Here is a 101,287-nt window from a genome sequence, read left to right as displayed (position 1 = left end):
TCTTGGAATTCTCCCTAGCTTCTGAAATATATTGAATGTACAAGTTTTGGAGTGCTAGAGAATGCAAGGTATTGGGTATTTCCTTACACCCATGTGATCTGCACTCTGCAACTTAAACTATTGGCAGTTTGTTATACGGAGCATAGCACAACTTGCAGGTGAACATGCAACTGACATAAGTTCAGAGTATATGTGCCCTATGGGGGCAAACTTTTATTTTCTTAGAAAAGATGAATCTTTTTAAATTAGAATTAATATTTACACACACACACCATTTGCAATAAAACTGTTTATTGTAAAAATGAAGTAGAACTTAACCTTTTTTTTTATCGCTGGATTTTAAAACTACATTTTTTTTGTTGTTACATTACATTTTTTTCCCACGTTTGGATGTCCCTGGATGTTCCAGCAGAGATGATCCAGCAGTCCTCCGACGTAATTGCCGTGTCCCCCCAGATCCAGACAGAGAGGTGCTAGGCATTTCAGGTTCTGTCTGTGTGACCCCATCCCTGTGAGACACATCAGCCTGTATAAATGAATGACCTCTAGTAACCAATTGCCACAGGGCATCGCCTATGCGCCTGAGATGTGCCTCAGTTTTCTGCTGAGAGGCTGAGATGACAGACAGGTAGTGCACAACCTCCTGACCATATTCATGTGACTCCATGTCTGAGTTCTGCTGGTCAGCCAGAATGGCTGTAAGGAGATCCTTATAGACTTGGTGTCTAGCAAGAGGGGACTCAGATGGATCTCTCCCACTATGTCCAGCTGAAGAACGATCATCTAATTCTTCCTCAGATGAAGTTGGAACGGTGTCTAGTGCCGCTGTCATGGGAAAAACAATATTTATAGTCATAATTACATTCAAGGACAAAAGTGCACAGTATCAAGAATATCACTGATTTAATTTATACAACATTGTTCTAAAACACAACTCATAGGGTGAAGACACACGGAGCTACTAGTAGCAGCTACTTGTCAAGGCTACTAAAATAGACAATGCTGATCATTTACTGATAATTGTCTCTATGTGTGTATTATCAGTATTGTCTATGGCAGGGTATTTTCTGGGCTTTCGTAGCCATGACAAGTAGCTACTACTAAGTAGCTCCGTGTGTCTTTGCCCTTAGTGTGAAGACGTATGGGACGATTATTTGCCACAATTTTTTTAAAAACTTGGTTGCGCGACTAATTGTGCTGGCTTTCTCGCCATAGATTACTATCCAGGTTGCTGCGACTAATCGCACTTTTTAAAAAAGTTGTGGCTACTAATAGCCACATGTGTCTAGAAGTTGCACACTCTTGTACATTACTATTATATTTACTATTATATTTAAAGACAGTCATTAGACCTTTTATTGAAGCAGTGAAAAGTAGAGTAAGGGAAGGAAGGTGAAACAGGGTAACATTTGAGGATTATACTTTATTTGCTATCACTGATATACTTAGCGCCAAATAAAAATATCCAGGTGAGGTCAGAGCACAGCACCAGCGGGCACAAAGCAGCCGTGTCCTTAGCGACTGCCACAGGGTACTTATGTAAGTGGATGGCAGAATGATACATGCAGTACACTCTAACCCAGTGCTGTCCAACTGGCAGCCTGTGTGCCGCATTCGGCCTGCTGACCCTCCCCTTACACCTTTGTGTAAGCCTTAAATGGTATCAGTACTGAGATTAACTGGCATTATATGTCATATATGGTCATAAAGTCATTATATGGTCCCTAAAGCTCACACCTCAGATCAAGGCTGTAAATCCCTGTATTGTTTAAACATGTAATCCCCTGTACTGTTCACACATTTAAGACACTGTATTGTTCACACCTCAGACAGACTGTAGGAGCAGTGCCAGCAGTGTGTCACTGTATGTATGGTACACACAGGCAGCATAGGGCAGGAAGAGTATGGCGCACACATAGGCAACATAGTATAGGCAGAGTATGGTACACAAAGGCAGAATAGGGCAGGAAGAGTATGGCACACACAGGCAGTACTGTGCCTACCCTATGCTGCCTGTGTATCATATTCTGCCTGCCCTATGCTGCCAGTGGGAGGTGAACCTGGCAGGGGTTTGTTATGGGAGTTTGTCAGCATTTGGAAATAGTCATTATATGGTCCCTAAGGTGTGTCATTATATCCATATGTATTTAAGGGTATGTCTTAATATGACATAATATAATTCTTTCACATATGAATGAAATGGTGAGCACCAACCATTTGTGTTTTTGCTGCAATACTACCATTAATGTGGGTATGGTCTTAAAAGCTATGGTGATTGCTTGGGTGTGGTTTGAAGTGGGTGCAGTTTAGAGAAGGGGGAGTGGTCAAAACTGGCTTCCATTTTCAGCCCTCCACCATGTAGGCCAGAAAAATTCCGGCGCTCTGTACCATAGAAGTTGGACAGCACTGCTTTAATCCATTACTATTAATTTCAAGCACACATATTCAAAAATCTATGAAAGTGATAACAATACTTACCATTTTTATGGTCAGCACAGTAAATTCTGAAAAACAAGGCATAATTAGAAAAAAAATAAGCCACCATATTATACAGGTTAACTGTATTTGTTCAAACCCAAAACTGATCACAACTTAAAAATGTATTTCTATATTACACTGTTTACATAGCAAACAATTCACTCCCATTTACAATTTTATTCTTGAACCGACAAAGGTATTTTTTTAGCTGTAGTATTGGTGTGTAGGCGCCATCTCAGTGCATTGTGCCTGAGTCTGAGCTTTCAGAAGGAGCCAGCGCTACACATTAGAACTGCTTTCAGGTAACCTATTGTTTCTTCTACTCCCATGTAACTGGAGGAGTCCCAAGCCAGACTAGGATTTCTTACTATTGAGTGCTATTCTGATACCTACTGGGAGCTGCTATCTTGCTCCCTTCCCATTGTTCTGCTGATTGGCTGCTGAGGGGGGGGAGGTGATATCACCCCAACTTGCAGCTCAGCAGTAAAATGTGACTGAACTTTATCAGAGCACAAATCACATGGTTGTGGCACCCTGGGAAATGAAGAATACGGCTAGTCCCATGTGGAATTTCAAAATTAAATATAAAAAAAAATCTGTTTGCGCTTTTAAAAACAGATTTCAATGCAAGATTCTGCTGGAGAAGCTCTATCAACTGATTTTGAAAAAAACATTTTCCTCATGACAGTATTCCTTTAACATAAAACTTCTCAAAAAGAACAAATAATATTAAGGGGAACCCAGAAAAATATTTGTTTAGTTTACAATATGACATTTTGTTACTGTTCCTATTGCATCTGAGACTTTAAAAAACAGTCAAACAGTTTTAGTTCAAGCCCCAAGACCTTTGGTCAGGGTCCTTTGGTTTGTGAAATGAGTACAAATATAGGAAAATATTAGTGTATCAGTCATTATTCCAAGAGTATCTAGGACAGCAAATACATAGTCACCCAAAAGCATCACCTAACTGACCTTCAAGCTGGGCTTTCAGGTGCATCAAAGAGAGATTAATGGCCATTCACCTCAATTCTGACTCTAATTGGCCTTCAGGCTGAGCCCTCCCTGCCACTGCCCCAAGCTCCCCAGGGGGACAGACCCACAGTTTGGGAAATACTGCAATATTGGCCTATGATATACTAGGTATTTTATAACCAATGGGCACACTCAATGTACTCCTTCCATGAATAACCATTTCTCTTATTTCCCAGTAAAATCAGACATATATTTTAAGTATACATGTGCTATACTGTGGAAAAATGTACTTACAAATATTTTTCTTCTTTTTCATTTTCAATAATTAACCCAAGATCTCTCTTTGCACACATATAATGATAGGTTTTCTTGCACCGTGGTACATCACAGCCAATAGTTGCTCCAGTTTTTTTACAGAAGCTGCATCTCTGAAAATTCAAACACACATACATGCAATGTGTGTAATATACATACAATATTCTCTATAACAGTTGCTCTCATTATTTGAGCGAAGAAAACTAAAAGTTTACAAACTGTCGCCATTTTAACATGTGCTGGTGCATAAACAAGGGTTTTAGTAGGTTATGATTATCGGTCAAGCCAGGGAAATATTTAGGTCTGGTGTCACCATAGGCACAGGGGATGATTTTCTTTTTTTAAACTTCATGGATTATATAGGCACCCGAGGGCCTCCCCCCTAAAGGATGCCACCCTAGTCACAGGCTCATTGGTGCCTATATATAAATACGGCCCTAGGTCAAGCTGACACTGCAATAGAATTTTACTAACATTCTACCAAAATCTTACCATCCTTTTTCCACGTTTGACTTCTTTTTTCACAGAAGCAATATCAAAGCCACCAAACTCCTTATCATTTGTGGTTATTGCATTAGGTGAAAAAATCTAGGAAAAAAACACCAAAACCTGTTACACAAGTTTTCATTGTATAAAATAAAGAAGAAAACGATAATCCCTTAATTAGAAACCACTTTTAACAATAGCTTCCCACTGTTTGATTCAGCTCAAAGTACCAATCAGGAGTTCATTATTGGTTTAATAAAGTGATTTGTGCTAAATAGATAAGAAAAGTGCAATAATTTGAAAGTGCTAGCTTATTCAATACTGTCACTTAAAAGACTTTTTCTAAAAAAACAATTCACTTCAACAAAGTGTGTGTGCTATAGTTTTGAATTCTCACAGTTTCTCTTCAAAACCATCAATTGGTGACTGAATAAATTAGATAAATAATGTACAGGTTTAAGGTGCCAATTTTTTATAATCCCACTTAAAAAGACCTTTAGAAATCATCCAATGCATGTGCTATTCCTTCGAAAACATTAATTAGAAAAGTGCTAGTGCCACAAATTTTAATATCACCATATACAGGTATGGGATCCCTTATCCGGAAACCCATTATCCAGAAAGCTCCGAATTACGGAAAGCCTGTCTCCCATAGACTCCATTTTAATCAAATAATTCAGAATTTTAAAACTGATTTCCTTTTTCTCTGTAATAATAAAACAGTATCTTGTAATTGATCCCAACTAAAATATAAATAATCCTATTGGGTTTAATTAATGGTTTATTGATTTTTTAGTAGGCTTATGGTATGGAGATCCAAATTACGGAAAGACCCCTTATCCGGAATACTCTTGGTCCCCAGCATTCTGGATAATGGGTCCTATATCTGTATATGTAGTTTTCTTATTAAAAAGTCAAAATCAATAAATTACTATTGAATCAATGAATTAACAAACTATCACCCAAATTATTGATTGACAATAATTATAGAGAGAAAAAGAAGATTCAAGAGGTATGGAGATATCCCAGTTGTGTTTAACTATCTCGGTTTTTGCTGACTAATTAAAGGGATACCACAAAGCAAAGATAAGGCAGATACCAAATGGCTGTGGTCTGAAAGTTTACGTAACCTAATACTTATTAAAGGGCTAAATTATCCAATAAAACCACAATAAATGTTAAGGAGAAAGATTTTAAAAAAATCACAGTTAAAAAGCAAGTATTAACAATAAAAGAAGAAAAAAGACAACCCCTTTTCTGATTGCTATATTTAAATGCTACATTAGTTTACTCCTTTGTTAAATGCATATTGGTGAACTGCAACTCACAGTAAGGTGTTAACTTGTGCTATTAAAGTGACAACGTGTTGTTTTAAATAATTATGTTCCAAACAGTTTAAAAAGGTGATCACAAACTTCAATAAAAATTTTTTAGATTTGATGCTATATTGATTATGGTACTTAATTATTTAAAACAGCACTTTGTCACTTTAATAGCACAAGTTAACACCTTACTGTGAGTTGCAGTTCATCAACATGCATTTAACAAAGGAGTAAACTAATCTAGCATTTAAATATATCAGAGAAGGGGTTGTCTTTTTTCTTCTTTTATTGTTAATACTTGTAAATTATACCCCTCCTGGTTGTTTTGCTTTGTGTGGAGACAGGTTGTGAGAAGATCGTGACAGTTGCAGTCTCACTTGTCTAATCAATATATTTTAGTTAAAAAGCAAGGTCAGCTGAAGCTGCACCTTTTTTTCTGTTAAACCACCCAGCAGCCACCCACACAACCTCAAGTATCAATTTGGCTTTCCAGTACAGTAATAAAAAATGTTCATATATTAAAATCAAAAGACCATCAAATGTTAAAAAAACAAGTTTTCATGGTGTGATGTCCCTCTTTTCCCCTGGGTCATACCAATGAGGTACAGGGTGTGAATGATAGTTTATTTTTATCATTTAAAAACAGGCCTTCATGTGGTTACAGTTAAGGAAGCAGAGGTTAAAATCTTTATTTATATATTTATTTTTGTATAGTAAAAATAATTTTTATAATAGTTACCTTTTAAGCAGCAAATGCAGCCCATTGACTGACACCTCCCAGCAGAAACTGCCTAGTTAAACCCAGTTCTTCTTGCCTTATTGCCTAATATAATATTCTTTTGCTACTGTTTCATGCTCATTGTCTGGTTCCTGTTTCCTAGTTTTGCCCTGGGATTTCATCTAATTCTGTTCTTTGTTCTGTTGCAGCCATTTTTAGTTGTTAGTGTATGGACTTGTTTAGTAGATCTCGTTTTTGGTTATTGACCCCAGATCTGCCTGACATTGTTAATCCAGATGTCTGCTGTTACATGTATATTTACCCCATTAAAATGTAACACATCACACTCTCACAAAATTGGCCACATTCCCATCCACAATTGTGCCGATTTACAGTACTTTCAAATCCTACCTTACCTTTATCTGCCTTTTCCATCAGCATATGCTTTTGCCCATTAGCATCTGATTTGTCATCCCAACAAGTGCTCCTTTTTACATACTGTACCCTACAATCTGCCCAAAAGCCATTAAGCTTAGTCGGGAGTGTCCCCCAGAAAGACTCAGGTGGCTGAACAGAAATAGGGGCGCTAATAAGTAAAGGGCTGCATCAAGACCAATTCCCCCTACAGAAATTCTAAAGGACTCAGAGTAGCCCAGAGTATGGAAATCACCTATAAATACCTGGCACTGCCACAAATTTGATTTACCCAGTGCCTTGTTGTGTGTCTCAGCACAACTATAATGCGGTCAGCAAACACCAACTATATCTTATTCGCTACTAACAAACATGTTAATGATTATGAAAACAATACCAGCTATAATAGAACAATAACAACATGTTTGTACAAAATTGTAGGTTTGGAAATTTACAGTTATCATCATGCTCTCAACCAGTAATATCTCATCTAGCTCTCAGGTGTTTATAGCATAACATTTACTTTTAGAACAGGCATGCTCCAGGGGTGAAAAACATAGCTGCTGGTGCAATGTCTAGGGACTCTGTGTTTTTCAAACTGACTAGCAGACAACTGGAAGGGCATGTGCCCTAAGCACCTCTGGCAGATTAACCTAACTCCCAGATTACTGATCTCATTAAAGGTGTTGTTCAGATATTCTAAGACAATTTGCAACTGGTTTTCATTTTTTTTGCTTTTTTTTTGTTCAGAAGCTGTCCACTTTGAAATTTTAGCAGCTATCTGGTTATTGGGGTCTTGTTTACCGTAGCAATCAGCAGTGATCTGAAGGACAGACTGGAATATGAATAGGAGAGGGACTGAATATAAACATTGGGAATAAAACAACAATAATAGAATTGTAAGCTCACAGAGCAAAAGTATTTTGGCTGCCGGGGTCAGTGACCCCCATTTGAAAGCTGAGAAGATGTAAAAAAAGGAAGGCAAATAATTCAAAAACGATAAAAAGAAATAAATAATGAAGATTGTATTGAGAAGAGTTCTGGTTGGTTCTGTGAAATGATTAATCTGACAACAAACACATATAGGTAAAACAAGAATGAGTAATTTATGGATACTTAGCACAAAAACTGAGGGACCCCCCCACACAGTGGCTCAGGCAACATAACCAGGCACTAAGCAATGCCAATGCCAACATAACCAGGCACTTTCATGCCCAGGCAGAAGTCACCTGGCCAACCCCCCAGGAACAGCTTTATATATGATTATCAGAACAGGATAGATATGCAAGCCTGCACACAATATATGGTAAAATCAAGTAATTTGTGGTGCCATTTGGTGCCATCTTTAAGATGTTGTTCTACTCTTAATCAGTGAATCACTGATTTTTCCCTACAAAGACGAACTGCAAAGTTGCTAGAAATAAGACATTCTATTGTTCTTTAGTCACAAAGTGAGGTTGTGGGGTTCACTGAGCGTTCCTTTTTTCCCAACAAATCATGTACCTATGTTATAATGTCAATTGTATTATGTTTGTTTACCGCAGTGTTTGGAAGGGTGGTTCTGACACCACTATCGTTTCTGTGCTAGAATTACTGATGTCACTTTCCTTGTGTATGTGAAGATTATTTGGTGCATTCAGAGCCCTGTTTCTTATCACAGGACCAAAAGGTTAAGTACAAATGTACTATAGCTACATCAACAGTGCCTTATAGTTTTCATATTAAAGTTTATAATACCATCAGCAAAAACAGTTTATTACTATCTCTAATCCAATCCTATTACAAGAGTAGTTCGGTACAATGCTAGTAAACACAAGCTTGGGAAATTAGGAACAACTCACATATTAAACAAGAGGTAACATAACAGATATAACTATGAATAATTTTTGCCCTCACCACACTGGCAACTCACCATACAGTTAAAATGGGCTGTTACATGATTATCACGGGTTTTTAACAAGCGGCCAGTCTCCTCATTCTGCTCCCTCAGATGACAGAAGGCACACTCTCTCCGAGGTGGTGTACAATTCGGCATGGCAGTGCTGAGATGCTCTTGCAATTAGGAAGGTTCTTACTGAATCAGTTTCGCAGACCTCAAACATAAAATAGAAAGCTTTAACAATTTCACTTCCACTTTCTGAATGCAAAAGGCGTGTCCATATCATTGTAGCAATTCATACTCATGGGCAGAGGTGTGTGTTTAAAGGAATTTGAGACAGACCCATTTCTGTTATATACATACATTTTAGAACTAACATGGTCAGCTCTTCTCAATCCCTTGTCTGCTATCACTTTTATGGCCCCTCGAGGATGTCTTAGGTAGATGGTCCACGGATTGAATTAGTTGCACGTGATAGATCTCTGCTATCGTAGGCGACTAACTGCTCCAAAATGCCTTTCTACCTGCAGCAACAGAAGTCGCCGGCGGAAGGGCATACACGTTGCTGTGGCTTCTTGAAGTTGTGAAAAGTTTCTTCCTGCAGACAACTTCACGTGAGTTCAGAAAACTGAACGTTTGTCTTTCTACCAGCGACTACCCCTTTATCATAATACTTAATAATACAGTAAGGAGTCTGTTATGAAAATATTTTCATTTATGCAAGTAGGAAAGAGAAAAAAGTACTTGCATCCCCAGAAAAGTTGTGAGAGGGTAATAACTATAGCCATCAGAACAAGCCAGACATGAGATGGAGAAGCTTAACTAGAGTAGGAGGTAGTTAATGTTATAGCTAACCATATGGGTGAGAAACAGTCAAGGCAGTGAGCAAAGGCAGCTTTAGTCCACCGAGGGGGACCTAGTACCATGCTGGGTGCACCACGAGATAAGTCTCAAGTGAGTAGTGCAGGGTATGTATACCTCATGTTCCACCCAGTATTTGAAAGAAACAAATTAGACCACACCCCAACAATGCACTGAAACTCCCATCAAACTGCCCAAACCCCACTACCATTTTTGAGTCCATAATGTGGGTAGAGTTGGCACTTTTTAAAATAAAACTTACCAGCTGGGGAGGGCACTCCAGGAGTAAAGGGTGGATCTGGGATGTCAGCAGGTGGATCAAAGCAGGTGGAGCTATGACATGTGGGCACCACGGGCGGATGATAATTTGTTTGGGAAGGCTAATTCAGTTTAAGCTCTGCTACAGATCAGAAGATAGTGAAATGGTATGTAAAAATTTATTATTATTCAAAAATGCAAGTAAATTTCCAAACAGCAGTTGATAATACACAGAGATGAAAACACTAAATATCTGCTTAAGAGAAATCATTTGTCCATGTAAGTTCTTTAGGGCAGGGCACACATTACCTCTTGTCTAGGTCATATCATTGTATGGAATCTGTATGTTCAATGCATACACCCATGTATTGTGCAACACTGTGGACTATGTTTGCATTTTATACTCAACATATACCATGTACACAGATACACAACTATACCCTGCCACACATATTGTACACACATACTCATACAGTGGCGTAACTAAGTATACAGCAGACTCCACGGACACAGGGGGGCCCAGACCATGGGATCTGCTGTACCATAGTCCCCCCTCCCCGGCCCTTCTCCTTTAAATATAGTGGCGCGGTCAGAGCCGGGAGGTGCAGCACGAGGGTGGGGGGGGGGGGGGCACAAAGGCCCAGGCCTAGGGCAGCACAAATTTAGCCCAGCCGTATCTAAACTTTGCTCACATATGAAGCACTGGGGACAGGACGCGCAGAAAACTTCCATGTTTCCCAGTGCTTTAGTATGTGGATGCACATGGGCAATCCTGAGAGAGGGGAGGGGCTATGGGGGTCAGCCTCTGGGTGCCCTAATTACACATCCAGTGTAGGGTACATGTACAGCTCTACTGCACACAAAGGCACTGACTGCCCCCACCCCCCTTAGCTTCTGCTAAGGATTCAGCTCCCAGCGAGCATTACACGCCCACAAGGATCATGTGACACTACAGAGTGAGAAACTTGGGAAATGACTGTTCTCTAAGCAAGTGGCAGCCATCCCTGTCCTACAACAGCCTTACCACACTTCCATTATTCTCACAAATATGCTTTCCCCACATCTTCAGCAACTTCTACAAATTCAATCCAGAGCTGTCTCCTGCACCACCAGCCAATCAGAGTATGGATAAGTGATTGACTTACCACAAATCCAATCAAAGTATAACTGAAGTGTTAATCTGTAAGCCAATCAGAGCATTATGTTCAATGTTTCTTCAGGTCACAGCAGAGCCACACCCACTCTAACTCTAAGCTAAAGGAACAGTTCGGTGTAAAAATGAAACTGGGTAAATACATAGGCTGTGCAAAATAAAAAGATTTTTTTAATATAGTTAGTTAGCCAAAAATGTAATCTATAAAGGCTGGAGTGAACAGATATCGTATGAAGTAGCCAGAACACAAGCTGTTCTGTATTTGCTTTTGATCCTCACATGTGTGCTCATGATCATGTTTGTTGTACAGGTATGGGATCGCTTATCCAGAAAGCTCCAAATTATGGAAAGGCCATCTCCCATAGACTCCCATTATAAGCAAATAATTCTAATTTTTAAAATGTATTTAATTTTTCTCTATAATAATAAAACAGTACCTTGTACTTGATACCAACTAAGATATAATTAATCCTTATTGGGGGCAGAACAATCCTATTGGGTTTATTCAATATTTAAATGATTTTTAGCAGACAAGCTATGGAGATCCAAATTACGGAAAGATCCCTTATCCAGAAAACCCCAGGTCCCAAGCATTCTAGATAACAGGTCCCATACCTGTATTAGTCCTTTATGTTGCATGTTGTTAATTGTGCAATAAACTAAACTGTGTTCTTGCAATTTAAGCAGTTCCCATTGCCACGTTTGTGGGCACCCAAGGCAAGCCCCTGCCCCAAATCCCACCCACTCATTTCCTTGGCTAACCACTACAGAGCTATCTACCTCAGTTAATTGAAATTCGGGAGACCCTGCTAAAATTTTCGTGACTAACCAGATGTGACATCATGTGCACGCACTAATGCTCTCCTGAAGACGCTGAAAGCTACCCGTACATGCACTTATACTCCCCTACAGTGCATTCATGCCCCAAAACTTAAAAAAAAAATCAGGAAAATGCAGTAGGGTGATAAGAGACCAGAGGCAAGGGCAATAAAGGGGTATTTCCTGAAAATACAGGTGGAGTTGACAGCTTTGCCATTATGCCTACAGGCATAATGATGCCCTGGTTTCACCACTTCCCTCTATTCTGTCACTGACTGCCCTGGAGTAGCTATCATGGCCAAAGACATGCTTTCTCTGTGCAATAAACCTTATATAGGCTCTAGGGCTTTTAGTCTCCTTCTTCCTATGTTTCCTGGGGAAAACCCTAGAAAGGCCCAAGATTAGGAACTGCTGCCACCTACTGTACTACACAGGAATTGTAAATTACAGAACAATATAATGCACCCCCTTACAGGTGGGGTGTATTTATATACAGGCACCAAAGAGCAGATAAGCTGTGTACAATACAATGGTGTTACAGAGTCTGTATTTGCCACGTAACCTGTGCCATTTGGCCCTATTCCAGTTTGAAAAGCTACCCCCATGGCTACACAGCAGTTTTGTTTATATAAACTATAGTAGGGTTTCTAAAGCAAACACACAATGTTTACCAGAGCAGAACAGTACATTATATTTTAATTACTATAAATCACTTATTTTTTGCTGTAATTGTTCCAATGAGGCCAATTCTACCACAAGTCTATTATTTTACACATGGTAACCGTTCAAGACTGTTGTGGCATCAGCCTTAATATATTAGATGATTAAGTTGGATTGATTGTCATAGTAAGAAACAGAGATGAAAAATTTGTTGTTATTGAACAGATGTAACAAAGAAAATACCCAAACACACAGCTTTACAAAAATAATGTATTATTTATAAAAATAGCATTCTTAAGGTATAACAGTTGATACAAGTGTGTTTATTACAATGCAAAATAAAACAATAAGTCATTGCAGATTTCTGTTGCTCTTGGATGTTTACAATGTTTGAATGCAAGCTCTGCACCTCTAACCCCTTCTTTAAACAGAAACTATCATGAAATTACATTTTAAATTTATTTGTCATTATCTGGGTTGGTCACTAAGTCTAATCTATTTTAAATTCTGTCAAGTTCTAAAGAAGAGATATTAGGGACATTTACGAAGTCAGTGCATGGTGCAAAATGTCATCTTTGGATGCAAAGTGACATGTTTTACCCACAGTTCTATGTTTTACCCAGAATTCCAGTGTCAACGTAGGTGCACACTAATATGCATACGCTAAAATGTCTGTTTAATGCAACAATACATATTCTCATTAGCATGGGTGTTTTGCAAATTGCATGAATGTTGCTAAAAAATATTTACGTTGTGGGAATGGCATGATTTCCAGGATTCTAATAAGGCCATCAGCATCTGAATTTGCCTTGCACAAGTTGGTAGCAGTTATTGATGCAACTCACTACCTTTACATTGGTAATATAAAGTTAGGTTATGTTCTATTCATTATCAAATGGTGCGTTCTGACTTTTAATCACTGATAAATACACTTTTAAAAATCCCATAGGAATGAACAGAACATGAGTTTTTATGTATTAAGCTCTAAACTCACATTTCGATAAGTCTGCCCCTTACAGTAGTGTCTAGATCTATTCCAGTTTTTTGCATTCTATAACAGTTACATTCAACAATATGTTGTTTGATTTGCACTGCTAAAAACTGATGCTAAGATCCAATGCTACCAGCCAGCAGTAGCCAAAAGAGCACAAGTGCGGGGATGAGTGGTGTCAGGCTGGAGCTAACATCTCTTATCTTTGGAACGATTAAAAATTTATAACAGATTATACAGAGAGATTTGATTCAATATACAAAAAGAAGGTAGAATGTAACATTGTGTGTCTAAAACCACATGGTAGTATATTATACGCATATTCAATACAGATACTGTATAAGTATACAAAGCAACCAATACATAACCCTCGATCTCTGGAATTTTATCATTTAAAGGCTAAACTAAGCTTAATTAGATTTTCTTTCTTTTTTTAGTGCAGTTATCGCCCCACAATTATTTTGCTGACATTAAATATGAAGAAATGTATTAAAGAAGAACTAAAACCAAAATATGAATTGATGAAAAGGTGCCAATTCAGCGGCGTAATGACAGGGAGCCAGGTCCATTGTAGTAGGTGTGCAAATTTTACGGTAGTAGAGTGGGCTATAGCGGAACCAGCCACAGACCCCAGTCCTCCCGCAATGGGGTCTGCTTCCTCTATAGTTATGCACTGCTTGACGTGCTCTTCTGAGGACTTTAGCAAGTGACAATTTTGTCTCAACAAACTCAGCGACCCTAAATGAACATGCGCTGTGCTTCCTGAGTAGTCAGTTACCCGTAGGTTGATTTTCAAAGAGAGCTGGTGAGCCAAAAGCCTGGTTTTGCCAGTCAAAAACTGCTAATATCTCAGGAACTGCTAAAAATGTATGCAATATATGTAAATGCTAATGTGCGAGATTCATTTGTAGAGTTTAGATGCATGTAAGATTCATTATTTATTTGTTTTATTTCAAGATATTAAGGGTTACAAGTACTGTTAATATGAATGCATTTTATTACAACAGTGCCACCTGCTTGTCACTTTCCAAACATGAAGTAGTTGAGAACGTTGTGGATGAACTTGTCAGGAGAAGAAAGAGGGCTGGTCTGAAGTTCTGTTTAGAAAAGACATCTGAGGATTCTAATGTTTTTCCTAGCCAGAAGAACATCAGATCAGCCCTCTTGCTTTCACCTGACAACTTCCTCCACAATCTCTTTGACTATGTTATGTTTGGAAAGCGACCAGCAGGTGGCGCTGTTTTAACAAAATGCATTCATATTAAAAGTAATTTTAACCCTTTGATATCCTGAGATATCAGTGGTTTCAGAAAAGGATTATATTACACGTACAGTATAAAATTACAAAAGCCAAACATTTTCCTCTATCATAGCAGAACCCTTGTGCATGTAATGGCCTATAATGTTTCTCTGTTGATCACTGGTACGACTCTGAAGCAGCAACACATGGCCTACGTTTTGCTTCCAGATCAAAGAGGAAAAAAAATATTTCATACAATTTTATGTTTGCATGTTTGTTGGCCACACAGGCATTGGATTTCCTGATCAGGTGCAGTCCCAATAACATAGTTATAGTCCCAGGTTAGTTCTGTTCCAGCTTTTACTACACTAGATAAAAATGAAATAGCAAGAATAAGGTGCATTCCAAGCATATACATGTAAACAGTCAATATTAATACTAGGGGTACACTGAAGCAGTCATTTTTTATTTGGCCAGATACCAAACCAAATCAGAACTCTAATTTGATTATAAAGGGGCTGTTCACCTTTAAATTAACTTTTGATGTAGTATGATGCTATTCTTAGGCAATTTGCAATTGATTGTTTACTATTTGTGTTTTTTTAATTATTTAGGTTTTTTTCAGCAGCTCTCCAGTTTGGAAGTTTAGCAGCTAACTGGTTGCTGGGGTCCAAATAAACCTAGCAACCAGACACACAAATATGAATAGAAGAGGGCATAAATAGAAAGATACATCATAAAAAGTAACAATAACAATAAGAGTGTAGCTTCACAGAGCAACAGTTTTTTGGCTGGGGTCAGTGACCCCCATTTGAAAGCTGGAAAGAGTCAGAAGATGAAGGCAAATAGGTAGACAAAAAAAAATGAAGGCCAACTGAAAAGCTTCTAAGAATAGGCCATTCTGTAACATACTAAAAGTTAACCTGAAGGCCCCAATTTCACTCCTTCTTACTTTTTCTTCTACACGTTTTATATGTAATCTACTTTGTTACAAAACAAACAATAAGAACAAAGTTTACAAAAAAAAAAAGTTAACTGAAGGTAAACCACCCCTTTAACATTTAAGAAAAATAAAAAATTGCATCAATTTGTAAATAGTTATTGCATTCAGTTATCACAGACTTTAATGCCACAAGACTTTAAAGGTTTGGATTTGGTTGGGCCTAATTTCAACAAACTATAGATGAAGCAGGGTTTAAAAGTCCATTTGGCAATATGGCCCAATCCAATTGTTCTAACTGTTAGCAGTGAGCTGCCTGTGATAAAGCCAGTTCCTGAAGGTATTCTGTGATGGTGAAAGAACTGGTGCAGCGCTATACTAAAATACAGGAGCAAGTGCAATCTACAATAAGATCAAAATAATGTTTAAGACCAGGTGCGGATTTTGAAATGATGTGCCCCTAGGCCAGTAAAGGAAGCCTATCTTCCAATCCAACCCATTGCCCTACACACAGGGAAAACAGAGCTGCACTGTGGACTGGGTGGGTAGGAGATTTAAACAGCTGTCTACTGCAGTAGAGCAAAATGTGCACCTAAATCTTTGCATCCCTAGGCCTTTGTGGCCTTCCCACAAATCCATGCCCAGTTAGGACTAATGATCATTAATTTAGCGACCCAAAAAGTATTATCAAGATGATACTGTATGGCAAAATCCAGCAGTAAAGAACAGTGACGGTATGTGTTCATTACCTGTTAGTAAAGAATGCCACCCATGGAAAACTTTTTTGGTGTGTATCCACAAATACATGCTGAACAAACAGATTAGGACAGCAGCTGTGCTGTAAATCGGAAAAGAAACAAAAAAAGTGTCAATTCTTAAGACTTTAAATCATTTTAGTTATATAAAGTGTGGCTACAGCTGGACCATGTGCATTTATTTCAGTGAAACCTGTAAATATACATTTCCTTGTACTATGTTGGCAGTAGTTGGGTTAAACCTACAAAGGAGATACAAAAACTTTGCATGCTTACAGCCAGTAAAAACAGAAAAGTTAATATTCAGAATAGACAGAAGTTTTATCCTGTACCAGAGTTTCCAGGTCGGTATAGTAGTTCTCTGCAGCTCTACAGATGGTATGGTCCGACCTTCAACTATCTTAGAGTTCCCGTAATTTTGCCTCCAACTTGGCCAACATATATACAAAAGACTGCCCAGCAATAAAATGACAGCACATAGCAGATCACAGAGACAATAGTTCTTCAGTTCGCAAATGTAATAAATGTACTAAAAATAATGACTAAAATGCAGTACTTACATTTAGAAATCTTCCAACATTCCCTTCTTTTGAGGCATCTAAGAAATGCAAGTCTTCTTCACAAGTCTGTTCCGGAGAGGTAGATAGATGAGGAGTCATTTTGTTTAGCTTTGACTTAGTCCTGCATGTGGGTTTTTCTGAAGGATGTCCCCCAGATATAACTGAACTGCTGCTCTCCTCTGACACATACCCTGAGGCAGTCTCATCGGAATTTTCATTTCTATGTATTTTCCTTCCTGCAAAATATAAAGTCATGTAAAGTTATCCATGTTCAATCAGTTTAGTCTTAACCAAAATATATTTCAAAATCAAAGTTTATATTTAATACATTTATTTTAATAAAAATTAATTCTCAGTTTAGTTGGTGTGTGTATTATGCATCTTTATAACATATAGGAGCATCCATGTTGAATATGTTACAATACAGATGGGCTTTTACACAGGGATTCAGAGCCACTGTGCGTGTTCGTTCTGCGTGAATATAGTGCCAATTTCCAAATATAAATGTGTGAAATCTGTTTAGCATAGTTGTGTCATAACTCACAGAATGTGCACATAAATAGTTGCAATTTGTGAATATGCCATGTGTAAAAAGCTTTCAAGGTCAATCACAGCGCAAAACAAAAAATTCACAGGAAGATAACCTCTTTCACAATAAAATATTTTATTAATTTGTAAAGCACCAACAGATTTTGAGGGCTTTACAGAGATTATACATTGTTCACACCAGTCCCAGACTCAGTGGAGCTTACAATCTAAGGTATATATCAGTCTAGACCCTAATTGTGCCTGTAAACTCTTAAGACCCCCATCACCAATCTGCTGCCCCACTAGTTATGCTTTGCATCTGCATGATAATGAAAGAATGTTGTGGATGTTAGACAATAATAAGTAAAACCACCTGCATTGAACTTCTGCTTAGGTGACTGTGGGGGTGTTGGACCCTCCTCTTCTGAACTGTTGTGAACTGTGCATGCCCCCTGTGGAAGAAAAATGTGACAATACAAAGCTGAAGTTTAGATATACAATAAAGCTCAGTTAGTATCTCTTCCAGCCCAGGGTAAAGTAGTGTCTCCGGCTGTGAAGTTGGACCCATAGTATGATGTCTATCCAGAAGAATTAAGTAATGAAAATGCCCAGCTTTTCAGTACTAATTAGTCTGATCTCAGAAAAAGCTGATAACTGGAAAAATCTGTAACGTTAATGGAAAACTACACCCTGTTAATAGTGTATTCACTGCTTAATTAGCTATCAAATATCTGAGCTATTTTGTGCATCACCTCTTCAATCAGCTGCCTTCTACGCTTTTGGAGCATGGAGGTCTTGGTTTTGGGTCTTCTAAACGGCTCCAAAGATATTTCTCTTCCACCAGATCTTAGATGTGTTAGACTGTATTAAAATAAAAGTGATATAAAATACTAATTTCCTGTACTATCATGGAAATGAATAAAGTTTACAATCAATGTTAATTATTATATTAATATAATGCATTATGAGGAATTCCTGAGCCTGATTATGACGAGCTGAGCCTGGGCAATTGGAGCATAGGGACATATTGTATGATTAGAATATGGACTAACATAACGTGAAAGAGTTACCTGAGTGTGTTTGATTGCCTATGGACAGATAATCCCAGGCTGCGCATGCTGTAGGGAGTTAAATGCATAACTGTGACTTCAGAGTCTGAATGGGAAGGCTTTCTTTTCCGTTTGCTTAACATTAGAGCAGAAGTGCTTCCATTATCTTCTTTAGCTTCATTACCACATGCCACAGAATCCTCTAGTGTGGTTTTTACAGAAGAATCAGCAGTTCTGATTAGTATTCTCCCTACAAATAAATACACTTTATGTACAACATACATTTGAATATAAACATCATGTATAATGGCACATTATTAATGGAAATTTCCAAAGAGATATTAGAATTATTACCCCATGTTACATAAACAAAACTATTACTAGCAGCTTGGTAAATGAAACAATACTATTTATCCATGTAGCATTCCTGCTTGCCCCCCATTAGATCACTCACACACAAATCCGCAACACCATCCCCCAGCTACTTGGTCCATATGGTTCTCTTCCTATTCCATCAACCCCACCCCTGCACACTTGATTCGCCTGTTCCCCCAGATGTCAATTGCACAGTTTTCTAATTTTTTTTTCCAGTTTGCTCTCTATTGCTGACAGAATTTAATAGGTAAAAATGAATATAAATTATATAAAAATTCTTTTGACCTACCTGCATAGATGCAAACAAATGTCCCGTTGTCTACATCATCCAGACAGCGGACACCCCAGCCCTTAGTATCTGTTTTGAACACCTGCAATCTCAACTGAAGGCCGTGCTGCACAACTCGATTCTGGCACAACGTCCGATCACACTTACATGACAAGTTACATTCATATAACCTGTGCACAGAAAGAACAAGTGTTGCACACACCAATGGATCTGTCATTAAGCATAAACAATGTTCCTGGGGGGCCCAATTAGGGCTATGATTGGATATTTGGTAACCGCATGAGAACTGACAGCCTACATAAGGTTCTGTTAGGCAGTAATAAGCACATTCTTTAAGGCCACTGGGAGCAACATTCAAGGGGTTTGTGAGCAACATGTTGCTCCTGAGCCACTGGTTGGAGATCACTGGCCTGTTAATGTAGTTATATAATGCAATGCTTTACTGATTTCCTTGACCCCACACACTGGCACATTTGCCTGCTTTAATCTAGCTCTTGGCCTACTGATTAGCAGCTGTTTTAGCTTCATGTTTTATTTGAAAGTTGCAACCATGCACACAACTTCTAATGGGGATACAAGTTATCCCCTGCAGATATTAAGAGCTGCTGCTGTTAAATCAAGTTGCTATCCAACAGAACAGCCATGACTTGTCACTGGACTTAGCTCTGCTCTAATCTACTAAATGATGTTTCAGTCATTGAGAGGGTGGAGTTAAGCAGTGCTAGAGTTCAGCAGAGAGATCTTGCCTTTGGCAAATCCACACAAAAGGAAAATATTTTTGTGAAAATGTATTAACTCACCCAGTAGGAACGGGTTCTTGAAGTCTTTTGTGTTTATAGCCAAGGGGACCAATACCAAGGGATGAATCTGTAAATTTCTCAAATGCTTGTGCGGTGAGCTGCAGGCATGAACAAGTTGAACTGATAAAAGAAATTGGAAAATGTTAACACAGTGGTGTTGAACATATACAACTGCTGAACATAAAAGGAAAATATCTAACCGTGTGAATGGTGACGTTTTATTTTTCTAAAAATACCAATAAGACTGGGCATTGCAAAGAAATGATTGTTATATAAATGCAATTATGTTACCTAATAGAGTTTATGCATTGTAAAGATGGCCATACATGGGCCATGCGACCGACTGGTCCACAGGCCGAACAGGAACATGTTTTCTGTTGCTCATATTTACTTCCTTCCTGCCAACTGATTTATATTGTCAAAATAACAGGATTATCTGTCTAAACAGTTCCCTGACTAGCCATACATGCCTAGATGGTCAGCCAGTATGATATAAAATCACCAAACTGCCAGACAAATCTGAGCATGCATGGCCAACTTACAGGGGAGTTCCAGCTTCCAAACCAAAATTTGTTAAAGAGCCCCATACAGCACAGAAATCCCTATTATACCTAATATATCACTGTAATCTGCTCTTTCAAAAAAGTATGAATAAATATCCATTTTTATATGCTGAAATCCAGCTGCAAAACAGTTCTTCTCTTTCTGCATAATTTGATATCCTGGCAGGGAAGGAGGGACTAACACACTGATGTTACAAATTGTAACAACATTTCCACAGCTTACAGCATGCAGGGACTACATAACCCATAATGCATTGCACAATACTCCTTTCCTTATTGACATCACTTGTGGGATTTGGAGGATGCAGGCATTTTTTTTTTTTTTTTGAGTCTCAAAGTAGTCAGCCAGATCAGCAGGGGAACAGGGGGCCAGTATTAGGGAACAGTTCCAAACCATATTATTACATTAAAAATCCTGAAAAGGCTGCGTATTTTAAACTGATACATAGGTATAAGCATATTTTTTGGCAGGTATGGATTCGTTCTGAAAATCAACATTTTACCCATGAAAACCGCAACAAAAATTTGGTGCAACAAATTTGCAGAGTGAGAATTCTCATCCTTTCATGAACACTTAGGGGCAGATTTTTGAAAATCCAAACTAGGGAATCCTAACACATTTTAAACCTCTGGAAGTTTATCATATAGGTTAAAACTTTTCTGATTGACAGGAAAAATATCAACAAACACATTTACAAATTAAAAATTTGCTACTGCAAATAGTTCTATTCAGGGGTAATAGCTCAGTGATATCTATATTATATCTAAACTATAACACCAAAATTAACTAAAAGGTTGCCAAAAAAAGATGAGCTTTTGATCAGGTAGACTTGTTCTGCATACTAGTTTCATTCAAAGTAGCACAGAAAAGCAGTTTGTAAATAACATAAGATATTGGTATTACAACAAGTAAAACAAATACTTAAGTTATTAAATCAGCTCCTTAAAGAAAAACTATTCCCCCAGAATGAATACGTAACCAACAGATTTTATTATGTTAAGTGACCTATTAAAGAATTTTGCCAAACTGGAATATATATATATCAGTAAATATTGCCCTTTTATATCCTTTCCCTTGAGCCACCATTTAGTGATGGGCTGTGTGCTCCCTCAGAGATCACATGACCAGAAATAATGCAGCTCTAACTGTAACAGGAAGTAGTGTGGAAGAAAAAGGAAGAACTCTGTCTATTAATTGGCTGATGTGACCTAGAATGTATGTGTATGTGTGCCTTGGCTTGTTTGTGTGCACTGTGAATCCTATTTCCAGGGCTTACACTATGATAATAATACTGATAAAATGGCCAAGCACAGGGTAAAGACAGTTAGAACTAATTTACAGTGACAGATAGGGCAGGAATTACTTACATATCTAAGCAGCCATCAGTGCAACTGCAGCATTTAACAAAGATGTCTGTAAAATTATTTATGGAGTATCCTGGGGGCCAAGAGGTCTTTCTGTAGATGAAATTAGTTGGTTTTGTGTCATCAATTTCATTGGAGAGTGAAACTGGCACCGACTCAACATCGTTGCTTATATCACAGTCCTGAACAATTTCCTGCTTGATTGATAAATGGCTCTCCAGCTGAACCTGAGTACTGAAAGAAAAGTTGTCCACACCTAAAAAGTGGCACCCAGTTTCAGTGAGGTAAGAATGCACTTCATCAGAATCTCTCAGGCTTCTCCCACATGGAGCTTTATATAGGATATGTGGCGGGTATTCGGAGCCATTTGTCTTTACACGCCATCTCTGGAAGTCGCAGGACACTGGGAGGTTTAGAGGGTTTTCTTTTTTCAACAGAGATGGATTAATGTCAGAGAGACAAGATGGGCCACATAAATGCTTTCCAAAACAGACCGCCCCGGTGGCAGGAGGTGAAACTGTGCTGTGGTCCTCATGCTCACACTCAGAACCTGAAACATCAGTCTCACTGGAAATAAAATTTCAAAGCATTAAAAGAATGCATTGTAAGGTGCAAAGAGGGCATACCAATGACAAAACACTGTGCTGTGTAAACAAGGTCACAATACAGTGTTAAGCTGGCCATACACGCACCGATAATATCGTACGAAACCGCGTTTCGTACGGTATTCGGTGCGTGTATGGCAAGTCGGCGAGTCGACCGATATCGCAGGAAAAAAAGATTTTGATCGGGCGCCATAGAAGGCGCCTGACCAAAATCTGCCTTCAGCGCTGAATCGGCAGAAGGAGGTAGAAATCCTATTGTTTCTACCTCCTTATCTGCCTGTTTCAGCCCTGAAGGATCGCCACGTGTGTGGCCACCTTTACATGGGCCATGCACAGGCCAACACAAGCTTCCAACTAGCCACTCCTCCAGTAGCACACAATATTGCCCTACCAGTCTGATATCTGTCTGGAAATGGCAGACACTTGGCAGCATTAAAAATCCGTTTGATGAGTATGTTTTGCTGCAGTGTGCAACTTTTCTTGCTTCCCAGTTACCCACCTTCCTGCCTCTCAACATTCAGAAACAGACATTCGATTCTGGGGGTTCCAATGCTTATAGTACAGAACCCTAATGCTCAGTCCAATTTGGCCCACAGCATGGTTGGCAAAATGTGATAAAAATGTACTTGGCTGGTTGGTGACCTCACCAAATGTTTTTTTTTTAACATATGGCCTCTTTAAGCCCAATCTACAAGTCTTTGCTCTTGGGTAGTTCAACAATAAACAGCTCATGTAACAAAAAGAAAAACAAAAGTATTTTTTTTTCTCCATAGGAAAAAAAACAAATTTAACATAAAGCCAGCTACAAGTGACAGCTGTATACTGTAGATATATTGTGCTGGCTTTTAAGCCTTAATATGACTTGGCTTCATTCTGTCATAGATATACATGGCAGTGTGCACATCTGTGTTCCCTTTGATTACAGGTTTTATTTGATCTTCGTTTTATGCTACTAATATACCACCGGTCTAGCCAGCTAAATATCCATACAGTATTTGACTATATTTGTGTTAAAAAGAGAATACAAACAAATCAGAAAGGCTGGTTGATGAACAGTAATAGCCATTCATATTCAGCCGCTAAATCATAAATTTAATGATGTTCAAAAGAATATGTTTTATATGTACCAATCAGAATTCAGGTCTGCACACGAGTCCTCCTTTCTTTCTGGTGCACAATCTGTGTTTTCTTGTACTTTATTTTCCTTTTGGATATCTGCACAAATAAGAACACGTTAGCAGCTCACATTGCTTTAAAACATTACAATGAATGTATGGATTGATAGGAAGAACATGTAATGTTAGACCATTGTGATATTGTATGATTGTGATAATAAATGTTCATATTACTTAGGCAAAGGTGTTGGCTGTTTCCAAGTTGTGTTACACACCACTGGTTAAATATAGCACCTAGAGTAAAATATTCATATCTCAGCACAATCCATATGTTTAATGTGACTTGGAAAACTTGGAGCTCAATTCAACATTCCTTCCCCAGCCTTTGCACCCTCTCCTCGTCCTCTCTCAATCTTTGTGCTCTCTCTACCTCCTTCCTAGATCTGTTTCTCTTTTTCTTCCCCACTTTCCATGCCATCTCTCCCACCTGGTGTATGGCATGATCAGGGATGAGCTAATTTCTCCTTGAAAGACTTATCTCATCTGTCCCATTCTTTTCCCAGTTTCTGCACCACTTCACCTCCTAACGCCCCAATCTTTGTGGTCACTCTACTTCCTACCGCAACTATATCCTCTATCTCTGTGACCTCTGCCTCCTCTCTGCTAGTTCCTCAAATTTTGTGGCCAACATCTTTCTCTCTACTATTCAGTCCACTCCTCCCTACACCTTACCTGCACTCCTTCCTGGATTTATGTGTACTGTCCTGCTCCTCTGTACATCTTTCCTGGTGTTTGCTCCTTCCCAGACCCCCATGCCCTATTTTACTGCTCTAGCCAACTTCCCTTGATGCCCCCATTCAATGAACAAGGCAGTACTGCTGGTATTCTCTTGTTCTTTATGTGAAAACAATTAAAATATATTAATCAACATGCTGATTTTATAAGAGGTGATATAAAAGACATAATGCATAAAAAGTTAGCAGTTTGTAATGATTAATGCAGGTTTTTGTTTACCATTCTTAGTGAGTGTTTTTAACAACTTTTATTCACCCCTTTTTAATTCCAAGTCATGGGAGTTGGGATGGGAGGTACAACTAAACAGCAACAGATTAACAGGACAACAGCTTGCTTTAAATCAGTAAAATTATTGTGCATATCCAATAATATTGTACACACACAAAATATATCAGATACTGCCTGTCAGCAAATACTTTTCTTCTGCCAAGTAATAGTCAGTTCTTGTACTGACAGCATTAGATTAGATGTTAAGCCGTTTTAAGCATGAGACCTTAGCCACCCAGTAACACTGATTACTGGGTTGTCTGTCACTGAGAAGAAAAACAGGTTGGATTTTTATGTTACAGCAATTACTGAATACAGCCAATTTGTAAAGATTGGTATAACAGTAACAAGATGATTACAGCTTTTAGAGTTACTTGAAGGGCCACTATACCTTTATCTTCCCTATGGATTTCTCTATTAGAAATATGAACCCTACATGTATGTAACCCTGCATGTCCTTGCAGTCAGGGATGTGTGGAATGAATATTAAATGATATTATTTGGGGCATGACCGGCTAAACAGGGACGAGAATGAAACTCACCATAGAAGGGAGTATTCCCTGGCTTCTCTCATAGCCTGTAAAGAGAGGTACCATCAATTTATTCCAGTACAGGTACAGGTACTTAGCATTATCCTGCAGGAAAAGTTGAGGGTATAATGGCCCTTTTATCTGAGAAAGGTCTACATGGTGGATTCCTGTTACTAATATTAGTACTAATTCTCTGTTCTTGAAATTTACATACCAGTGTGGAGGGTTTCAGTGTCCTCTTCTAGTTGCTCTGCTTCATTAACCAAAATCACAGCTCTCACATATTCTGTGAAGTAAACAAAAATTATATTTTGTTTATATTTCAAAAATTATATCTCTTCCACAATAATCTTACCATAGAAACAAAGTAGATCATAAGAAATAACTGAAGATGGCTTATTTTCCTTTAGTAGGTGACAAAGGGTAAGATAACTTTTTGTTTACCTTCAGCTATTGTGATTTCTATTCAAAGTTAGAGCTGCACCTCGCACTATAGCTTATATGTTGGGTGCACTTAAATGTAGTAGTAAATAGTTTAGGTAAACGAAAGGGCACACACTTAATTAAGGCACACCAAGTAACAGGTTAAAATGAATTTTTATTAATTACTACTAAAATTGGTTAAAATAAACTGAAAAGGGAACAGGAAAAGTTAAAAGAGGTAAAGCCGTATGCTTGTTGATGTAAGAAGTTATTTGGTGCGACCTTTTCACCTCACAAACCCTATAATAGTTCTCTTAGTAACAACTATAGTAATTATACTTCCACTTGCAACAGTGTTATAATGTTGCAATAGTGAAAGCGAAACTTCTTACATCAACAAGCATACGGCTTTACCTCTTTTAACTTTTCCTGTTCCCTTTTCAGTTTATTTTAACCAATTTTAGTAGTAATTAATAACAATTCATTTTAACCTGTTACTTGGTGTGCCTTAATTAATTGTGTGCCCTTTCGTTTACCTAAATTGTGATTTCTATGACATTTCCTGATAAGTCTTATCATATATGCATTAAACTGTACTGCCTTGGGTGGTATCTGCAAGGAGATTGTATTTTCTATCCGTGTCGGTGTGGGTTTCCTCTGGGTTCTCTCGTTTGCTCCCATACACTCAAAACATACAGGAAGATTAATTGTCTCCTAATAAAATTGACAGTAGTGTGTGTGTGAATGTGATAGAGACCGGATCTTAAACTGTAAGCTTCACTGGAACTAATGTGAACAATTCTTTGTGAAGCTCTGCCAGGAGCTCTGCTCTGTGTAGGAGCTATATAAACAACAGATAATAAACTAATAAGTTAAGCCATGGAAAAGAAAGTGGATACAGAGGGTAGAATGACCTGTATAAAACTCACCCATGGAACAAGTAGGCTACTGAAGCCAGTGAATTGGCCTCCCTATATAAGCAAAATTAGGCACCAATTCTGGTTGGGATGAAAATTTGAAAAGGGGGGCATTTACTACTATTCGCAAACTTTTTGTGGAAAAAAAGCGCAACTTTTCTAAAATTTATTATGCATCAAAACTGTGACAATTCCAAATCTGAAAATACTGCGGGTAAAACCTGTCGAGATCATGTAAAAGTCAGTGGAGGATGTCCCTTTTGCAACTGGAAGATATTTCTTTGCTTTGTGGTTTAAGAGGTTTTTGGGGGGTTTTTTGTTCGTGCTTTTTCAATTCAGATTTTTTGATAAATGACCATTCGTTGAAATTAGTTAATTTGTGGTTTCAAACAAATATAAACCCAAAAAACCCCCAAGTTTTAGTAACTCTGCCCTGCAGCTATAAACAATAGAAATTAATTTTTATACGTAATCAGCAGGATCTACATGCCATCTACATGGGACTAATCTCCCCGACATGCCATCCCACTGGCAAGAATGTAAATCTCTGGTGGTATGGCATACGCATTGCTTTGATTTCCCGAAGTTTCCTTGCAAGGAAATTTCGGGTGACTTCAGAAAAGCGACACGTATGCCATGCCACCGGTATTTTACATTTCTGCAATTGATTGCTACTGTTACTTTCATACACTATTTATAGTCACCCCATTCTTAAGGTCCCCATACACGGTAAGATCCGCTCGCTTGGCGAGCCGATGCGGCCCCCGATCCGACTGAATCTTTTAACCTGGCCGATCGATATCTGGCCAATTTCAGGCCAGATATCGGTCGGCCAGTCCGCTCGTTTCTGCCCCTACACGGGCTGATAAGCTGCCGAGTCGGTCCAAAGGACCGATATCGCCAGCTTCTATCGGCCCGTGTATGGGGGCCTTTACTCTCTTATTTTTAATTTCTGTTTAGAGTAAGTTAGTAAGTAAGTAAGTAATTCCACTGCATGAGCTCTAACTAGCTCACACAAGTAATTCAACCAACCTAAGTTTGTTGCTGATCCATCTTTTATTTTCTGCCAAAGAATCTTGAGCTTGTTCAATAGTTTCTCAAATATCCAGTCTACTTTTCCATCCGCTTGACAATCTTTCCAGTATTCTTTAGCATCTTCTGCAAAAAAAAGGTAAGAAGTCCATTGTTTAACCTAGTTAATTTATGTGAATAATATTGTTTAAAGTCTAGTGAACCATTTCCCAAGATAATTTATAGAACTATAGGCCTTATTACTACACAGAAAATATCACAAAAAATAAGGATGTGACTCCAATAGGGCACCAATAAGGTTGCAACCTGTTTTGACCCGAACAGTTCGTTTTTTCTAAGGCCTGTTTGGGTCTCAACTATCTGCTCGATTTCAGTCTTGTAAAACCAGAACAATAGTCTGGGCAATAAATGAGAAACAATTAAATATTAAGATACTCAATGCAATTTTTTTCTATCAACATGTCTTAGTTATCATCAAGTACATTATTATTACAAAAAGAAAAAGCAAATCAGTCAAAAATGAGAAATTGCATTGCTGTATTTCAGAGATTTCTTTATAACTGTTTTTTTTTTAAATCATAAATCCCTTACATTTTATTAAAGGGTTGGACTTACTCCTCAGGCAGTGTAACTTGTTACCTGTTTGGTTTTGAACCGGACATCACGGTTTTTCAAAGGGCTATCTGGTTCAAAACTTTCTGTCCAGTTTAAAAACATTGAAAAACTGGACAAAAAAAAAAACAGCCAACTAGATCTAAGTGAAGCAATAACCCCTCCCGGCATTATTGTACCGCTTCTGATGTCATCATACTTACCCCCAGCATCACTGCCCCACCCCTTTGGTCAGGTTTAGCCATCAGCAAAGATGGCATCCCTAAACACTGACCACAATAAAGAATCTCAGTAGGCCCAATCGACCACATTGCCAAAAATTTCCATGTCTCTACAGAACAGGGATAGGACTAGATACAAGTGTTCTGATATCCAGAAATATCTGATCAGTGCATTCATACACAAGGCCTATGACTCACTTGTACGTTCATCTTATTAAAATGAAGGGAAAAGCATTGCAAATTAGTAGAAAGGGTTGTACAGGCCTGCTAGAGAAAACAGTAGCTTACCGAGTGATACATCTTTGGATAAAACAGATAATGTATTTGATTCTCGTGTCCAGGAACTCAGGGTTGAATGCCGAGCATTGGTACTCCGCTCCATCTATTTTACTGTCCTGTATAGACATTAGCAGACTGTTCTTTTATAAAGGTCTAAGGTAAATCTGTAATCAACAATAAACAGAGAAACAGGAATGTACATTTTGGGCCCTTTGTGTTACAATTTCTTCGAAGAGCATTTTGCTCTGAATATGTTTATCTGTAAATGATGGGGAGGGGCAAAATGAGTTCCATGCTGTTTCTAATGAGATTTAATAAAAACACAATACATATAATAGGACCTGTTATCCAGAATGCTTAGAACCTGGGGTTTTCTGGTCTATTAAAAAAATAATTTAAACATTAAATAAACCCAATAGATTATTTTGCCTCTGATACTTAGATTGTAAGCTCTACGGGGCAGGGACCTCCTTCTTCCTACTGTGTCTCATACCACATGGCACTTATTCCCTGTGCATTTATACTTATTTATTTATTTATTATAACACTTGTCCTCCCTGTGTGTAATTTTGTATTTTGTAAGATTGTACAGCGCTGTGTACCCTTGTGGCGCTTTATAAATAAAGTTATACATACATTTATACATACAAACATACATACATACATAATGATTAATTACATCTTAGTTGGAATCAAGTACAAGGTACTGTTTTATTATTACCTAAAAAAGGAAATCATTTTCAAATTAGAATTATTTCCTTAAAATGGAGTTTGTGGTTTTACGCTTTATATGATTAGTACTATATATTTTAATGTATATTCTTTTGCTTACTCTCCCCTTTTTGTCTATCTCTTTTCAGTTTTTGCCTCTTTATGAACCTAATCCTTTATTCTGTTTTTTTTTTTTTGTTTGTATTCTCAAAAAAAACAATAAAACATTTTAGTCTGAAAAAAATGGAGTCTATGGGAGATAACCTTTCTGTAATTCAGAGCTGTCAGAATAACGGGATTCCAGATAACGGGCCTCATATAGCTTTGAGGCAACAGCTGACTGCTATGATACGGCGAGCTTTGCATCTAACAGCTGTTGCAAACTTTGTATCTTGGTTTGCTGCTGTTTACTTTTGTATGTTTCAATTGGTAATATAAAACTATAACATAGACAGAAGCAATTAACATGGAAAATAAAGATTTGAATCTGTCAGTTCAATGCAGTTTGAAGCCTGAAACACTGCCCTAATAAAAGGTCACAGTCAGTCACTTAGCAGGGGGCAATTCTAGCTCATGAGCCGTCCTTAGGCAGCTGCGATGCCTATCAACCCCCAACCCCCCGGGCCGCATTGCTAGTGCAATTTAATAACCAGAAATTTGTCTATTAAAGTTACCAATAGTGGGTTCTTGCCGCCCCTGAAAAATTTAAGGTTGCTGCCTCCTGCAAAGTCAACAAGCCAGATAATTCCGTTTTTCATCATTAGTTTCATTAGTACATTTGTTGACAGGCACTATTGGGTGAAACCATGTTTTTACTTTATTAGGGATAACCAAGAACCCAGATTTTTATATTTCCACAAAGAAAATAAACAAGGGTTGTTTATGGTTTAAATAACTCCTGCCAACAGCTCATTAACAATCTGCAGTGACTGCATATCTTTTTGGTCTATATTTCAATTATCCAAGTCCAAGGGGTCCAATGACTACATTACTTTAACCACAATTCAGACTGCAGGAGGAATAAATGGAAGGAAAACATAACTTCTTGCCACTGGAGAGGTGAGCTTGACCCAGGGGCGGTGATGCCATGAGATGAGTTAAGAAACTCGCCCCAGGCGAAAGCAGCACACAAGTTACCAGGGGCAGCAAAAAGCCATTAACTGGTAACTTCAAGAGCCAAAAAAACTGGTAACTTCAAGAGCCAAAATTCCAATTTTTAAATCAGAATTGCAGCACTCAATTGCTGTCTCTGCACTAGCGATGCATCCCCCATGACATGCCAGCGGCATCCAAAAGTCCACCACAGGGCAACTTGGACACATGGAATGCAGCTGGATATCATAAATTATTACACTATATTTTAGCTCCATTATATAGTTACCCATATAATAAAATGTCATAAGTACATAGTTTCTTTAAAATATTTTAAATATTAATAGAAGCGCAAGAAGCAGGATCCCACAACATTGATCCCTTAAACCCAGACTCCATTTAAACATTCTCTTGGCACTACCCACCAGACCCTCAAACGCCTGAATTATTCTTCCCTGGGTGCATTTATAAGCAACCAACGGTTAAGGCATTCCATTTGGTTTTCCTTGTCCCAATACCTCCTCCCTAAACCACTTCCCTTACTCTTCCCAACCCCCCCTTTTTTTTTTAATTTTCTTTCCATTTTTGTTTCTCATTTATATAGGAGATTTCTTCACCTTCTCACAAGACTCATGCTCTCACATGACCATGAGTCTCAATCGCGTTTATCCAAGAAACATACTTCAAAGAGAGAAATGCTCCCAGATGGATCAACAGGTACTATCTAGAAATCTACACAGCAGAATTCAGAACACCAAAGCTAGAGGAGTAGCAATATTATTCACACATAACTGTGGTTTTCTGTTATCTGAGAAAAAGCAGACCCACAAGGTTGATACATTTTTGTGAAAATAACTTTTGTTAACCTGTACCTCCCCAACCCTAAACAAACAAGGCACTTTTCAACCATATCCACCAGACTTCTCTCTTAGGCATAATATTTATACATCTTTCATAATGATTTAAGAGATGTCGCTGTTTCCCAAATCCATGATAGAAAGTGGTCAGGCATGTGCCCATCTCAATCACCTTAAAGCTATTATCCAGGACATGCCGATCCAATACTTGCCAGCTGAACAAAGTCAAACTCAAGGACCCTCAAACAATAACTTATTTAAAAATATTATGCAAACATATTTTAAGGAGAACACCACCACAGATGTCTCAGCACTAACATGCTGGGAAGTGCACAACTGCGTCATCAGGGGACACTTAATCCAATCAGGAGCTAGAATGTAAAAGAATAAGATAGACAAACAAAAAGATCTCCTCTCTAGGACACAATCCCTTGAGCTACAGTATAATCTAATGTAGAAAAGATATTCTCTAAATTGACAATCGCCAAGAAGGAATTAAATAATACCTTAGATGCGTTCACTAGAGGGGCAGTTCCAATTTCACAACATAGATTCTATGAAGATGGAGAAAAATGTGGACGTCTCTTGGCATGTATCCTGAAGAGCAAACAAGCAAAACATGATATACCAGCTATTAGAGACACACGGGGAACGATACATCATTCTACTGACAAAATACTAACACATTTAGGAGGTATTACTCCAAGCTTTATTAGCAGAAAAAAACAAGTGAAAGACCAAACCATAATACTATTATACATAAAAACTATTTAAATAAATCAGAGGTCCCTAAATAAAGACTTATGGACATGCAAGCACAAGAAGCAGTTGAACCGTTGAAGAAACCAAATTAGCTTTGAAAAACACACCTACAGGTAAAAGCCCAGGCCCACATGGGTTCCCCCATTATATACTATAAAGCTTCCCAAGATATATTAATGCCAGATCTTACAAAAGCTATGGCTGATCTTAAAAAGAACGACCAATTTAGTCCCCAGTCGCTGGAAGCACACTTTACGCTGATCCAGAAACCAGGTAAAACATCCTTGAACCAAGAAAATACCATTCAATTTTATTCATCAATTGTGATGTTAAGCTACTAGCCAAAATAATAGCAACCAGACTGCAGAAATATATACATTACGTAGTAAACCCAGAGCAGTGTGATTTGTCCTGGGTAGGGAGGCCCGAGACAACTCCATAAGATTGCTAAATCTCCTCTATACAGCTAAATATTGCCAAAAACAACTATTAACCCTCTCCATGGATGCAGAGAAGGCTTTCAACAGAGTTAATTGGCTATATATGATGGAATGTCTAAAAGTATTATGGATTAGGCCCAAATATATTGGCCTGGATATAGTCAGTATATAATAAGCCAGTAGCAAGAATAAAAGTTAATGGCTCTCTTTCACAACCAATCAATATACAATTTGGCACAAGACAAGGTTGCTCCCTCTCACCTTCCCTACTTATACTCTACTTGGAACACTTCTTAAACACAGTAAGATTAAACCAAAATATACAAGGATATCACCTACTATTTACAATTACAAAATAAGTAGGATCCATCCCATCCTTAACTGCAGCACCACATGTATTTGGTAAAATTAGTAACTTTCAAATCAACCGAAACAAATCACAGGCCCTTAATATATTGTTAAAGGAGAAGGAAAGGCTAGTAAAGAGTTAATCTCAAACTGCAGGCATACCTTCAGTTGTCTCAATAGTGCCCTTAATTCTCCCCATATTTCACCTGTTTAGAAGATCTGAAGCCAAACAGGAAGAAAAAACGCTGAGTTGGGTAAAAAAAAGTTCCCATAATGCCTCACTCCTGCACAGACATGCAGAACAAGTGAACATGCTCAGTTAGTATGACTATGAGTTAGCTTCCTGCTGATTGGCTCAGATCCAGATTCCTAAGGGGGGAGTGAGTTCTTAGCATTGAGGGAGGGGGGAGCAGCAGAGAGCAGAGAACAGAAAGCTGCGTGTCTCTGGCACAGGAATTACAGAAACATCTAATCTTTTTTCAGAGAAGTCAGTGCAGTGTTTCTGTGAGTGCTTATGGCTGTATTTACATAGAGCTTTCTGATAAAGCTTACTTAGTTTTTACCTTTCTTTCTCCTTTAACTTAAGAAAGGATACATTTAATCCAAAGTTTTTCCCCTCCGCCTGGACACCACACACTGACATATCTAGGCATTAAAATCTTAAAGGACTACACTAAGTGGATGGATATAAATGTAAAAGACTTCATAAACAAAACACAAATACTGTGACACTTAGGAGACTAACCCAATCTCTTGGTTTGGATGTAATGTTGTAAAGATGAATATCCTCCCAATAATGCTCTACATACATTGAGAGGAAAAGCAACCTTATCTCGACCATTAACAACTTTTGAAAAGCACTGTACATTCACAGACCCTCACAGACATATTATCAATTACCTGTGAAGCCTACGCTTTATTTGTGTATGAAGCACAGACCTAGAAATCACATTTACAGAGGAACAGGCCAGTGATTTTGTATCAAAACTTCTTAGCAGTTCTAGGCGTAGTATCTGGAATGCCCACCAATTAAACTCTATTTTAACTCTAGCAAGCATCATTAATCAGTACAACCTACATAATAGGTAATTACATAGGTAATAAAAGGCACCATGTTACCCAAGTGCCATAACTCATACCAGCCAATAAGATGCTTCCTTTTTAACAGGTGACCAGTAAATGCTGATTTATTGCTACAAAAGATTAGACAAGTAGCAAACTTTGCACTAGGCAGTTGGGGAAAGCACCCTTAGCTGTTGCCTCCTACTTACTGTACCGTCAAAGAGTGACAGAGTGGGCTTGGGCAGTTTGTTAGACTTTTTTTTTTTAGATAAACTACTGACTAAAGGGAAAAAAAATGCTGTTATGATTCTTTAACTGCAGCAAACATCTAATTTAAGTGCATGCAGCACTTGACTTTTATATGAATCTGGTTTTGTATAGACTATCAGGAAACATTATGCATACTGCCTATACATTTGCCTTGATGAAAAATGTATTGTTAAGACCACATATAAAACCACACCAGATTTAATAAGTCTCCCTGCTTCACTGATCTGGTAGAAACTTACTGACATAAACATAATGCATTCTAGTGTAAATCAACATAAATGTTTTCAAAAACACCCATTTATACTCCCAGAGCCCCACTTTACCATGTATCCCACCATAAGGATTCCAATAATGATATATCAACAGTTAGTGGAAAAAGCACAGCCCAGCACATTCTCTGCTGCAACACAACTGGTTTATTCGCACTATTAGACTTCAAGTCTCAGGACTCTTTTTCAAGTGTAATATAATGCACTAATGCAGATTCTTTGAACTGACCCAGAGGTGAAAAAAGATCTTCAAATACAATAATAAATCTTAATGGTAGCCGGAAAGGAGAAGCCAGGGCAAGGAGTAAGCAGAAGAGACATATGCTATGGTGCAATGGGGGGGTTGCAACCCCCCTCCAAAACAAAATTTATAACATGAAAATAGTCTGACTTACTCTAAGTTCCTGGCCATATGGGAGCAGCCAGTAGGTAAGCAGGAAAAGGGGGGCTGCTGTGGCAAGTGAGGGGTGGCTAGTGGGTAAAAGTGGTTGAAAGTGACACTACTTGGCCTGGCTTTGGGAGAAGCAAAATTCATTTATTTTACTAAATATATTATTAACCCCACAACAAGGTAGTGAAACAATAAAGTCTACATATTTCTAGTGTGTTACCCAGTTCTAACTTTATTCCCTTTGGCACTGAGTAGTACAAAACCAGTGTGACCAGAGCTTCAGACACAAGAACAAGACAAATAAAAAATGCCACAAACTAACAAGAGAAACCAGAAGACAGCTGGGTGTACAGAATAAATCAGTGCAATGTGGGTTACTACCCTAACTGTATTTAGAGTAATATTCAAATCTATAATCATTCAAACAAGAAATAAGCTTGTTTTGTCATGCAAAGATAACAGAAGATGGAAGTTGCACATCACAGCAGCTAAAGGGCCACAGACACAGGCTAGAGTACCAACTATATGTCTGTAGTATATAAATGATAATAAAGTTATTTAGTAGCTGCAATCTGACCACACTGGGATAACACAAGCTCCCTCTTATTAAATTGAAGAACAGACTTCCAAATTCTCTTATATTAGGATTATTTATTTATAAAGCAACATCCTCTGCTATACAACAGTCCCAGCACCAGTGGAGCTTACAATCTAGGCATATCAGTTAAAACAGGAGCCAATTACCTTAAAGTGCAGGAAGAAACCAGAGTACTGGTAGGAAAGCCATGTAATACAGACTCATACAAATAGTGCCCAGGCTGGAACTGAACCTGCAACCTCAGTACTGCATGATACCAATATTAACCCCTGAAACCTCATAACTTGCAGCAAGCAAGAACTATCTGAAAGGAACTCTCCGGTGTTTGAAAGCTCTTTGTAAGTGGTTTGCTCCAAAGTTGCAGACAGCTATGGTGAGGGTTAGAAGCTGCACATCCAAGATGTATACACTTATTATGTTGTTACATACTATAGCGTGTCCCTTGTACAGTACCTAAATCTACATTTTATTCAGCAAAGGGGGTAATAACCAAAGCAAATGCCCTGCCCTGCACTTATAGACTGACTGCCGCCTCCTGTATAGAAGATATAAATGAGCAAAGAGAAGCTGTTACTGGGGGGAGACATTGGTACAGACCGGAAGTCACGATCGGAAGCAGCCCAGATAACAGTATAAAAGAAGGCCCATGTTGTAACAGCGAGCAAACCATTCACTTCTTAGTTATGCAAACCTATTTATTTCGCTACATACTCATCCATTAGCCATCCCGTGGCCCGGAACAAAATGTCAAAAAGGTTACCCGACCTCGCAACGTCATTTCCGGGTTCTGCCTGCACTCTGCGTGAAGCAAAAGTAGCGCAAATACTTAGCGGAAGGTCCGCAGTTAATACACCACATACACTACTAGTGAAACGCTAGTTGAAAGATTGTTCGCATTGCATCTCTATGTGTTTCTGTTTTCACATCGCACTACTTACACTGGAAGTTGTACTGCTTGGTACAATGTTTGTATTTTCGCAGACCCCTCCCTCAGCTCCGCCTGTTCTGTCACTCACTGCTGTCGCCATGGCAGCGGTGCGTTGCCGCCCAGTACGGAAGCGCCGGCTCTTCCTGACACGAGAAGTAGAAGAGTAGAGAAGGCAAGAGGGAAGCGAGGCCCGGACACAGCTGAGCTGCATTCACTGGGGGTTTGTTGCCTTCTCCTATACCTTGTTATATCTATATTTGCGTCACGGTGTGTCTGTGTGATTTGGTTTCCTGTTAGCGCAGTTTGTACCTGAGCTCATAGGTGTGTCATGGTTAGTGATGGAGAAATGCAACCTTTGGCACTACACCTTCCAGCACCTTCCCTCCGAGGAAGTAGAAAGGGAGGTGCTGGGACTTGTAGTTCTTAAGCCTATGGCGTGTCGGGGTCCCCTGTCATACAGACAGAAAGATCCGGGAACTTTAGTTTGCAGCCCGCTTGTCTTATGCAAAGCTGCATCTACCGACATCACGTGATAGCCTGGCTGGCAGAAGTTGCCTGGGTTATGGGAGTTGCAGTTTAACAGAAGCTGGACGTTTGCGAACGGGATTGTTGGCTAAAGGTTTTAGTCGTGCTTGGGCTTTGCGGGTTGTCTTAGAGCAAAACCTGACTATAGCATACCTCCCAACATTTGAAAAGCAGAAGGAGGGACAAAAATGGCTGCTGTGTAGCTTTGTGGTCACGCCCCCCTGAACAGGCCCATTTTACAAAACCATACCTGAAAAGCATAACATACACAAAGTGCACCAGAAGACAGACACGGTGGCCCCAATCATTTTATGACATATTGTGGCCCTAAGGATTTCATTATGCTCTGTGGCACCTGTATTTAATGACAGACTCATGACAGACATAGGTAGCCAGGGCCCCCTAAAATATTGGTAGCCAGGTGTTATGTTTTGCATTGGTGCTAAAGCAAGAGACGTGCATGTGACGTCACGGGAGCAGAGACCTTAAGAAAGAGGGACAAATCGGCGGCTATCTGGGACTGCAGGACAGGGTGGCAAAATCGGGACTGTCCCGCGTAAAGCGGGACAGTTGGGAGGTATACAAATTATAACATCCTATTGTGCACCTCTATAAAATTAAATAGGTGTACTTCCCCTTAAAATATCATACAGTCATTTAAATGAGAAAAAAGATCAAAAAGTTCTTTCTATAATGAAGTAGTGTTGGCAGGACTGCATATGATATTATAAAGTGCTCCTACTGAATTATATGAAGGTTTTTACAAAGTTTCCTTGTTTCATATCTAAAAAAAAATTATAATTATTAAATCATGAATGATGTCAGGGACTCACCAAGCTTTTAAAAAAACAGTAAGGAGGCATACAGTATGACAGAGGAGGAGGAGGAACAGCAGCAGTAGTAGTAGCACCAGCACCCACACTCACATCTATTCACGCCGGATCCTGAACTGAACTAGCTTGCAGAAGATCCGAACTCTCATCTCGCGAGACTTGCAGGAGAACGAGATTACCCGAAGCTGAAGGAGCCGGAAAGAGCCGAAGACAAGCAAGCCAGAAAGAGCCAAAGAGAAGAGCCGAAGAAAGCCGAGCACCGCCGGACAATTCAGTAAGATTCCAGGACAGGGGGAAGAAAGCGGGACTGATAGGTCTCTGTGCTAACGCAGACTTTATAATGTTTGTGTACAGTTGATTCATACTTGGGAATGCTTAAGAGATAGGTTTAGCCCAAGGCCCTCAGGGAAGAGCAGAGGCAGCAGACTAAGTGGCTGCCAATGACCCAGAGGTATAGGGGCTGCTTCAATTAACTTTTAGTGTCATTGAGTCTGTGACATTCAGGGACGCTTTGGTCTTCATTTATTATTTTCTTTTTATTATTTCACACTTTATTCAGCTGCTTGCTGCAATTTTAGTTGCTATCAGGTTTCTAGAGTCCCTTACCCTAGCAATCAGGCAAATGTTTGATGATGAAGATTAGGAGAGGTCCTGAACAGAAAGATAAGTAATAAAAGGTAACATTTAAAACCTTTACAGTTCAGTAGTTTTTTTTTTCAAGTTTACCATATCTTAAATATTTTAGTATTTTAAATTCAAACCTGTGAAGAGGCAAAAAAAATGAAGGAATTCATTGAAAGAGAAATTAAAAATGAAGACCAGTTGAAAAGCTGCAAAGAATATGGCATTCATACTAAAAGGGGGGACTCAAAAGGTTTTGCAGGGTGGCACAGTATCTTCTAAGTGTACCAGTGCCAAGAGCTAACATTCTAGGAGAAGCCAGAGATGGAAAGTTTTGTGCTGCAGACAGCTATATGGAGTGACACGATTAGTAATGTTTGTACTGGATCCCTAAAAGGCTTACGTTTCTTTGCTTTTAGTAATGGAGCCTGGATCACATGAAGGTTGTATTGTGGAGCAAAGTGGGAGGGGGCGTTGCCTTACAAAGCATACAGTGTGTGTACAGTATGTTGTGTACATATAGCAAGTATTATGCCAATGAAAACATTCCCTCTTGGAGCTAATGGATTTCTGGTGATATATTTGCCTATTGCTGCTCTGTATAACTCTGATGCCACTTCATGTCTAAAGGAAAACCTGTGCTGCAATAGAAGTAGGATGTGACGTTGTGTTACTGGGATTATTTGCTTATAAAGGCATTCATCTGTTACCAATTGAAATGTGCAGGGACCCTATAAGCTATATTCAGTACTTTAGGCAAGTATATTATAGGCAAGTATATTAAAGAAGTCATGTGTATTTCCTCTTTATTAAGGTAACATGCAGGAAGTTATTGCAATGAGAAATGTGTGCTGTGTTGGTTGCTGTTTATTTAAATGTATTTTTTATACTTTAGTTGAATGAAAGTCAAAGACATAAAATGTATAATAATTTTACTTTGTATAGTACAGTCAGTTTTTCCCTACATGGTGACATGCTCACATGGTGAAACTTGACCCTTGGAGGCTTTGGTTATGCTTTAACATGGAAATCACTCACTGTAGCAGAGATGTTAAATATATGCTTTTATAGCTGTTTGAAGCCACTGGGAGGTGTAGTTCAAAACAGCTCGAGGGACTTTGACATTCGCGTCCCTGCTTTCTAGGAAATGCACATACATGCTTGCTGTAAGAGAGATCACAGTAAACAGAAGCTTCTAGCAGAACAGAACTTTTTTTTGGAAAATGTCAATAGTAATTGTTCACTTGCTATGTCAAATCAGTTCGTATATAGTACTCTTATAATAATCCTATAGACTGTAAACAATGTCTTTGGTTTCCTATTCTGAATATTTGTACAGACAACTACAGCTCTTAAATTTGCCTTTGTGTTGGTCTAAACTCACAGATATCTTAGATTGTTGCATATCATTTAAAGAAGTCAGAAATACAGCTTTACTGTTAGTAAAAACTGATCCAGAAACTGGTCGAAGTGACTGGAAGGAATATTTTTCCCTTCTGGGGCAAATTAAAAAACCCTTTTAGATAGGTTTTTTTTTTCTTTAAACTTTTTTTTGGATCAGCTGGATGTTGGTATTGTTTGTATTATATGTAGTTAGTGGGTGATGAGATATATTTAACTAATGGAACATACAAAAGTTTGCTTTTTTTTAAAGAGGAAGTTCCCCAAAAATAAACTTCAGTATCCTGTAGGGAGTAATAATGCAAAGTACTTTTCTTGTAGTCTCTTTTCTGTTTATTTGTTACAGTGTATTTATTTCTCTTTGATCATTAAACTTGAATTTTCAATCTGCTTCTGACAGCAAGAAAGGAGATCACAATTTAGTGGACATGTAAAGGTGAAGTAAACCCAAATCTAATATTTTGTGTAATGAGTACACATCAGATCAAATTATAAGCAACTTTATAATATATTTGAATATATAAACTGCATATTATTCAAAATTTTTAGTGATTTTAACATAGTTTGCAAATGTAATTGCAGTTGAAAGCAAAATCTGTCCTTTCTAGTCTCTGCACTGCTGGTCCACACTACATGAGTAATTGAAACACTGTAGCGGTAGTCCATTCTCTTTCCAGCTTTTAAATGGGGGTCACTAACCCTGGCAGCCAAAAACTATTGCTCTGAGAGCCTACAATATTATTATTATTATTGTTTTTTAATTCTTATCATTTTAATCAGTCCCTTTCTTATTCATATTCCAGTATCTCATTCAGACCACTTTCTGCTTGCTAAGGTAAAAAAAGACCCCAGTAACCACATAGACACTGAAATTCCAAACTGCACAGCTGCTGAACAAAACACTAAATAACTGCTGAAATAAAAACCATTTGCAAATTGTCACAGAAAATCAATGTGTCTTACTGAAAGTTAATTTATAGGTGAACACCCACGTTAAGGCACTAAAAGTCTTGACAGGAAGAGAGCTGACCACTGCTTCATTGTTTTAATGCAAAATGGGTTTGGGTTTACTACCCCTTTAATATTATTTTTGTAATGTGAGTAAATTGTTTGCTATGGACAGCTTACCATAGATACCAGATGATTGTTTAAATGCCAGACCAAAGAGCTACAGTTGAAAAAAATAGTAAAATAATTTCTGAATTTTATTTAAATGAGAATAAAAGTTAAAATCACTTGGGGGTTAGAAAATGTTAGGTTCCCCCCTCCCCTCCAGTGATTAAGAACAAGAATGCTTACCTGATACCCCAGGCTGGTGCTCCAATTAGCAGAAAAGCCAGGGTACATGCAGGGTCACTTGTAAAAGGTAGAATGTAACCATTAAATAACTTAATATGTTAAGAAGGAGGATTTGTGCTGTGACACTGGGTGTGTTTGAAGGCCCCTGTTGCAGCTACTTGTGACCCTGGTCAAGGCACTAAATCAGAGCTTTCAGTGGCCAGGTAAAGGGCAACAGTAGATAATCCTTTTGGCTCCTTAGGCGCTGGTCTGACAACAGGTCAGCCTACAGTTTCATTGGGCATTATCGCAATTTCTCAGACAATCACACATAATTTGGCTGCTGGGAAGTCAATCACAAGCAGCCAGTTGTTTATGGGATGACTATCTGCCTTGTGGGCTGAAACCCTGTAAGGCAGAAAAAGGATGCAAATGTCATTTATTGCTAATACGTTGCCAACTATGTTCACAGTTGCTGATTGTTTTTTAACATTTAGTATCTTTTCAATAATTGGCAGGGCTAAATATTACTAGACATGGTTTATCAGCTAACAAAATACTTCTAGAGACATGCTGATGGCTGTTATTGTTTCTCTTGGTATTTGCAAAAAATGTAAGCAATTCCAGAAAGAAAAAAAATGAGCTTGTGAGCCTGACTTCTCTATCATCAACCCTCAATGTCACATGCTGCTCATTAACAGTGGGCACAAAAGTTCTGTTATTATATAGTCTATGTGCTAGATAAAGGTTCTTTTGCTACCTACCTGGTACATATATATATGTGGAAATGTAGCACAATGAGTCAGTGTTTCCTACTTGCATATTACATGGTAAAGGATATTATTAAAGTTCCATAATGAAGATAAGAGTTATTTATAGATATGCTTATGAACCAGGGAAAAGAGTAAAAGTATTAAGACAATGGGTACATTAGTCCCATGACACTGACTATAGCATCTGAAATTGTCCCCATTTCTCTATTTTCCTCAATGTTTATGGTCCCCACTCTTGTGACATTAATGACACTTTAATGCATAGTGCACAGCTGCAGATTCCAGCCTAGGCCAGTCAACATCCAGGGGAGATAGAGTTACAAAGAATAATGTTATGTATCTATACCTGGGTGAGGCAGCCCTATAACTAATGTACATTTTTACAGTTTTTTCTACATTCAAGCATGGCTGAAATATATAATAGTTTTCAGGTCAGTTCTAGCCTTAATTTTTATTTTTTTAAAAATGCATAAATTTACTAAAAAGTATTGCATCCTATGCCAGATTTTGCACAGTGTGCAAAGACACGTTTAAAATCTAAATGATAAATCTTGGCACTTGTCATTTCTGCTATGCAGCAAATCCTAAGAGCACACCATATATTTAACCCAATGCTAAAATAAAAGCAAGAAAACAGATCCTGTTGGTTATGTTTCACACTTATCATTAAAGGGCAGAGCATGCATTTTCTTTTAATAACATTGGCGACAAAAAACTAATTATAAAGGAATGTGTTTTTACACTTTCCCAAAGCACAAACCTGTAATGAGTCCTTTATTGATATTCTGTTTAGCATGGAGTAAGAGCACATACAGCATTTCTGCCTGTGGCATAATTTTACTTTACAAGTGCTGCACTGCCAAGATATGACACATTTTTCTGCTCAGGGACTGATCCCGTACTGAGTCAGGACAAGTCCATTTTTTTTTTAATTCTATTTATTTTTTTTCAAGATGAGAGGGAGGCTTGGGGGAAGTATTAAAAGGGGCGTGTGATGGGGTGGAGGGGTTCGCCTACCTTGGCGTTAAGCAGTACTTGGCACATCTTATACCACAAATGTTCTCTAGACAATCATCAAATTATCTTTATCTGCCAAAGACATTTCCTCTATGTCTATCCTGGATTGTTAGATTTTGGCAACCTCTGGCCAGCTTCATCCAGATGCTTTTGCCTGCGGCTTTTATGGTCCATCCACCACAGGACAATACATTTCTTTGTATATTATAAAACAGATTTTGTTAAGAGTCTCAAGAATGTACATGTTACCTGTCCTTCAGTAATGCCAAGCAGACAGCAAGGGCGTCGGGAGCAAGGTCAGAATATATGGCCACACAGAGTGGTGAAAGAGCCAACCTTTATTTTACTTTTTTTCAGACACACCACAAAGATAGTAGTCAGCCTTACATAAAAATAGAAGGGGGAATAAAAGTGCCTACTGACCAAATGGGCATTCTAAACACAATTAACAAGATACAATAAGATTTTGCTGAGTACCTGATGTGTCTCATATGATATATCTGAGAAATTTGTAGTTCAAGGGGTATTGCAGGGAAAACCAAGTGATCATGACATGGCACCTTGGGGTCACTTGTAAAGTTGGATATTAATTTAGCTTATTATTTTATTAAATACATATATAAGGATAACATTTTGTGTGCTGAATAACTTGTGTCCATTTATTTTGCTGGATAGTCATTTGAAAATACATTAAATAAAAAAAAAAAAAATCAAACAAATAGAGATTGCCCTCAGTTTTTGATATTCACGTGTATATTGCTGTTGACACTCAGTGCTGCAGTATCCATCTTTTTATGTATGTTAAACCCTTGGGCACAGAAAGGACAAACACTAGTTTTGCCAGAAGTAATGCTTTAGGTTGTTTTATGGGTTTAAAATACTTTACGAAAGCGGCAGAATAATTTCACCCGGGGCCTCCTATGGCTTCAGTGACGTGATTGTCACTGGAGACAATATCAAGAGCTGCAAGGAGAATTTCTCCTTTCATAAGCTGTGTCGCTTAAAAATCCACATGTGCTGCATGACCAGGCATAGTAAGCCTACCCAGGAGTCAGCATGGTGTCTGGGTTTGCATACCACCATGCCTCCTGCTAGCCCAAACTTCAGCTTTGAAATTTTCTGCTAAAATTACAGTAGGTTACTGATCCGTACTGTGATGGTGCCTAGTTTTTTCCCTGAAATAAATCTGTGCTTACAAGGTTTTTATTTTTACTCTTTCTGTGTGATTCGAATTAACCAATGAACCATAGAAAAAAGTGCTGAATAGAAGTCATTGACAGGGTAAACGCCCCTTAATAATACGTATAAACATGTACCGTTTAAGAGGAAGAGTATAGAACTAGAGTAGATTGTCAGTGTGCAGACTGGGCAGTGCACTAGTTAACCTCATACATTTTCCTGCTGATAATTTTTTTGATTCCTGAAAGCCTCCTTATTTGTAGTTTTGGTTATTCCATTGATCCAATATTGATTGTTAATCCATTGTCCCAGTCTGTTTAACTGAGATAGTTATTGTCAAACAGTTAGTATAAAACACTATGGAAAGCAAAGGGCTTCCAAGTTTAAAATAGTTATATTGTCTTGTAAAAAGCTGTTTTATCCCCCTGAGCCCCTGAATGAAAATGGTTATAGCTTTTGTAAGTAGTTTTTACAACAAAAATGGGTACACCAACGACTACAAACTAACGAACTACACCTAACAAAGGAGACAGGGATATAAGCAGGAAACAGTAAAATTTATCCTTGGGTGCATAGAATGATATTTAACATGAAGATTGCTATGTTTTTGGCCGAAGAAAAGATCAGTCAGCCCTAGGGCCAAACGATAGAATTAGCCCAATAACGCCCACCCACAGGTGGGCATATCGGGAGAAGATCCGCTCGCTTGCCGACCTTTCCAAACGAGCGGATCTTACAGGGTATGGCCACCTTAAAACTCATTTAACAGATGATAAGAAATGACTAGATGAACAGCTGGCAAAAAGGCAGGCCTGAGCAAATGAACCAAATTGATTAATTGGCCAGATTTTCATGATGGTGCTAGACGTGACTTTGCCAAATCAGTTGTTTTTGGGGCCTCAAAACACAGGTCACCCTTCTGTTTAGCTGCCATGAGCTAGTAAATAGTAGTGCGGCCCTGCAGTCACCAAGGCTAGCACTCAGAAAAGCTCTTCTGTTCGACAGCTTTAGTTGCTGTAGTAGTGGGTCCACTACTACAAAATGGGCTCAACGCATTGGGTTATGTTTTTGGCTAAATTAACATTTGCAAATATAGACATTGCAATGCTTACTATGTTCTAACTAAGACTGATAGGTGGGCCAGAACCAAACAGTTTGACAACCACTGCTTTAAAGAGGTTGTTCACTTTCAAACACATTTTCAGTTCAGGTGTTTTCAGATACTCCACCAGAATAAAGACTTTTTTTAATTCCTTTCTATTTTTTGGTGTCTGGCAGTCTAGCTACTCAGTAATCCAAGAGCAGACTCTGAACTGTTACAGTTTGCTGCATTACTTGATACATTTCTGAGCAGCATTTGTGGAATATTGCAACTGTCCTATCAATTCTTACAGCTGCCCTTAGTGAAACTCAGGTATTATGCTCAGCATGGCCAAAGATAAGATATGTATTATCTAACGTATTAAATTAGAGTCAGTGACCCCCTTTAAACTTCAATATTAGAAAACTGATCAAAAATAAAAAACAGAGAATGATTTGCTTGTTGCTTTTACATAACCTATCTGGTCCCCCATGTTCCACTATAAGGGCTTTGGCACACGGGGAGATTAGTTGCCCGCGACAAATCTCCCCGAATTGCCATCCCACCGGCAAAAATGTAAGTCGCCGGTGGAATGGCGCACGCTGCGCAGGTGATTTTGGCAAATCGCCGAAGTTGCCACACGAGGCATTTTTGCCGATTTGCCGAAATCGCACCGCCGCGTGTGCCATCCCACCGGTGACTTACATTTTCGCCGGTGGGATGGCAACTGATGGCAACTCGGGGAGATTAGTCGCCTGCGAACAGGGAGATTTTTCACGGGCGACTAATCTCCCCGTGTTCCAGAGCCCTAAGGGGACTGCCATATTTGTGAAGCAGGAGTCTGTTATCATTGGAAGCTATAACTGACTTAGAAGGGACAGTCAGGTTGGGAAGACTGACAAAAGTGGCCACATAAGCGTAAAACCATCAACCTGACCTATAGGGAACTTTTTAATGTACATTAATATTTTGAAGAGTAGTTTTTTACTGTCAGTATTACTTTAGGACTTGGGTTCTGTTTGCCTAAACACTGAGGATTCATCTGAATCCTACAAAAAGTAGTATAATTTGGCCAAATCCTAAACTGGATTTGTTGCATCCCTTATAAAGAAATTGAAGAAGTGTGTGTTTTTGTTAATCTGAGTTACAGATCTCAGTGTTAGAAATCATTCCTGGAAGGAAACAATTATGGCATAATTTCAGGCCATGTGACAATATAAAGGTTCATACATGCTGGACTGAATAACTGACATTCACGGCATAAGCTGCTGACTTATTTACCCTTACTTTATACGCAGTCCTGGAGCCACTGAAAGCCAAAGAGAAAGCAATGTGTGTGTAAGAATTTCTAGTAGGGTAGTGTATAGGTGCTATTAAAATGAATTATACATTTAAAGGCAACATATTTTATATATGTTATGGAATAATATTCCAACCCATTTATGAGTTTCATACTTGACTCTCTATTGCACCTAATGACTTTCTCTGTTGCTTTCTATTTTTTTGTTTCACTGTTTTTCTAAAACTTGAATAAATGTTTCTCCTCGTCTTTTATCCTAGAAGCAGCTCCCTAAGCCAGGTGTCTGGCTGTTACAATTTGATACATTGTAGCTAACATTACTCAGCGGCAGCTTCACCAATTATGGCATGAAGCTTGATTTGATGTTAGTTGAAAAGCACAAGCCTTTTATACTGCCCTCTTAAATAATGGGTGCGTATGAATCTGTATCCAACATCAATATATATTCAAGAGGTTTAACTGTATTTTGATGACATGTACATAACCCATAAAGCAGGTAAGATGGACTGCATCCTCTTAGCTACTGGCAAGTGTTGCTAAGCACTTCTCTGCATCTTTCCCCTCTCAACTGTATAGAATAGTATAGAAGGAGGCTTATTTAGGAAAGGGTAAATACAGAGGTGGCCATAACTTTGAAATTTCTGCTCTTGCAAACTGTGGCAAGCTCATTCTCTGTCTCTGTCTTTCTCTCTCTCTCTCTCGCTCTCTCTATCTATATATATTTGTATCACCTCTGTATTTTGGCGAATGCTCTATATACACAGAGGGTGTTTGAATTGCACAATCTTCAAACTGCCTGACAAATTTCTTAACAACTACAGTATCCTATTATATGCATTTCCTGAAGAATAGCTGTTTTTTAGCCAAGGAAAATGTCTTTGTTTTTATCACCTCCTTTCCTTCCACCCCCAGCCCTAGCTTTCCTTTGGTCTGCTTTGCCCTTTCCTCACCTTGTTCCTTGCCTGGCATCAGAGGAACTCTAATCACAATTAAAAAACCCATTGAAAGTGCAATATGTGCTAAACCCCTCAGATAAAATCTCCAGGTTAAATACACATGGAAAAAAAGAAATGTGTGCTTCAGAAGTTCACAGCACTCAGAAATGTAAAATGCCTTAACTACACATCTGGAGACTTGCTACATCTTCAACAACTTATTACAGTAAATATAACTCAACCAGTCTCGCATAATAAAACCGCCAGTAATAATTGGAGTTTGTAAAATGGTTAAATTCATCACTAGTCTTAATTCCCATGTGTATAATAAAATGTCATCAGAATTAAAGTGACTCTGCATGACTGCAGCATATGTAGATGCTCTATATGAGTAGCAGTGCTTAGCTGTAGATAAAGACAACATCCTTAAAACAATGCCTTTTATGCTTTTTAACGCATTTTTAGTTATTACATGGAATAATGTAATGTTGTAAATATGGCTAAATCATCATTAAACCAACCAGAGCTGAATAAGCTGCATCTTGCCCTTCAAAAGATGTTTAGGCCTCCATCCTGCTCAAGTGATCTATAGATGTCTTTAAATAACATTGTAAATTTAGTGCATGGTATGAGATTACAGGCCCACTACATGGAGGATGTTGAATCGGATTGGTCTCTCTTGTGACTTTTGTGGCCCTAAAACATTCACAAAGGGCTTAATAATGTTGAGGATGAGAAGCACTGAAGAAGGCACAATTAAAATGCCATTTAGCAGCTGCTGTTTAAATAATGCTGCCAGAGGTTTGCCCAGTGTTTTTTAGCTGGTTTATTTATGGTAGCCTCACCATGTAGAATAACAGCTAACATTTGTAAGAGCCAGACAAAAGTTCAGAATTCTAAATGTGTGAAACTTTGAATGTTACAAGAGTAAAACATTGGAGCCAGGGCCACTGGGAATTGCACAGAACTACAACATAGACATGTAACAGACTGAATGTCTATGTTCGAGATGTGTAAATGCTCCTCTGTTCCCAGCAGATGTGTGCTGAATGATGTCCATAGATTGATGGACTATAGTAGAGTATTGAGCATGCTTTGGAATAGGGGTGAAAGGGCTTCATTTGTTTCAAATAACATATACTGTTCTGTATGAGTTTTAGAAATCCTTCTGCACCTTGGCTCCATTGCCAAAAGCAACAAAAACAGCAGTGCTTTTATCACATTCTGTTACCAAAACAAAACAGTTAGATAATGAAGTTTTGCTTGGTAACAAATGATGTTATTTTAACTAAACAAAATGCATCATGTGAAAATAAAGCCTGATGTGTTTGTAACGTACTGGGAATTCCAGTTACAGCAAATAACTGATAAAATAATAGCGTCCTACAAAAGATACCCTTTCTAGTGTGGGCATTGGTGGATGCTGGGAGTTGCAATAGAGACACACCAGAAAAACCCTTCATTTTGGCTAATGCCACACTTGGCGTATGGCATATATTTTGGGCAAGCCGAAAATAGCGCCATATGCTCCTACCTGTGCCTGCACCCGAATGAATGAAATACTCAGCATGTAGCAAGTAGCCAATATCCGCCAAAGATATGAAGTCTTGCGGTTTTTGGCGGATATCGGCTACATGTGCCTGCACGAGAGCTTATTCCATTCATTCAGGTGCAGGCACAAGGTAGGATAAATTTACACTAGCGGGGCGTATTCTAAAAGCGTTTTTCAGCTTGCCGAGATCACCCCGTGTGGCATTAGCCTAATACATTCACTAGGTAAAATAGCTTTAATTTTGCTAATACAACTCCATTTGGCTCCTACATGAACTCAGCAGCTTTTTGATGCCACATTTTTATGTTCACAGTTTGAGTTATCTGTGTTTAAGTAACTCACATTTAAATTTGTGATCTTTGCCACAAAAATATATATATATATATATATATATATATATATATATATGTATATATATATAATAATTTTAATATGCACATTATCCACCTTTTATGGAGGATTCAGAATTCAGCGGTGGGAGGTGTAGCTCGCAGATTTGTATTAATATGCACACCATTTTCTAGGCTTAGGGCAACATAGGAGAAAGTACTGTATGTTCAGTTATTGTTTTTTGTATGTAACTTGCATTCTCATAGTATACACCCATTTTTGTACAGTGCTGCACAATATGTTGGTGCTTTATATATTTGTATTATTAATAATACTAATATGTATGGCGTAGTAATGTGCAGGTTGACGAAAAGTCGATGTGTCACCTGGCTCTAACCCGCCTGCTCCCAACCTGTGTCTGACCCAGCAATCCACCTCTATTTACAGACCCTCACCCAATCCGCCCCATCTCTATGTCACATAGGGGCAGGGCGGGCATACACCTATGAATAGAGGCTGAAATAGGGCACAGTAAGATTACAGACAGGGTGGGCGGATGAAAGAGCTCAGCCCAAACCCACCCACAATTCTTGTGTGATTGTCTGCTGAAACCCGCCCAACCTGCAGGTAAATATACGGATCTCACAGTTTTTGTGCTGGCCTGCGCATCACTATAGTGGTGTTTGCCTGGCTTTACATCTGCTTGTAGTAAGGAGAGCTGTAGATTGCTTGGCATTGTATTGGCCATTATATGTATGTCATCTTTATCTTTGACGTATATACCTTATTATTATATAGCACTGCAATATATGTTGGTTGCTTTAGAATTAATCATAATAATGATGGAATGGATTAGGAATAGCTCAGGACTTGTCAGTGCATTTCCTGGAATAACTGTGGTAACCTTAAAGCTCATGTCATAGTCTTAAATAGGCAGTGAGAACAGCACCAACCATCATTGTTATGGAAAACCGTCTCCCTACTATGGTTGTTTATATTTGTTAGTCAACCAAAAATTGTCTACAAAGATGCTATTTTAAAGGGGTTGTTTATGTTTAAATGAACTTTCAGCATGATGTAGGCAGTGATATTTGACAATTTGCAATTGCAATTAAGCTGGGGTCAGTGAGCCCCATTTTAAAGCAGGAAAGATGTAGAAGAGGAAGGCTCTTGCCTTACAATAAAAAATACATTATGTATGTATGTATATTTTTATTTATAAAGCGCTACCTATGTACGCAGCGCTGTACAGTTGAATACATTAATACAAACGGGGTTATTAAGATAATAGATAAATACAAAGTATAACAATAAATACAATATACAGTTGCAATAAGTTAAGAGTCAAAGACACAAGAGGATGGAGGTCCCTGCCCCGTAGAGCTTACAATCTATATGGGAGGGTAACTTACAGATACAAATAGGCAAATATAAGTGCTGTAGATCACAGTGGGTGACACTACATTATAAGTGCTATTTCCCAGATCTGGTGCTGGGCGAGTGCTCCAAAAGGTAGTCTTTTAGTTGAAGACTAATTGCAAAGTTGCCAGGAATTGGACCTTTTATAATATATTAAAAGTTAACTTAAAGGTGAACCACCACTTTAAAATGCTATGTCTACTTGTATTATATCATTTGATGTCCAATGAACTGACAGCAATATCCATTTAATGTATATAGTTTTACAGTAGCTCTGTTTTCCAGGCTGGGATTGGGGCCTATCACTCGGTTTGTGCCTTTCCTTTTGCCGTATGAGTTACAGCAATGACAGCAACATTTTCTTACATTATGCGTTAGTTTTAAACAAGGCCTTACTGTTAGTGCTGCAAGTGCAATAATTATGTATCCTGTTTATCAGGTTACACACGATTCACTGGACACAATGATTTTTTTTATGTATGGTCTTTAGTGCGACAATGGTCTGAATAGGCTAAAAATAATTGAGGTGGGGCCCTTCTGAGCTCATTCTTTGTAGTTCATCAGGGACTTTAACCTCAAAGGATTCTTTGGCAAACACTTTATTTTGTCTTTTGTTGTCCGCACATTCCAGCTATGATGAGGAGTTGAGCTGAACAGAGAGCTAGTTCAACCAGATACTGTACAGCTCCAAACAGAAGGAACAAGTGACACTGAATCAGAGTCCAGGAAGAGGCCACAGTGGAAATTTACTGCAGCTTTGTGCCATTGATTTTGTGTGAGGAGTCTCAGGGATACTGGCCTGATACCAGAGCTGAAAGGGAAGCTGATAGCAGGCATCTTGAAACAATGTCATTTCACAGAGACTATCCACTGTTATACTGAGAGCCATTCTAAGGAACGAGCTCCGGGGAAATGCTATCATTTCATCTGCATACGTACTAACAATCTGCTTTCTGTAACTCATTGTAACTGGAGGATTTCTCAGTAAGTAATGCTGACCTGTGGCTCCTTGTAACCCTCATTAAAAAAGTTTTATTTATTTTTTTAAACGATCCTTTATAATGCATGCGCATTCTTATTGGTATTTCATATTCCCTGACAACAGTGTATATTACTGACTGTGCTTGCAATTAAGTTACCTGGCTGTCAAGCATTGGCCCTCTAACTTTGTTCCACCTTAAAAATCTATGTCTGGGTTGGTTGACTTCTGTAGTTGGGGATGGTAGAACAAAGAAAAAAAGTAAAAGGTGCTGAATTGCCCTAGTGTTAAGTTTCTTCAGATTTTTTTTCTATGGAAAAGTTCCTGGTTTTTAAAGCCGATAGAAGAATGGTAGAAGTGCACAGAAGAATGGTAATGATCTATGTCTGTAGTGCCCTATTTTAGCAGAATTTTGGTATGGAGCAAAGCAGGATGTTGGTAAATGAAAAATTTACTGTTTACTAGATGTTTTTGTTTCCTTTGAATTACTTTCCTGGACTGAGAGAGAGAGAAGATGTGTATGTATTTGTGTTCATTGACTTTAAGTCTTTTTCCAGCTCTAAGTACTCTTTTGCTGATACAATTTCCTTCATATTTTTGGTCACTTTAAGCACCACTGTTTTATACAGTGATTTTAATTTTATTGATGACTATGTTGAGTCAAATAGTATACTGGTCCCCAGGAGTTTTAGTATGCCATCATTTGACGAGCCATCACTGTATTTGGCCATTGGCAGGTAATATCAGATTAGCTAACAACGAAGATTAAATATTTGCAATTAGGGGATGGTAAAGTGCAGTCAATACGTATTTAAGCTGGTGCCCAGACCTGTGTGCCAAAGACTTTTAGCAAAACATTTGATCCAGCCAACCCATCTCTAACCTTAGGGGTCATGTGGTTTTTGTTTTCTGCATTTATTTAATAACACATTTTCTAAAAAGCAGGAAAGTGTTGTATGTATTTATTAAAGCTGGTAAAGAATGTGTTCTTTAGCTTTGGGCTGTTGATTTACCCCCAAACTGTTCTAAATCATGTAGATTCCAATATTCAGTGTTGGTAGGTTAATTTAGGAATTGACCATGTCTTTGAGAATATAGAACTTTAACTGAATAGATAGTGAATAAATAGTTTGTGAACAGAACTAAATAGATAGATAGTTTTCTTCACTTGAATGTTGTATGAGCTAATTCGTATTGTGTGTAGCCAAACTGGCAAGTTGCTGGCAGGGTAGGCATGCCTTCCCCCACCCTTATTTTCCTTTGGGGACATATAAAATAAATCAATAAATAAGTGACAATTGTTTTACTTGATTGTTGCACAGTCATTGAAAAAGAAGAAGCAGCAAGTGGGTTGGAGCACATTTATTCAGCTTAGGCCCAAATTCCTCTTTAGTGAAATCATCTGTATGTTTAATAATTAATGCCAAGTTCCAAACCACACAGTCCCAGAAAGGAAAAGAAAAAATGCAAACAGTACTGTGTGTTTAGTGCCAGTGTGAACACTCCTTGCGTAAAGTGCCTGGTTACACAGTATTGTCAGTCAAGCAGATAAACATCAGCTATTTGTATGTTTTTGTTTAAAGGATAACTACCTTACTAACTTTGGCCTAAACAATTAAATACTTTATATTGTAGGTCCCTAAGATCAGGTTACTAATGATAGGCCTACACATGTTCTGTGGATCTACAGAAAATAAGCTAGGGAGCTTATAGGGGCATCTTCTTTGAGTTTATCTTTGGATTGTACAGAGGCCTAAAACATATGGTATAACATGTCTTTTTTTTCAGCTTTAGCCAGTTCTATCCTATAATGGTTATCATTGGTCTCATAAAGTAAGTTGCTACTAGTGATGCACGGGTCAACAAATGACCTGACCCTAACTCACCTAACCCATATTTAATCTAACCCACCATGCTGTCATCATGTAAATATGCGCGATCAACTTGCCCATCACTGATGTTTACATAGGGGTTGACACTAGTGTAAAAATGAAAGCCAGCAGATGGCCAAAGGAGGAATGCCGAAAGTGCTGGTATGTGCTATGGTTGCAGTTGAAGATGGCTATGAGCAGAGTCAAGGAGGCTAGAAGAGTGTTGTGCCATCCTAGACCCAGGTCCCGCAGATTTCAGGCCAATCTGTGAAACATTAGTCGTTAGACATTTGACTCTTTCAGCATTGCAAGGGAAACCCATGCTGTTCCTTATATTGCATTTAATGAAATTCTCAGTGTAATATTCACTCTGCTTTATGGTATAGAAAAAGGAGCATGCTGAGTTAAGTAGGGTCTTCTAGCAAGAATGTAAGCAGTGCATTCCTCTGCATCCTTGAATTTGTATAGTAATTAGTCTGGAGATTTGTGTAGACAATAAATTTATTGCAATGGAGCTATATTGCCTCATATAAAGTGTTATAATGCTCTCCTGGAGTGCATTTTAAACACAGGGACCATTACCAAAATATGACACATTTTCCTCCCTGTGGCTTTAAAGTTATAATTCCAATTTGATTACATTTTTATAATAACTCTACATTGTCTGGCTAAAACCACAGAATTGTTTTTTTTATTTGACTCCTAAAGCTTCTTAATTGTAATTATCTCAATGCTCAGCAGCTGCCTACCTGCAGTAATGAAAGTACGTACTAATGAGAGCTAAAGTACAAGAGTTGAAGTAAAGGATTCAAGCAAAGCGGTCATCTTCTTATTCTACTGGAACTTATTTCATTTGCTATTATGATTAGACCTGGTGTGTTCAGACTTTAAACAATCACAAAATCCAATGTTCCTAATATGATATGAACCTAAAAAAGTTATATTCACCACCAGGGCAAATATCTTCCCTTAGTTTCCAACTTAACTAAGCAATCTTCTCCTAGCTTCTAACTCACTGAAACAAAGTATTTCAATATAACATTGGGAGTGGCGGTTTGAACAATATATTGACAAATATTTACGTGCAATTAGTGGTTGTTACATATGACTCCAGGTGAGTGCTGAAGATCCTGGGAATGGCTCAAGAATGGCATTTGAAAAGTTGATTATTGTTAGGGTTTATAGCTTGTCCTGCCCTTCACTAGTATGGATGATGACGCTCATGGCTTTTTGTTAAATGAAAATGTATTTTCCCACCTATTTATGTAATCAACAAACAGACTGTAGCACTTCAGCGCATTGTGGTTAAGTTGCCTTTATTACTTTCATAAGGCAAAGTTTCACATTCACATTAGCCCATCATCAAGCTTTTTTTCTACCCATTCTGGATGACCAGGTATTTTCCATGTTTAACAATTTAATAACGATAACCATAGTATATTACGTCAAAACAGTTTAAAAATAATGTTATTAAATTGTTAATTACTATGGTTAAAAGCAACTACCCACTAAAATAGCAATTACACCTTTCTTCAGAAGATAACTGCTGATTTAGACTACAATCTTTACACAGTTTGAATCCTGTGAGCCTTGTTTCAGTGGCCACCTTCAGAAAATGTTAATTGTCCAGGCACATTCAAAATCCTAGGTGAGATCTTTCTTTCCATGTATGTCTCATGTTCAAGGTGGGATTTTCATTCCATGTCCTAGAAGGGAAGCTCCAGAACAATCCTGCACAAGCTCTTCTCTGCTGCAACTTTGCCCTACCTGAACAGCTTAACTTAACCTGTACCTGACAACATAGTAAACTACTATATCAAATGGATTCCCCCATTTACTGTGATACTTATGGTGGAAGAAGGCTTTTTTTGATGTAATCAATCCTGGGTGGCATGAAGAAAATGCCTAGGATAATAATGTATTTGTTGTATGAACTATTGACTCCTGATCATGTGTTTCACACATTAGAGCATATATGCTACTGTGTACTCAGGGGAGATTCCCAATACAGGATCTTCATAATGCAAATGAGAGAAGTCATAATATTGGAACCCAGGGCCTAATAAATGTTAGGCCTAATAATTAGCAGCATCGATCAAACTGAATCTAAACTATACAGCAAGCACTGTGGTTACCATTTCACAACAGAAAACTTCAAATTGATTTTTATCATACTAGTGCTATTCTCAATACTAAGTATTGTTGTTGGGTTTCTTTATTCATATGGTTTGAATGCAGATTATTTAGAGAATTATACATGGTCAAAATAATGGCTCCATCCATAATCAAAACTTGCTCTTGAAGCATTCAGTTGGGTGTCACCTCATGAGTTTTGTCTGTCTGAATCTCTGTGAGGTGTGGTGTACCAGTGGAACCTATGTTTTATTATCAGTAATTTCCAGTGACCACAACAGGAAGCAGCACTGGTGATTAACAAGTGTGTGTGTGTGTGTGACACAAGATGCTGTTACATAAATAATGGATAAGTTGACCTTAACAAAGCTGTTAACGTGTTATTTATAAGGCTATTTCAGTATAAACCATCTGCATATTCATGGATTGCTTTTAATGTTTATTACTTTGTTTAATTAAAGGATACTATCAGAGAGCTGCAGAATTACAGCAGAAAAAATGAAGAAAATGCCATTGTTCAGCAAGTCGCATAAGAATCCTGCAGAGATTGTAAAAACCCTGAAGGACAATATGGCCGTGCTAGAAAGGCAGGACAAGAAAACTGAAAAGGTAACCTGACAAACTTGTATTGTCATGGGCTTTGTGGCTTGTTGGGTATAAATATTACAAACTGTTTTTTTTGGGCTTAATTCCCTGGCCTTATTTATAGATTTCTGTAAGCTTTTCATGGGTTTATTGATTTGACTTTGCTATAATACATCAACCTGTGCTCCTCCTGGGTGTATTTTCTGCCAACTGACTACCCACTGACAGTCTGTAGGTTATGAATCTCCAATTTCAGCATGCAGAGGTTACAAATCTTTTTAAGCTTGCTGCCATAAGAAATAGTATCTGCTTTGTGCTGTTGATATCCTTTTTTTGTACTCTGAACTATACCCTTCTACAAGACATTAACATCCAATACTCAGACACAATAATACACCTGGCAATACATTGTATTATTGAGTACCATGGACACAGTATGCATGAACTATTTTCAGCGTGTTTCCTCAATATTCTATTATGTATTAAGCACCGACCCTTGTAAATTTTAGGAAGTCACCAAGAAGTTTGCAGCTGCATGACAAAAAATACTTTGCTGTAGGAAGTCAGTGATTATGTATTCAAAAAACAATTATCTCTTGTATACATATGCCAATTGATGTCCTCAGCATATAGTACCACTGCCCCAGCATGTATGTATGTATGAGAGAAGAAAAGTATTACAGATATAGGATCCCTTATCCGGAAACTCATTATGAAGAAAGTTCCAAATTACATAAAGGCCATCTCCAATAGACTCCATTATAAGCAAATAATTCTAATTTTTAAAAAATGATTTCCTTTTTATCTAAAATAATAACACAGTACTTAATCCCAACCAAGCTATAATTAATCCTTATTGAAGGCAAAACAATCCTATTGGGTTTATTTAACATTTATATGATTTTTAGTAGACTTAAGGTGTGGAGATCTAAATTATGGAAAGACCACTTATCTGGAAAACCCCAGGTCCCGAGCATTCTGGATAACAGGTCCCATACCTGTACTGAGCTTTGATGTGTGCTATACAGTATCACTGACTCCAGTTGTATATATGGAAACAGTATAGTGTCACTGACCCCATGATGTGTATATGAGAATAATACAGTAATGCCCCTTGATGTATATATGGGAAAACTGTGTCGTCACTGGCCCCGTCATGTGTATATAGGAACCATACATTGTCATTAATGCCAGCATGTTTATATAGTATATTTATATAAGTTTACATTGTATAGTGTCACTGACCCCAGCACGTATATATAGTATTGTGTCACTGACCCCAGCACGTATACATAGTATAGTGTCACTGACCCCAGCACGTATACATAGTATAGTGTCACTGACCCCAGCACGTATACATAGTATAGTGTCACTGACCCCAGCACGTATACATAGTATAGTGTCACTGACCCCAGCACGTATACATAGTATAGTGTCACTGACCCCAGCACGTATACATAGTATAGTGTCACTGACCCCAGCACGTATACATAGTATAGTGTCACTGACCCCAGCACGTATATATAAGAATGATACAATATCCCCTCTTGATGTATACAGTAGAATCCCGATTTTATATTTCACAGGGAACATATAAAATGGTGTAAATTCCATCAAAACCTAAAATCTGGGGAAGAAAGAAAAAAACAAAACAGGTTGTAAAATCCAGGGACGTAAAAACGGGTTTCTACAATATATGGGAGTAATAGATTGTTACTGACCCCATAATGTAGATGATAATGTAAATGAAATCACTTTGTGTTTTTACATCTAAAATAAGTTGCAGTAAGTTTTTATATTCTATTTTTTGGTGTTTTTGACTTATTTATTTGTTCGGCAGCTTTCCAGTTTGCAACTTAAACTGCTGCCAAGTCAGCATGGGAGATGAATAGTAGAGAGCTTGAGCAGGAGATAAGCAATACAAATAGGAATAAGTGTAGCTTTAAAGGAACAGTAACACCAAAAAATGAAAGTGTATAAAACTAACTAAAATATAATGGGCTGCTGCCCTGCACTGGTAAAAGTTGTGTGTTTACTTCAGAAAGTCTACTATAGTTTATATAAATAAGCTGCTGTGTAGCCATGGGGGCAGCCATTCAAAGGAGAAAAGGCACAGGCACATAGCAGATAACAGATAAAACACCATTGTATTCTACAGAGCTTATCTGTTATCTGCTATGTAACCTGTGCCTTTTCTCCTTTTTTCCAGCTTGAATGGCTGCCCCCATGGCTACACAGCAGCTTATTATATAAATTATAGTAGGGTTACTGTAGCAAACACACCAATTTTACCAGTGCAGGGCAACAGTACATTATATTTTTATTACTTTAAAGCTCTTTTATTTTTTGGTGTTACTGTTCCTTTAAAATCATTCTGTTTTACTATTTAGAATATTACATTTCAGACTCAACAGAAGCAAAATAGAAAAGTAATAAGTTTATAAAGCATAACCAGAAATGAATGCCAGATATAACATGAGGTATTTTAATGTAAGCCTCCTTTATAAAGTTATAGTTTATACTTGCTTTTCAATCTTGACTTCAGTATTTAGATTTAAGGTCATAGTTTTATAGATAACAATGACAGGTTGCCATAACATTTGGATGACAAAAGTTACTGCTGTGCATCTTCTCTGCTTTTCCTACCCTTTCCTCTCCCTTTTTTGTATTTCATTTTACACTCCATTTCCTATCACCAATGCACACTGTGACACTGACCACTGTTCTTTGCCCATTGATGAAAATAACTGCTAATGACAGACAGACAGAAATCAATGGTATAGTGGTAGTTGAACTACTACACTATATATTTTTACATTCCGATAACATTATTGCAGTTCTATTTTTGTACATGTATCTGCTCACTGTACATTTGCTTAATACACATTTTGCTTGTTAAGTTAATGTAGTTTACAGAATGCAATATGCTTTGTTAGGCACACAGTGGGTTAACACTGTTATTACCCCATGGCCTATATTCTTATTTGCAAATCTTGCTGCTGTTTAATATTCAATGACCTTCACTTGCAATAATGTTTAGCTGGGTTAGAGGCTTGCTGTGCTATTATTCTCTTGTTACAGTATAGAATGGACACTAACCACAACCATTCTCTTTACTCAGTTGTGCCTAGTACAGGGTACAGATTGTGTCTTTGAAATTTATATTTATCACTCTGTATAGGTAAAGAGCATAAAGCAAATCTGCTTCAGACTGCCTATTTTCAGCCATTACAGTCTTTTTATTCTTTGCCTTTCCCCCAGTGAAAACAGACTTTGCATCCAATCACCCCAGCGACAAGTTAAATCTAGGGGAATTCAGCACAACTAAAGGTGCGCATTCACGCACTGATAACGAGGTTTCGTACGATATTCGATGCGTGTATGGCAAGTTGGCGAGGCGACTGTTATCGGTCGACTTGCCGATCGGGTGGGTTAGAAAATTTTGATTGGGCACCATTGGAGGCGCCCAAGCAATATATATGTTCAGGGCTGAATCGGCAGAAGGAGGTAGAAATCCTAGTTTCTACCTCCATATCTGACGATTCAGCCCTAAACGTCAGTGGAGGGTTGAAACAATCTTTCGTGTGACCGAAGGTCGCACGGAAGATCGAAAATCGCCAGCTGTGTGGCCAGCTTAAATATTGAATGTCTATATGTGCATTTTGATGCAAGTATTGCCACTCATCTGATATTTATTTGTATGGTGTTTTTCTAACAGGCATCTGAAGAAGTCTCCAAATCTCTCCAGGCCACAAAAGAGATTTTGTGTGGGACAGGGGACAAAGAACCTCAGACAGAGACAGTGGCTCAGCTTGCGCAAGAACTGTACAACAGTGGTTTGTTGGTTACTTTGATTGCCAACTTGCATCTCATAGATTTTGAGGTATGGTTCAAAAAATGGGCTTGGTAGTCTGTATTTATGCTGTAGGGATATCCTTATGCAGCTATTTAACTACATCTACCTAAATACTTAATTCAACAACAGCAATTTAATAACAAAGAATCTTTTCAGCTTCATTTCCATTCATGCAGGGTTATCCTTAGAGATCGTGGGATCCAGTAAAAATGCATTGTGTGGGGTTCTATTCTTTATTATTCAATCATATACAATAATATAATACAGTTCTTCATTTGTCATTGAACCCCAGCTTCCAACATCTGCAGCTCCGTGAGAGAACCTTCTGTACTATTCTTGTTTTATTCATACTTATATGACATTAGAATAGTCTTTTTTTCACAGACAAAAACTTCCCCGCAGTGCTGATAATTAGTGCAAAAAAGGCAGGCAGGACCTGTGAAAAAGCTCCCAGGGGGCTGTAATCCAGGAGGAACCTGGGATGCTGGAGAGAAAAGCTGCAGGCTTGACATCTATGGGAAATTATGGTTTATTTAAATATATGATAATATAATATGATAAATACATTTAGCTAGTTTTTTTCCCTACTTAAATCCTCCCCCTCCACCAAACATTATACTAAAATAATATCAAAGAGCATTATACATAATTTTAATAAACTAAACCTCTATGGTTATAATAGCAGCAGCACTGACTGTAGTAGGAACAATGAGTTTAATAATATTCCTGATATGTTAGTATGTTTCGTTTACCTTTGAAATGTGACACATTTAACCTTAATAATTTATAAATGGGTAGAGCCGCCACCTTTTGTAGAGGGTATGGACAGACATATACACACCTTATAAATAAAGTTATAGTGGAAATGTTTGCTTGTGCCTCTCCTGGATGCGCTTTGAAGATCAGTTTGCTGCATTATAAAAGCACTTTATTCGCTTGTAAAAGCAGCTTCTCTTCAAGCTGATGCATTTTAATAAATGCTTATATACTGGAACCACTTTACCATCTGGGACACGCTGAGTATAAAAAAAGACTGGAATGGAGCCAAGCCTAGAAATATTTTGTCAGCTATTTTTTTTTTTTTTTTTTTTTTTTTACAAAATCAATAAAAACAAACAACTGAGACTTGCTGGCAAAACAAGTCTGATTGTATTGAGTTTTTCTAGTGTAGCATCACCCCCAAATTTATTTTCCCACTTATTGAGTTGATTTAGTGTTTTAGTAGATTTAGCGTTAGTATAAAACTGTGTAGGATAATAGAGCAGATATGAACATAACAGGGGAAATTTAAAAATGTGCATCCATGATTCCTGCCCTCCACTTGGAGCATGTGCCCCATAAATGAAGTGCTGCCTATTTTGAGAGAGCTGTATTCATGAGAGGTAGGCAGTGGGCGGCACATAAGGTTCTCCCATTCGCTTAATATCCCGTGCCTTGCACATCGCAAGTTATGGATTGCTGAAAAAACCACAATAGAGCCCTGTACTCACTTGCTATACTGTGTTTTTGGACACCTTTATTTTAATCTTATGCACTTGTATTCGTGGTCATAGTAAAAACCCCTGTTTTATGTTACAAATCATTCTATACTGCACTGAGCTATGATTCCAGGCCATGTAGATAAACTGAGACACATTCTCTAATAACATGCAACATGCATTTGTTACAGTAAATAGGGTCCACATCTGTATTCAGTTTTGACTTCAGCGCCCTTTTTGCTAAAGCTCTGCATTTGCAATACATGATTCTGTCCAGATTTTTCACCCAGGTATGGCCATGGAATGCCCTTATGGACACATGTGCACATACTGGCATATTTGTAATGTTTTTGCATAAACTTCCTAATAATTTGCATGGATACACAGAAAAGCTTTTCAGTGACATTCTGGGAAGGGGAGTTGCATAAAGAGACTCTTTTGGAAGACGTGCTGTATTCCCTCAGCTCCACAGAACATGAGCTCCTGTATTCCACTAGATCAGCTGGCTTTAAGAAAAGCATTTAGTTTATAATAGAGCACTCTTCTGTATTACTTTTTTGTGTTTTCTTTTTGATTTCATCATTGGCATGTCTAATACCGTTTCCATGCTTATACTGAGCTGCACAAAATTAATTAGGAATAGATAGGAATAGATAGATTAGGAATAGATAGTTAATGGGTATGTCTCGGGGATCGGCACTGTGACAAGTCCACTGAAATGTTATCTATTTAAAGATAATGAAGTTTGTTAGCAGGGTTTATGTTTAAGAACTGTAAGCAAAATGTCTAATAAATTAGGAAAGTGTAGGAAATAATGCCACAAAGTGCAAATGAATTCAGTGTTGCATAAATAAAGATTATAGGATTAATGGTGCCTTGCTGAAAACGGCAAAAAAATGGAAGTGTATTTTTTGTATCAAGAAAACAAAATTCTAAGCAAATTTCCTATACACATAAGTTAAAAATATTCAATAATTTTTAGCTGTAGTTTTTACTAAAAGCAGAATCTTTTGGTCCCTTGCTTTTCTCTGCACTTTCAGCTGGTCCTGCTCATTACAACTATGTACCTGAAGCCAGGTCTACTCTAATCAGGACTCGAAATTTCACAATACCTTGCATGTTTTTTCACAAGCATAAACCAGCTTCTGCTACATTGTTTCAGTTGTGATCATTGGGGTGAATAAAGTGACTATTATTATTACCATTATCCTTTTACTACAGTAAATAACAGTTGGAACTCTGTATTCTGCATATTAACAAAAAAGATGATGATGTTGCTGCTGGTAGGAAAAGAGATATAGTAATCTTTATAAAGTGTTACACTTCAGCTTTCAGCAGCCCACTTCATTCTCCTACTTATGCAGGAGCACAGGTTGGTCTGATCCAAGCTGATCAAGCACCATGCATAAACAAGTATAAAAAGCTTGAATGTTCAGCCATATCTTTTTAGGAAGGTTATACGTAATTGATGCATTCATGTTGCCAATGCATTTGAAATCAGATTGTGCAAGACATACAGGGCTGATCTTTCTGTTAGATTACTTTCGGGGAATATATAGATTTCCCCTCTAAGCTGTCAGAAGAATTGCATTTCTCAGTGCCGGCTTTGGTATAGTCAGAAACATTGCCTCTGGCCTGCTGCTATTTTCAGTATTAGCACAAGCTGCACTTCCATTGATTGTTCCAGTGACCTCTGCCATGTCGGAGCTGCCTGAAGCGCTATTCCAGCTAAATTAAACATTAAAAGTAGATTTAGTATTTGAAGCTGGGTGAAATTGTATTGCTTTCATTACTTCACAAAATAAAACTGTTTTGTGAGTGTCATGGAGAGCAAATGCCTATTTTATTAAAGTTGTGCAAAGTCTCAAGAACTGGTGCAAATTGGTACATTACTTTATTCCTAATTATAAAGGAAAAAGACATAAAAGGGCAATATTTACTGATATATATATTCCAGTTTGGTGAGATTCTTTAATAGGCCACTTAATATAGTAAAACTATCTGTAGGTTAAATATTCACTCTCAGGGTATAGTTATCGTTTTAGGCCCGTATCTAGAAACAGAAAACTCTGTCCAGAACTTATTTTGTTTTGAGTTTAATATAATTTTTCACCCTATTGTGTCAGGCTTAGAAAGTATGGTTAGTGACTTACCTAAAGCAATCACTTTCGTATGCCTTGTGGACTATGAACCACATTGGTTACTTACTCGTTCCCTGTTTATATCCAGACTCACTTTCTACCTGGCTCTTCCTGTAGAAGTGCAGGTAGGGAAATGCATGTAATTACACTATTATATTGGATGTGGTCCTGCTCACTGCAGTCTGCTGCACATTGTGAAGTCACAAGTACTGGGCCCTGAAACTACATGTTCACCCATGTCAGGTGGTCCCTTATCTCAATCTATGCAATCACAGTCACTCATTTAAAGGAACAGTAACACCAAAAAATGAAAGTGTATTAAAGTAACTGAAATATAATGTACTGTGGCCCTGCACTGGTAAAACGGGGGTGTTTGCTTCAGGAACACTACTATAGTTTATATAAATAAGCTGCTGTGTAGCCATGGGGGCAGCCATTCAAGCTGGAAAAAAGGAGAAAAGGCACAGGTTACATAGCAGATAACAGATAGGACACTATTGTATTCTACAGGGTTTATCTGTTAGCTGCTATATAAGCTGTGCCTTTTCTTCTTTTAAAATGGCTGCCCACATGGCTACACTCCACGGTTTATATAAACTCTAGTAATGTTTCTGAAGCAAACACAAAACTTTTACCAGTGCAGGGCAGCAGTACATTATAGTTTAATTTCTTTAAAATATATACATTTTTTGGTGTTACTGTTCCTTTAAAGCCTTCTAGACTTCTAAGAGCATTGCTAACAAAACTTAGATGGCATATAATTAAATAACACTCATCAGCTCTATTCATCTTCATCTTCAATGTGATTATATGTCCCGAAATACTGATTATTATTTCATTGACGTGATCTGTCTATCTGCAAGGTCTGTGCATACCACTTGTTTCCATGGAAATGTGTAAGGACACCTACATGATTAAGCTTACGGAATTGGCCGCAGAGGCCCTTTATACTGGAAACATAGTGCTCTGTTTGTAAAGAAGCTACACAGAGACCTGTGAAATGCTGAGTCTTTCTGCTTAAAGGATAAGTAAACCCCTCCACAAAAAAATGTAATCAGTGAACAGCCTCTTTGAAATCGTTAAATACCTGCCACTCCAAAAATTTATAGTAAGGCTGCAGCATCCCCTTAATCACTTGGGATTCCTTCTTCTTCTCTAACCCACTGTCCCCTTTTGGTCTTGGCTAACTGAGCATGCTCAATTCTTCTCAACTCAGGGTACAACACACCCTCCGGTCTCACAGCCAGTGAAGAGATGGCGCTGCTGGTCTTCATAGAAACTCTGCTCTAGCTGTGCACTCTGCTGGAGAAACATGTTTTTTCTACTGATTTCCTCTCCTGAGCTCAGGTTAACTGTTACAGGGCACACTCCAAGTAGGATTTTTTTTTTCCAAGTAAATCTGCCTGTTTAAGGCTGCATTCTTGATTGCATGAACTTTACAGTGCACATGTGCTGTTTGCAGATGCAAATGTCACTGAAGATGTGTCAGAGAGAAAATGGCTGCCTGATTAAAGCTGCTATTTGTGCTGGCAAACGGAGGGGATATATGCAGTACAAATTATGTGGTTTGGGTGGGGGAGACGTGCCCAACTTATATACATGGTAGGAAAATGTAGGGTTTACATGTCCTTTAAAACTTCTTGCCACATCACTAGTGATAGAAAGGAAACCTTGATAGTCTACCTCTGTTCATAAGTACTAGTTCCCTATCCCCATTAAACCTCAAACATAATGCTACCTGTAAAGCTTAGGGACTTCAAGTACCAGAGTTAATCATACACACGGAACAAGGTAAGGGTGGGGTTGGATTACATTGTGTATTGGGAAATTGCTTGTACAAGTATCATAGTTTTCTGTGGAATCAAATATATGTTTGTATAGAAAAAAAAAAACGTTTTATATTTATTTCTGCAGGTTCAGATTTCAATGTTTTTCAAAGTTTATGCAACTTTTCTACATAATCCCAACTGAATGAGCTCATGTCAAAAAGGGGGGTATATTTTCACTTTAAATATTTTCCTCTTCTTCACTACAGGGCAAGAAAGATGTATCTCAGATATTCAACAACATCTTGAGAAGACAGATTGGAACTAGAAGTCCCACTGTTGAATATATCAGTTCCCACCAACATATTCTTTTTATACTACTCAAAGGGTAAGTTTATATTGGTCAAAAACTAAAGGTGGCCGTTCATAGGCAGATTTCAGCTGCCGATTTTTTTTTTGCTGCAATTAGTATTTATTGGTGTGTTACTACATGTTTCGGGCAAAGCCCTGTTTCAAGTGAACCTTGATTCTTATGTTATAATGACTTGTTGGACAGGTATGAAAATATTTAACAGAAAGCTCTATTAGACTGAAGGATAGAAGTTAAAACCACATTCAAAATGTAAGGCACTCCCCAGTGATTATAATCACCTATCTGATGGAATTTCTGTAGAAGAACCTCGTTGCCATCTTTGGATTCTTCTGTTTGTGCAGTTTTATTATATTATGTATAATTAAAGAGCCAATTCCAGTTTTTTAATCTTTATTTTATATTTATGAGCGCTGTTACTAATTAATGTTATGTCTGAGTGTGGCTCAGGGGATCCATGACAGGATATATGCTGTATGGAACTGACTGCCAGTGGCCTTCTATACCAGTTCTTTTGCACATTGCAATGTTAATGGCATTTCCATTGCCAGTAAGTAGCCTAGCAGTTACATACCTATTTCATGGCAAAGCCATGCAAAGTATATTCGTTCTTTTTATCCAGTAATCTATTAACACGCCTTTATTGTTTGCTAACATAGCCTCACATCTCAGAATAGCAGCAGGTAGAAAACAAACTTTACTTATTTCCTTCTTAGTAAAATGCACCCATTGAAAGTGGGATGGTTAATATTTTATTGCATTCTTAATATTTGATAGGATCTGTTTCCACACACTGCTTGTTTGTTGAGATACAGAGTTTCATGTTTGTGCTTGTTGTCAATATATACCAATTCTGTCCATCTCCAGGCATTGAGAGCCTTATCAGGCCAGGTATTATCCTCATTTTGTGAACAGTGAGTCTGTCAAAATACTTCTGGGCATCTCTATAGACCTCTTAATATGTATTAAAAAGCCGCTATACATTCATGTTAAAATTTTCATTATGGATTAGTCTAATAGATAATAGATGGGGTAGGAATGGCATAAAAGGTCAAGGGCCATTGGTGTATGCAGCCAAAGGGGGCCATACATAGCACTTTCCTAGCAGGGGCAACTGCTAATAGGTTTACTAATAAACTGCAATAAAATATACTAGAAGTCTTGGCCAGCTTAGTTATTCCCCTGCAAGTTTTTTTCTGCTGAAAAATGACATGGTGGCTCTTTCGGTGCCACAATGAAGGCATGTGGACGTACGCAACTTCTTGGTCCTTATTAGTGTGTAATGTGAAAACCTTAGTCTACTGTACGTTGTAGAATTTACATTGCATGAGTGTAATGAATGAGGCTTGTGCTAAACATACTTTTTGCCTGTTTTTATCACAAATCTATAATTTTTCTGGTGCTAAATAGGGCAAACAGGAAGAATGAAGCTTCTCCACAATCAAACAATTTGGTTTGTGTGCCGTAAATAATTAGATTAGCAGTGCTCAGATCTAGCCGCTAGTTACAGGGGAGTTAATTGTGCAATTAAGCATAAAGCAAAACAATTGTTTTTCCTTTATAAATTAAATTTTTGTGCATTTCCCCCCAAAAAATGTGTATATAGATGCCCCCATGAGGTATCTAACTGCCAACACCTTAGATCCCATGTTTCCACTGAAATGTGCTGCTTTACAAGTTGCCTGGACTTCAGCATCAAAAGCCCCTGACTGGGCATCTTCAGTGACTAAGGGCAATGGGACATGGGTCAGTTTCTGTTGGTTTACTGACTGCTCAATTTCTTTCTAAGAGGACTGATGGCAAAACACTGGAAATTGGTCCTCTATTGTCATATATCAATGGTAATGGACGCTGCTGATGCCCTCATGTAGTTTGAGGGGAATATAATTGATTTTTCCATTAATTATATGTGTGGTTAGAAAATGTTAGTAAAGGACGAATAGATCACTTTACAGAATGAAGATCTGACTCAGACCTACTTTCCTTTACTTTCGTACTTCTAAACCTTCATTTTTTTGTTGACAACCTGATAATTTAATTTCTGATGCCTTATCTAAAGTCACACAGTATTGAAACAGAATCTGAGCATGTAATGTCCCTTGAGTATAATGAGTATTATTATTATTATAGAATCAGTGAGTAGCCTGACATGTATATTCCATTTTGGCTATTTTTTCAAGTGTTTAGTTACAGATATTCCCTACTTTCAAGTTAAGGGTTCAGTCCTTCTTCTGATCATGCAGCACTGCAGAACCAAAGACAAAATATTTCCCCCTTTCCAACTAGAAAATAGTTTGGGAATTTTCCATTGTGTTACATATGCATTTGCTGTTGCGTATAATTACATGTTATGTGCCATCAGGACAATTTATATTGCACTTTTCAGCCCACTCTTTTAAGAAAAGCAATTACAGTCTTCTAATGTCGTCAGTTGTTATTGTGCTCAAGTCCATTCTCATTTGCCTACGTGATTCCTGTATGTAATTATCATTTTAACTGCCACTGTATAGTAACATAGCGCAGTTAGTCATTAGGGTTGGGAAAAGTCCATTAAGTTGAACTTTTCAGTGAAGTCTTGCTGTTTGTCTAGAAACACTAAATTGCCACAGTTACAGGGCTGTCAGTTTGATTTGCTCAATCTAGGATATGCGCAGACAGCCTAGAACCCAGTGGATAATGTTGTACCATGATGCCTATCACTAAGGGGGCCATTTACTAATCCTTGGATTTTATTTTATCCCAATTCGGATTTTTTTAGCGCTAAAAGTCACAGGAAGAAAAGTTGAACATTTTTCAAGATTTACGATGCGACAAAACAGCTAAAAATCTGAATCCGACCATTCGACAGCTAAAACTTTAGAGGTTTTCTGAGTTTTGCTTTAAAACTTTAGAGGTTTTCTGAGTTTTGTCGCTGTTTTTTGTGCAACCGTTCGAGAAAGTAGAGGTTTCGGTTTGCCAAGTTGAAAAATTCTGAGTTTTGTGACTTCTTGCAGCTTTTTCCTGACTTTTTCAGTTCAGACTTTCTAGTAAATTTCAGACTTTCGTGAAAATTAGTTTATTTGAATTTTTACAAAGAAAGAAATGAGGAATGTTAAAGTTTTAATAACTCTGCCCCTATATATACAACTTCTTCAAAGTTCAGCTGTTCTGGAGAATATTCACTGTTTAGTTTTATGTTTGTTTATTTTTCCATAAAATACACATTTACATATGATAGTTTTGCACATTGCGGGTACATATTGTATTGTTCTTGCCAGCTAGGTGAAAAGGTGTGTTTTGCCTTTCATTTTTCCCTAGGGATCCTCCTCAGTTCAGAGGATCTTGCTGTCCTGTCTTAGAACATTCCATTGGTTCAGCTCCCATATTAGAGTGGAACTTCCATAGAAATGTTGTCATTTAGAAAAGGTATTTCATTGTGATTAGAATGTTCGGATTATCTGTCTGAGCAGGACACCGAACCAAAAGGTTACCAGTCTGTAGGAGGAACTCTGTGGGCTTGGGGGAACTGTCTGCCATTGCAAGGTGCAGAGAGGAGCAACTGGGAGAGTGAGGCAGGAGGCTGAGCAACTCCACCCCCCCACCCCCCAAAAAAACCCACAAGTGAAGTGATTACAGGGGTGACTCCAAACACTTCTTTTTATGTTGCTGGTAGTTCACAAGGGGACCAGCATTGTGAGAAATGTGTGACGTTACTGCAGGGCAGGAATTATTTCTATGGTTTATGTTTTGTTTCATGCTGAGGTGGGCACCCCTGTGTTTCAATAAACTTCCTTAATATTGAAGAAAATTACATTGTCTCATAATAATTTTTCCAAAATAAATAACCAAATGATTTTGCCTCTGAGATATTGGATTACATGCACATTTTACCAGACTAACCTACTCAAGACCAGTTACACATAATACATTTCTCAAATGGAACATACAAGGGTTATGTCCTAAAACCATTCATGGGTGGCATAGCTTGAGGTTAGTGAGACTCTTTGCAAAACACCTTCATTTTCTGCAAACGTTGGAAAGAAATTAACTGCAACTGCAAGTTTATAATTCACCTTGTTAGGATTCAGGATCCTTCCACCACCACCACCACCTTTTGCCCCTAAAATTTAGAATAAGATATTATACAGTTGTATATTCCTGCAGTGCAGAGAAATACCTTGTATCATGGTGATATCCCTCCTAATGATGAACATAGTGATTTGTACCTTCTGACTGCCAATGCCCCCAGAGACTACACACTATGCCTAACTGGTCAGTGGGCAGTGCCCCAATACTGGCTCCATGTAACACAGCAATGGAAGGAAATTAAAAGAAAATACAAAAGAGAATAGAAGTCACAGAATAACAGTGTTGTGCCCATTTTTTACTGTCCACAGGATAACATTGTTACATTTTTACTTTTTTTTTTTGTAGGTATGAATCCCCCCAGGTCGCACTGCATTGTGGGATTATGCTACGGGAATGCGTCCGTCATGAGCCTCTTGCTAAAGTCATTATTTACTCTGAGCAGTTCGGGGACTTCTTTAAGTATGTGGAAATGTCAACATTCGATATAGCTTCCGATGCCTTTGCTACATTTAAGGTAAATTATTTAATGCCCGTTCACTGTTTATACAGCAAGAAACAGAACTCTCACCAAGTTTATCTTTCACTATGTGCCATAAGCAAAGCAGCTTTTCTCAACACCACCTTGTACTGCAGTGATAAGTGCTGTCATACAATTCAGATCGTATGTTTTAAATACAATATTATGGATAAATATAAACTTCCTTGGCAATATTAACCAATTACCCCGAGGCAGCAATATCTAGACAAATATTAGGCAGAAATATCTGGTAGAGATATAACTTGTAGGTTTGTAATATATTATATTCTATTTCTGTTTGTTGAAGTTAATTTCTAAGATATATTACCCGGTCCCCAAATTTGCCAGCCTTCATACTACCTACTTAGTAATTCTTTAGTATAAACTCTAGTAAGGATCTAGCACCAGTAAGGTTCTGCACAGTTACTCCTAATATACTGTATATTTACATAAACTGCACTTAGTGATGTCATTATAATTGGTTGTAGTGATGTCAATTATTACATGAAACTCGTGTTTTATAAAATAAAGTATCCTCTGCTGTAAAATAGGATATTAGAATATCTCATGTTTGTAGAGTGGTATTTTACCATAGGGGTATATCAATTCATATAGCATTCTAGGGAATTGTGTTCCCCCAAGGAGTTCAATGACCATGTAAAGGTACAAAGGTAAATGCTTTACATCACTAAGCACCAATTAAAACTGATAACATCATTAAGCATTGTTTATAAAGATATAATTTACAGGATATTTGTTACTCTTGTGCATTATATAGTGAGTAATGTACCCCCTATTGTAAAAAATATAAGTTCTCATGTAAAGCTCCAAGGGGTACATTAATTATTACTATGGACACACTTCAGTCATGTGACAAATTACTAATCTAAAAACTAAATTACTAAGCAGTAAGCACTAATTATAACTGATGACATCACATAGCACTATTTATAAGGATATAATTTACAGGATATTCATGGTTCTTGTGTATTATATATAGCAGCTACTTTTTGTCAGAGCAGTGCAGGCAAGTTCACTGAGTTTTAAGGAAAATGAACACAAATAGTACAGTAGCAATCCTGATTCCTCCTATGATACACAGTGCCTGCAGCCCTCACTAATGCTACACACATCACTCATTATAACAATAATAGCATTCTCTAATAGCTTTGTCAGTCTTTAGTTTGCCTTAAATATTTTGGTTTAAGGACAGGGGTAGTGTACTGACCAGAAATGTAGAGTATAAGCTATTTGAGAGGTGCCTGTGGACAGTTGTTGCCACATATTTTTCAGAGACAAGAAGTGGTGGCAGAATGTCTCTTAGTGTATGGGGAATGTATTGAGGTCTGAATCTGAAGTTCACTAAAGTGGTGGCTCAGACAGCATTGCTGCACAGGGGATATCCAGTGATTTATGGTATCCCCCCACAGACTATAAATGAAGCACTCATTGGTTGCTATAGGTTATTGGAGCAGGACCAGCTCTGTTACTGCATACCCCTCCAGAGTGTTAAAAGAAAATACTTCTTATCCTGTGTAACAATATGAGCATAGGGCCAGACATAGGAGAGAGTGTCCCTGGCAATCCAGGCTGAGACCTCTATCTGGAGGCTGCAGAGATGTCCACCTTTCAATTTACAGCTGTTCTTAAAGTTGCAGTTCAGCATCCTGTTATCTCCTGTTGCCTTGACTGCAGGTAAGTGCTTCATTCAGTGGGACCATTCTGCATCATTGGGTGGAGCTATTAACTTCCCGGCCAGTTGCTATGGCTTTCTTGCTGTCCTTATGTCTTAAGTATGTTTCACTTTTTCCTCACAAGCCATCCCTACATGCACTATTAGTAATCATTAGCTGTTCTTTATATTTCTGTAATATATATTTTTATTTATTTCAGGACCTGCTTACAAGACACAAGTTGATGGTAGCAGAATTTCTAGAGCAAAACTACGACAGAGTAAGTAAGGATATCTTTGGGATCACCCATAGGTATTATATTAAATTTACACTTACATACATAGATATATCTTTATCTATAAAGCTGCGTTTTTATGTCATTAAAGTGCCAAAACAATAAATGGCACATTTAATTTCCCTGTATCTTTTTTGGTGTCATAGCTCAACTTCAAAAGATATTGTTATCCCTTGCAACATGCTTTGTGTTTCAAAATACAGCCAGTGGAGAGATTAACTCTTGGTTGCCATTGTTTTTTGCTCCATTCATAAATGAGCCCCCATATCTCTTAAATCAGATGTTCTGGGCAACCAATAATTACTAATCTTGGTGGTTGCCCAGAAAATCTTATGTAAGAGATATGGGGGCTCATTTATAAACGGAGCATAAAACAATAAGGTCACAAAAGTCCTTTAAAAGTGCAAGAAATGTCCCAGAATGCTGGCAGTTTAAGGGGGTACAGTAATACAATTGAGACCACTATGTGGCCCCAGCTTATCCGTCTGAGAGAGATTATGCTGTCACTCAGCTCCTGGCTCTATCTTTTCCATTCCAGTCTGTGAATGGAAAGTGCGCTTATTATAAGGGCAAGACCATGTTATCAGCCTGACTCCTTGATTCCACAGCTGAGCAGCAGTTTTTCCATAAGGAATGGCAGTCGAGCAACTGATGAATAAAGTGGAGCAGAATTAGCTAGTTTAGTGAGCTTGGGTTTAGAGGTGGTAGAGACGGAATGACACCCAAACATATTTGAAAAATTATTTATACCAGGTTGTGGTATAAGGTCTGAATGGTGCTCAGTGAGAGAACATTTTGTGCTTCCAGGTTAGTATGAAGCCTTGTTCCCAGTACAACACTGAGGTTCTGTACTGCCTGCAATGTGAATGTGCACAGAGCCAGCACAGACTAATATTAGATTCATGGCTGAGAGGTGGCTCTTACCACATCAGCTTAGCGGCATTCTGCAAACCCCAGAGTTTGGACCAAGCTTGCCTTCCCTGAACCACATGTCCATCGCTGCTGGCACATATTCCCACCTGTCAAGTTATTCCTATCCCTCCTCTAGCAGCCCACTGTAGTCGCACACACTGAAATCCTGGCAATTGTAATAAGGGGCAAATAGTAAGGTAAAAGTCTCCCTCCATCTTCTCTCATATTTTAAAAGCATGACTAAATAGCAGGAGTACACTCAATGGTCAGTTCAACAAACCTGAAAGTATTTATTTCAGGTTTGGCACAAGGAAACAGGAGAGTAGTAATTCATGATAATTCATGAACAGGAGATCTTATGGCACAAGCATAGTGACTAAATTGTACAACCAATTAGCAGTTAGTTTTGTTCAGTCTACTAGCTGTTATAAAATAATGAAAGCAAAGATCTGATTGGATGGTTTGGGCCTCAGCTGGTATAGTTTATAAGCTGTGTTAATATACCAGCCCCCAGACATTAGAAAAGCTTTGGAGGAACAAGCATTGGGATGCATAATGTGATAATAAATGACTGGAAATAACTTGATTATCAAATTTCTTCTAGATATTTAATGACTATGAAAAGCTTCTTCACTCAGAGAACTATGTGACCAAGAGACAGTCCCTTAAGGTAAAAGTTATATGATATGTAACAATAAGTATTTATGGGTGGCCCTTTTTGGTGTATGAATTTTCAGTTAATGTTCTGCACTAGCAGCTTATTATTGCTGTGGGATTATGTGTTCCCTTGCATCAGGTCTGGACTGTCAATCTTATTATGGCAAATGCCACGGGGGGCTGCTGTAAGGGGTGAAGACACACGTGTCGATGGGTCAGCGCAACTTTTTGTGAAAAGTTTTGGTGACTGAGCTGCTCAGCAAACAACCTTGCACGGTTAGAGTTGCAGCAACTTATACAGTTTCCTACGGCGGGAAAGTCCCTGCGATTAGTTGCGTTGACTGGCTTTTTTAAAAGTCGCGTCAACTACCGTAATCACCCTATGTATCTTTGTCCTTAGATGCCATAGACAGTTACTATTTATTGGGTCTGTAGGAATCCCAGTCCACACCTGCTTTGAACATTCACAGGTATATACATTGTATTATAAAGGTAGCATTAGTGTTACCATGGTTTATATAACATCGCAGAAGCAAAGTAGCAAAATTACAGGGAACCCTGCTTTCTAATTGCCATGTACATTGTCATTTGTGCAACAAATCAGTAGTTGAGTACTTATGCTTAATGCATTGCACTGAACAAAATCTGGTGGGAGAAGTATGAATCAGAGGTGTACTGTTAAGAATAAGCAATGCTTTCTGTCATTTGAGAACAGGGAATTTGAATTTATAGTCCTGCAGAGGTGGAGAGCCAGCGATCAGAACAGACTCTTTCTAGACACATTGGAGGTGCTTTTAAGTCCAAATGTGCTTTCAAGCTGAAAAGTGACCCTACCTGAGGTTTCATCCATTTCCCAGTCAAGTAAATGGGAGCCTCAAAAAGCAGTTTGTGCCTTAGACCTACAAGAACAAAAAGAATTAGTGGAGCCCATTTATCAACACTACGTTGCAGTAACCTATTGCAACCAATAACATGTTTAACTGCAGTGGCATTAAAAATGCTAATTACTGATTGGTTGCTAAGAGTTACTGCCCAGGTGCAGTATTGCCCAGTGTTGATAAATAAGCCTTCATAGACTAAAGGGATAAAACAAATGAAAGAAAGATGTTAAAAGGGGAGTTTTTCCTTTAAGTTCTCCATAGTGGGAGTAAGCTTCAAGGGAGCAGATGCTAAACAGAATGCTTTCTCTGTTTAAAGGATTTTGTTGTCTGGTCCTGGAACCTGGAAAGTTCTGGAAGGAACAGGCAAGCCAGACAATCCATTCCAGTGGTCCAGCTTGTGGTGGGCATCCACGGGAAGATCTGCTTGTTTGGTGAGGTCACCAAATGAGCAAATCTTCTCCCGATATGCCCACCTAATGGAAGGCATAGGCACAGTCGGACTGAGGAATGTAAATCAAACCTGTCTGAAACCTGTCCAAGTCGACAGCTGAAATCTGCCCACCTTTTACATATTGGAGCAGACTTTCCACAGGTAGACTGTCCTGTGGAAAGGTATTTAACTGTAGTGAGAATGCTAGGAAAGTCTCTCGGAGCAGGGAATAGGGTAGGAAAGCTACCTGTCTGTGTTTGGAACTCCCAGAGGGGCTGGGGGTGCTGCCTGCCACTGAGAGGAAAGCCAGGAGGCTGAGAAATCCCCCCAAAGGAGTATTGTGGGTACAGGGGTGACCCCAAACATTTGTGTTTTCTTACTGGCAGTCCACAAGGGTGAAGGAATGTATTTTTATGATTTGTGTTTTGTATGCTTAATGGTCACCCCTGTGTTTGAATAAACTGCCTGTGGATCCTGCAGGCTTACATTATGAATGTCTTAATGTTTATGTGAGACAAATCCTTAGAGAAAATTAAATGCAAATTACTGTTTTAAGCTTTTAGGTTCATCCCTCATAGCACTGATTGGCAAAACTCCCTTCTTATATTGATAATGGGTGAGTGTGGAGGAATTCTTGTTTCCATTTTTTACAGACAGCTATTAGCCAGTTGCATTCTGGGGAAAGCCACTCAATGTATAATTAAAAACGAAAGTGAATCCCTGTGGCTAATGGTACCAACCTGTCCTCTGCCAGTCAGTGTTTCCCGCTACTCTCTATGTGCCCTGTGTTTGAATAATAATGTGATGGACACATTCAGGAACGAATAATTGAATGTTATACTGGGAATATTTCCCTAGCTGCTGGGTGAGCTGATCCTGGACCGACACAACTTTTCCATTATGACTAAATACATAAGCAAGCCTGAAAACCTCAAGCTCATGATGAATCTGCTCCGTGATAAGAGCCCAAACATTCAGTTTGAAGCATTCCATGTGTTTAAGGTGAGTTACTGAGCCACTCGGGTTCTGTGTTTTGTCAAGTGACAGAGAGAGACGGCATGTGGAAACCATTTTATATGGAAGCAGGAGGCAGTCTGCATGTTTATTACAGGCTTGTGGCATAATCCTGTGCATGGTATGGAAGCCTCTCCTTTTAGGCAGCTCTACAAATGGAAACAGTGAGGTGATTTGTAGGGGGCACAGCGGCCTCTGTCATTTCTCTCATTGTCAGTAAAGGTAATACAGTAGAACTGTCCAGCCTGCAGGCCTTCACATAAGCAAAGCTCTGATCCCGTCATTCATTATAAGCTGCACAGCATGATGGGTAACTGCACTATATTGATATTAGGTATTTTATAAATAGCAGATAAGAGGGGGAAGATATGAGCGATAAAGAAAACTAGTGAAAAAAATGCTATATAACAATGCTAATAGCAAACTATTTCTCTGTAAATAAAGCTGTATTAGTTATGCATTTTGCAGTTACCAGTTTCTCCCAATGCAATGGAATAGGAAGCCTGAGGAGCAAGTGGTCCCTTGAAGGGGGTTGTTCACCTAAAAATCAACTTTTACTATGATAAAGAAAGTGATATTTTGAGGCAGTTTGTAATTGGTCCTTATTTTTAATTATTTGTTTTTTGCGTCATTATCTTTTTGTTCAGTAGCTCTCCATTTTGGGATTTCAGCAGTTTTGGTGGTGGTGTAAATGAGAGACTGATAGATGAATAAGAGAGACCTAAATTCAAAGATAATGAATAAAAAGAAACAATAACAATAAATACTTTTTTTTTTTTTTTTTTTTTTGCTTCTGGGGTGACCCCTGTTTGAAAGTGGAAAGAGTCAGAAGAAGAAGGCAAATAAAGGTGGCCATACACGGGCAGATTAAAGCTGCTGATTAAAGTCCATAAACCTATTCATCAGCATATCTGCCAGTTTATGGGGACCCCAGACGAGCCTACATGATCGACATCTCGGCTTACACTGACCAGATATTGATTGGGCAGGTCTAATTTTACCATTTGATCATGGACTGCATCAGCGCATCTTATAGTGTATGGCCACCTTTACTCAAAAACTATAACATAATAAATGAAGACCAGTTAAAAAGTTGCTTACAAATGACCATTCTATACCATACAAAAAGTTAATGTAAAGGTGAACCCCTCTTTAAAACTGGGTTGGTTTCCCAGTAGCCGCTGAGCCTGCTGCTGTTTGTATTGCTACAGCCCCAGATTACCCAAAGTTCTGTGCATCAGCGAAATGATTCCCTTCAAAGACACCACAGCGGTGTTGCACCAAGTCCCCTGCAGGCGACATACAGGTTGTTCCCCCAATAGATGAGCAATGCTCTTTCTTCTCCTCCCTAGGTTTTTGTAGCGAATCCAAACAAAACACAGCCCATCGTGGATATCCTGTTAAAAAACCAGACCAAGTTAATTGAGTTCCTGAGCAGCTTTCAGAAGGAGAGAACAGACGACGAACAATTCACCGACGAGAAGAACTACTTAATCAAACAGATACGAGACTTAAAAAAGCCCACGCCATGAGGGTCTCCTTGCTTCTCCCCTCGACTACCACCGGAGAGCATTAAAACGAGTGTTTTAAGGAGTTGTCATGGCATTGTCTGTGCCTGTGTTTTTGTTTCTACTTAGTTTATTAGCTGCCAGGAGTATAAATGTTTTATATTAAAACTTCAAAAAAAAAAAAAAAAAAAAGACCAGATTAGGGGAAAATAAAAGAAAAATCCTTCTTCAGGTCTGGGAGAATGGGAAAATTTGACGGTGGGTATATAAGAAGCTTACAGATATATTCCAGTTTCCTCCTCGCACTGTAGGGTGACTTGTGCCAGCTTGTACTGCGGATAAAGCTCATCTCACTTTATTGGATTCCTTATTTAGGTAATTTCACATTTGCGGTTCAGTGCACCAGGGGGTAATTTGGAGCACCGAGAAAGAGCTCTGAACCCCCCATTTTCCTTCCCTTAAGGAGAGGGGACAATAGAAGCAATGGCATCCTGTTGTGCTGCAGAAACCCATATAAGCTTAGTGCTAGGCTTTCTTTCCTTTCTCGCTCAATCTAGAAACATTGCGCAAACGGTTATCATTTAATGGTACTTTATGCTTATTATCCTTTAAATGTTTTATTTAATAAAAGATCTTTAGTTTTAACTTCCTACTTGCTGTCTAAGGATGGAGTCAATCTGCTGGGCCAAAGAGCTCTACTTCATTATTTAAATGCGGCATAGACCCAGCATTTCCAACACCATCGGTCATCGGTCACCGACGTGCTGGATAGCCCCATGTTCTGATCACAGGCTCTGCTTTTTGATTGGAGCAAAACCTTGAGGTCTCAAGTCTAGAAAAGTCTTTAGAGATCTCAGTATTTGTAAGCAATGTGCTGCCATCTTCCCCATTAGCAGAAGGAAGCAGGCGTGGGTATCATTCTCTTCTCATTGCAAATAATCACATACAAATAAAAGAGAATGCTGCTGTGCGGTGGATCTGTATGTATCAGTCATCATCTCTGCTGCACACCAGTATCTCTTTGCAATAGGAAGATATCAGCTCTGAGGCTCTGACATCGGGCATAGAGTGGGCAGTAGTTGGCACATCGGAAACATGTGTCTCCACCCTGCTGGAGCTGCCATTTTCACCGGAAAACTAACCTTGCTGATAGAGTATAGAAAATACAGAAGGACAGTTCCACATTTCTGTCTGCATACTCATACATACTTATATACTCTTTCCTTGCACAGACTGTGTAGTGTTCAGCAATATGGAATGTAATCCTTCCTACATAGTGATTGCTGCCGGGCAGTCTGCAGTAACCATAATAATGCTGCTAAATATACTCAGCAATCTGAATGCATGGCTGTGCCGCACTATTGGCTGTGTAGCTATTACTGGGCGGTGGACACAAATAAGGCGAAACCTATTACTTACCCTAATTGTTTTGTTTTTAATGATCTGTATTACCCAATTAGGTGATTGTAATGGCTTTGGAAGATAAATCAGGCTCCTGTGTATGAATAACATTTAAATATATTGTATCTATTCTCTTGAGGATATTTGTTATTCGTATACCGGTAAATGGGGCCAGTAACATTAAGAAATTGCCATCTGTATGAATTTAAGCAGTGGCATAACTTGATGTTAATGGGCCTCTCAGCAAATGGACTTAAGTGCTTACCAAACCTTGCAGAAGTTGGCCTATTGCACGTGTATTTTTTTATTACATAGAGCCACTACACTACTGGGCTCTAGGGCCTGCCCCCCTTTTATTGCTGTACCCACAAATATATGCATAATGTTTAATGACTATTCACTTTAGCATCATTTCCAAAAAATCATATTTTTGTATTTCACACAACAAATCATTCTGCTTTGTTACTGGTCCTATAACTTTTATCTGTTGCCATTTTACCATTAGTGAAACACAAAGCAAACTGACCAGACAAGGTTCCCTGACTATAAACGCACACACGTGCCATTCCTCCTCCTGTAAAGCACTTTTTGGGTTCAGGCTCCCACTTATATTGACCACAGGCCTTATTCAAGTTGACCCCAACTTGCCTTTTTGCCGCTCTGCCACCCCAGTAGGGTGCGTCTGTTCTTTCATCTGGGAACCTTTATCGATACACATTTGTGTTACCACTAAGAATCAACACTGATCTGTTACCTACACAATATTTACCATTTGCTATCCCACTAATTGTATTCCACTGCAAACTCACAGCGGGAAAATTCAGTGCCTTATCTGTCTCATATTCAGCAAGAGATACTCTTCCTATGGATACATGATGTTGTTGGTAGCACAGGAGCTACAGTGTATATATAACGGTTATAGACGGGGAGCTGCAACATTCAGCTGCCCCTAGCTCACCTAGGAGCTGTGCTTCTGCCTGCCCCTGCCTGATGAACGTGGGGCAGATACCAATGGCAACCAATCAAGTTATTACATTCATTGCTGTACCTGCAGCTGGCTGAAAAAAAAAGCCAATCAATGATTGGTTGCTATGGGTTACTGCCCACAAGCAAATTTGCCCAGTGTTGATAAATGAACCCCATTTGTGTTTTTGTCCCTTGTGACCCACTTCACTTTTCACTCCAGCGCTGCTGCTCTTTTTGTGACAGATCAAGTATGTGAAGCATTCGCACCTGCCTGTAGTCCCCGGCTCCAGCTTCCATGCTGTGCTCAGTACAGAAGGCACATTGCACTTATTACTTCTAATACTTACACTTTGCCCCCCTTGCTGGGTACAATGTAATATCCTCCAGGCTTTGTAATTGTTGGCAGTGCTACCACATTGATTGATTGGTTGTTGTTGTGTAACACAGAAATCAAACCCATTGCCATGTTTTGTCCAGTTCCTGTCCCATCGCTGCTGTTACCTTATGCTTCGGGTATCATTTCCCTGCCACTGTACCCACAGTACCCAAATGCCACTCTGTACCAACTACTGCGGGACTGTAGCACCCTTTCTTTTGCTTGATCTACAGTGTCTCCCCTTGCCCAGTTTTGGGATACAAAGGAAACTTTAGGTCAGTTAAGTAGAGCTGTAAAACTGAAGGCCAACTCTTCTGTTCCTGCGGTGATTGCATTGGGATTTGCCTCGTGCACCTTACAGATAAGGAAATAACTAACGGTGAATAAATGACTTGCTTATTTAAACTATTGTGTGTATAAAAATAAATATATATCAGTTTGTACCTATTAAATTATATTTACCGGAACATTAAAGGCACGGTTACTGATACACTTGTTGGCTTCTGGAACTCACTTTGTGCATATGGATTTTTTCATTCATATATTTTAATGTTTCTTATGGTAAATTACAATATTACATTTCAGGTGATGAAGTAGATGCCCACCAAATTCTAACATTTTTCATAATGGAAGCAAAAAATTTATAATGATATACAGGTATAGGACCTGTTATCCAGAATGCTCGGGGACCAAGGGTATTCCGGATAAGGGGTCTTTCCGTAATTTGGATCTTCATACCTTAAGTCTACTAAGAAATCAATAAAACATGAAATAAACCCAATAGGGCTGTTCTGCCCCCAATAAGGGGTAATTATATCTTAGTTGGGATCAAGTACAAGTACTGTTTTATTATTACAGAGAAAAGGGAATAATTTAACCATTAAATAAACCCAATAGGGCTGTTCTGCCCCCAATAAGGGGTAATTATATCTTAGTTGGGATCAAGTACAGGTACTGTTTTATTATTACAGAGAAAAAGGAAATCTATTTTAAAAATCTGAATTATTTGAGTAAAATGGGGTCTATGGGAGACAGGCTTTCCGTAATTCGGAGCTTTCTGGATATTGGGTTTCCGGATAACCGATCCCATACCTGTACTAATTATATATATATATTTATTGACTTTTTAAAAGTTGTTTTTAAATGTAATAATCATTCAAAGCTGTAACTGCCTCTCATTTCTATTCCCATCACAAGTGAGACCCCGATAGTCGGGTTGTGTGAGAAACCTGTAAAGCAGAGAGAAATCATAGCAGCCCTGACTGTAAGAGACAAGTTTCCCTTCACATTTCATATTCATGTTCAAAATATAAAGACTATTTTCTACCATTTATGATGATCAGCACAATTTAGCCAAGCATGTGGGTGGCCGAATTGGGGCTAAATCCACTTGTTTGGCAACCTTGTCAGATGACAGGATCTGGCTGTGTATGGCCTTCAGGAACATCAGTTTAGGCAGCTGAATCCTTCAGGACACGTGTCAGAGAGCCATTATCTTGTTCCCTGTGCATCGCTGTGTGGATTGGCCGACCAGCCTTGATTCACATCACTCCAACTTGCAGTGCAGAGAGACTGATGTTTATCAGAGCACACGTCACATGGCTGAGAGATAATGGCTTTTCTCATGAAAAATGTATAAATATTTTTTTTTTAAATTTATTTTCTCCTTTCCCCCTAGCAGTTAAAGGAGAAGGAAAGTCAAAATCTATTAAGCACACTATTAAATTGTACTACTATTGCTGTGTAAAAACACTGTATTCCTGGCTTGCACATACACATACTAGAACCTACATACTTGTTTCAGTGAACAGCGCCGCCATCTTGTCCAGCATGTCTGTATGGGCTGAAAAGCACAAGCCAGCCCCCCTCCACTCCCCGCACCTGCCACACACCCCCCCCGGCTCCCCGCTCCAGCCACAAACCAACCCCCCCCCCCCGCTCCAGCCACAAACCCTCCGCCGCTCCCCCCACCTGCCGGGTCTGCATGTCACAGAGCAGAGTTCTCCTGTCGGCTGCATCGCCATGGCAACCAGATGCTCCTGCTGTGTGCGCATGCGCTGCCTACAGTCCCAAGTCTGAGCAGGAGCATTGCATTATGGGAATCTTCTCTACCCTGCTCAGCATTTTTTTTTCCTGTTTGGCTTCTGATCATCTGAACAGGAGAAATATGGGGAGACTTAAGGGCACTATTGAGACAACTAAAGGTATGCCTGCAGCTTGAGATTAACTCTTTATTAGCCTTTCCTTCTCCTTTAATATAATGCAAGGCAAGTCTGGCGAGTCTAATCAGCGCGGGATTCTGCTTTAGCATCTCCATTAACTAAAACTAAAGTGTGACAATATCTCTTTGCTTTGTAGCCTTGAAAAGGGGTTCCAGACTTATGGACGGGGTTCCCAACATTAGGGATGCTTATTTTCCCTCCATGCATCACTCCTCTTGTATTGCACCTTTGCAGCAGACCCTTCCATCGCTTCCATTTCATTCACCTAACATCTTTTCTTCATTCTAGTCATTTTCTCCTTTTTTTTCAGTACTTTTTCTAACTTAATTTTCTTTTCATGCCTTCTCCTTCCCTCTTTTATAAGCAGCTTCACAGTCAGTATTCCTCTGTCTTCTTTCTTTCACCGCTTACCTTTACCCTTCTATGTCTTTCTCTCTGAGCCATTCTCTCATTCTTTCTTTTCCTCTTAAAGGACAAGGAAAGGCAAAGTCACTTGGGGGTGCCAAAATGTTAGGAACCCCCAAGTGACTTTAATTGCTTACCTTTTAGCTGCAGCGCTTCCTCCTTCCTGTCCGCGCACGCATGCGCAGTAGAGTGAATAGTGGAACTTTAACAGAGAAGTCGGCTTTTCACTCTACTGCACATGCGCCTACCGCATAGTCACAGCTTAACGAAGCCGGAAGGAGGAAGCGCATGCTACAGGTACCCCGGGCTGGTGCTGTTTTCTCCTAACAGGGGCACCAGCCCGGGGTACAAGGTAAGCGATTAAAGTCACTTGGGGGTGCCTAACATTTTGGCACCCCCAAGTGACTTTGCCTTTCCTTGTCCTTTAAACGGTCATTTTCTCCTTTCCCTATATGGGCCATTCTTTTCCCGCTACACTTTAGCTATCCTCTCCTTCACCTTCCTTCTCTCTGTTACTTTCTGCTCTCTGCTTGGAGTGCTTTTCTTTCGTTAATTGATCTCTTCCCCCCCCCCCACCCAGCGGTTATTTTTATTTGCATCATTTGCAGAGATCACCAAGTGTCATCCTATCGTTCATAAACTTCCACTGCCCAAAAGCAACTCCCCAATGTCCCTCTCGTTTCATTTTCAGCCTCCCTGCTGTACATTGTGCGCCACACCACGCTCCCACTGTATCACCATAGAAATAATGGCAGCTCAGACTGAGTGACAGAGCGTTAATTGGGACACAGAACACATGGCAAACATAATACAGATTCTGCCAATGGATTGTTATCCAGGGCTCAGAGTTTTCATGGACGGGCCATAGGGTTCTGTATAGAGGCTTCTTTTCTTGAATGGCCTAAATAAAGCAGATGTAAGATCTACATGACTGTAGGTAACACAAAGCTACGGGCAAAGCTAATGGCTGGTCTTGGTACATGAAGTTGTGAAGCTGTTTTGGCTACAAGTGGAACATTTTAAAATTCCCATCTCCCTAAAGATTACGCTCCTCTGCGCAGAATGGTAAACATAAACATAAACTACGAGCCCCGTGCTTTTCCATGAAACATTCATAGTAATGTGGTAAGATGGCACCCCAGCTAATGAATGCCCCTGTGTGTGCGCCTAATGAGAAGATAAGATGCAGTAAGACTGTCGCCAATGTGTGCACTGTGAATGATATGATCCCGGGGGGCGGACCTTAATTCTTATGGCAATTTTCTGTTTAGGATTACCCAATAGCACATACTACTAAAAAAAAGTATATTTTTATGAAAATGGTTTATTTAGATGAAGCAGGGTTTTACATATGAGCTGTTTATGTAATATATTTAATAGAGACCTGCATTTTGTGGGGGTATAGTTTTCCTTTAAAGAGCCCCTTACAACACAGAAATCCCTTATATATACCTAGGACTGTAATCTGTTGCTTCAAAAAGTATGAATAAATACCATATTTATATGCTGAAATCCAGCTGCAAAACAGTTCTTCTCTTTCTGCATCATTTGAAATCCTGGCAGGCGAGGAGGGACTAAAACACTGATGTTACAAATTGTAACTTCTCCTCCACAGCTTACAGACAGCATGCAGGAACTACATAACCCACAATGCATTGCACTGTGATGTTCCTTTCCTTATTGACATAATGTGTGCAGGGAATTGTGGGATTTGGAGGATGCAGGCTGAGGACAGGCGACTACTGTTACATTTTATTTGAGTCTCAGAGTAGTCAGCCAGATCAGCAGGGGAACAGGGGTCAGACTTAGGGAACTGCTCCAAACCATATTATTACATTAAAAATCATGAAAAGGCTGCATATTTTTTGATTGATATAGTTGCAAAGTTGCTTAAGTTGTGTTTGGGTGGAGTTCCCCTTAACTGTATACTGGTGACTGACTGATCTAAACATACTCTTTGGTTACTGTAGAGAAGAACACTGAGCCTGTTTGCATGGTCGGCTGGGGGCCCAGAGAGAAGTTACTTACTGATGGGACCGACACTTACAATAAATATTCACCATTCATGTGAGAAGAAAAAGGTAGAGCGGTTATTCCCCTCCTCCATTTGTAAGGTGGGGGCCCAAATGAGTGACAGGAGACTGACAGAAGCCATTTTCTACTGTGGGAGTGGCCAAAAGTGACAGTTGGGTGCACTGTGTAACGTACAGGCAATACATACATGTGTCACTTGTTATAACACGCAGCAAGCCCTGGATGACACGGCCCCCACACAGCTTTCATTATGCACAGCTTTATTTCCACAGCACAATATAACATTTTCTAAAGAACAAGCTGCATTCTTAATGGCGAGGAAATCATTTAGTACATGGATCTACTTGTATTTCTCGGATCAGAGCACGTTTATGTGGTTCAAGCCTGTCCTAGTCCAGCAGCCAATCAAGTGCTTTATTTCTCTCACTGCAGGCCTGACAAAACTAACTACCGCCTGGTTGCCATGAAGAGATGAGCAGCCTGCAGCCCTCCAAATGTTTCAGAACCACAAACAGATGCTGGGAGTTATAGTGAAAAGCATCTGAATGGGTTTGGATTGCCCTGACTGGGATTTATGAAGATGAGAGGAAACCCTTTGCCAGTGTTATTACATAAGCCCACTTTATCCCTCTCTGGATAGTTTAGGTACAGAATGCATGCAATAAGTGGATAATACTAGCATGCAGACAATCCAGGATAATGCTGCTATCTGATAAGTACCAATACTAGTATTAAGGGCCGATACCCTACATACACTGAATTGTATCATAAATGCCAATAGTGCACACAGCAGTATTATTCCCTGTGTAGATGCTTCTCATAGTTTAAGCTGATACCACTTGAGTCACCGGATTTAACACACAAGATATGAGTGTCTGCCCTTAACAATGCCATAGTGGTAGACTAAGCAGCCATGTCTAGCTCTGCACATTCACTCTAACTTTGAGCTCATTCCCATTAAGGAAAACCGTTCCCCAGTCCCAGCCTCAACATTATAAGAGTATTATCGCTGTATAGATATTTGCCCTAATGCACAGCACACGGGGGGGGGGGGGGGGTGCTTGGAGCTGTATTCCACTGGTGCCCGATTCCTGTCCAGCTCCCTTTCTGTATCCCTTATTAAATATATAAAGTACTGTGTATGCAGTGTGGGCTTAGTGATACCCTTAGTTCAGTCCAGCTCTGTGAGTAAGCTCTCACATACCCTGATAGCAGCACAGCACTGTGCTGTGCTTTAAATCAACACTAAAGGAAAAGCACCAACAGACAGGTAACCTGTGCAGTGAAATGTCACCAAACCCAGTTCCAGGCCATACACAAGTGCACAACGCTAGAACTGAAGTTTTCATTTGTGCAAATATAAAGTGTACAGACTGTAAAAATAATAAAAACATCTAAATTAAAAGGGACACAGACCCCAGCTGAACGCTGCAGAGCTTGTGGATCTGTGAGATATAAAGATTGCTCATAAGAACAGATGTACACTGCAGAACTGCTCAGGAGATTCATCTGAGGGTTACTGTGCTTCTTATTAGTTGTGAAATGTTTCACTTTGCGATATGCAAGAAATCCTGTGCCACTCAGTACTCATTATTAGCATTGGCCAACAGCACGGGTTAAGCCACTCCTGGTCAGTATATTGCACGTCACCGAGACTGAGCGGCAGGGTTCATATGTGGGTAAGATCAAGGCAACCTGAGAATAATGTGTTTTGCTGATTGGTGTGCATATTGCCAAAGAACTCCCGGCGCATACATAGAATTGGTGCAAATATGCCAACTGATTCACACAGCCTTAAAATTACATACATTATAGTCATTAAAAATATCTAATAAATAATTTCTCTTAAAACTTCATTTCTAACATTTGAATAATTAAAACTCTGCTCCTGAAACATCTGAGAAAACCTATTGGTTAACGGATTCCTTTTGTTGGTAGGACATAGAAGCTTGCCCTCTCCCTTAGTCATTCAGGGGCCTCTGGGTAACTCCTCTGCATGATTCCAGTTTAGATCTTCCTGATGACTTCGTTCAGACCCCATCTGCGGAAGTAAGTGTTGAAATGAGCAAAGGCAGGGATACTGGGTGCTACTAGGTCTCAGCACTGTATGGCAAATGCACTCTTACTTTCTTTGGTTCCATCACCCGCCTGGTTAGCTGATAGTAAGCTCTGTGGGTGTTGCTGCCACTGCAGGAGAAAAAGAAATTAGATGTTAAACAGTTCTGCCTTAACAGATTAAAGCTGCTGGATCCATCTGAATAAGCTTTAGGCAGGCAAGACTGTTCAGCATGAGCTTGTCCCTGTATGAAACGCGTTACTAATTGCCTATAGAAACAGCAGCACCGGTTCCTAACAGTACAGTAGATTCATTTAGACCCAAGCTGTAGTTATGCGCAGATATACAGAACACAGCACCCTGCATTACACAATAGTTTTGACCTAAATTATTTATGCCGAGACAAAGCCCACTCTTTATGAAGAATAATGGGCACCGGCAGTGCATCCCTGACTTTGTTCTCCTCTAATTAACAAGCTAATTGAATTGCCAGGATTCTGTTCATCTCTGCCCTTTCAACTAATTTCCTGGTGCCCATGGGGGCGGCTCACTTGGCCTATATTTGAGATGACGGTGAAGTAGCATTCAGTGGGTTGCCAGCTGCACAGACAGAAGTGGTTATGGCTGGGGTACCATAGCAACATCTCCTAATATCACGTAAACAGTTTGCAAATATTCAGAAGTAAGAAAAAAAAAAAAGTGTCACCAGGGTCGGAAATGTTTCTTCTTCCATGTACTATTTTTAAAATGTTACATAAGACCTGCTTCCTTCTCCAGCTCTTCATACAACCCCCCGGGTGCCCTGGCAGCCTTTGGCTCTGCGTGGGATGCGGGGCACTGCCATTTAATTCAAACAGATGGGCTCTGTAAAGCCTGGCATTACAATACTTACTGTGTATTTTCTCACTCCTGTAAGAGCCCCAAACTTCATGTATGAGATATCAGCTTTCTTTTTGCCAATATCCACATCCCCTGCATATATCTGCTGGATTCCTGCCCCTTTAATCAAGGGAACACACTCGTCACAAGGGCACTTAGTCACAAAGATCATGGTTTTCTCCTCTGGGTTAATCTCATTGCACCTACAAGTGATGGAAAAAGATAACTTCATGTATCAATCACAAACTCTCCATCATGCCATATCTTACATGCAGCTTTATGGCAAACATTTACACCACAAAACTGCTCATTTGGCCATTCTTTACATGTGAAAGGACAGGAATGCAATGAGCTGGGTGCGCAGTGAAAGGAATATTGCATTGCTGTCACCGAATACAAACATGGGGCACTAGAGAGGCAAAGCAGGGGTTTCTCAACTGATAGGGGACTTTAGCCTTAAACAAAAAATGACTTGGTTGTAGTAACAAGCTTATTGTATTCCCCCATGATATCCATCCATCTATTTATCCGAATTTTCTATTGTTGTGCTAAAATGCAGTTAGAAGCAAAATAATAAACATTGTAGGCCAAACAGCGCTTGGTGTTTAAAAACAACAGAACTAACCAAGAGTAGAAGAGAAAGCTATTAATCTCTCATGGTTAACAGCTGCAGTAATTACAGTAGCATTATGGGTCTGATTGGTAACATAGTAATTGCAGTAACATAAACCTTGTAATTGGATGTGAAAAAAAGAACAAAAAGATCAATGTATATCGAAATAGAGAGCATCTAGACATGTGGGAAAAGCAGGGAATAGGAATAAAGGGACTAATGTTACTGTCACCATTAGTAGAGGAGATGCAGTGAAATGGACCAGTGACACATATCGTTACTAGGGAAGATGCACAATGGTGACGACATATTCATAAGCGCAGATGCCCTGATACTATGGGAACCCCTGTGTGCTTATCTTACTAATAAGGTAAAGCAGCACCTTCTCCAGCTCTCTGCATTGCTTTCCCTCAGTAATTTCAGCTCCATGTAGCCTCTGCTGGGCGGGCTAATGTTACGCTGGGAAGGAAGGCAGGGAAGAGTAGCAGAATTAAAATATTAAATAAACCCAATAGGACTGTTTAGCCGCCAATAAGGATTAATTATATCTTAGTTGGGATCAAGTACAGGTTCTGTTTTATTATTACAGACATAGGCGGATGGTGATTTTTTTGTTTGGGGAGGCTAAAAATGTCGCGTATCTCTATGCAATGACACTAACCCCACTCATACAGACAAGCATTTTTTACATGCGTTTTCCTGCGCTGGATCTCGCGTGTGTTTCAGCGCAGGGGAACACAAAAAGAAACACAGGCCTGTATTTCCTATATGACTGTAGTCACTGTGGAATGCAGGTGGAATGCCACTTGCTGTGTTAGGCTGTACTCTGTGTGGCACAGGGAAGCTCCTAATAGGATATATAGGCCTGCATTTCTCCCTGTGCTGAAACACATGAAAGATCCAGCACAGGGAAAGGCAGGGAAAAACACTTGTATGTAAGAGCCATGAACAATTTTTTAAAAAAGTAAAAATGCCGTTTGGAGCAGTTAGGGTAACAGGGAAAAAATCATTCATTTATTGGTGGCATTGGTCCTTTACAGCTGAAATTTTTTTTTTTCACTCTGTTCAGTTCCATAACGCTGTCTCTCTAAGAACACTTAATATGAGAATAATTCTAAACCAACGGCTGCCTTACAATCTCTTGCATTTTTCTGTCAACTCCCGGCCAGTCCAGCCATTATCAGCTTAATATCTCTAGTTCTAAAACTTAAGCCCCCCACAATAACCAATTCCAGTGACTTCTTATTACCAGTGGATAGAAAGTGATGTTTCCTGTGATAGTTGCTTTCAGCTGCCATAGACTCAGTTCCACTAGCTGTGACAGGGACAATCAACCAAATTTAAGGCAGACAATTTCATAGCTGGTATGATAAATCATTAGCTGCCCTTGAAAATGCAAAAAGAGGATTGGTTGGGAAAGGTAAATGTAGCCACTGAAAAAGTCAAAACGGCTCGCAAGCTGCCCGCGCAGCTTGCCTGGCCGGGACATGGGTATGTGGGTTAAGTGACTTGTCCAAGGTCACAAGGTGCACCTAGGGTGGAATTGAACCCGAGTCGCAGTGGGTCACCCCACTGAAGGCTGCTTCCCTGACCACTAGGGACAACATCTATTTGAGAAGTGTTTGACCTGAAAGCAGGTGCCTGTATGGCTATTCCAGCTGGACCCAATAAAGCCCTATGTGGGTTATATGAGAGACTTCCCATAGAAGGCTGGCTGGCCACTCTTATATCATGTATGTTTTCTGCTTAACATCTTCAGTTCCAAAATTAAGCCCCCCAAAATAAGGAGGCAAGGATAGAAGCATAAGAGGCTGGCAAGGCTCAGGAAAGAGCTGGTGATGAATGATTCCCATAAATACCTCATGTGTGGTCACTTGTCAAGTAAATCTTTAAAGAATACAGGCATGGTGCTAGGGAGGCCTGAGCAAGAGCCAAAATATTACCCAACAATGCCTCACACAAGACCCAACCATAGAACATTATAACACAAAGTCTGAGGGGTAGAATTTGATTCTTATTCAATCTCCCTTCCCCGACGCGCTGAATGTAAGTTTAATTATTGTGTGCTCGGGGGAGGGGGGTCTGCGGTGCCATGACAAGTAGCTGCTACTAGTAGCTCTGTGTGTCTGCACCCTTTTAGGGGGGAATTCACAGAAGTGTCGGTGAGTACACAGTTCATAAAGTGTTGGTTGCCAAATTGCAAAAATGTCATAAGCATAACAAACTCACAAAAGGTATCTTACAGTTTTATGGATTTGTCATAATGCCGAAAAATGTTAAAAAGTGTTGCATACATCGTATCCAATTGTTATTATTGCACTGTGAAAATGTTATTTGTTTGACAAAAAATTCTCTATACAGACTTAAGCCAAATTAACCTATCAACATTTTTCCCCGACATTTTTGTTATGGCGGAGAAATATTGGCATAAAAAAAAAATGACTGTGGCTACCACAAACTCTCAAAGCGGTTGTACATATAAATAAAGATATACATACATATATACATACACTTTTTAACTACATTTTTTGAAAACTGTCAGTAGAGGTGGGAAAATGAAGGAAAACTGGTCTGTGAATGTTTTGGCGCAAATACGGCCCTAGTACAATATGGGTATCACAACTAAATTGTAACTATCTATATATATTTGTTTTTTACCTGAAAGTTATTGCATTCTGCTCAGCATGAATAATATATCTAAACTTCCGAATTTCACGGTCCTTCTGCTTGTCATCCATATGAGGGAAGTCAGCATATTCAGAGCCCACAGGGAAGGCATTGTAACCACAACCAAGGAAGTAGAGGGAACCTGTGCCATCACAATCTACTCCACCCTATCAGGAGAAGTAAAACAAAATAGTGGGAATTAAGGCATATATATAACTACAAATTGAAAGGTTCCACTTACCCACAGAAGGTGTCAGCTAAACCAATGAACACATATACATTGTACTGCTTGATGCTCAAAGAATGCTGGGAGTTCAGCAACTGCCATGTAGACAGCGGTGATGCTTATTGTAAATGTGTTTGTGGGAGTAAAAGGTAGAGAGAAGGACAAAAGGAAAGGAAAGAAGGGCAAAGCACAGAAAAATGTGAATATAAATGGGAACACAGAAATGGACTAAAGGGCGAGGGCAAAAAAAAGGGAAGGGCTGAAAAGGAACTAAGTAAAAAGGGAAAATAACAGGAAAAGAAAGAAGAAGGAAGTGGGATAAGAGGGGTAAGACTGAACAGGGGAGCAGGCCCGGGGGGGGCGGATATAGAAGGACAGATGGGGAAGAAAGAAGAGGAACGCCACTCTCTGTATTTGGCAGGAAATCAGTTAAACTGTATCATTATCATTCTGTACTGTATCCTTCTCTCTGGTGTATATCTATATATGTAATATAGGGTGTTTCATAAAGGGAAACTCCTTCCTACTGTGTCTCCTACCACATGGCACTTATTCCCTGTGTATTTATACTTATTTATTGTATTTATTATATCACTTGTCCTCCCTGTGTGTTATTTTGTATTCTGTAAGATTGTACAGCGCTGCGTACCCTTGTGGCGCTTTATAAATAAAAGTTATACATACATACATATTAAATCGTTACTCTTAATCATCACTTTATGTTTGCCTTCCTACTCAGCTGCAGAGGGGCCCCTGGGAGGGAACAAGCGCAAGGCCCAACACGTAGCGCTGTATCGGCATTCACAGTGTGATTAAGAAAGAATGGAACTTGTGTGCAATTAGATTGTGAGCATTAGGGCAAACCCTTAAAACAAACATTTAGAAGCACAAACAGTAGTTTGCGTGTGAAAGCATATTATGCCGGGAATCAAATGTTGTTTAGTTTGGAAGTGTCAGTATCACATTAATAAGGTTCTTGTCCTTATCTCCTGCTCACAACCTTTATATTACACAGCTATCTGCTCTATCTGCCCCTTATAAAAAACCAGCAGGGACGTGGTTGAACAGAACTGGGAGTAAGTAAACATGCAGTACCAACTTAATCTCCTAAACCTGACCATTGTCTGTGCAGAGATACCAAAGGTATCCCCCTGTAATAAGCACTATTCAGATAGAGCAGTGCTGTCCAACTGGCCCGCGATCCCCCTCTGTGTGGCCCCCCACCTGTCTGGCTGCTTTGATGGCTTACATTTGTGTAAGCTTTAAATAGTATCAGTACTGAGATTAACTGCCCCCCCTGCATTGCTCACACCTCAGATTCAGGCTGTAATCTCCCTGTATTGTTTAAACATGTAATCCCCTGTGTTTTTCACACCTTTTAGTTTCTGCATTGTTCACCCCCTGCAGTGTTCACACCTCAGGCTGTAATCATCCACATTGTTCCCCTGTTCACACCTGGACTATGCTGCCTGTGTGTATGGCACACACAGACAGCATAGGGTAGGCAAAGTATGGCACATAGGCAGTATAGGGTAGGGAGGGTATGGAACACACAGGCAGCATAGGGTAGGCATAGTATGGCACATAGGCAGTATAGGGCAAGCAGAGTATGGCACACACAGACAGCATAAGGGAGGCAGAGTATGGCACACACAGACAGCATAAGGGAGGCAGAGTGCTGCCTGTGTGTGCCATACTCTGCTTGCCCTATGCTGCCTGTGAGAGGTGAACCTGGCAGGGGTTTGTTCTGGGAGTTTGTTAGTAGTTGGAAACAGCCATTAAATGGTCCCTAAGGTGTGTAATTATGTTGCTGGGGTTGCTGTGCTATCCACAGGGGAGGAGGAGGCATATGGATTTAAGGGTGTGTCTTAATATAATTCTTTCATATTTGAATAACTGTTGATATACCGCAGTGAGGACCAAGCATTTGGGTTTTTGCTGCACTACCACCATTGTGATGAAATGGGTGTGGTTTGAAGTGGGTGTGGTTCAAAAAAGGGGAGTGGCCAAAACTGGCTTCCATTAGCGGCCCTCCACCATGTATGCTAGAGAAATTCCGGCCCTTGGCACCGCAGAAGTTGGACAGCACTGAGATAGAGCATCCCATGAACCATCATGAAAATGCACATTTGAATATGTAATGGGAGGCTTAAAAGAAAAAATAATATTTGTCATGAATTTCAATGAAAAAAAAAAAAATCTGGACTTAAATTCAGGCTTATACTGAATTAGCATAAAGTAAGATGTATGAGTTCTATGGGATGCTTCTATAATCCATGCAATTTACAGGAGAGGAGAACTGCGGTCTCATTTGGCAAAGTCACCAAAGGAGCTGATCCTCTCCCGATATACTTACCTACAGGGTGATAGGCTAATTAAATCGTTTGGCCCCAAGTTATTACAACGACGGGTATAGAAGCCCTCGGAGCAAGGACCACATCAACAAGCTGATGTAATCCCCGATCCGACAGCTAACATCATCTGCCTGGACAGATCTCGAATGCCCCATACACGGGCAAATGAACTGCCAAATCTGTCTAAAAACAGGCAGGCAGGTAAAATCTGCCATCTGTATGGCCACCTTAAGATTGTGTAACTGAACCTAAATTCGAGGCCAAATATTATGGAATAGCAGTATGTCTTTCCCTTCTAATCATATGAACACTTTTAAAATTACATGGACTTTGTGTACTGAATTTTTTTCATTATTAACAGACTAATGGCATTGTTTGTAAAATCATTTGTAAGTTTTCCCTACATTCATATCCCAAGGATGACACTTTTTTCTCCCCAAAATCAATTACTGGCCAAACAGCCACATCAATCAAAAGCACAAACAGATTTAGTTATATTTAATTTTTTACAATGAGAAGGTAGCAAGATACCTAACACCTGTTAGCGCTGGCTCCTTCTGAAAGCTCAGACTCAGGCACAATGCACTGAGATGGCGCCTACACACCAATATTACAGCTAAAAAATTACATTTGTCGGTTCAAGAATGGAATTTTAAATGGTAGAGTGAATTATTTGCTATGTAAACAGTGTAATTTAGAAATAAAAATACACAATAAAAATCATGAGAGAATCCCTTTAAGCCCACGCTACTTACAAGTGGTGGAAGTTGGGTTTCTGCCAGTACTGCCCTATACAAAGTTTCCCACCAATCATTAAGAACAGAACACACAAGTGTTCATTCATTCATTCATTCAACCAACTATCAATCCTCGCTCAAATGCACAAAGCATTTTACAGCCACGAAAATGAGAAATGTATTCTGCCACTTCTGCCATTTGTACTTACAAATTTACGTTCTGCCCATATGACAGCACCAACGCCAGTCTTGTGATCCTCTAAAATAGAAAAAAATATATAAAAATACTTGTGTTACCTAGGAAACAATTCTTACAGTTATAAGCAAAGTTTTAAAGTGATACAAACACATCTAAGCTAACTGCACTGTTGGATATTTGAATACCCCTAAGCTATTAGCTTTGTTCACAACAAAATCAGGGGTCCTCCAGTTGAAAGCAGGTAAAACTGGCCTCTCTTTCCATGCAAGTTCAAGCTGTGTTACCCACATGGCATGTAACAGCTTTCCTAGGGACATCGGCCAGTAAGGATAGAGAAATAAGGACCACATCTACAGCAAGATCCTATAAGAATTTGATTGGCAGAAGCCCTGATTATTGGGGCACATCATTGCTCAATTTAAAAAATGTATTAATCTATTTTTTTTAATAAATGGAACCTTTTGGTGAAAGACACATTTAGGGCTGATTTGCAAAGAGATGGTGCAGAAGTTCGATGAGTGAAGGGATCAGTAGTAAAGGATTGTTACTAAGAGAAAAATGCATTCTTTATAAATACCTGTACCCACTTATTAACTGCAGCCTAGGAGGTCTGAAGACCATGTTTTTAATGTATGAAATTGTGTGTGTGTTTGGGTGTGGAAGATGGTGAGGACATATTTTGTGGGTATTGGTGTGTTTGGAATATGTATGCATATTACGATTGGCTGCGTGTCATTGTGACATATAAATATGTCAATCAGTCAAAAAGCAGAAGCCAAAAAAGCTATCATAGTAATATACTATGGGCATACATGGTTGCTGAAATGCTGGTCTGTGGGACAAAGGATGGAGGAGTATTTTATTGCAGTTCCCTAAGAAAGCACAAAAGCAATTCAAATGTTTTTAATTATATATATAATATATACAGAAACTGCAATTTTAGATTATTAGTCTACAATGCCATCTTGTGGTGGAAGAATAAATGTACAGCCCAGTGTTTAACAGAATATTCTGAGGCTTGACCAATTGTCAGTTTTTAGTTAATTGCCTATTGGATGGTATTAATTACTAAAATCGTACTCACCATTCCAGGAAAAAATGTTTGAATTCAGCCAAAGGCCGATACATGGTGAGTACAATTTTTGTACAATGTAGAACAAGCAAAAACTTTTGTATAAGGGGAAAGCTTTAGCAAAACATCAGCAGCCTCTCATGTAACATTGCCCTAGGAGGGATTCGAATGAATGATGGGGAGGGGTAATCTAGACATAACAAGGCATAATGCAGCATGATCAAAAACCTCCCCCAAACCATCACCATCAGATTGCCATCTCAGCTACTTATTGAGTAGTATTTATTTTGGTTTTATTTTTTGCTGCATTGTAAAAAACATCCCTGCTTTGAAAAGAAATAAGGCACAGTCTGTGTCCTGTTGGGATTTGTACTCAGATTCCATCTATAATATAATACAAACCTGATAGTTACAATAATATGCAAGACAGAAAGTAAAATTCGGTGGTGGTGTACAATATAGGATATGACTGAAAACCACAACCGAATAATTTTATAGTTTGTCTACCAGACCTACCAGTGTAAAATAAAAAATAAAGTAACCATATATTGGAATTACCCTCAGTAAGATTGTTACTAACCTCCTCGATAAGCCAGAAGCCGTGCCTGAATGATACAGTGTAGGGCCATTTCTTGACTGAGGCTTTGCTGACTCTCTTCACTATTCGGCTGAGGGTCACTGAGGTAGAAGCCAAAGTCACAGCAATTGGGAACACTAGAGGCCACTGTGGCTAAAATGAGAACCAGTTCTTTCATGTTCTGCCTTAAACTAACAAAATATGGATTCTCGCAGAGATTTTCCAGCCCCATTAATCTTAGGATATCCTTGTGTGTATCTTCACTGGAAATTAAAAAGCGGGTTTCAAACTCCTTTATTTTTTCTTGTCTGTATTCATAAAACAATCCTGTGCTAAAAAGCGGCTGTTTCTTTTCAATTTTCTGAATAAAATCACATTTCAGGGATGTTTCTTCTACAAACTGTACCATGTAGCACGCTAGCGGCTGCAGCAAGACACAGACATGAGCGCGACTGTTTGACTTCAGCCTTTCAACGGCTTTGGCATCAAGCTTGGCATCCCCGTTACTGGTGTGCTCTAGGAACTCCTGCTGTAAACTCATTTCAGGGTCTGACGGCCAGTAGGAAATTCTATTTACACCGGCTGCAAACAGAAATCACACACGTTAGCTGTAACTAAGCAACACACACAACCTCTGCTCAAATAGCTGCGGTAATTATAGCGGTTATATCATACAGGACAAATATGGAATATTATGGGAAATACTTTGTTATGTTGATTGTAATTATTAATTTATTATTTTAAATGTTGTGTTGGCACATTTCCTGTTAGTGTGACAGCTACAATAAAATATAGCAATAAGTAATGGTACCCAGCAAAATATGGGTTTTACTCTTTGGAGCAGATACTAATCATTTTTTTTCCCCATGATTCATGGGCATGACTGAGCTTATACGAGTGTATCCATGCTCTATATGGTGTGTACCAGGGCCGCTCCTGCCATAAGGCAACGTGAGAACCTTACCTCCCGCGGCAGTGAGCGTCCACTTACCAGGGGCAGCTAAAAGCTCTGCTAGATCATGATATGGCCCCCCTCTGGACCCGCTCCGACACTATAGTTCTAAGCACAGAGCAGGAGAGAGAGGAGGTGGCATTGCCACTGGGTGTTTGCTATTATTTTATGTCTGTAATAATTATAAACACCCAGTATTTCATATCTTACCATTGACAATCATTTTTAAACAGACTGAGCAAGGCTTTCTGGAGAAGTAAAGATCACAGTCTTTGAGTTTAGAACCGTGCTTAATAACAGCAATTTGCCCTGCATGCAGATCCTCGCTGGAACAGTGAAGCCCAATGATCCTCATATTTGAAACCACAACAAGGCCAGTCTTTTTAGTCTGCAATAAAGATGAAAACCATTGTCATGGAGGATGTGCAACAGAATAATAAAAGAGAAAATATAAACAAATACTGGTCAAAGAATACCAACAAAACATGAAAAGAGCTTGGGAACTGGGAGCATGACTTGACAGCAGGTGACAGTCTGTTCTATGAAGTTTTTGGTGACCTATATAATTACTATAAAGTTAGTTTGATAGTAATACTCCACAGCATTCACACCTCTGTGATTTTCAGATGTCACCTTTCTGAAGGGTTACAAAGTGCCATTTTGATTGGATTAGTGGAAGAGTATTTATGCTGAGGACTTCCCATACCAGTCAGTTGAACTGAAGAAGCTGCTCGGATGAGTAGTGAAATGTCTTTAATGATTACTTAGCAAGTCCAGTTGCGTTAGATTTGGTTTAGACTTTTACTAGATAATTTGTATCAAAATTTTACTCTCCTGCTGGTCTCCCACAAATTTAGCACAGCCCGACTCTTTTGTCTCCTTTTTAAAAGCAATAAGTACCCACGAAAAGCTCATAAATGGCTAGCATTACATATATTTTCCAGTACAGGTATGTATATAATAAGAAACCATATAATGCGTAAAAAAATGCACAGACAATAAAATGGCGCCTCTATTGGCCAAATCATCACAAAACATAAACCAAAGTTCCCCAGCTTTAGTCAGCAACAAATGCAATCTATTGATGTTAGCACAGTTCCACTTCAAAACAGCCAGGCCAAACATCACCTGGGTTTTCTTTTTGGCTCGGTCAAGTTTGTCAGAAGGGAACATCTCCATCCAGAGGCTCATTAGTGTGAATAAATTGACTTTTGAAAGTCTTGGAACCTGGCCTAGAAAAAAGAGAAATGGATAAAAATGGCAAGTAAATAATGAATGAAACACTCACCCCATATCTCAGCCATATCCCAGCCTCACTGACTTCAGCATTCACGCCTAATCATATCAACTCTATACAACACTGCACTTCCCTTATCAGCATGAGCTGAATGAATACGGCTTGTGTCGAAAATACTTTTTGCCCATTATTTTAATGAAAAAATATCTATGGTTTCTGTTATTTTTTATGCTAATCAAAAATATGAAGCCAGTTTCACTTTAGCACTTCTTGTCCCACAGAACATCTGATCTGATAAAAGTAGTTACCAGTCCTTTGAGAAGCCCCCAATAGTGAGATGTTCAAAAGCTGCTGCTTTTATAAAGGTAGGAGAGATCAGCGACAATAGCTCAGATTTCAAATAAGTGCTTTATAATGGCAAAAAAAAAAAAAAAAAAGGTAGAATAAAAACAATAGCCAAAATATAATACTGTCCCTTTAGGCTAATGTCCCACAGAGAGATTGGCAATAGGTCTCTGCTACCCCAGGTGACTAATCTCTCCGAAATCCCTTTCCCCCAGCAACAAAGGCAATTGCCAGTGGAAAGGCCGACAAATCGCTTTGGTTTTCTGAAGTTGCGTGAAGCTTCCTCCTGAAGGCAACCTGGAAAACCTCTTGGCGTATATTTTAAAGGGGATATATATACTATACATTTTTACAATGCACCAAATCATATAAAATAATGTAAAATAGAAGTGCTTTTATTTTAATACCTTTGGGTTCAAATATGTCCATAACTTTGCTCTGCCCAGACCTTATGCCATCTTCTGGTTTAGACTCTTCAGTATGTGCCTGGGGACACTGCCCCCCCCTGATAGACTTGGGTAAGGCATCCTCAGCTACTTAAAGTGCAGTGAATATGAATAGGGTGGGCGGGGCTTTGCGATATCACAGGCAGTCTGTTCCTGCTCTACTTGCTCCTCTCCCCCCCCCCCGCCCCTGGCTGCAGCGCAAGCAGAGAGACACAGAAGGAGGGAGGAGTTTCCCTGCTGCTGTTCAGTAAAGCCTGTCAGTCAGTGCTGTGACCACTTCCTGTGGGAGACTGAAGGACACTCCCATGTCTCATTTGGCTCTGGCTTCTGATTAGAGAGGTTGTGTATGCAGCTCTCATATAATGGCTGTTTTCAAAACATCTTTCTTTCTGCATCATTTCCCATTTTGAGGGAGGATGAATATTATAACCGAATATGAACTTTATATAAAATGTCTCCTTTAATCTAATAACTGACATTTTTAAAAATGATTTCCTTTTTCTCTGTTACTTGAACTCGATCACTACTAAGTTACAATTATTCCTTATTGATAGCAGAACAATCCTATTCAATTATTTTTATGTTTAGATGATTTTTTAGTAGACTTTAAGTATAGAGATCCAAATGACAGAAAGATCCCTTATCTGGAAAATCCCCAGGTCCAATACCAGTACAATGTGACTCGGATAAGGGCCTTTTCTGTAGGGGACAGTGAAACTCCACAGCTGAAATGCTTCAATACGATTGGATGAATGAACCTGGGGCTTCAGCAACACCCCCTTAGTTAGCAGCCCCACCCCCACACTTGGGTGCAATCACACAGCCAGTTGCAGGGAAGGTTTTGCTTTGCGGCAGATCCCCAGGCTAGGGGAGAGGGTCCCATCAATAATCACTGCCATTCAGTTTTCCCTTGGCCACTAGTTGTGATGTTGTAGGTACTTGTGGAACAAAACTGAAATGGATCAGAGCTGAACAAAGTGTCAGTCTCTTTCTGTCAGCCAGAGGTGTGTCACTCATATCCCTTGTACAATAACCTGTCCCTGTCAGTCACACAGATTCAGCCAATCAAGTATAGTGTTACACACACGGGCTCTCCCTTCCAGCCATTGGATATGTGTGTAGGCGCTGCCATCATTGTACCGGTGTGTCCCTTAACTACAATGTCAGTGAGCGCCTTACCCTGCATGCTGTCAGTCTGGGTGCCGGTGGAGCTCCGGGTCTCCAAGCTGCCCTGGCTTCTCTGCATTAGCGATCCGAGGGGGCTCCTTTCCTTTACAGATCCGCATCTCCCATCCTACAGTGAGTTCCTCATTCCCAGACCGAGAGAGTCTCTGGGCGCACATCTCTGACGTTGCCGGCCAATAGGAGAGGCTGCGCCTTTATGACGCACCTTCGCACGCCGGTAAACGGCAACAACAGTGGTTACCATAGTAACGGCCTTATCACACGGCTATGATTGCGCATGTTAGTGAGCACTCCCCTGATACAGCAGTTAGTGACACAGGTGGGAGTTGGAACTATGTGCCTCTTCAGCCTGATGATTTGAAAGCAACTACTCAGACTGAGGCAAGGGAACTGTGAGCTTGTACTTGGTGCATGTTACAGGGATTCCTCCATAGCTGCAACTCACTTGCACAAAGTGGAAATGTAATAAAATAGAATGAAAACAAAGAGGAAACAGATGACTTGTTTTTTCTTTCTCCCACCTTCCCAGCCCAGGTGAAGAAGAAATATAAGAAAGAAGGTGCTCCAGGGTCCTGCGGACCGATCGCCTGGAAGGGGTCAGGAAGGAATTTTTTCATCAGGTTGCTAATTGGCTGAGAGCACCTGA

The 101,287-nt window shown here is 39.1% G+C and overlaps 4 protein-coding genes across 22 annotated transcripts; 1 reads left to right on the top strand and 3 right to left on the bottom strand.

Annotated features, from left to right (window-relative positions):
• Positions 1–274: 274 nt before the first annotated feature.
• On the bottom strand, positions 275–10,864 carry LOC100492496 (PHD finger protein 6). Of its 3 annotated transcripts, XM_002935748.5 has the most exons (7): positions 10,728–10,849; positions 9,708–9,845; positions 8,618–8,798; positions 4,258–4,353; positions 3,745–3,878; positions 2,479–2,504; positions 275–825 (listed from the first exon to the last, which is right to left on the bottom strand). In XM_002935748.5, exons 3-7 carry the CDS (start codon positions 8,738–8,740, stop codon positions 368–370), a joined length of 837 nt encoding a protein of 278 aa, XP_002935794.3. In that variant the 5' UTR covers positions 8,741–8,798; positions 9,708–9,845; positions 10,728–10,849; the 3' UTR covers positions 275–367. The 3 variants fall into 3 exon arrangements, with proteins under 3 accessions (XP_002935794.3, XP_012813325.2, XP_012813323.2); XM_012957871.3 differs by lacking the exon at positions 4,258–4,353 and having other exon boundaries at positions 10,728–10,864; XM_012957869.3 differs by lacking the exons at positions 9,708–9,845; positions 10,728–10,849 and adding an exon at positions 8,948–9,556.
• A 1,727-nt stretch (positions 10,865–12,591) lies between these two features.
• On the bottom strand, positions 12,592–36,412 carry setdb2 (SET domain bifurcated 2). 14 transcript variants are annotated; one of them, XM_031895590.1, is made up of 15 exons: positions 36,325–36,411; positions 31,753–31,843; positions 28,596–28,702; positions 27,475–27,600; positions 25,317–25,388; positions 23,523–23,610; positions 21,794–22,357; positions 19,863–19,982; positions 19,063–19,232; positions 18,420–18,648; positions 18,102–18,210; positions 17,723–17,801; positions 16,822–17,057; positions 16,256–16,344; positions 12,592–14,934 (listed from the first exon to the last, which is right to left on the bottom strand). In XM_031895590.1, exons 3-15 carry the CDS (start codon positions 28,687–28,689, stop codon positions 14,817–14,819), a joined length of 2,094 nt encoding a protein of 697 aa, XP_031751450.1. In that variant the 5' UTR covers positions 28,690–28,702; positions 31,753–31,843; positions 36,325–36,411; the 3' UTR covers positions 12,592–14,816.
• Positions 36,413–36,419: 7 nt separating this feature from the next.
• On the top strand, positions 36,420–80,925 carry cab39l (calcium binding protein 39 like). 4 transcript variants are annotated; one of them, XM_012957038.3, is made up of 10 exons: positions 36,446–36,534; positions 37,692–37,946; positions 56,003–56,150; positions 59,845–60,009; positions 65,637–65,755; positions 70,151–70,319; positions 72,216–72,275; positions 73,807–73,872; positions 76,029–76,172; positions 77,537–78,344. In XM_012957038.3, the coding sequence occupies exons 3-10, from the start codon at positions 56,040–56,042 to the stop codon at positions 77,714–77,716; spliced, it is 1,014 nt and encodes a 337-aa protein (XP_012812492.1). In that variant the 5' UTR covers positions 36,446–36,534; positions 37,692–37,946; positions 56,003–56,039; the 3' UTR covers positions 77,717–78,344.
• Positions 80,926–86,369: 5,444 nt separating this feature from the next.
• Positions 86,370–100,832, bottom strand: cdadc1 (cytidine and dCMP deaminase domain containing 1). Its single transcript, XM_002935734.5, has 9 exons — positions 100,636–100,832; positions 98,557–98,660; positions 97,639–97,816; positions 96,480–97,058; positions 94,838–94,887; positions 91,303–91,478; positions 88,045–88,234; positions 87,223–87,283; positions 86,370–87,137 (listed from the first exon to the last, which is right to left on the bottom strand). Exons 1-9 carry the CDS (start codon positions 100,700–100,702, stop codon positions 87,127–87,129), a joined length of 1,416 nt encoding a protein of 471 aa, XP_002935780.1. The 5' UTR covers positions 100,703–100,832; the 3' UTR covers positions 86,370–87,126.
• Between the last annotated feature and the right edge of the window lie 455 nt (positions 100,833–101,287).

Source organism: Xenopus tropicalis, chromosome 2, assembly GCF_000004195.4.
Source record: "Xenopus tropicalis strain Nigerian chromosome 2, UCB_Xtro_10.0, whole genome shotgun sequence".
Taxonomy (NCBI): domain Eukaryota; kingdom Metazoa; phylum Chordata; class Amphibia; order Anura; family Pipidae; genus Xenopus; species Xenopus tropicalis.
The sequence above is the reverse complement of the archived record's forward strand: the minus strand, read 5'-3'. Positions and strand labels throughout refer to the sequence as shown.

Excerpts from the sequence above, each read along its gene's own strand:
- LOC100492496 (XM_002935748.5), bottom strand. The coding sequence starts at position 8,740 with ATGCCGAATTGTACACCACCTCGGAGAGAGTGTGCCTTCTGTCATCTG. Across the intron at positions 3,879-4,257 it reads TCAAACGTGGAAAAAGGATG|AGATGCAGCTTCTGTAAAAA; the intron begins GTAAGATTTTGG and ends TTGAATTTTCAG. Across the intron at positions 2,505-3,744 it reads GAAAAAGAAGAAAAATATTT|AATTTACTGTGCTGACCATA; the intron begins GTAAGTACATTT and ends CTTGTTTTTCAG.
- setdb2 (XM_031895593.1), bottom strand. The coding sequence starts at position 28,689 with ATGGAGCGGAGTACCAATGCTCGGCATTCAACCCTGAGTTCCTGGACA. Across the intron at positions 18,211-18,419 it reads AGGCAATCAAACACACTCAG|TCTAACACATCTAAGATCTG; the intron begins GTAACTCTTTCA and ends ATTTTAATACAG. Across the intron at positions 17,802-18,101 it reads GAAGGCAGCTGATTGAAGAG|GGGGCATGCACAGTTCACAA; the intron begins GTGATGCACAAA and ends TTTCTTCCACAG.
- cab39l (XM_012957037.2), top strand. The coding sequence starts at position 56,040 with ATGAAGAAAATGCCATTGTTCAGCAAGTCGCATAAGAATCCTGCAGAG. Across the intron at positions 60,010-65,636 it reads TGCATCTCATAGATTTTGAG|GGCAAGAAAGATGTATCTCA; the intron begins GTATGGTTCAAA and ends TCTTCACTACAG. Across the intron at positions 70,320-72,215 it reads ATGCCTTTGCTACATTTAAG|GACCTGCTTACAAGACACAA; the intron begins GTAAATTATTTA and ends TATTTATTTCAG.
- cdadc1 (XM_002935734.5), bottom strand. The coding sequence starts at position 100,702 with ATGCAGAGAAGCCAGGGCAGCTTGGAGACCCGGAGCTCCACCGGCACC. Across the intron at positions 98,661-100,635 it reads CCAGACTGACAGCATGCAGG|GCCAGGTTCCAAGACTTTCA; the intron begins GTAAGGCGCTCA and ends TCTTTTTTCTAG. Across the intron at positions 91,479-94,837 it reads TATGGGCAGAACGTAAATTT|GGTGGAGTAGATTGTGATGG; the intron begins GTAAGTACAAAT and ends TTCTCCTGATAG.